General features: G+C 40.3%; 1 protein-coding gene across 1 annotated transcript; it reads right to left on the bottom strand.

Annotated features, from left to right (window-relative positions):
* Positions 1–37758: 37758 nt before the first annotated feature.
* Positions 37759–126508, bottom strand: LOC143106435 (major histocompatibility complex class I-related protein 1-like). Its single transcript, XM_076270706.1, has 7 exons — positions 126431–126508; positions 75276–75530; positions 62566–62844; positions 40442–40729; positions 39245–39355; positions 38078–38103; positions 37759–37866 (listed from the first exon to the last, which is right to left on the bottom strand). The coding sequence occupies exons 1-7, from the start codon at positions 126480–126482 to the stop codon at positions 37759–37761; spliced, it is 1119 nt and encodes a 372-aa protein (XP_076126821.1). The 5' UTR covers positions 126483–126508.
* Between the last annotated feature and the right edge of the window lie 17671 nt (positions 126509–144179).

Genomic DNA, 144179 nt, shown 5'->3' with positions numbered 1-144179 from the left:
CTGACACCAATAAACAGAACGGTTATAGCATAATAGGCCTACCATAATCATATAGGAAAATATCTACACATTAACCTAAGCACAACTGCATAGGCCTTAGGCTACAATGTAGGCCTAGCCTATGACCGCACAATAGGCTACATTAAACACAACAGTGCCAATATGGCCTACTGCTGTTTGTAGCATAGTTTCCAGCAGGTAGCCTAAGAGGTCACACTTACCATCCCTGACTGGACTTCAGAACTAAAAGAAACCTATGACGTACCATTTGATGTTCTCTGTAAAGGCATTCCATTCAGCAACGTCATTGACACATCCAAATAGTTCGCTGCATGTCGACACTGCGCGGGCTAGTAGACACGTTAACAATGAAAACTCTCCTGCACGTAGTGGTCTGCAGGGTCACGACACAAAAGAATGCGGCGCAGGACAAGTTTTGAAAGCTCTATGTGGGCAGGAGCGGACCTAATGTTACAGATGCGGGCGGGAGCGGGACATAATATAGAGCGGGTGGCCGCGGGACTGAGAAATATGTCTGCTCAGACCTCTACCTTCACTTTTACACCTGTTTAACAACACATGTCCCAATTCCAAGCAGGCCTTACTCAACTGTAACTTTTGATATCAAAACAGCTAAACACGTTTCCAGTCAAATTATTTATGTCTAACTAAACGCTATTTTGTGGGACATATGGAGAAAATCTACATCATTATACACACGGATATGGCAAACCATGGCCATGATGTAGATGACACAAAATTGGTACAAATTATAGCTCTACCAATCAAGTCCATGAACAACAGACTGAATGTCATTAAATAAATTGTACCATGCCTGACAAAAGTCTTGTCACCGCTCACCAAAATGCTGCAGGTAGTGTTATACTGTCGGTCAAAAGTTTTGTCACCCTTCACAAAAACTGTATTTTGCACTGATAAAAGCACACTTTTCATTGTTATAATCCAGTGCTAAAGTTATAGCCAGTCAGAGGTTAGCTGTGAAAGCATTCCTGAGAAATATCAGTCCATTTCTAATGGACCATAGACTCAAGTTTATAATTATCATTATTATTATCAGTGCCAGAGGAAGCAAAATAGCCCTAGAGCATCACCTGGCCATGGTCATGCTTCACTTTAAACATGGTGCAGAATATTCCTCATTCTTCCTCAAGCATGAACAAAACCAAAGAAGAATACCAAATCAAAACCATATAAATGAGTGGCAATAGGTTTGGCAGTTAATTCTATGGAGCAACGGAGCAAATCTAGAACTTTTTGGGCTTCCTTACCAGTGGTTATGTCTGGTGGATGAAGATGCACCATGTTTAAAGTGAACATCTATGGCCTAGTGATGCTCTAGGCCTATTTTATTTCCTCTGGCACCGATAATCAGCTGCATATAAAAGTCAATCAAATATTTGGACATCCTTTGATAAAACATCATACTGTCCATAGACACCAATAGACATGTAAAGTGAGTAAACTTGAGTCTATATGTCCATTAGAAATGGACTGATATTTCTCAGAATGCTTCCACGGCTCATGTCTGACTACCCATAACCTTAGCACTGGATTTTAACAATGAAAAGTCTGCTGTTATGAGTGCAAAATACACTTTTTGTGAAGGGTGACGAGACTTTTGCCCGTGTCAGTTTGACAGTATTACACTTCTCGCAGCATTTTAGTGATATTTTGGGATGAATGTGGGGACATCAATTGTTTTTTCAGTTGTGTTATGCTATTGAAACTGTCCTGGTTTGTTTGTTTTCTCAAATAAACTACAGAAGTGTGTGTATTTTGCTTAAACACCAACATTTGTAAAGGGGTGACAAGACTTTTGTCAGGCACTGTAAGTGCACTACGGGGACTCAGAGAGCTGAAAGATTCATGTCAAATAATGAGCATAACTTATTGAAATGCCCAAAATATACATACAAATTCATTTTGAAACTGTGTCTTACATTTGACATTCAAAACTCCATTTTCTAACCAGACAAACATGGCGTTGACAAATTAGGCAATTTGGGGCTCATAGTGTTTCAATCACAAAACCTTAAAACTGAATTATTCAGCTGACATAACTACCCAAAATACGTAAACATTGTAGACATACATAAATAATACGACTTTTCAGACCAAAGACTTCAGTGTTGTAAATGGCAATAAATAAATACAATTAGTAAACACCACTGAAAACTCAATTTGATTGCCAGCCATATTCCCAATGTTGCTTTATGAATCGTACACTAACACATGTTCCATTTCTTTTGCAGATACTGCAAACATGATGCCTGGTACTTGTCAGATGAAGGTATAACACAGATGGGTGACATTATTTCCACTCCTCAATTTCAATTTCAAAATCTTCTATATATACACTCAATCTAGTAATAGTTTAAACATGAATAGATGCAAGAAACCTGTTTCCAATTCAGCATTGAGGAGGAGAGCCAGGGTGGATCTGAACAAAATGTTAAGGGACATTGGTGAGGGTATATGTGAGGTGACACCTCCTCCCAAACACCTTGAGGATGTTGTTGCACCTGCAGATATAAACATGGGAGAAACTGTTTTATTGGATCCCGAAGCAGCTGTAGGGTCTGTGTCAGGGGAAAGGGGTTATTATGATAATGATCATGATGACGATGAGGGTGACAATCTGGGCGAAATGTCTGACTGTGAGGAATCTGAAAACCTCACAAGTTGCCTTTCCAACTGGGCATTGACTTATGGCATTTCGCATATTGCCCTCACTGCTCTCTTGGCCATCTTAACTGTGTATCATTCAGATCTGCCTAAGGATGCCAGAACGCTTTTACATACTAGAACAGTATATTCTGTCAAAGGGCTCTGTAATGGTCTATATCATTACTTTGGCATTGTTGAAGCCTTTAGAAACACACTGTGTCAGTGGAAGGACAAGCTGGTTGATGGTTGCTGTTTACCACTTCAGATCAGCATTGATGGCCTTCCACTATTCAAGAGCTCTAGCATACAGTTATGGCCGATTCTGGGTATGCTAGTTAGTGTTCCGATGAAGGAGCCAGACTTTTTAACAGATTTTGCGTGTGAGCTGTCTATACTCCATGAAGGGTTCAGCATTGAGGGGAAGTGGTTCACCATGCGACTTCATTCAATCATATGTGACACACCTGCCCGTTCATTTGTCAAAAACACAAAAGCATTCAATGGTTACCATGGATGTGACAAATGTATACAGACTGGGGTGTATATAAATAATCGCATGACATACCCCCTTCTGGATAGTATTCCGAGAACTGATGAGGCTTTTGCAAGGCAGGAGAATGAGGACCACCACATGGGTCCTCATGCCTTTGTAGGTTTAAATGTTGGACTGGTTTCACAGGTCCCACTTGACTATATGCACCTGGTGTGCTTGGGTGTGGTCAGGCGTCTCCTCCATCTGTGGCTCAAAGGCCCATTAGCAGTCCGTCTTCCCTCCAGAGATGTGATCAGGATCTCAGAGAACCTTGTGCATTTGAAACAGCACATTCCAAGGGAATTTGCACGAAAGCCAAGGTCTCTGAAGGAAGTGGATAGGTGGAAGGCTACAGAGTATCGGCAATTTCTTTTATACACTGGACCAGTGGTGTTGCGGGATGTGCTGAACCCTGTGGCCTACTCCAACTTCCTCCTGTTGTCGACAGCTATGTGTATCCTGATCTCTCCTCGTCTCTGTGTCACATACAGTGACTACGCCAACAGCCTCCTACATGCGTTTGTCACTCACTTCAGTGCCATATATGGGAAAGATCAGATTGTTTACAATGTCCATGGCTTGACGCATTTAGCACAGGATGCAAAAGTCTTTGGCAGTTTGGACAAGATCTCCTCTTTCCCATATGAAAACTATCTATCACAACTGAAAAGCATGGTGCGCAAACCCTCCTGTCCACTGGCTCAAATCATAAGACGACTATCGGAACAGTCTCAGTCTTCCCATGAGCCAAAAGCCAGCTCACAGCTGAAAAGAGAGCACAGTCGAGGCCCTGTGCCTACTGGCAGTGGGGTTTGCCGTCAATATGACGAGATGACAGTGGAGAACTTCACTGTCAGTACAAAGTCCAATGACTGCACGTTTTTAATCAGTGGGAATGTCTGTAAAATCAGCAACATCATCAAGAGCCACAATGAGGTTTACGTTGCCTACAGACAACACCAGAACAGCTGTTCATTTTTTAAATATCCTTTTGATTCTAAGTTCCTTCACATAATGACCACATCTGAGCTGGAATGTGAAACGAAATTTACAACAATGGCTAATGTGAGGCAAAAATGTCTGGCTTTGCCTTACAAGGGGAAACAAGTGATCATCCCCTTCCACACAAAAGATTAGGCCCATGGACAGAGCTTTTAATCGTTTTCAGTTTTTGTTTCCAGTTATTGATATCAAGTCTTTTTTTTACTACATGTTATGTTAGAAATATTGTGGAGTTGTCTTCACAGATGAAGGCACAACAAACACAGTGCCATGTCATTGGTACAAAGACGGAAAGTGTGTGTGGCCAAGCTACGGCTCAGACCAAAAAACACAGAAAGCCATCAGGAGATGCGAAGTGCCGGGTCCCGGGTGGGAATTGTTCAATGCCCGCATCATATTTGAAAGAGGTGAGGAACATTCCAAAGCTATTCCACTGCACTATCCTCTGCTCCCTACCCAAAGGGAGAAATAATGTGGTTATGGTCACCATACTCATCTCTGACAAGCAAGGTTTTGGGTGACTGCATGAATATTTTGGTACCTGTCAATGTGTAATTGCTGTATTCTGTCATCAAACTAGATGACTTCACTGAAGCCACGCGTCATCTGCAAAGTGGAACAGCAGGCCTCCAGTCGGAGGATGAAGACATGCCAAGGAAGAGGAGACGGAACCTAAGGTATGCGCATTGCGGATCATGGTTTTCACATGCATACTACAAGCTATTTATTACTATAAATACAAGCCAGCCCATGGAGTAGTTGTGCTATCTCACATTTCCCCTGTCTTCACTAGATACGTAGAAACAGACAGTGACACAGAACATGCAGAAATGCCAACAACAGGGCCTATGAACCTAGCCATCACTAATGCCGTAAATCCCACAAATGTGGATATGCCTTTACCCTCTGTACGACCACCCCCCATCCCCTGTAAGTCTACATTTCACATAACCAAGTCACTATACAGTGTCTATTTGTCATATCCATATGTAGATTCATTGCCATGTGTTAATATAACGTCATACCTTCCATAAGCAGCCCCTTGTCAGAACAGGTCAGAACCAACTTACACGGACATCAGCTGGAATGTTCGTAAGGGGTCAGCTTCCAGGCCATTCACCGGTAGGAAATTTATAAAGCAATTCTAGTGCAAATAATAAAAAGCATACATGCATAAGTACTGTGGTGATGTCCTTTTGTAAGTCTTGTTCCTGTCTCCTGTCATCACTACCTGTCCTCTTCACACTTTCCCTCAAAGTCCACCAGCTGTTAGGAAATGGCTCGTTGAATGCAACTCCCCCGGGAAGACAATCTGTGAGCCCACTGTTGTTCAGTGAACCAGATCTGACACCCCAATTTCTACCAACATGTAATGGTAAGTTCTCAATGTGCAATATAAGTGTACTACAAACAACAATGCACAATACACAATGCTTGACACACACACAACTTGTTGTGTATTCCAGTATACAGTACAAGCACATGGAAACTATATTATGAGAAAATCAATTAAATTGATAACACGACAAAATTGCTGATTAATCTTTCAAGTGAATGCTGGACAAACCTAGGGTGAACATTGTTGAATAGTGTAATCTTATTTGATTTTAACTGGCAAATCACTATTTATTCACAATTTCTCAATTAGCAAATTATGCTAGAGAACAAGGGAGCACCTTCCTCTTCAGGCCAACTTTTAGGGTGGGACACGACACTGGCCCGATAACCTGCACAGGTAAGACAAAATTAAAATGGTGAACAATACTGTACACCTGACACATAACAGCCTTCACATCCACTTCTGTTGGAATTCCTGTTTCAAAATAGACACACACAGGCTGCAACATGTAATAAGTAGATGGTCAATTTTTATGGGCCTACTTGTTATTGGAAATATAAAGTTAATAGGACATGATCAGACTGTAAAATTTGCAAATAAATATGCAGAGAAGCAGTATTTGAATTGTGAATGTCTTCTCTCTCTCTCACCAATCTTTCAGAGGCACAGCTGCATGGCCTGTTGCTGCTGGAAAATATCAAGCAGCAGGTCAATCAACTTGCCACAACTGTGAATGTGGTGCTGGCAAGATTAGGGACCAGGGATGGCCAGCCAACATGTAAAATGCCTGATGACTTTCAGTTCCCTCTCGACAGCATAGAAGAAGTGAGGCGATTTGAGGAGTGGCTACAGAACCCTCAACATGACCGCAAAAAACAGGCCCTGGTAAGCATTTTCCTTCAAATCAAAAACGTAACAAATCTGACATTGTCATTATCAGTCATTGAATTTGCCCTGACGGACCTTCAGGACACAGCCATTGAAACCAACTTGCACCAATCATGGAGATAGGTGTTGCCTCTTCACTGTCTGTTGCCATTTATTTTTGTATGTTTTAAAAACAACTGATGGGCTCCAGATCAATTCTCAATGTAGCCAGAGTGAAGTTAGAACTTGTTATTCTAACTTATTCTAGGTTGCAACTTCAAAACAGCACACTTACTATGCAGGGGCGCCTTAATACCACCAGAGGCCCCTGGGCTATATGTTTTTTAAGGACCCCCCCCCCCCCCCCCCCCCCAACCGCAAATATTAATTATGATTAAATGATACCCGGCCCGCGATCTGACCCGACACATAGCGTGCGCTTTTGGTTAATAACATGCAGTGTAGCCTATCATTATTCAGCACGTAAAACCTTTACATAAACAGGAACAGAAAGCCCTCGAATCACGTCAGCCTACCCATGACATCGCTTATCAAAAAGGCTAGCCTACTGCACGAAAACAAGCGTTGAACTTTTACAACACTGGCTGTAGGCTAAGTTAAAAGATGGGTACACATGGACGTTTAAACGCTTTTCAAAAGTGCATGTGTTTGTCGTGTCGGGGGTTCCCCAGGAGTTTTTTTGAAATTCTGTCTACTTAACACACCAGTTTAACGCAGTTTGGGAGGGACAGAAATACTTTTAGCCTACAGAACGCTGGCTCATGTGACGTGAACATGGCTACCTTATGCATTATCACACTACATGGAGACATATCTCACGTTAACAATGGAGAAAACATAACATAGACTATATGTGCGAATGGGTTAGCACAAACTTAGCTGTTGGTGAACGGAGATGCAGATCACTAATTCATTTATTTGCGCCACAGCCCATGTCCTGCGTTCACTCCAATGAGACAAGTGAAATACATGTTTTTAAAGCCGTTTCATTTCCAGGCTATTTGTTACGATATTTACCTGCTATGCCTTGTTTTCATGGACAGTTACAGGAATCCACGTCATTCGTTTATCGTTGCTTCAATCCTACCCACGTTATCTCCAGAGTTTGTATGATAAGTTTGTCAGTCAGTTTCAGCCTCTCCTCTACACCCGTTGGGATTTATTACGTTTTGTTACATTTTGTTACATTTTAGAATTGGAGAAGACAAAGGGGGCCTCTGCATGGATGTAATTGTAGAGCAGTACGATGTGCTCAATTATTTAGGCTAGCTCCAGAGTAGGCTAATGACGCCGCGAATACGGACACGCCGTTTATTATTATTGATTATCATTATTATTATTAGGAGGCCCCTCATTGGTCGAGGCCCCTGGGCTGAAGCCCAGGTAAGCCCCTGCATTAAGGCGCCAGTGTTACTATGTCACAACATAGATGGAAGAGAACTTAGGTACTGACTGCTAATTTCAGGGGGGGGGGGAGCATCACAATTGTCATGTTTATTCTATATTTTTTTCACCCTCATGTCCACATAGGTGACCTCCTTCTCCTCTGTTGGAGGGGTTGATGTGAAGAGGGTGACATGGAACATCTTGGCATCAATATTTTCCTGCTCTGTGGCTCGCAGGATTAACTGGAAGGGTGTGAATGAGAAAATGGCCTTTAAGAAGATGGCATCCAAAGTCATCTTAACCAGTAAGTATTACTCCGATGTTTTCCATCACAATCACTGGCCATGGTGAATTGACATGTGTTCACGTAATGTCCAACTCATTGGACACTTATTCAAACAGATTAGAGTAGAAGCATCTGTTGACTCCCTGTAACTACATCAGTTATATATATTGTATGTACTTTATTTCACAAATCTCCCTTCTCATCCTTAACTTCACTTATTTAGCAAGTAGGCCTAGTGTTTATGTTTTACACTGGTTATCAGCGGCAGCCGTGAAAACAGTTAGGGGCAAAGGGCAAAGGCAAACAACATTGCAGACCAATGGAACATTATAAATCCTTCTTGCAATTGCAAATGGGTCAACTTGTTTATTACATTAGGCTGATGCATTTTTAGCCAAAGCGACGTACAACATGACAAACGGTTTAAAGAGTTTAAAACAGGTCTCTCAACAATTCCAGAACAATGTAAAACAATTGAAAGATGTAGAGTAGCCTACAGTAAGAAAAAGTGCATCAGTGAGTGCTGTTTTTTATACAGTCAATTGTCAGTTCTAGTCAAGTGCTATAGGAAGGCTAGTGTGAGTACTACAAGAGGATATATTCTCTGAATAACTGGGTCTTTTTTGAAGATATAGAGGGATGTCCCTGCTCTAGTAGGAACTGGTAGCGCGTTCCACTAACGAGGAACAACAGATGACAAAAGTTTTGGCCTGAGCGTACTGATGGCAGAGCTAGACGTCATTCGTCTGAGGAGCGCAAGGGTTGTAGCATATGCCTGTATGAGGACATTCGAGTAGGTGGGAGCAGAACCGGTGGCGAGTTTTTAGAGGCTTGAATTTGTTGAGAAGTTGAAACATTATCAGGCCAGGTGTCTCTTGTGTAGGCCTTGTGTGGTTATTTTGAGAGCTTCAAGTTCTCACTTAAACACTGTAATGGGCCATGTTGCTAATTATTGGGATGCCTATATTTTATCACATCGCGCATGCTGTGGTTCACTGTCGGAATGAGATCTGTCACTTCACTGCCATCAAAAGCAATAGTTTCCACTCAGTAGACCATATTTTATTATAGTGGATGGAATCCACTATCTTGAAATCTCCTGGCCTCAATGGACTCAATGATTAAGTCAATGTCAAGGCCAAACCCACCTTGAGTGTGATATCTCAAGAATGCCTGACGCACAAGGTTTTTTGGTACAAGGGTTTGTATAAACTCAAAGATTAAGTGCTTCAGTGTTTTTTTTCCAGGAATCTCCCCACCAAAATTAACCCAGCAGCTTTCCATCCACTATTGTAATTCCTCTGGCATTACATTCTAGTTATTATTACAGTGCATGAAAATGCACTGTACTGTTCTTCCTAGGCTTCTGATTCTTATTACAGTGCATGAAAATGCACTGTACTGTTCTTCCTAGGCTTCTTCTTATTACAGTGCATGAAAATGCACTGTACTGTTCTTCCTAGGCTTCTTATTCTTATTCTTCCTTCTAACGCACTTAATGCAGCTTCAACCGTTTAACGTAGAAACTTCATTCAAACTACGTTACGTAGGTCTTACTTAGGACATGGGTGCTTTGTATTTTTCAGCTTTGTAACTTTTATACTTTTTAAACTATTAATTAAAAACTGTTCAAAATTTCCCCATAGACTTAACATGGGCTGATGACATCACAATAGAGCCGTTAAGCAATTAGAATCCTATGGCAGGTGTTCGGGCCACCTGCATCAACTGCCAGTCTCAGGCTTTAAGCATACAAACTGGCCCTATTAAGACTACACATCCTGTTCAACTGCTTCCTCTGCCAAAAACTGTTTCAAAATAAAAGTCCTCACTACAATATTTCACTGTTAAACAATTTAACCCTTTAAAATACTGAACTTTTTAACTGTTCAGCCATTGTAACTGTTACTTGTCATCAACTATGACTCCTACCCACTGTAGCTAGTTAGCATGGTTAACATAGTTAGCATGCTAGCATGTTAGCATGCTAGCATGTTAGCATGCTAGTTAGCATTTTTAGCAAAACTGTTAAAAATGATTAGCTAAGTTAGCTAAGTCACATGGTTAGCATAGTTAGCATGCTAACATGTTGGCATGCTAATTAGCATTTTTAGCAAAACTGCTAAAAATGATTAGCTAAGTTAGCTAAGTCACATGGTTAGCATAGTTAGCATGCTAACATGTTAGCATGCTAGTTAGCATTTTTTACAAAACTGCTAAAAATGATTAGCTAAGTTAGCTAAGTCACATGGTTAGCATAGTTAGCATGCTAGCATGTTAACATGCTAGTTAGCATTTTTTGCAAAACTGCTAAAAATGATTAGCTAGGTTAGCTAAGTCATATGGTTAGCATAGTTAACATTTTAATATTGTTAGCATGCTAGTTAGCATAGTTACTTGGTTAACATTATTATCTTTAACATAGTTAGCATAACTACTAGCAAACATTCGAGCCATTCCAACTGTTAGTTATCGTCAACTATCTGCCTAAATAATTTAACCATTTCAATTATCAACCTATTTAACTGTTCAGTCATTCCAACTATAGTAAACCTTATCTACCAAGCAAATAATTTAACCATATGAACTCATCATATTTTTGCATTTTCATGCACTATATTTCCTTCAGGAAATGCTTTTCTAGTTCTTCTTCTTCTTCTAACGCATTTAATGCAGCTTCAACCGTTTAACGTAGAAACTTCATTCAAACTTTGTTACGTAGGTCTTACTTGGGATAAGAGTGCTATGTATTTTTCATCGTTGTAACTTTTATACTTTTTAAACTATTAATTAAAAACTATCAAAATTTCCCCATTGACTTAACATTGCCCTTTATGACATCACAGCAATTAGAATCCTGTGGCAGGTGTTCGGGCCATCTGGATCAACTGCCACTTTCAGGCTTTAAGCATACAAACTGGCCCTATTAAGACTACACATCCTGTTCAACTGCTTCCTCTGCCAAAAACTGTTTCAAAATAAAAGTCCTCACTACAATATTTCACTGTTAAACAATTTAACCCTTTAAACTACTGAACTTTTTAACTGTTCAGCCATTGTAACTGTTACTTGTCATCAACTATGACTCCTACCCACTGTAGCTAGTTAGCTAAGTTAGCTAAGTAACTTGGTTAGCATAGTTAGCATGTTACCATGCTAGTTAGCATTTTTAGCAAAACTGCTAAAAACGATTAGCTAAGTTAGCTAAGTCACATGGTTAGCATAGTTAGCATGCTAGCATGTTAGCATGCTAGTTAGCATTTTTTGCAAAACTGCTAAAAATGATTAACTAAGTTAGCTAAGTCACATAGTTAGCATAATTAGCATGCTAATATGTTAGCATGCTAGTTAGCATTTTTTACAAAACTGCTAAAAATGATTAGCTAAGTTAGCTAAGTCACATGGTTAGCATAGTTAGCATGCTAGCATGTTAGCATGCTAGTTAGCATTTTTAGCAAAACTGCTAAAAACGATTAGCTAAGTTAGCTAAGTCACATGGTTAGCATAGTTAGCATGCTAGCATGCTAGTTAGCATTTTTAGCAAAACTGCTAAAAATGATTAGCTAAGTTAGCTAAGTCACATGGTTAGCATAGTTAGCACGCTAACATGTTAGCATGTTAGTTAGCATTTTTAGCAAAACTGCTGAAAATAATTAGTTAAGTTAGCTAAGTCACATGGTTAGCATAGTTAGCATAACTATTAAAAATGTTTAGCGAAGTTAGCTAAGTCACATGGTTAACATAGTTAGCATGGCTAACATGCTAGTTAGCATAACTACTAAAAATGAAAACATTAGCTAAGTTAACTAAGTTAAGTATTATCCACCTATTTAACCGTTCAATCATTCCAACTATATTAAACCTTATCTACCAAGCAAATCATTTAACCATATAAACTATCCACCTATTTATCTGTTCAGTCACTCCAACTATATTAAACCTCATCTACCTAGCAACCAATATAGTTTGTTTTTACTCTGTATGATATTTTACATCATATTTTTTGCATTTTCATGCACTGTATTTCCTTCAGGAAATGCTTTTCTAGTTATTATTATAACCTTTTCTTTTTACCTTTTCAAGAATTAATGCGACTCTAACCGCTTAACGTACAGACATGTTGAAATAACCGTTCTGAAGGTCTGGAGTGGGGCAAGAGAGTTATTTTTTCAGATTTTTTAAAAAGTTTATACTTTTTGAGAAATAAGGGATTAAAAATGGTAAAAAGCTAATTTTTCCCCCTTAAACTTCAAAGGCTGTGATGTCATAATGGCCTAAAGCCATGCCTAAAGCCAGCTGCGCTTGTTAAGCTCCCAGAGAATTTCCCGGGCTAATTAGAACACTGATACAGGTGTCACCTGTGAATTCAACGGTCTCAGCTCCTAATGCATACAATCTGGTGCTCCCTAAAACTACACATCCCGTAATGAACTTGTGCGCATGCGCAGTACTCCTTGCCTCTGATTCCTACCGATTCTACAGGCACTGCTGCTGTCAAGCATCCTCTTGAAGAAAGAAAGTCCAACAAACGATGACGAAACGGACGTTTTCCTACCAAACCCAATGTAAGTTAATTATTTGTGTTTTGTATTTGAATGGAGTGTGTGAAGTCTGTTTAAAACGACTCGGCTAATCAAGTAAGCAAGCTGGCGTTAGCTTCAAACTTGTAGCTTAGCAACATAGTTCATGTTTCTAGGTTCGCGGTTGTGTGCAGTGGAGGCGGTAGCAGCTAGCTAAACACTCAAATTGCCAGCTGACGAGGGAAATGGCAAACAATCACTGGCTGAAACTTGGCCTTCGTTTTGAACTACGTTTGTATGAGTGGCTCAATGAGTTAAATCTCCAGTTACAAGGCTAAGACAAGCACCTACCTCACCTAGCAGATCTAAGATTACTGCATTCACCAAAAAACTTGAGGTATGGGACAGGCGCCTCGATCGCGACAGTATTATGCCTTTGAGAATTTGAGTGAAATCGCTGAAACGTCTGATTTAGAGCGATGAGGTACAGGTGGGGTTTAAAAATGCCCCCTTGATCTAAGTGGGGAATAAAAGAAAAAGTTTGAGAACCACTGGCGTAAAATAACTTGATTGTAGGCTTAGCAGTTAGTTTGTTGCTCAGTTGAACATATTTTTCTAACAGCTGTCCCCCCCCCCCTCTTCTATTTCTGTTAGGTGCCGCTTCACTCTGCCACTGAAGGATCAGGCTGACTGCAACTGCTATGGATGGCAGGAAAACACAGTACACACGAATTTCTAGATGAAGAGTGAATAAATGCACTTGCTTAACTGATAACAAGTTGTCAATGGTTATTTATGCAAGCTTGTGTAGCCTAAACAAGACATACCTAGGCCTAGCCAAATTTATCCTGGCTGTAGATAAAGCAGGATATGAATTTCCCAATATTTTGCCAGATTAGGCTAATAGTGGTTTACTGAGGTTTAATATCAATTGAAATACCACTGAAATCACATTGATCTTTAGTTTGGTTGTAATTTCAACATTGTTTCAATATTAATTTAAATGGAAATACCATTGAAATCCCATTGATCTGTAGTTAGAATTTCAACATTGCTTTAATATTAATGAAGGGTGCAAAAGTGATGTAGAATAAATGTGGCAGTGTGACGTTGATTCAATTATTTTAACGGTGACAAAGTAATTGTTAGCTGGCTGCAGAATGAGCAGTCATCAACACCAACTGAAAGCCCCGTTTTGCAGGTACAGTAGTCTTGCATTGCATACTCTGAATTACATTTTCCAAAGGCCAGCTTTCATGCTTGTGTCACAACTTCAGAACGGCTTGACGCACATGCTTCAAATTTGGTGTGAACATTTGTATGGACTCAATGATTAAGTCAATGTCAAGGCCAAACCCACCTTGAGTGTGATATCTCAAGAATGCCTGACGCACAAGGTTTTTTGGTACAAGGGTTTGTATAAACTCAAAGATTAAGTGCTTCAATGTTTTTTTTCCAGGAATCTCCCCACCAACATTAATCCAGCAGCTTTCCATCCACTATTGTAATTCCTCTGGCATTACATTCTAGTTACAGTGCATGAAAATGCACTGTACTGTTCTTCCTAGGCTTCTTATTCTTCTTCTTCTAACGCAATTAATGCAGCTTCAACCGCTTAACGTAGAAACTTCATTCAAACTATGTTACGTAGGTCTTACTTAGGACATGGGTGCTTTGTATTTTTCAGCTTTGTAACTTTTATACTTTTTAAACTATTAATTAAAAACTGTTCAAAATTTCCCCATAGACTTAACATGGGCTGATGACATCACAATAGAGCCGTTAAGCAATTAGAATCCTATGGCAGGTGTTCGGGCCAGCTGCATCAACTGCCAGTCTCAGGCTTTAAGCATACAAACTGGCCCTATTAAGACTACACATCCTGTTCAACTGCTTCCTCTGCCAAAAACTGTTTCAAAATAAAAGTCCTCACTACAATATTTCACTGTTAAACAATTTAACCCTTTAAACTACTGAACTTTTATCTGTTCAGCCATTGTAACTGTTACTTGTCATCAACTATGACTCCTACCCACTGTAGCTAGTTAGCTAAGATAGCTAGTCATCAACTATGACTCCTACCCACTGTAGCTAGTTAGCATGGTTAGCATAGTTAGCATGCTAACATGTTAGCATGCTAGCATGTTAGCATGCTAGTTAGCTTTTTTAGCAAAACTGCTAAAAATGATTAGCTAAGTTAGCTAAGTCACATGGTTAGCATAGTTAGCATGCTAGCATGTTAGCATGCTAGTTAGCATTTTTTAGCAAAACTGCTAAAAATGATTAGCTAAGTTAGCTAAGTCATATGGTTAGCATAGTTAGCATGCTAGCATGTTAGCATGCTAGTTAGCATTTTTTGCAAAACTGCTAAAAATTATTAGCTAAGTTAGCTAAGTCACATGGTTAGCATAGTTAGCATGCTAACATGTTAGCATGCTAGTTAGCATTTTTTGCAAAACTGCTAAAAATGATTAGCTAAGTTAGCTAAGTCACATGGTTAGCATAGTTAGCATGCTAGCATGTTAGCATGCTAGTTAGCATTTTTTGCAAAACTGCTAAAAATTATTAGCTAAGTTAGCTAAGTCACATGGTTAGCATAGTTAGCATGCTAACATGTTAGCATGCTAGTTAGCATTTTTTGCAAAACTGCTAAAAATGATTAGCTAAGTTAGCTAAGTCACATGGTTAGCATAGTTAGCATGCTAGCATGTTAGCATGCTAGTTAGCATTTTTTAGCAAAACTGCTAAAAATGATTAGCTAAGTTAGCTAAGTCATATGGTTAGCATAGTTAGCATGCTAGCATGTTAGCATGTTAGTTAGCATTTTTTAGCAAAACTGCTAAAAATGATTAGCTAAGTTAGCTAAGTCACATGGTTAGCATGTTAGCATGCTAGCATGTTAGCATGCTAGTTAGCATTACTGTTAAAAATGATAAGCGAAGTTAGCTAAGTCACATGGTTAACATAATTAGCATGTTAGCATGTTAATTAGCATAGTTATCATAACTAATAAAAATTATTAGCTAGGTTAGCTAAGTCATATGGTTAGCATAGTTAACATTTTAATATTGTTAGCATGCTAGTTAGCATAGTTACTTGGTTACCATTATTATCTTTAACATAGTTAGCATAACTACTAGCAAACATTGGAGCCATTCCAACTGTTAGTTATCGTCAACTATCTGCCTAAATAATTTAACCATTTCAATTATCAACCTATTTAACTGTTCAGTCATTCCAACTATAGTAAACCTTATCTACCAAGCAAATAATTTAACCATATGAACTCATCATATTTTTGCATTTTCATGCACTGTATTTCCTTCAGGAAATGCTTTTCTAGTTATTACAGTGCATGAAAATGCACTGTACTGTTATTCCAAGGCATTTTATTATTATTACAGTGCATGAAAATGCACTGTACTGTTATTCCAAGGCATTTTATTACAGTGCATGAAAATGCACTGTACTGTTATTCCAAGGCATTTTATTACAGTGCATGAAAATGCACTGTACTGTTATTCCAAGGCATTTTATTACAGTGCATGAAAATGCACTGTACTGTTCTTCCAAGGCATTTTATTATTACAGTGCATGAAAATGCACTGTACTGTTATTCCAAGGCATTTTATTACAGTGCATGAAAATGCACTGTACTGTTATTCCAAGGCATTTTATTATTATTCTTCTTCTAACGCACTTAATGCAGCTTCAACCGTTTAACGTAGAAACTTCATTCAAACTATGTTACGTAGGTCTTACTTAGGACATGGGTGCTATGTATTTTTCATCTTTGTAACTTTTATACTTTTTAAACTATTAATTAAAAACTAATCAAAATTTCCCCATAGACAACATGGGCTGATGACATCACAATAGAGCCGTTAAGCAATTAGAATCCTATGGCAGGTGTTCGGGCCACCTGCATCAACTGCCAGTCTCAGGCTTTAAAGCATACAAACTGGCCCTATTAAGACTACACATCCTGTTCAACTGCTTCCTCTGCCAAAAACTGTTTCAAAATAAAAGTCCTCACTACAATATTTCACTGTTAAACAATTTAACCCTTTAAACTACTGAACTTTTTAACTTTTCAGCCATTGTAACTGTTACTTGTCATCAACTATGACTCCTACCCACTGTAGCTAGTTAGCTAAGTTAGCTAAGTAACATGGTTAGCATAGTTAGCATGCTAGCATGTTAGCATGCTAGTTAGCATGCTAGTTAGCATTTTTAGCAAAACTGCTAAAAATGATTAGCTAAGTTAGCTAAGTCACATGGTTAGCATAGTTAGCATGCTAACATGTTAGCATGCTAGTTAGCATTTTTTGCAAAACTGCTAAAAATGATTAGCTAAGTTAGCTAAGTCTCATGGTTAGCATAGTTAGCATGCTAATATGTTAGCATGCTAGTTAGCATTTTTTACAAAACTGCTAAAAATGATTTGCTAAGTTAGCTAAGTCTCATGGTTAGCATAGTTAGCATGCTAACATGTTAGCATGCTAGTTAGCATTTTTAGCAAAACTGCTAAAAATGATTAGCTAAGTTAGCTAAGTCACATGGTTAGCATAGTTAGCATGCTAGCATGTTAGCATGCTAGTTAGCATTTTTTGCAAAACGGCCGTTAAGCAATTAGAATCCTATGGCAGGTGTTCGGGCCACCTGTTTCAACTGCCAGTCTCAGGCTTTAAGCATACAAACTGGCCCTATTAAGACTACACATCCTGTTCAACTGCTTCCTCTGCCAAAAACTGTTTCAAAATAAAAGTCCTCATTACAATATTTCACTGTTAAACAATTTAACCCTTTAAACTACTGAACTTTTTAACTGTTCAGCCATTGTAACTGTTACTTGTCATCAACTATGACTCCTACCCACTGTAGCTAGTTAGCATGGTTAGCATAGTTAGCATGTTAGCATGCTAGCATGTTAGCATGCTAGTTAGCATTTTTTGCAAAACTGCTAAAAATGATTAGCTAAGTTAGCTAAGTCACATGGTTAGCATAGTTAGCATGCTAACATGTTAGCATGCTAGTTAGCATGTTTTGCAAAACTGCTAGAAATGATTAGCTAAGTTAGCTAAGTCACATGGTTAGCATAGTTAGCATGCTAACATTTTAGCATGCTAGTTAGCATTTTTTGCAAAACTGCTAAAAATAATTAGCTAAGTTAGCTAAGTCACATGGTTAGCATAGTTAGCATGTTAGCATGCTAGTTAGCATAACTGTTAAAAATGTTTAGTGAAGTTAGCTAAGTCACATGGTTAATATAATTAGCATGTTAGCATGCTAATTAACATAGTTATCATAACTAATAACAATGATTAGCTAGGTTAGCTAAGTCATATGGTTAGCATAGTTAACATTTTAACATTGTTAGCATGCTAGTTAGCATGGTTACTTGGTTAACATTATTATAGTGCATGAAAATGCACTGTACTGTTCTTCCTAGGCTTCTTCTTATTCTTATTCTTCTTCTAACGCGTTTAATGCAGCTTCAACCGTTTAACGTAGAAACTTCATTCAAACTATGTTACGTAGGTCTTACTTATGACATGGGTGCTATGTATTTTTCATTTTTGTAACTTTTATACTTTTTAAACTATTAATTAAAAACTATCAAAATTTCCCCATTGACTTAACATTGCCCTTTATGACATCACAGCAATTAGAATCCTATGGCAGGTGTTCGGGCCACCTGGACCAACTGCCATTCTCAGGCTTTAAGCATACAAACTGGCCCTATTAAGACTACACATCCTGTCCAACTGCTTCCTCTGCCAAAAACTGTTTCAAAATAAAAGTCCTCACTACAATATTTCACTGTTAAACAATTTAACCCTTTAAACTACTGAACTTTTTAACTGTTCAGCCATTGTAACTGTTACTTGTCATCAACTATGACTCATACTCACTGTAGCTAGTTAGCTAAGTTAGCTAAGTCATATTGTTAGCATAGTTAGCATGCTAGCATGTTAACATGCTAATTAGCATTTTTAACAAAACTGCTAAAAATGATTAGCTAAGTTAGCTAAGTCACATGGTTAGCATAGTTAGCATGCTAACATGTTAGCATGCTAGTTAGCATTTTTTGCAAAACTGCTAAAAATGATTAGCTAAGTTAGCTAAGTCTCATGGTTAGCATAGTTAGCATGCTAATATGTTAGCATGCTAGTTAGCATTTTTTACAAAACTGCTAAAAATGATTTGCTAAGTTAGCCAAGTCTCATGGTTAGCATAGTTAGCAAAACTGCTAAAAATGATTAGCTAGGTTAGCTAAGTCACGTGGTTAATATAGTTAGCATGTTAGCATTGCATAACTACTAAAAATGAAAACATTAGCTAAGTTAACTAAGTTAAGTATTATCCACCTATTTAACCGTTCAATCATTCCAACTATATTAAACCTTATCTACCAAGCAAATCATTTAACCATATAAACTATCCACCTATTTAACTGTTCAGTCAGTCCAACTATATTAAACCTCATCTACCTAGCAACCAATATAGTTTGTTTTTACTCTGTATGATATTTTACATCATATTTTTTGCATTTTCATGCACTGTATTTCCTTCAGGAAATGCTTTTCTAGTTATTATTATTCTTCTTCTAACGCACTTAATGCAGCTTCAACCGTTTAACGTAGAAACTTCATTCAAACTATGTTACGTAGGTCTTAATTAGGACATGTGAGCTTTGTATTTTTCAACTTTGTAACTTTTATACTTTTTAAACTATTAATTAAAAACTAATCAAAATTTCCCCATTGACTTAACATTATGATTATGACATCACAATACGGCCGTTAAGCAATTAGAATCCTATGGCAGGTGTTCGGGCCACCTGTTTCAACTGCCAGTCTCAGGCTTTAAGCATACAAACTGGCCCTATTAAGACTACACATCCTGTTCAACTGCTTCCTCTGCCAAAAACTGTTTCAAAATAAAAGTCCTCACTACAATATTTCACTGTTAAACAATTTAACCCTTTAAACTACTGAACTTTTTAACTGTTCAGCCATTGTAACTGTTACTTGTCATCAACTATGACTCCTACCCACTGTAGCTAGTTAGCATGGTTAGCATAGTTAGCATGTTAGCATGCTAGCATGTTAGCATGCTAGTTAGCATTTTTTGCAAAACTGCTAAAAATGATTAGCTAGGTTAGCTAAGTCACATGGTTAGCATAGTTAGCATGCTAGCATGTTAGCATGCTAGTTAGCATTTTTTGCAAAATTGCTAAAAATGATTAGCTAGGTTAGCTAAGTCACATGGTTAGCATAGTTAGCATGCTAACATGTTAGCATGCTAGTTAGCATTTTTTATAAAACTGCTAAAAATGATTAGCTAAGTTAGCTAAGTCACATGGTTAGCATAGTTAGCATGCTAGCATGTTAGCATGCTAGTTAGCATTTTTTGCAAAACTACTAAAAATGATTAGCTAAGTTAGCTAAGTCACATGGTTAGCATAGTTAGCATGCTAGCATGTTAGCATGCTAGTTAGCATGCTAGTTAGCATTTTTAGCAAAACTGTTAAAAATGATTAGCTAAGTTAGCTAAGTCACATGGTTAGCATAGTTAGCATGCTAACATGTTAGCATGCTAGTTAGCATTTTTAGCAAAACTACTAAAAATTATTAGCTAAGTTAGCTAAGTAACATGGTTAGCATAGTTAGCATGCTAGCATGCTAGTTAGCATGCTAGTTAGCATTTTTAGCAAAACTGTTAAAAATGATTAGCTAAGTTAGCTAAGTCACATGGTTAGCATAGTTAGCATGCTAACATGTTAGCATGCTAGTTAGCATTTTTAGCAAAACTACTAAAAATTATTAGCTAAGTTAGCTAAGTAACATGGTTAACATAGTTAGCATGTTAGCATTGCTAACATGCTAGTTAGCATAACTACTAAAAATGAAAACATTAGCTAAGTTAACTAAGTGAAGTATTATACACCTATTTAACCGTTCTATCATTCCAACTATATTAAACCTTATGTACCAAGCAAATCATTTAACCATATAAACTATCCACCTATTTAACTGTTCAGTCACTCCAACTATATTAAACCTCATCTACCTAGCAACCAATATAGTTTGTTTTTACTCTGTATGATATTTTACATCATATTTTTTGCATTTTCATGCACTGTATTTCCTTCAGGAAATGCTTTTCTAGTTACAGTGCATGAAAATGCACTGTACTGTTATTCCAAGGCATTTTATTATTATTATTATTATTCTTCTTCTAACGCACTTAATGCAGCTTCAACCGTTTAACGTAGAAACTTCATTCAAACTATGTTACGTAGGTCTTACTTAGGACATGTGAGCTTTGTATTTTTCAACTTTGTAACTTTTATACTTTTTAAACTATTAATTAAAAACTAATCAAAATTTCCCCATTGACTTAACATTATGATTATGACATCACAATACGGCCGTTAAGCAATTAGAATCCTATGGCAGGTGTTCGGGCCACCTGTTTCAACTGCCAGTCTCAGGCTTTAAGCATACAAACTGGCCCTATTAAGACTACACATCCTGTTCAACTGCTTCCTCTGCCAAAAACTGTTTTAAAATAAAAGTCCTCACTACAATATTTCACTGTTAAACAATTTAACCCTTTAAACTACTGAACTTTTTAACTGTTCAGCCATTGTAACTGTTACTTGTCATCAACTATGACTCCTACCCACTGTAGCTAGTTAGCATGGTTAGCATAGTTAGCATGCTAGCATGTTAGCATGCTAGTTAGCATTTTTTCCAAAACTGCTAAAAATGATTAGCTAAGTTAGCTAAGTCACATGGTTAGCATAGTTAGCATGCTAGCATGTTAGCATGCTAGTTAGCATTTTTTACAAAATTGCTAAAAATGATTAGCTAAGTTAGCTAAGTCACATGGTTAGCATAGTTAGCATGCTAGCATGTTAGCATGCTAGTTAGCATTTTTTACAAAACTGCTAAAAATGATTAGCTAAGTAAGCTAAGTCACATGGTTAGCATAGTTAGCATGCTAGCATGTTAGCATGCTAGTTAGCATTTTTTGCAAAACTACTAAAAATGATTAGCTAGGTAAGCTAAGTCTCATGGTTAACATTGTTAGCATTTTAACATTATTAGCATGCTATTTTTGCATTTTCATGCACTGTATTTCCTTCAGGAAATGCTTTTCTAGTTATTATTATTATTCCGCCATTGAAGTCAATGGCAGCCTATAGAACCGTCTGGCAAAAAGTTCTGAAATTTGGCACACTGATTGGAGACAGTCCAATGATTCATTTCATCAAGTTTCATGTCGGCACCTCCAGCGCTCTAGCGCCACCAACAGGCCAAAGTTGGACTTGCGTTCACGCACGTAACTTCTGACCCGTATGGCCGATTGTCAAAAATGAGGTATCGTTGGATTCCTTGGGCCAAGCCGAGTTCAACGCACCCTATGACGTCATTTTCCGCCATGATGGATTTTCCGCCATTTTGGATTTTATCAAAAACACTAAAATGTCTTCTCTGGTCACAAATTTTGTCCAATCGACACCAAACTTCACACACATCATCTACAGAACACGCTACTTTCAGGAATTACTTTTTGTCTTCGGAAATACAACCGTTCGCCCGTAACAGCCAATCAAAATTTGTGGCGAAGCCGCCAAACAGGAAGTGAACTCATATCTCAGCAACCCTTTCTTGTATCATAACCAAACGTAGTATATAGACTACTGACCCCATCAGGAGGACGCTCAAACATTTTGGTGACCTTTGGCCTCTAGGGGGCGCTGTAATTAAGAAATATGCCTTTTGGCCTGTAGCTGCTGTTGTGTTTAGAATTAAAACGCACTAGTGGTGTCTGACAATACTGTGGAAGGTCCTTTGGTCAACAGAGGACAACTTGTGACATCAACATAATTGATTTGGCCGCCATATTGGATTTAATCAAAAACACGAATAAGTATTCGCAAGTCACAAATTTCAGCTGATCCTCACCAAAATTGGCAGAGACCATCTTCAGACCATGCCTTATCAGTGTATTTTTTTCTGGAACAATTGATAGAAGCGTTCGCCTGTAACAGCCAATCGAAATTTGCGGCGAAGCCGCCAAACAGGAAGTGAGCTCATATCTCAGCAACGCTTTCATGTATCAAAACCAAACTTAGTACATGGTCCTCAGGACCCACCAGGAGGACGCTCAAGAAATTTGGTGACCTTTGACCTCTAGGGGGCTCTGTAATTGGCAAAAATGTATTTTGGCCTGTAGTTGCTGCATTATTCTGCAATGGAGGTCAATGGCAGCCCATAGAACCGTATGGTTCATCCTGATGATGCACAAAAAATTTGGTTATCTTTGACCTCTATGGGGCATTGAAATCACAGCAAGCATGATAATATCTCAATCGATCTTTTATTTTTGATGTGAAACTGATGACAGCGAGTTCCATCAAGTTAATTCTAAAGCGTGCGTGCAAGGATGGGGCAGGGTGGGACGGGCACGGGCGATTGCGGCGGTGGGTTGGCTGGGTGAGTGGGCGGCGACACTCAGCCCTGGTTCAGCCCCACAAAATCAGTTATGTTTTGATGTGAAACTTGACCTTGTAACTCAGCCAATCTTGGGTTGTTTGACATGGAACTTGCTGTGACTGCTTAATGCTATATGCCTGATGCCACGGCATTGAGTTGCATGGCAAATCTGGACTGCTGAACTCTCTGCTTGGCCCCCACATTGCTGCTTGCAGCTATATTTGGGGGCCAAGCAGCGAAGCTGCGAGGCAACCATTGTGTTTCTATGATTTCTTATTATTACAGTGCATGAAAATGCACTGTACTGTTCTTCCTAGGCTTCTTCTTATTCTTATTATTCCTCTTCTTCTAACGCAGTTAATGCAGCTTCAACCGTTTAACGTAGAAACTTCATTCAAACATTGACGCGTAGGTCTTAATTAGGACATGTGGGCTTTGTATTTTTCAACTTTGTAACTTTTATACTTTTTAAACTATTAATTAAAAACTATCAAAATTTTCCCATTGACTTAACATTGCCCTTTATGACATCACAGCAATTAGAATCTTATGGCAGGTGTTCAGGCCAGCTGGCCCAACTGCCATTCTCAGGCTTTAAGCATACAAACTGGCCCTATTAAGACTACACATCCTGTTCAACTGCTTCCTCTGCCAAAAACTGTTTCAAAATAAAAGTCCTCACTACAATATTTCACTGTTAAACAATTTAACCCTTTAAACTACTGAACTTTTTAACTGTTCAGCCATTGTAACTGTTACTTGTCATCAACTATGACTCCTACCCACTGTAGCTAGTTAGCTAAGTTAGCTAAGTAACTTGGTTAGCATAGTTAGCATGCTAACATGTTAGCATGCTAGTTAGCATTTTTAGCAAAACTGCTAAAATGATTAGCTAAGTTAGCTAAGTCACATGGTTAGCATAGTTAGCATGCTAGCATGTTAGCATGCTAGTTAGCATTTTTAGCAAAACTGCTAAAAATGATTAGCTAAATTAGCTAAGTCACATGGTTAGCATAGTTAGCATGCTAACATGTTAGCATGCTAGTTAGCATTTTTAGCAAAACTGCTAAAAATGATTAGCTAAGTTAGCTAAGTCACATGGTTAGCATAGTTAGCATGCTAGCATGTTAGCATGCTAGTTAGCATTTTTTACAAAACTGCTAAAAATGATTAGCTCAGTTAGCTAAGTCACATGGTTAGCATAGTTAGCATGCTAGCATGTTAGCATGCTAGTTAGCATTTTTTACAAAACTGCTAAAAATGATTAGCTAAGTTAGCTAAGTCACATGGTTAGCATAGTTAGCATGCTAGCATTGCTAACATGCTAGTTAGCATAACTACTAAAAATGAAAACATTAGCTAAGTTAACTAAGTTAAGTATTATCCACCTATTTAACCGTTCAATCATTCCAACTATATTAAACCTTATCTACCAAGCAAATCATTTAACTGTATAAACTATCCACCTATTTAACTGTTCAGTCATTCCAACTATATTAAACCTCATCTACCTAGCAACCAATATAGTTTATATAGTATATATTTTTTGCATTTTCATGCACTGTATTTCCTTCAGGAAATGCTTTTCTAGTTATTATTATTATTATTATTATTCTTCTTCTAACGCAGCTAATGCAGCTTCAACCGTTTAACGTAGAAACTTCATTCAAACTATGTTACGTAGGTCTTACTTAGGACATGTGAGCTTTGTATTTTTCAACTTTGTAACTTTTATACTTTTTAAACTATTAATTAAAAACTAATCAAAATTTCCCCATTGACTTAACATTATGATTATGACATCACAATACGGCCGTTAAGCAATTAGAATCCTATGGCAGGTGTTCGGGCCAGCTGCATCAACTGCCAGTCTCAGGCTTTAAGCATACAAACTGGCCCTATTAAGACTACACATCCTGTCCAACTGCTTCCTCTGCCAAAAACTGTTTCAAAATAAAAGTCCTCACTACAATATTTCACTGTTAAACAATTTAACCCTTTAAACTACTGAACTTTTTAACTGTTCAGCCATTGTAACTGTTACTTGTCATCAACTATGACTCCTACCCACTGTAGCTAGTTAGCATGGTTACCATAGTTAGCATGCTAGCATGTTAGCATGCTAGCATGTTAGCATGCTAGTTAGCATTTTTTACAAAACTGCTAAAAATGATTAGCTAAGTTAGCTAAGTCACATGGTTAGCATAGTTAGCATGCTAACATGTTAGCATGCTAGTTAGCATTTTTTACAAAACTGTTAAAAATGATTAGCTAAGTTAGCTAAGTCATATGGTTAGCATAGTTAGCATGCTAGCATGTTAGCATGCTAGTTAGCATTTTTTACAAAACTGCTAAAAATGATTAGCTAAGTTAGCTAAGTCACATGGTTAGCATAGTTAGCATGCTAACATGTTAGCATGCTAGTTAGCATTTTTTACAAAACTGCTAAAAATGATTAGCTAAGTTAGCTAAGTCACATGGTTAGCATAGTTAGCATGCTAGCATGTTAGCATGCTAGTTAGCATTTTTTACAAAACTGCTAAAAATGATTAGCTAAGTCACATGGTTAGCATAGTTAGCATGTTAGCATTGCTAACTACTAAAAATGCATTAGCTAAGTTAACTAAGTTAAGTATTGTCCACCTATTTAACCGTTCAATCATTCCAACTATATTAAACCTTATCTTCCAAGCAAATCATTTAACCATATAAACTATCCACCTATTTAACTGTTCAGTCACTCCAACTATATTAAACCTCATCTACCTAGCAACCAATATAGTTTGTTTTTACTCTGTATGATATTTTACATCATATTTTTTGCATTTTCATGCACTGTATTTCCTTCAGGAAATGCTTTTCTAGTTATTATTATTCTTCTTCTAACGCACTTAATGCAGCTTCAACCGTTTAACGTAGAAACTTCATTCAAACTATGTTACGTAGGTCTTACTTAGGACATGTGAGCTTTGTATTTTTCAACTTTGTAACTTTTATACTTTTTAAACTATTAATTAAAAACTAATCGAAAATTTCCCCATTGACTTAACATTATGATTATGACATCACAATACGGCCGTTAAGCAATTAGAATCCTATGGCAGGTGTTCGGGCCACCTGTTTCAACTGCCAGTCTCAGGCTTTAAGCATACAAACTGGCCCTATTAAGACTACACATCCTGTTCAACTGCTTCCTCTGCCAGAAACTGTTTCAAAATAAAAGTCCTCACTACAATATTTCACTGTTAAACAATTTAACCCTTTAAACTACTGAACTTTTTAACTGTTCAGCCATTGTAACTGTTACTTGTCATCAACTATGACTCCTACCCACTGTAGCTAGTTAGCATGGTTAGCATAGTTAGCATGCTAACATGTTAGCATGCTAGTTAGCATTTTTTACAAAACTGCTAAAAATGATTAGCTAAGTTAGCTAAGTCACATGGTTAGCATAGTTAGCATGCTAACATGTTAGCATGCTAGTTAGCATTTTTTACAAAACTGCTAAAAATGATTAGCTAAGTTAGCTAAGTCACATGGTTAGCATAGTTAGCATGCTAGCATGTTAGCATGCTAGTTAGCATTTTTTACAAAACTGCTAAAAATGATTAGCTAAGTTAGCTAAGTCACATGGTTAGCATAGTTAGCATGCTAACATGTTAGCATGCTAGTTAGCATTTTTTACAAAACTGCTAAAAATGATTAGCTAAGTTAGCTAAGTCACATGGTTAGCATAGTTAGCATGCTAGCATGTTAGCATGCTAGTTAGCATTTTTTATAAAACTGCTAAAAATGATTAGCTAAGTTAGCTAAGTCACATGGTTAGCATAGTTAGCATGCTAACATGTTAGCATGCTAATTAGCATAGTTAGCAAAACTGCTAAAAATGATTAGCTAGATTAGCTAAGTCACATGGTTAACATAGTTAGCATGTTAGCATTGCTAACTACTAAAAATGCATTAGCTAAGTTAACTAAGTTAAGTATTGTCCACCTATTTAACCGTTCAATCATTCCAACTATATTAAACCTTATCTTCCAAGCAAATCATTTAACCATATAAACTATCCACCTATTTAACTGTTCAGTCACTCCAACTATATTAAACCTCATCTACCTAGCAACCAATATAGTTTGTTTTTACTCTGTATGATATTTTACATCATATTTTTTGCATTTTCATGCACTGTATTTCCTTCAGGAAATGCTTTTCTAGTTATTCTTCTTCCGACCAAATTCAACGTTTAATGCGACTGAAACCGCTGAACCGTCTGACCTCATTCAAAGACTCCTACAAAGCTCTTGTAACGGACAATCGTAGAATGTATTTTTCATATTTGTGAACTTTATACTTTTGGAGATATTTACGATAAAAGAGCAATAAAATCCCATAGACTTAACATTGACCGCCGTGGCGGCAACTTCTAGCATTATGACGTGAGACGTGACCTGCACCTGAAAGCAATCAACAGCTGGTCCGCTGCAATCTTTCTATCACTGGAGCTGTGAATCTTCTGAACGTTTTGGCCTGCCGTGATACTTTACTCGCTCATAAAACTCTCCTCCAGAGGCACATTTCTCTAACTACAGACAAGGTAAGTGGTCCGATTTTTGGTATTTGACTCATTTTTGTCGTCAAACATTATGTTATGTAGCATTCTACTATAGGCCTAGGCTATGTATGAAATGATAGGTCACAAGTAGCCAAACTCGGTAGTTCTAACGTTCGGGGAATAGTTAATGTTAGCACGTATCCTATCCGTTGATATTTATTATGTAAGGAATGTTATGAAACCCACCTATTCAACGTTAATAAGTCGTCACTTTAAATTGACCGGTTAGCTGTAGGTTTCGATAACGTTAGCTAACGACATTCAAACCTAACGTCGCTCCCAGCTGAGCACTGACGTTAACGTTACATTTGCTCACTAACCAGTAGCGTTTTAACTAGCGTTATAGGCCTACTATCTGGCTCTTGATAACCTGTGGAAAGGGACCTGATGAAAACCTTAGGCTACTGTTTGGAAACGGACCATATGACCAAAGTATTGTTAAAACACACTACAGAAGTTGAGGTATAACGTTTGTGCTGTCAACATAGCTACAGAGTATGTTTACTTGGCCTAGGCTACTCATTTCTGCATTATTCTGGCCTATAAATTAAAGCTTCCCAGTTGTTGTAGGCTACATCCTAAAGTAGGCCTACATCGTAATCTGTAGAAAAAATGTGGATAACAGACCTAGCAAGCTGTAAGATATAGTGTAGTTGGTTATCAAGATGCTTAATATCAGAATGGTCCATCCTTAAGACTCAGTTTATGACTATCAACAGCAACAACACAGTGTTCTAAGCTGTTTACTTTAAACTGTTTGGCTGTCAACTATCCTTAAACAGAAATTAATAAAACACAAAATGTTGCTTTGTTTGCAGTGAAATACTATAGGCTAGTATATTTAACTACCATTACAGATTTATGGTGCAACAACCTCCACTTAAATATCTAAGTTGTATTGAACAATTGTACACATTCCATGTTTTTGGTATAACTCTAACTTGTTTGCTTTTGTCTTTTAGGGACCAGACCAGACCAGTGTGGTGATGACATTATGTGTGTGCCTGTCTGTGTGCACATCCTGCCAACCATACATCGCTGACATTAACACTAACATTAAATCCTAAAAAACATGTGACCATATCTCAACATATCTGCACATACCTTTGAACTATAGACGTAGATCTGAGATCTACACTGAGACATTCTGAGTATTGTTGCAGGAGGACTATGCCGACAACTATATGAAGCATGCATACGTTTAAATCATGTGCTGTGACATCTGTGAAACTTAGCTGTGCTGTTAGACCTCTGTTTTTAGACCTGAGCTGTGCTGTGTAAAAAATTAAGATTCTAACCTAAGTTCTGTCTAAAACTGATCATCTGAAGGGCTGAATCTTGTTCTTCAGTCTATATCACCAAGTGACCTATTTATTACAATTAACGGAGACCTCTAGCTCTTGCTGCCATTTCAGAATTACCACTGATAAATAGATCTGTCTTAGGATAATATGATTGGCATTATCAAGTTCTGTATATATATACACACACACACAACTGTGATTTTGTTTTTACTTCAAGCTTACATTGGTTGTTAAGTGTTCATTAGTGTATTCTGAGTATCATTCTGCTGTATTAAAACAAAGAATGTTGATCAATATTGAATTAACAATTTATTTTTACTGACTGTCATATACTCAAAGCTAACATCTAATCAAGTAAGTGGTTTTCAAGAATACTGGACACGTCTATGTAATCTGAATACTCATACTATAAGTAATTTAATGTTAGCCTATACACAGCAGCTTTTTTGCATTTACATGCAATGGTAATTCCCTGGAATTGCATTTTCTAGTTCTAACTGATATTCCGAAAGATTCAGTGCAATACTTGATTTTCGTGTTTGATATCGTCTAGGCCACGGAGCTAGGTCAGTTTGTTAAAAATTGCAAAAGGACAATGTCATTACTTAATGATATTAATTGTGTTCATGAGAAGAAAAATAAATAAAGGTGTTAGGCTACATTAATGCATAGGCGAATGCTATCCTAGATTTATTTGTTAACGTAACCTAATGTTTAAGTAACATTTCATGACTAGACGTTTATTTATTTATTTATGTAGCGTAATTGTTATTAACGACATTTGACAAAGCAAACATACTAGCAAAGTTCCTTAATATAGGCTACACAAGCAGTTATTAGCACACACGAAAAACATCTGAAATGTTCTCTTCACCAGATTGCCATATCACAGTGTCAGAACGGCCCATATGGGTAGCTAAAAGACAGTATGCAATCAAGCGGTTAGTGTTCAACTATGAGATCGCTGCAAGACTGTTTGCCATGGTGGCAAATCTTGACAGATTTAGCCTTGATCTCTTTATTTTCTACTCCATACCTACTGTTGAACTATTGTCTGCCCCACACTAAATTACTTGACATCAGTAAATTAGCAGTAAACATGAATACTGTTTAGGGCAAGGAATTAAATATATTTCTTAATTTAGATTAACAGGTTGCCACTGATGCAATGGCACTCCTGAACTATGTCCTCATTGAGTGCTGCAGCTCTGGTCTGGTCCAGATCTCGCATTTGTCATATCAAACTCATCTTTATATGTGGCCCTACAACAACATTGTCTGTGTCTGTTTTCCAGGAGCAGTGCGCAATTGTGCTACAACGGCACAGGCTACAGATGATGAAATATGCCATCATGCCATCCGATGGTTCTCCCTGGCCCATGATAGGTTTGGAGGCCGCCAGGAGAGGATGGAGAGACAGCGGCGGGAACAGCAGCAGCAGCAGGAACAGGAAAGACACCGGCCGCCGCCGCGGCAGCGACCAAACTCCACTGCCTGTTTGACGGCCGCAGTCCAACAGCAACTGCAACACTACCAGTAGCCTAGTAACAACGGCCCAATTTACCCCCCCCCCGCCCTCCAAAGACACGCACGTTTTTTTTTTTCGGTGTACAGCATGTGGAGCTGTTTTTTTATGTTTATGTAGGCAACAAAATATATTGGAATTAATCAATTGCTTTTGTCATGTTTCATGAAGTTGTTCATGTAGGCCTAATAAATTCAAACATTTATCTTGGCTTCTTTTGTTTCATTTCCTGATCCCATTGTAGCCTACATCCAGGCAACCGTGTAACTTTGTAAAGCAAGTTAATGCTATAACTTAATGCCTAGATATTAAAAAATTAATGCCAAGGATAAGGCAAAATAGAAGCTGGCAGTGGTCTGGTAAGCAGATCCGTATCGCATCCGTAGACAGGGATCTGATAAGCAGGTCCGTGCCACATCTGTAGCGGATGATCAGACAGAGGACAAGTGCTGGTCCATATCCGAAACAGATATGTACCGCGGATCGATACCACATCCGTAACTCGGAAGATCACACGGACCTGGACCAGTACAAGTCCATATCTGCCGCAGATCCGTCAAACGGATCCAAACCAATTTTGGACCGATGTGCGTTTGGACGCCGGATCAGGTCCATTATTCAGATCCGTGCCGGATGTTGTGGTAGGTGTGGCCCAGTTCCGTCCCAGTGTATGTTTGCTATCTGGGAACGCTCTACAGTAATTTGAAAGTGATTGCAGTACCCGTTTTGGCCACAATCTTACATATGGTTCCTTTAAAACGGCAAGACAGCGGGGGGAAGTTAAAATACGTGAGAAACACGGAAAAAGTTGGCATGCATTGTTTCGGTCCCCGTGCACAGGGATTATTTGTCATATTATTAATCACATATGATTATTTGTGAAATTGTGCAAACAGGCGCAACACATTTGAAAAGGAAGGACTGATAGCATGCAAGCTCACGGGAAAGATTGATTTAAGAACGTTATCACAGTGTGTGGCTGTGGCGCAAAGCAGCGCGGGCGGAAGACAGCGACAATTGGCAGGGGAGGGTCATGTCTTTTTTAACAATTCTGTCGGAGGGTCATTGAACAATTTCTAGCAGGCAAGGGAGGGTCATGCAACTTTTGACTGAAGCACTCAAAATTCCTCCGGTGGCCCCTTCAATAAATAACAAACAGTCCCTAGATTGCTGCTGGGCTATATGTCTTGGTTCATGTCTGTTAACAACTCATTGCCGTCAAACGCGTAGCCTATCTCACGGTTGCATCCATTACAAACAAACATGCAATGTGACCGTCTGGGATTGGGAAGAGCACTAAATGCTCTACTGAATAAGCACGAAGTCAAACCTTTAAATGAAAAACACTCTTTAAAAATCAAAAAAATAAACCGCTAATGAAGTAAACTTGTGACCATCAAAAATCGTTTATCGCCTGTAACTCCGTGATAACAGGACGTAACAGGAAGGCATTTGGCTGAGCAACGGAGGTTAATATGCTCTATATTTTGTCCAAATGATGTCTGTCTATCATCGTTGCACTCGGAGAAAACCAGAATGTTTAATTTGTCCTGCGTTTCTTCTACGGCTGCAAACGGGATTCACTCGCAGTTAACCAAATATTTCTTTATTAGGGCAGGGCAGGCATATTTCTGGCTATTAAATTATTTCTAAACCAGTCTGCTAAAGTCTGTAGTGAAGTCTGTGTAGGGTTTTCCAGGCTCCATTTCTTTTTATGAGACACCCTGCTCACTTGAGCCATCTACCGGTTGTTTGGGTTGTTGCAACGTCTCACTGGGAAAATACAAATTAAAGTCGCGAGTGAAGCTGGCCAAGTCGAAGCACTGCCCACTGTAGAACGGTACTAACTTGAGGATCAGTTATGATTTTCTGTGTTACCACTGTTCCCAACTTCAGCGGGAGTTGGGGTAGTAAGAGGGCCCTATTGTTTCGGTTCTCCTCACTCCATCATCCTTGCACTGCAGCAGCTACTCCTGCTGAGTGAGACAGTTGGATGTTTGCCGGGTTAAGGAATGTACTCCTGTCAGTGCCAAAGTCTAAATCTAACACACTTTCAAGGATCAACCTGCAATTCTGTGTGGGATTAGATGTGTTTGTCGTTTGATGAAGCTGTCTCCTACCACCTGGGCTTTGATGGCTAGCTATGGCTTCTCTTATTGCCTGCATGTTAAATGGTCTTTCTTGCTCATCGTTGGCTTCTTCAGCACAATCTGATTAATCCGTCCATTCACTATCTGCAGCTGCATGAGCCATGTTACCCTAGTCTCGGCTGTTGAGCTCTCTTTCCAGATACAGTCAGTGACACCTAAGATATACATTATCTACGGATACAGTCAGCCTCTGTCGGCTTCAGTGATCGACTTGGTTTGCCAGTAATTATCTAGACAGGATATCTAAGGGTCAATACCTTATTGTCCTGGTTTGTCCTTTACTGAGCCGATTTGCGCCTGCGCTATTATTTTATCAAGACTTTCCTGCGCATCTTTCGAGCTTCCAGATTCACTGGTCCGCTCTCCGGGTTTTATCTCGTTGCCTTACCGTACCCTACCCGCGCTTAGACTGTATGATTATAGCCTACCCCATACACTCTTTCTGGGTATGTTGGGTTCCTGCGCTAGGCTGGTTTGAGCGCTTACGTTGGGCACCATGTTGCGTTTTGTGTCCACTCTGGTGTCTATGGGGCTCCTGTAACACAATAGAGATCGCTATTTAATGGTCCTAGATGATCCTAAACCTTAGATTCACACACAATACATTTGCTAACAAAGCCTATTCGTTTTTTTGTCTGCCCTGGAGCATAGGACTTTCCTTCCTAAATGCCTGGCTGAGTTCACTACTCCTGTGTATGTCTGTGTGTGTGCAGTATATGTTTTGCCCATATACAGTGTCTTAGAAAGTAGCCCTCAAATGGACACCTACTCACCTGGAGCAGAGTCAAGTCTTTAGGGCATAGCCCCTGTTGCAAGGTGTCCGGGGTTCTCAGCAACACAGGAGAGGCAGAAAAAATCAAGAAAACGCTAGAAGGTCTTTTTACAGACCCCTAACCAAAGGTTAGGATTTTGACTTTTATTAATAGATAAACAATACAAAGGAAGAAAATGTGACTAAGTCTCTGCGGCTCGATCTGAAGAAAAAGGAAAAAGAAGAACCCTGATGAAGGGGCCTTTCTCTATTTATACCCCCCTCGATCAGGCTGAACATGTCCAAGTTTGGTCGTATTCTGTCTTGTCATGCAGTAATGGTTCTGCTTTTTTTGTTTTTCTAGTTGCCAGTCAACTTTTTTTGCTGACACATAGTCTCTTACAGCTGGTACATTATGTTCTCACATTATGTTCTTACACTATGTTCAAAGCACATTTTATTTAACATAACACTTTAAATCTAACACAGCCTTTTTATATCTAAGCAAACACATTTTATGTTTCAAGTAATTATTATTTAAGTCTGAGTAAAAAAATGTATAAGCAAACTTTATTTTATGTTTCAAGTAATTATTATTTAAGTCTGAGTAAAAAAATGTATAAGCAAACTTTATTTTATGTTAAAGAAAAACACTTTAAATGTAAGCAAAATCATAACTGGTTATTCTAGCAAAAACCATTTTTATGCTTTTAATTAAGAAAACACACTTTAATTCTAACCTTCTAAGTTTTGAAACATTTTAAAACTAACTTGTTACACACTGGTTGTCTATCATTACCTTGCAGCATTTGCACATTTTTATTTGTTTTGGAGCAAGCTGGGTTTAAGCAGTTATATGACTAAAAATCTTTTAATTGTAAATCATGAGACTTTCCACGTTTTCACTCTTCTAGTTGCATATTTCTACAGTCTTTAACACAAAAATGCATCATGGACATCTGGGACTCACAGGTAGATAGCCATACACCCGATTACCCAATGTATTATTCATGGGCAGCAAAGTCATGAGGAGGGAGGGAAATGTCAAAACTCATGTTAGTTCACATATTGAGGGTATATGCTTTCAGAAAATATATAGTTTAGGTGATTAGTTTTCCCTTCATGGTACAGCCCAAAATATATCAGCCATGCACTTATGGCCGGATTATCATGCCCACGGGCCCTGGGCACAAAATTAGAATGGACGCACCCCCCACCCCGCGTGCATGCATGCAGGCAAATAGTAGCCAACAAGCTCACTCTCGCACAGTGTTTACAATGCATAAACCCTCAATCTAACAGGCTATAGATACATATATTTTGGTGTTGTTTTTTTTTCTCATGGATTAGCCTACCATTTTGAAAAAGGTTGAAAACTGTTGAAAAATAGGCAAAACGTTGATCAATCTACCTAGCCTACAAGCTGAAATTTGGTAGCCTAATGGATGGAATTGTAGACTACACAAAATCGGGGGTTTCTTCTCAAGGACATTTTTTGAATTCTAGCAGCTAATTGGACGTTTTTCACGCAATTTTGGACAAAAATTTTAAGCTGAAGACAGACAGGCTGCTAGCCTGGCGAGCCAGACCCACATTAAAATGTAGGGTCTGGACACTCACCGTTCGCAGTGCTCAGTCCGAGGGGCGGGATAATCAGTTGTCTTTCAAATTCCCTCTGCACGCAATAGGACAGCGGCAGCGCTATGAGTCTCATGCGTTTCCCACCAGCGGAGCTAGTTGGCTAGTTCAAATGTTTGCCAACTTAATAAAAGCTTAACTCGTGTCACACTGTTCGCCAGCAGCAACATCCATCTGATTGGTTTTCAAGTAGCAGGGAATTCAAGCCAAACCGTTGCAACTCTGCCATCAATCATTATGTTAAGCTTACCAAACGACTCTATACACGATTTCATTGGCCTGAATAAGTTTCGATTTCTGGAGCTCACAAGCCAACGGAGAGTTGCTAGACTAGGGGCGCGTCTAGATTTCTAGGCTAGCAAGCTGCCCGTCTGGCTCATCAAAAAAATAACAAAATTATTTTCATAAAACTCCAAGTTTGCCCTATCATAACTTCACTCTCCCAACTCTTCACTGCACTGTAGCCAATTAACTGACAGTATGACAGTATAGGCTATTTATTTTCTGTACAATAAACACATTTATTTTTTCAACTTTTGCAATATTACGCACTTGGCTACGGAACGCAAATCTGCAGAAGAGAAAATGCACGTACACAGCGATTACAAAATGAAAGAATGGTAGCCAATTCACTAACTCAAGACTTCAATGGCATCATATACAACGTTTTTTTACACAACAAAAACAGAAAGGATGTAGGCAGCAAAGGTAGAGGAGTCATTTCAGATGGGCAAGAACAAGGTAAATTTACTTGTCAAGACGTACTCTAAGCATTAGAGGAGCTGATTATCATACCGAAAGAGCACACTTGCTGTTTAATGTCATACACAACGGTAGGCCTAAACTAAAGGTAAATGTTACAAAGGTGGCAAAATTAATATAGGCTATTGTTAGCCATGAAATTACTATGAATCGTTTGTTTAGGGGGATTTACAAACTTATTCAAAATCCCCTCCCCCCTCTGTTTTTTTTCCACAAAATCGTACCCTGCATGTCTTTACAAATGAACAAAATTAATTTCTGTGTGATGGCCTCTTGTCGGGTTGCAGACAAAGAGCTTGTGGCGTGCGGTGCAAAATAAGTGTCAAAACGTGGCTGTTTAGCTGGAGTTCCACACATTATGCTCATTTGGGGTTCACATTTTTGAGATGTGACCTCATGTTGCTAGTGGTCGAATGGTACGCTAACTGTATCTTACATAGCTTGCATACTGCTTTATCTCGCGGCTCCACAATTTTACCTTCTACCGACCAAAATCCAAAGTACTTCCCGACATGGCTTTTTAGATTTTTGGGGGATTTTTAAAATCACTTTCTCTGCTGCGGTTGAGTTGGGTTCTACACCAGGGACGGATTTAGAGACTGGGGGGGGCTTAGCCCCTATCAGTTTATCCAAAGCGCGCGCTGAAATTTTTTCATCACATCTTTAAAGTGCTTCTTTAATTCATCATTTATTACAGTAAAGAGTAGGCTATAGCAGAGCATCTATCAGTGCCTGTTTTCTGTCTCACCCTCTTTTCTTTACCTGCCTCCTGCTTCCCTCTCCTGAGTCTTCAGGATGTCCTCTTTAAAAATATATATCCTATATTTAAAGGCAACATCCATAATATTCATCCAAATTATGTCTATTTAATTTATAAGGCTGCAGCCAGCTAGTTAGAGGGGAATTCCTGTGTAAAATGGAATGCTTAGCATGAACTCTTTACAGGACTAGGAACTGGGCAGCAGGTGGTGTCCACTATACAAATAACAAACCCACTACTAATAATAAATCTCTCACTATGCATTCACTTTAAGAAAAAAAAACAACACATCTCACTCACATGTATAATCATCATCTCTTACTAAACGTGACCCCTCACCCCTAGCCCCTCCCGCCAGCGCTCTCGGAAACAATATCCAAAAAAAAAATATATATATTTTTGTAGGGGGGGCTTTTGAACATCCTGGGAGGGGCTTAGCCCCCCCAAAATAGGCCTAACAACATCCCTGCTCTGCACTTTCTGCCATCTTCCATGTAAGTCAACTTTCAGCAGTGACGCTGTGCCAGACAGTGTGACTCCTGTGACCTGTCCCTGACCCCTCAGGCAGCACGCTCACTCGCAAAGCAGACAGCCTATTCCACATTTGAATATTAATTTTCACCTTCGAAATTCTGCTTAATAAAACTATTCGAATATACAGTATATTCGAATTTAGAATATTCGTTGACAGCCCTACTACAGACACTGTTTCTGACGTGATTTAACATAATATTTTCGAACGGGTTGCACAAATTGCATATGATTAGGGAAGTGCAGACTGCCTTTGTAACGTGATCGAACATAATATTTTGACTGTGCCCAGGGCCCCTTACTGGCAAGTGCCCAGTTGCCCTAATGGTTAATCCGGCCCTGCATGCACTTGATTTACTATTATGCATGGACAGCAAAGTGAAGAGGAGGGTGGGACCCATAACCCATGTTAGACCTCATCCTGAGTAGCCTGGAAAATCCAGACCCTGATAATCTAGAAAGATTAAGGGTCTGGCAAAGAACAATGTAATGGCCCAACTCGAGGGGCGGCAACAAGCATGCATTCAAAAATCTCACTGCACACAATTGGATAACACTAGACCATGTTTACTCTCAATGATTTCGGACTTTCGGACGCAAATCAGATTCAATATCACATCCTCCTCTTCTAAGATTTTTCAGACTGATGTTGCAGCGCTTCATCTGTTTCTTCATCTGTTTCTATAATACAAAGAGCAGTACAATCATGTCACATTCAAACACAGGATCATATAAGAAGGCAAACCAATACAAAGAGCAGTACAATCATGTCACATTCAAACACAGGATCATATAAGAAGGCAAACCAATACCAAGTCATGATAAAAAATCTTAACATCACATGATCGTCAGACGGAATGTTGACTTCCAAAGTCTAAATGCGTTTACTTACCTTGGGTTGACACATCAGAGGAGGATCTGAAACATACAGTCATAGAGCAATTATGAGAGATCCACAAATACATGGCAGAGATGGGGATAACTAACTAAAGATCACAAATACCCAAACTGGGGATTATTATTGAAGGCTAATATGGTTATAGTATAATAATACATGATAACTGACATAGGTAGAAGAAATAAGCAAGAAACATAGCCGTTCTGAGAATTACCCAATATCATGTCTAGTTTGTTGTCCAGGCTGTGCAGGTAGTGATGCAGTGTTTCCTCTACATTTATTCCTCTACATGGCGGCCTGCCACAGTTTAAATTAATACCGCCACGGTATCAGAATCAGGGCATACGCACAATGTAGTAGCAGTTGCTTTTTAAGTAATCCTGCCGACATATTCTCCCCTGCTGGCTGCCGCTCACATTGCAATTTAATAATAAGTAGCCTAAAACTAGTCAGAGGTTATTATGGCCCGTTCAGTTTCACTTCACATATTATATATTGTATTGATGTAGCCTATTTAAAACATTAACTTTCTTCTCAGTGTGTCCTCTTCATTTAGCGGCTGCTTCAGAATTAGGGGAGACATACAATATTGTCCGGACGCAGAGTAGGCTAGGCTAAATGCCCTCCGCTGGCTGCAGAAAATTGCAGTTTAACAATAAACTGCAATGCCAATCCGAGGTACCTGTCTAGTTTTATTCCATAAATATATTGTTTTTATGGACTAGTGGCATGCGCTATCAAGAGCATCCATGTGCTACGCATGTTTGTCAACATCGCAAAAACTACAATTTTGTGGAAAGGTGTAGCACAGGCTAAGGAAAACCCATTCATTTCTGGAGCTAATCGTATTGAAAGTATTTCCCATATCATAGCCTATTAGCTCGCTCACAACAACAGCAAAAATGAAACATGGAGAGTGGATGTCTCCGAGGAGACACCCCTGTTACATTAGATGCACACTGCCACTGTTAAAAAAAATCTAGAGGAAACACTGTGATGACCCCAAACTGAGTAACTTAGCATATTTAGGCCTACTCCTAATTAGGCAACCATGGCAGTGACTGACTTTAGATGATATATGATTAAAGCAAGGAACATTTCTGTGCCTTAAATAGTTAAATAATATTTACTGTACAGTGAAATCCTGTGTCTGTGTTTTACCTGCATTGTGTCTTCTGCGCCACATGATAATTACTCCACCCACACACAGCAGTGCAACTCCCAGCACGACCACAGGGATCACTACATACATACCTACACCTGGCTCAAGATCTACCAATTAAAATAGTAATTAGTAATTAATTAATTTATTAAATATGTATTTAGTCATTGATTAATTCAATTCATTTAATTACAGTATTTTTTTTAAATGTATATTGAAGGCTAAACGTGGTTATAGTACAACCCCAAAACAGAAAAAGTTGGGATGTTGTGTAAAATATGAATAAAACAGAATGTAATAATCTGCAAATCTATTAAACTCATATTTAGTTGCAAAAAGGACACAGACAACATATCAAATGTTGAAAATGACAAATTTGACTGTTTTGTGGAAAATATATGCTAATTTTGAATTTGATACCAGCAACATGTTTAAAAAAAAGTTGGGACGGGGTAATAAATGCTGGAAAAGTTGTGTAATGATAAAGAAAACAAAAGGAAGAATCTTTCACAACTAATTAGGGTAAGTGGCAACACCATTGGGTATGAAAAAGAGCATCCCAGAGAGGCAGGGACTCTTAGTCATGTGCACAAAATACTGAAACAATGTCATTTTAATGCTTCTTAACATGAAATTGTGAAGTATTTGGGGAGTTAATCATCTACAGAACATACTATTATTAACATTCAGAGAATCCAGAGAAAACAAACAAACAAGGGAAAGAGTTAAAAAACACATTGGATGACCGTGGTCTTTTGGACCTCAGATGGCACTGCATCAATACCAGACCTGTTAACAGACCTGTTATTGTATGGGCTCAGGAAAATCTCTGATAACCATTGTCTATGTGCACAGTTTAATATCAATTCAAAAACTGCAGCCAACATTGTAACACAGCACAGTGGTAAACATGCTCCCTTTCCAACTTTTTTTGAAACATGTTGCTGGCATCAAATTCAAAATTAACATATACTTTCCATGAAATAGTCCAAATTTTCATTTTCAACATTTGATGTTGTCTATGTCCTTTATGCTGCTAAATATGGGTTTACGAGACTTGTATATTATGACATTCTGTTTTTATTTGCATTTTACACAACGTCCCAACTTTTTCTGTTTTGGGGTTGTATAATAATACATGATAACTGACATAGGTAGAAGAAGTAAGGAAGAAACATAGCCGTTCTGGGAATTACCCAAACGGATGTCCAGTTTGTTGTCCAGACAGAGGTGTTCAGCTGTGCAGGTGTAGTGGTGATGCTGTAGTTCCTCTGCGCTGACCTCCAGGATCTTCCTCATCTGGTACGTCTCATCTCCATTAGGTAGCAGCTCCCCCCCAGTGATCTGGTGGTCAGACACAGGCTGGCCATCTCTAAGCAGGGTCAGGTTGATGTAACGTGGGTAGAAACCAGTGGCCAGGCAGGTCACTTTGGCCTCTCCAGAGTCTGGGAGTGTCCTCTGTAGGAGCCTGACTCTGGGCTTCACTGTGGAGGATGAATCATAGTAGTAAACAGGGCTTAAAGTGTTCAGGCACCGTGCCTGAATTCAGGTGTGAGCTGGTATGCTTAACATTTGACAATAGGCAATGAGACTACAGTATATTAGCCTAGAAATCTAGACGCATTTTTTTCAAATTACATTTGCTGCCAGGGCTAGTCTAGCAACTCTCCGTTGGCTTGTGAGCTCGAAAAATTAAACTTCTATCAGGCCAATCAAATCGTGTATAGAGTCGTTAGGCAGGCTTAACATTAAGGATCGACCGATATATCGGCCGGCCGATATATCTGGCCGATATTTGTGTTTTTTACGTGTATCGGCATCGGCCGATAAGCGGCTGCGTTTGCCGATAGTTTTTTCCCCCCGCATTATTTACATACAGGCGTCCACAGGCAGCTCTGTGTTGCTGGAGACGCTGCAATTCAAGTGCAGACTGCCCCTCCCCCACGAACAGAGAGCTGAAAGCCTGCTCTTCAAGACAATAGTAAACTTTAAACTTTCAAAGCATCTTTTAACTGTTTGACTTAGCTTAAATATTGCCATACACTGTACACTTTGAAGGTGGAAGCAAGTTTGTGGGTCCAAATGGAAAATGCAAATGATATAGGTAGCCTACTTTATTTAATGCTTAATGCCTCGTTTATAAAACTGCTTGCCATTGTATTTAGGTAGCTGCAAATAGCTAAGTTGTACGCTAGGCTATCCATATGCATGCGGTAGCTAGCTGTTACAAACACTGATCATATGATTAAGTAATGCCAACGTTGTTCCGTGGTATTTGTGGGAGTTTTATTCAGCGACCACCTGGCTGAGTTTTGGACGCGTGTGGTGTGTGCGTCTCCCTCCCCCTCTCCCTTCGAGCGGGGCGGAGTTGCCATCGCAGTGATATCAGAGTTTTAATAACTAGATGTACCGCATAGCGGTACAAAATATGACCGCCGCTCAGTACTGTACATCCATTCCGCGAAAATAAATCATATTAATGAATTTGTCTCCATCCCACACTCTTGAAACTTTTGTGTATGCTTGTTTGGAATGTTTGTTTGCACACATTCCGCACACAAAGTAGCCTACTGGCGCTGCAAAGGTGAATAGATTTGTTTCTGGGCCAAAAAATTTGTAGCATTGTTATAAAACCTTTAAAATCTCTAAACAATCACAAGTAGGGCAGTTCATCACAGTCCATCCATTGCAACTGGACTGATGAAAGGTACACCTGTAGGCTACATTGTATTTGGGAAAAGCAGAAGGTAGCAGCATAATGTATTTATTTATTTATTATTAAACAAAACAATCCCTGTCAGTTCCATGCAGTTTTCAACAGCTATCAAGAAGAGAGGTCATGTCATGGATTTTTGTGAATGTTTCTTCTTCTACATATGCATAAGTTTAGTCATCTAGTTCAAATGATATTCGGCTTTATTGTCAATGCACAAATTAAATACCAGTAGTCTAAAACAAAATGCTGTTTTACCCAGTGGTGCAAATAACTGACATGTCCAAAAGGGCCTTCATGAAATGCGTTGCGAGACTGTTCATACACATTTTAACGGACAAAGTTGAAGAGCTACTGTCCGTTATTGTTTGTGCAAATAATATGCTGATTCATGTTCCCTTGCATTTTGCAACTATGAGGTCCATGGTTAAGCTCAATCTTTTGACGCAATCTTTTGATTTTCACCCAGCCTAGTCCATGGTAGGCGCCCGATAGAAATATTGTTTAATTTTGCGATTGAGATATCCACGCACTGGCGCCCCCCCTGCGACGTGTTCGCCCCCCGGTTTTAGAGCTATTCTAAATGCAAAAATGCATAGAGGGAGTTATGACAAAACCGTGACTGTTAACAAACTATAAGCTATATAAGGTAGGCCCTATGCTAGGCCTATTACACAACACAAATTGTCACTAGGCTATGCTGGCGACCCAAATAAAATCTCCTTTGGAACCAATGGCTTACACCTTACAGTATCAAGCTGCCACCTCTTGGCGAAAAGTTAATAGTTTTGCATATCAGTAGTAATACATTTCACGTAGCTGTGTGAATCACGGAAAGGGCGAATGAAGTGGACACTTCTAAATGGAACCCAACCCACTGTACAGTAGCTCAAGATCTGTGGCTAAAGCAGCCATAATGAAAGCGTTATCATTGTTTGGATACTTCACACACACATGTTTTTTAATCGCATAGACTACAACTACCAAGCAGGAATCACATCGACTCCCCTCTCACACCCTAAACACGCACTTCGAACAAACAAAAAGCGCCTCAGTCTCACGGAATAGCCATAGGCAAAACTGTATCTGACCGGTGTAACGTTGGTACTAAATCATCCATCGCAAAGAATGATTTTTGTAGCACGTGCAACAAATATGTGTAGGTACAGCCCTGCCCTGAATACATCTCAACGTGCGCTCTAAAACATCTGGTTTAAATGGAGATGTAGATCATCACGGGTGCGTTAATAAATCTACATTGCGGCGAGTTGACACAAATTATTCACTTTGACGAATTTATGTAGTTTCAGTTACTTTACTTTGAGCCATGCTCTTCCTTACTTGAATCACCTTTGAAAATAGAGGATTGAAGTAGCCTATATGGGTGTTTGGGAATGAACGTTGACTCAGATGCTTTTTGAGACCTTGAGCAGAAATGTCCCAGCCCGGTGTTTAGGATGCATCATAGACAGGTTATCTTTCAGGTAGCCTATATATTTTCCATTAAAAAACCATCATGTAGCGAACGTGTTGTGGCTAACTCACTTAGCTCCTGTTAGTAGCCTAGGTTATGGTCATAAGCAAATGAGATGACAGTCTCATACAATTAGTGCTGTTATCGATTTGCTTGGTAGCCTATAAACACATTTATGGTTTTCTACAAATACATCAATAATCAAATTGGCCTCCATCACTCAACCATGCTAACGGTAACATTATTTTACCTACGTTCTGCTATTGATAGGATTAACGTAGCCTACCTGCAGTAAAAAACAAGCATGTCCGATAAACATTCTCAGATTTATTTCGGCTTCAAGAGGAAATGGGAATTACATGTCATGCAGAAATCATCCTACCCTTAGACGTTCTCTGCGGTAAACTACTGTAGCCTACAGTCTTGTCCTTGTAGGAAGCGTAGTGTCTTTCCAACCCACTTTAGATTAACTTCCAACTAAATTACGTCTCACTGCAACGATGCGCCATCTAGTGGACACACGACTACTTATCGCCAATACTGGAAATGCAGCCATGATGATGATGATGAATATTTATTTTGGCTTTCTTTTAATCCTACTGAATTTGTAATTATGTATCGGCCGTTCTAATACCGATAGTATGTGGGTGCCTGTGTGTGTGTATGCATGTGTATATGTGTGCACCACCATCTACAGGCCAATGAGTGTACAGTCACTAAATGTACACATAACTTAATTTTTTAAGTTGGGGGGGGGGGGGGGGGGAGAGTGAATTTTTCCGTAAAAGTCTAGTGGGGCTACATACCCACCAAATTTCATGTGCCCCGGTGTTTCGGTGTCCCGGGTATCGTTGACCAAAAATTCAGGAAGTAGATGACGGGGAAAAAAAAAGAAAAAAAAAAAAAAAAACTCTACCAATCCCTTATATGACCGCTTCGCTAGCTACGCTAGCGGCGGTCATAATGAGAGACGTGTTATATGTAGTTGAATATTAATTCGTGTTTACGTTTATCATGTACCAGACATACCGTGGTGGATGCCTTACTTGTTTAGAGCGGTTTGCTAACGTTATCATTATCAATCCAGTTCAATGGTGGTTCGTCAGCTACCAAACAGAAGTTAATTGTGTGTGCGTCTGGTCTGTCTCACTCAGTGGGACACACGCATCACAGCGATATGAGAGTGCTGCACTACCTGAAGGAGAGATTTTAAAACTGAGAGATATGTTTTTATACCTTTTGACGTTGATGCCGTTTAGAACAGAAACATTTGACACCACGTTATTTTCCTCTGCTGATTTATGTTCTGTGGTTGACATCTGGCAGCTTTTTTTAGAAAAATATAGACATAGAAAAATTGAAACCATGCAAAGTCTTAAATTACAAATCAAGCACTTTATTTCAATAGCTAATTTTCAGGCTTATTGTTTTCTTAAATTATTTAAATGTGTTGACAAAGTACATTTTGTGATGACCTGAATTATGTCTTATAATATGTCAGCAAGCAATGCATCATCAAGGCTGTGTTGTAGATGATGAAAGCATTTTGCACAGTTAACCATACTCAGTGCACCCATCCATAAGTTCAATGTTCCTTTTTTAAATTGAGACTTATAACATTTGTTATCATTTGTGTAATTATGTGTCATTTGTATGATGTAAATTGAGGGAGCAAAATAAAAGCGGTATCGGCTCCAAATATTGGCTCAAGAAAATCGGCAGCCTGTATCGGTCATCGGCTTTGGCTGATGGAAAAAAATCGGTATCGGTATCGACACCAAAAAATCCATATCGGTCGATCCCTACTTAACATAATGATTGATGGCAGAGTTGCAACGGTTTGGCTTGAATTCCCTGCTACTTGAAAACAAATAAGATGGATGTTGCTGTTGGCGAACAGTGTGACACGAGTTAAGCTTTTATTAAGTTGGCAAAAGTTTGAACTAGCCAACTAGCTCCGCTGGTGGGAAACGCATGGGACTCATAGCGCTGTCCTATTGCGTGCAGAGGGAATTTGAAAGACAACCGAATATCCCGCCCCTCGGACTGAGCACTGCGAACGGTGAGTGCCCAGACCCTACATTTTAATGTGGGTCTGGCTCGTCAGGCTAACAGTATACTGTATATGACGTTCTCATAAATGTCTGATAACTTCAGGCACAGACATCTTTATAGAAAAGATGTCTAGAAAATTTACCACAGCTCATAACTGTGAGAAAATTCACCACAGCTCATAACAAGCAATACTGACTAATAACAAGCAATACTGACTAACTAGATGTACCGCAGAGCGGTACAAAATATGACCGCCGCCCAGTCCAGCACATTTTTTTCAGAAAAATAAGTCACGCTTGTCAAATTGTGTTCATTTCCTACTTTGTTCCTTTTTTGTGTGTTTGTAATTGAGTGTGTGCAGAGTGTGCACACACTCTGCACACACGAGAGGTGCGAAGCCCTATTGTATTTGGAAAGATTATTATTATTATTTTTAGTTCACCTTTTTGCTATTTTTGAGGTGGTTAACATGGATGAAAAGTCTTGGAATTTGGCACACACATCTGGTATCATAATGGCTACATAGGCATAAAGGCTTGGCCCCGGGCGTGGCCCAGGGACTCAGTAGCGCCCCCTTAGGGGACTGATGCAGTGGTTGGCACATACTTTCAGCTAGACACACCACATTTGGTAGGTGTGTGTATCTCCCCAAGATGAACAACTTTCGTATGTACAATGCATTAGCCACGCCAAACAGGAAGTGAGGTATTTGGGATTTTGTGCGGACTAAAATGTGATAAATTGTGATGCCAAAAGAGGTTCTTTCCATTGGTAAAAACGCATGAAATTTGGCACACACATCAAGAGGTACCGTGAATACACGAATCCGGCGAAACTACCGGAAGTAAGCCGGCGCCATTACTGAGCTGTTGCTGGGTAGCATTGCGCCAGTGCCTCCTATTGGATTCGTTGCGTCCACTGGGATAACAGCCCGCGATTTACGACTGTCTCACTACTTCTTTTATAATGTCGAGTGGGAAAACATGTTCCGTTTTCAATTGTTCCAATAGCAGCAATAAAATTACCAGTTGGAACAAAAGAAAAATGTGAGATATACAAAATACCCCGGGTCGACTGCCCCTGTCTGGTAGCCTAACGTTACCATACGGTTTGCACAGATAGCAGTTAGCTGTACCTTACCCTTTCCTTTTGAAATGTGAAAATTAGATTAGACATGAATTTGTTTATTTGATATCCATTCATTTATATATTGTTGCTAAATGGACAGATATTTTTATAGTTTCCTCGTTAGCTAGCCTAGCTAGCATAGTTATTGCTAACGTTAGCTAGCTACAGTAGTTAAGTAGATATAATCTCAACCTAGTCCCAATTATGTCTTTATTTCCTCATTCTCTACTCTAAGCTATTTTCATAAATAATCTGTAAGATCGCTTGTACCTTCATCTGTGACCGGAGGCCACTGTCTAACATAATCAACCCAACAAGCCATACTGCCTGGCTGTAGCTGTCATTGAGGGTGCGTTATCACGGAGGTTTGTTTACATACCAGTAACAGCTCAGTAATGGTGTCGCCACAAGATGGCAGCCTCCACAGAACGCTCGTCGGATTCGTGTATACACAGGGGAAAAGCCTTGGCACTGGGCTTGGCCCAGGAACTCCATAGCGCCCCCATTATGTCACTGTGACTTGTGGTTGGCATATAGTTTTAGATACACACACCAAATTTGGTGGGTGCATGTAACTCCCTAAAACAATCAACTTTTGTATTAACATGCCATTAGCCACGCCCACAGGAAGTGAGGTAATTGGGATTTTGTGCGTTGTGGACATGATCAATTTTAATGTATTTCTCCTAGACGGTTGATCCGATTCATGTGAAAGTCGGTGTAGCGCAGTGCTAAAAACCATTTAAGTTAAATAAATAAATGCTACATAACTTAGATTGAATAAAGTTCATAATTGCACATTAGAACTAAAGAAATTATCTTATATTAGAATTTAGGAGTAAGCTCAAGAAATAAGCTTATTGTAGTTCATCTCCATTCCTTTCATTTTGGGTAAGTGAAAGGGATTATGGGAGTTGTAGTTTGATACACAACTGTGTTTAAGTCATGTATGTGTTTAAATTCATTCTAAGAGTTCAGTTTAAAATATTTCATTGGCAAAGTGAAATGTATAATGTAACATGTAATATTTTGATGTTGTGTTAAAAAAAAAATATATTCCATTGTATGACTTTTGTATGCATGGTATTACTTGTGAGGTGAAAGGTCGCAAACCGCGCGAGAGACAGGAGACTGGATAGTTGATGAGAAGCCAAGTTGAGGACTTGCTCCGTGCTTTAGTTACAAAACTTTAAAATAGAATGTGACACACGTTGTATATTTTGCCAGTCGGACTTCGTTTTGGTTCCGTGCAGTCGGACTGAATTGTGAACTTGAAAGCCGAAGACTTTGTAGTTGTCGAGTGGACGTTTTGCCAAAGTTGTCATCTCGCCACCGAGAGGATGCCTGTCAGTGAGCAACTGCCAGTCTATGGTCATCGCGTGTGAGAGACTGCCTGCGCCGGTGTTGCACCAAATTCTGTGACCTGTCGAATTTTGTGACTCTAGAGGGCGCTGTTTTATTGGAGTCTATGAATGTACTGAGCTGTACTGACACACTGATGAGGCAATTCTGTTATGTGCATAATTCTTCTAATAAACTTTGTACATTTTTGAAACATGGAACATTGTCTGGGTGTGGGTGTATTACTCCACAGGCCTGCCTGTGTATCTTCCTCTCTATACTATCTCTATAGAGTAGAGCTAAAGCCTGTGTATCTTCCTCTCTATACTATCTCTATAGAGTAGAGCTAAAGCCTACCCCACCACTCCAGCGAAGAGGTGGACTTCAGCAGGACAGGTCACATATGTTGATAAGCCTACTGTCAAATTATGTTACCCCACTATAACTCTGCAGAAATGGACTGATATTGTACATTGTCATTGACATCAGCAAACATTTTACAATTCACATTTTATTTACATTATTGACAAACTCCTTGTCATTGTCTGTTAATTTACTTTTTGACACCTCAAACTGATATACTAACTTAAGGAGGCAGTTAGTGACCTCCACAGCATTTTTTTCTGCAGTTACAGTGACATAATTTGACAGTAGCCTATCAAAATATGTGACCTGTCCTGTCCATCTGTTCACAGGAGTGGTGAGGGGTAGGCTTTAGCTCTACTCTAGAATAATACACCCACACCCAGTCAATGTTCCATGTTTCAAAAATGTACAAAGTTTATTAGAAGAATTATACACATAACAGAATTGCCAGTTATGTGCCAGAATTGTCAGTGTGTCAGTACAGCTCAGTACATTCATAGACTCCAATAAAACAGCGCCCTCTAGAGTCACAAAATTCGACAGGTCACAGAATTTGGTGCAACACTGGTGCGGTGACTCGACGGAAAACCTACCACTTGGGATTAAGGAATCGTTATTTCTTTCTCTTGCTCTACGGAGTGAAGGGGTAATTTGTTTTTGGCCATGCCGACCACAAGCGACGCTCCAGGCCTGCAACGGTTAGCTGCTAGGTTTTAGCTCATTTGCCGGCTAGGGGTGGGTGAATCACGTGTGAATGTGTGTGTGTGCGCGTGGGCCCGCGTGTGTGTGTGTTTCATGTTAATGTGTTTCATGTTAATGTGTACTGTACTTTAAGCTTACTGTTAAATGCTAGCTAAAGTGTGGCTATTGTAGCCTACTAGTTTCTAAGCTCCTACTGCATATTGAGGCTTTTGAGGTACGTTTAACTTTTTGATTTCTTTTACATTTTGTGGATATTCCAAACTTGAGGTTTGAGGTGATTTAAATAAGCTAAGAAAGTACTTGTTGAATACTTTTCTCCATTGATACATTTGTATCGTATTTTTTGTTTATATTGATAACTCATTATTTTGGTAAATTGAGTATGTCTATTCAGTAAACTCTAATTTTATTTAACATTTTAATAACTGAGTTCTGAGTGTTTACTTAGTATTAAGATACCATAGGGTAATAGATTGCATGTGTAAATGCTATTTCATTAGCCTAGAAATTACATTTGCTGCCAGGGCTAGTCTAGCAACTCTCCGTGAGCTCCAGATCTCCAGACTTGGTCGGGCCAATGAAATCGTGTATAGTCGGTAGGTGGGCTTAACATAATGATTGATGGCAGAGTTGCAACGGTTTGGCTTGAATTCCCTGCTACTTGAAAACAAATAAGATGGATGTTGCTGTTGGCGAACAGTGTGACACGAGTTAAGCTTTTATTAAGTTGGCAAACGTTTGAACTAGCCAACTAGCTCCGCTGGTGGGAAACGCATGGGACTCATAGCGCTGCCGCTGTCCTATTGCGTGCAGAGGGAATTTGAAAGACAACTGATTATCCCGCCCCTCGGACTGAGCACTGCGAACGGTGAGTGTCCAGACCCTACATGTAAATGTGGGTCTGGCTCGCCAGGCTACTATTTCATGTGAATATGGTTTAAGTCAGTTGCACACCAGTAAGTATACAGGGTTAAGATTTAAAAGTGTATTAGTTTATTCAAAGTACAGGTAAAGACACACAAACAGACATTTAAACAGAAGGTCAGCAAGAATTCTATATATTATATGTCTCAAACACCCGGCCCGCGTCCGGCCCAATTCCGGCCCGCGACCTATGTCAAAATAATAATGTAATCCGGCCCTTGAAACTTTTTAATTGCGACAAACAACGATACTGATTAAAATAGACGATAGTTCCAAGTACGGTGACAAATCTCATTTGTACTCTGCTCCACTATGTGCTAGACATCCAGAGCTTCAATCAAACCCAAAATCGCTGCGCAAAGTTTTCAGGAAATACTTGTATTACACGCGAGAAACACAAAGACGTGCATTTGTAATGACGCGGAAGCGATGCAGGCCATAATGTTGCATTTATTGAAGCAGAAATTAAGCAGAAATAGGCCTACACCAAATGTTGAGAAACGTTTAAGTGTGATGAAGTCTTAGGTAGGCTATGTTATTCACCTATTCTAAATCTGAAGGAGAATATCCTTTTGGAGATTATGATCGATCGTCTATTGAATGGAGGTGCGTCTGCGTGTAGCCTATACGACGGTGTCCACTAAGCATACCATGCTTATTTCGACCCTCTGCCCAACATAGCTTGGAGGTTGCAGTGGTAATCGTGATGATAATGTCCGTAATGGACGTGGTACAGACAGCAGGGCTAGTAGAAATAGGGTTCTAAACTACAAAGTCACCCGCAATATGATGCGAACTTCTGGGTACTCAGATTACCCACGATAGGAACTGATTTGACCAGAAAACTTTATTGTAGGCCTTGTGGTTTAGAAACCATATAAATCTTAGGTGTTGGTATACATCTTAGGTGTTTTCCTGTTAATTGTTATGTGGGTAATATGAAAAAAGGAAAGTAAACCTGCTCAAATATGTTCATCCAGTATTTACTGAAAGATGCATAATTTGAGGTGCTTGCCATCCAGTGGCAAATTAGATGGGTACATTTACCCCCTTCATAAACTTTTGTTTTACTCAAAGATTTTTACATTTACAGTAGGACTTTATCTCTGACCACTTTCAAGCCATGGCCTTTTGAAAATTTGATATAAAAATCCAATGGTGTTGCTTTCTTAACCCTGACGCCTATAGTTTGCCAGGTTAAAAAAAGTTATGAGAGAAAAATATTTGTATTTGGTGTGAAACACACACATACCTGTTTTCATGCTTTTCATTTGTTTTATAATTTGTATTAATATTTATTTTATCATTATTTTATTTATAAGCTAAGGTTGCTAGCACAGGTGTCTAAAACTAGATAAAAACACTTGCACTTTCTGTTTGCAGTTTTGTGTGGTATTTGAAAAAAAGAACATTGCATTTTCAGAAATAGCTGGCCCTCCAATCAGATGACGTTGGCAGAATTGGCCCCCAGCTCATTTGAGTTTGAGACCCCTGCTTTACTGGGATTAGTTTAAGAACCCGGGAAACGCCCTTTAGTACCAGGAGATAGGCCTAGGGGGCGCTACATCGGTATACATGATGCCAATATGCTTCTGATTGTGAAGCTTTTTTTTGATATGTTGTAATTTGACGAAATGGCGAAACTATGAATTTTAATACCCTTCCACATAAACAATAAATGTGTCTTAATTCACCATGCATGGCTTGAAATGTTTTAAATTTCACAGGTTATTGAATACCATGGTAATGACCAGTGCCGGTTCAGACCTCCATGGGGCCCTAAGCAAAATCCTGCTAAGGGGCCCTCCTACCTGAACTCTGAGCGCGAAAATGTAACCATTTTTTTACAGTATCGTCAATAGTCAGTAACCCAATACAATCATCCCACCCCATTTTGGATGTCTATGGAAGTTACCAAATATAGTGTTTTTCTATAAAGGACTAGGAGAAAGAAACATAATTGTGTGTGAATCACCTTCACACAGCAATAAATACCCAGTTTCAGTGTCTGGGCTGTTTGCTTTTGATGCTTGCTGTACATATCCCCAAAAAATAACTGCAGTTTTTTCAGTTCAGTTATACCACAGTAGGCTACAGTGCAGTATAGTATTTTTTTAATGTCCAAAATACTGCATTTCTGTAGTAAAGTACAGTGCTATGCAGTACAAGTCTAAAATACTGCATTCCCTGCATAAGAACTGCATATTTTCTCCAAAACTGCGGTTTTCATACTCAGAAATCTGCAGTTTGACACTTGAAGTAATGCAGTTTTTTTTGTAAGGGTCTGGTTGTGCTAGTAGCCTACTGGCTGACTGTTTTTCACCTGTGTGTCTGTAGTAGGCTACTGTACTTGCCAAAGACATAGGCTATGAACTGGCTCCCCTGATTCTCTTATTATTTCAATATTTTTTTCAAACGTAGACTATTTTAAACAATCATTTTAATACTTCATATAGGCCTAATTTACCATGTGCATCTATTGTCCATGCAGCACAGCGAATCAAATACATTACAAATGTACAAATCAATACATTAGGCTAGGCCTACTTTCCATTTTGCATACGTTCAGTTGTAGGCTATAAAGCTTGACTGAAACATTGTAAAACAATTAGTTCTTTTAAAAATGTATGGGAAGAATGAAATCAACTATTAGTTTCGACGGGTCCTCGCTTGTTTCTGCTGAAAAACTGCTAGTTTCATCCCGAGCTGCACGTTATGAACGCATTTAAAGATGTGGTCATGTAGCCAGTCGCCCGCATTCAAACAAACGGAATATGCGATTATATTTCACAACTTTGCGAAGTACTGTGACTGGAAAAGGCTGGCAAGCAAGCCGCAGACAGATCAGGGGATTCACTTCCCTGTTAGGTAGGCCTATGCCAGACCAGCAACACGCGCTGGAGAGACGCATGTTGACATCAAACCATGGAACGAACGCAAGTTTACCCGACTGCTGTTCCCGCTGTCATTCTCGTGGCGTTTCTTCCGTTTTTCATGCATTGAATGGTAATTCGGTTTCATGTTCATCTTCGTAATGTATGAGGCACTGTCGCTATAACTGTATAGGGCCTAACTTGTCTGTCACTAGCTTGACTCAAGAGGAGACGGGGGAGGGGGCCTTCATTAACTTGCGGGGCACTACGCAACTTGCGTAGTGTGCGTATAGGGAGAACCGGCCCTGGTAATGACAATATTCACAAGCCCATAATCCATATTTCGCATAGCGCCACCCACTGGCAACAAAAAGAATGACAAGAACACTGATGCCACATGATAGATTTGAATGTACTCCTCCTAGACGGTTTGTCAGATTCATGTGAAATTTGGCAAATATGATGGCAAGATGACGCTGATGTTAAATTGTGAAGGGATTTTTGATATGTTGTAATATGTTATGATTATAATATCTTGCACATAAAAAGGAAATGTGTCATAAAGTCAAAGTGCATTGAATGAACAGTCTGAAACTTCTCAGGTTCATAGATATTATGATTATGAGAATAATCAGAAACCCTATTGGCCTTCCTGGCATAGCGCCACCACCTGGCCAAACAGGAAATGTGTCAGAATGGGCAATGCCTTAGCTGATTTATTTGAAACCTAGTAGGTATACAATATTGGAAATCATTATTGTGATGATGTGCACATATGTCATTCAGATGGCTAGCATAGCGCCACCATCTGGCCAAGCATGAAATGTGCCAGATATGTTCTATGCTTTGAATGAATGGTCTGAAACTTAACAGGTTAATAGATATTATGATTATGATGATATCCAGACACCCAATGGGCCTGCCTGGAATAGTGCCACCACCTGGCCAAGCAGGACATGTGCCAGATAATTGTTAATGCCTCAACTTATTAATATGAAGCTTGGTAGGTATAAAATATTGGAAATCATTATTGTGATGATAATCACATGTGTAATTCAGATGCTTAGCATAGCGCCACCATCTGGCCAAGCACAAAATGTGCCAGAAATGTTCTATACTTTCAATGAATGGTCTGAAACTTAACAGGTTAATAGATATTATGATTATGATGATATCCAGACACCTAATGGGCCTGTCTGGCATAGCTCCACCACCTGGCCAAGTGAGAAATGTACCAGAAATGGGCAATACCTTAACTGTTTGATCTCAAACTTTATAAAATATTGGATATCAATATTCTGAATGATATTCACTTGTGTAATTCCTATGCCTAGCATTGCACCACCATCTGGACAAGCAGGAAGTGTGTCAGAAATGTTCTATGCTTTGAATGAATGGTCTGAAACTTCTCAGGTTAATAAATATTATGATTATGATGATATCCAGACACCCTATGGGCCTGCCTGGCATAGCGCCCCCACCTGGCCAAGCAAGAAAATGTGCCAGAAAATAACATGCAACAACAAATAGCACACACATCACATATGTACATTACACAAACGCACCGCGTCAGTGCTTTGTTGGATTCCGAAATGTCACAGGTTGCGGACCGGAGGTGCTCGGGCCCGCCATTGCCGCTTGCGGCTATATTTGTGTATATGTGTTTTGTGTGTGTTCTTTTGTGTGTGAGTGTGTGTGTGTGTGTGCGTGTGTTTGTGTATGTAGGTGTGTTTGTATGTGTGGGTGCATATGTGTGTGTGTATGTGTGTTTATGTGTTTGTGTGCGTGTTTCTGTATGTAGGTGTGTTTGTATGTGTGGGTGCATGTGTGTGTGTGTGTGTGTGTGTGTGTGTATGTGTGTTTGTGTCCGTGCTTGTGCGTGTCGTGTGTGTGCATGTATGTGTGTGTGCATGTGTAGTGTGTGTGTGGTTTTTTTGTGTGTGTGTGTGAGTGTGCGCATGTTTGTTAGCCTGGGTGCCATTCCGAACTTAGTCCCGCCCACAACATTGAGGTCGGGAAGTTCGGTCTGGCATAGACCTCTCCAGAATATATCCCGCCTCCTAGGAATAAGACGGAGGCGGGACTTATTCTGGAGAGGTCTATTGTTCATTGTGGTGGACGTATGCTCGCCCTATATCGGGCGGACCAATCAAATCAGGCTTTACGATGATGGACAGGTGAGCAACAGCGCCTGGTCTATCACGTCATCTGAGCACGCTTTGATTAGGCTTATGTTTGAAACAAAAACGCTGTGGCTAGAAGGATACATGGCTTTTAAGACCCCATATGGAAAATTCATATTATATAATGAGGTTGTATCACTGAAAACGATTATTTCTGAAAACTTTGGCCAAAGTTGAGATGTGGGAGAACTCGTGGTTTCACGTTCATCAATGGAAAACAGCGCTGTTGCATTGCGACATGTTCCCTCGTTCGTTTGAAATCTCTGATTGACCACCTGTTCGAGGGATTTGCGACAGCCTTTCCCAGCTGTTTAACATGTTTGTAGCATATCACTGTTCAACAGAATTATTTTTTAAAAAAACAGAGGGGATATAGGAGAAGAAGGATGGTTCGTGTGTTTTCTTCCTACACCTCACGGTAAGCTATTTTGTTGCTCTGATTGGTTACAGTGGGTCCCAGTTAAAAATTGACACTTCATTCACGATCATGGTGATTCACGCAGCTGGGTGAAATGTAAGTACAACTGCAGCCGCTTGGGGGCAGCATAGTCCGCTGTGGCGTTCCACGGTCGAACCAGACGGCACATTCGACAGCAAGGGCTGTGATTGGCCGAGTTTTCAGTGCGTTTCTCTGTGTTTTTAGCAGCCCCTGCAACATGCTAGTCCACTGTAGCCTAAGCTTTGTACATAATGTTAAACATAGTTTTGGATTCAGTGGCAAGATTTCTTGATTGTACAGTGCCTGTCTCTCAGTAATGTTTTAAAATGAGAGCTTCGTCAGCTGGCAGTAGGCTACTTTGTCGGTAGTCATGAGAAGTTCGCTTGCTAACAGAACATAAATATGCTGCCCAGAAACCTTGTGAATAGTTCTGATTTTTTTTACTACACTAACGAGGTTGAAATATAGACTTTGCCTACAACATCTCCTTAACAGTAATGTTAACAAAATGACAGCATTCATATGACAAAGAAAAACGAATTCGGTCACTCAAGACTGTGCCACAGCAACCAGTGTAGGCTACAGTCCTACCCAATAGGCCTACTCGAAGCAGAAAGCGTTGTCTGACGGTCGAGTGGGTTAATGCACGTATTTCCAGAACAGGTCTGCAACTTTCAGGCAGTTCTGAGTTCGAATCTAGGCAGGAGCAGAGCCATATAAAGGCCTGGGCCTATTGTTATCATTTTTTGCAAGGTGTTGCTCCTGGCAATACTTGTTTATAAGACGTTTGGTGATTAATTGATAGCTGTTTTTGGGACACGTTAAACGTTCTTTATAATGAGCGCATCCGGGGAGTAAAACGACTGTTACGCGCTGTTACAACTGTAGGCTACAATGATTGCAATACAAAAATATGCGCGTGTTAGTTTAGTTAGTTTTGTGATGGTTTTCACTTTTGCCTCGTGTGTTTTCAGGTTGATGGCTTTTTTGGCAAGATTGACCTTGGTTAGACTCTGCATATTATTTGTTATTTCTCCGTATGGAAAATAAAGTCAATTTTCGACACACGTCTGTTATAGTTCAATAACAAGTGTTGCTTGTTAAAACATGTGACTAGTGAAACTCAAATGATTTTAGCCAAAAGCCAAAAAATGTTACAGAGAAGGAGAGACGCCGGTGCAGCTCAGATGTCTTCTTAATTTTCTTTATTCTTTAGTAAAAGGTGCAGAACATTATTAAACTTTGACTAACGTTTCGATGTTTGTTAGTCAAAAACATAGACACATCGAAACGTTAGTCAAAGTTTAATAATGTTCTGCACCTTTTACTAAAGAATAAAGAAAATTAAGAAGACATCTGAGCTGCACCGGCGTCTCTCCTCTCTAAAACAGGGGTGTCAAACATTCGGGCCGCGGGCCGCACGATGATTTTGAACGGCCCGCACGTCAGTCCCTCAACAACGAGAGAAAACTTCCCTTGTGTGTGTGTAATGTGTATCACACCAAATTGTCTCACCATACCTTCCCAACTATGCACAGTATCCCATTAGCTGCATGCCATTAGGCTATTTACAATGTTCTATCGCGTAAAGTTAGTAAGCACGTTATCAAAATTAACGCGCACACATTTTGTTTGAGCAGGAGACAGAATACGCACGCAGGCACAACTAGGCTACTTGTTGTTTTCTTTTACAGCTGTTTAAAGCCAGACATCCCCGTACGCTAGAACAAAACTAAAGGTAACTTTAGCTATAGGGCTGTATCAATTTGTCCAAATGAATAGGTCATCGTAGACGTTGTTGTTGTATTATTGCATGTGGATATTGTTATGCTATGTAGGCTACTTTTTTTGCAATGCACGGACCTAAAACCGGGAAACGGACAAATATTGTACACGCGTGAATTTGTTTTTGCGGGGGTGGGGGTGGGTGGGTGTACGTACCATAGCTCTCTCTCTCTCTCTCTCTCTCTCTCACACACACACACACACACACACAGTAGCCTACCTTTCTTAGCCACAGTTAATTTTAGTGATGATATATGTTATGGACATTGTTATGCACATTATTGACTGCAGTTTATTCTCATCAATGTCAGTCCATGAATGCATATTGATCAGTTGTTAACTAATACTGTAGGCCTAGAAGTTGCGTTTGAAAATGTTACTATTGTAGGCTGTTTGTTTTTTTATTTCAGCCACACTGTTTTAAAGTGGTTAGGACCAATATTTCACAGCAATTTTGAATAAGCCATACTGCAATACCGATTTCATGGTTGCACCATGCACATGTTCGCCGTGTGGCCCTCAGTAACCTATAAATTCAATGATGTGGCCCTCTATGAAAATGAGTTTGACACCCCTGCTCTAAAATATCTGTCCTGGCCTGGTTGCAACGGATTGTGGCCAAACGACAGAAGCGCGGAGAACCCTCCTTTGTCTACCAAAAAGTGTTACTTTGTGCCCCGCGCTCCCCACTGCTTGTGAAAGAAGGGGGTGGGGGAGGGGGGCTTAACGTGAAAAAGCTTAATGTCCCAAAACGGCAGTCATAATGGTAGGCTACAGGAAGTGGGGGGAGGGTATGGGATGACCAGAGCCGTCTGCTATTCAGAAAGCATCTTCTATTGTCTTTCCAGGCGCACACAGCTCGTTATAGCCTATCGAGTGCCTTAACAGATAGGCTCTGCTCTTGGGTTTGGCATCACAGCGAACTCAACCCTCTTGTTGCTTGCAGTTTGTTCAATAAAGCGATGCAGATTACATTATTTATTTCTGATTAATTGCGTCTTTTGATGTCTTTTGCAACATCTGCTTGTTAGGCTGGGCTACTGTCCTGTACAGGTAAATGTTCAACAATCGCTGGTGTAGGCCTACAGGCTATAATCAATTAGGGACTGTTCATTATTTATTTAAGGGGCTACCGGAGCAGTTTTGGGAGCGTTTGTCAAAAAAGACGTGACCCTCCCTCGCCAGCAAGACATTTTTCTATGACCCTCCAAAGTGATTGAGAAAAAACGCATGACCCTCCCCAGTCCCAACAATTTAGGCTATTGATGCCTTCTGTAGGCTACTGGGTCAATTTGGGAGCTTGCATGCTACGACTCCTTCCTTGAAATGCCTTGAAAAGGCTGTCGTTTGCACAATTTCACAAATAATCACTGGGACCGAAACAAACCTGTCAACTTTTCCTGGGTTTATCGCGTATTTTAACTTTTTCCTCGCTGTCTTGGGAGGAGCTGCAGGGCCGTCGCAAGGGGGTGCGAGACCCTGTGCGAACTTGGCAGATGCATGAACTTACGTGCATGAAATCATGCGATAGCTTACTTTACACATAGCCAAGGCTACCGTCGGTGCATTTTAATAGTAGCCTAGTCTAATAAGCTACACCAGCTTGTCTTTAAGAGGGGAAATTGTATAGCCTATAGCCTAACATTAGTCACATATTTGGCCATATGGTGTTTATCATAGGCTACATCACGAAACCAAATAGTGTAGGCCTAACAAAGGCGAACACTTTAACAGGGGAAATTAATTGGGCATGAATCATTGTGCTGAACGGTATTTGTCAATGAGCAGAAACACACACGACATTCAAACTGTTGATAAGATGTGCACTATGGAAACTGGTCTGTAGGCTAACATGGACAAATAAATGACACTGACTCGCCATATCTTGCTTTGCCGCAAACTCAGCAATGAAATCATAGGCCAGTTTGCAGGTAGCATAACGTCTTTTTCAATTCATAGAAGGGAGAGCCCAGTCTTTCCTGTGACATTGAGGTGCGCAAATAGTTTTTAATAGCCTGTTCAACTTCGAAAAGCTTCGTTCACCCGATGCCAGTCACTGATCGCAATTTCAAATTTCGGGAAGCTTCGTTCAATCTTTTTAAGTGTTAAGTGCAGTAGGCCCCTATCTGCCCCCTTTGGAATTATATCTCGAGCCTATTATAAGGTCCAGTGCGTTATGTCCTGGGATTCGGACGTGCTCAAAAAGAAAAGAAAAAACACTTGTTGCTTTGATATCTTTTTCGTTGTCGTTTGAACGTCGGCAAGCAGGCATGTTGCGGTTGCAATTTAAGTGACATTTCTATAGTAGGCCTACAACATGCAACATGCTTGTTAGGCTGGGCTACTGTCAATGTACTTGTACGGGTAAATGTTCAACAATTGCTGGTGTACAGGCTATAATCAATTAGCTAAATCATTTGTCTAGCTGTTTAAAAAAAATCGTGCTACATTCAAACGCAAAAGGTGCTTTGATTTATTTTTCGTTTGAACGTCGGCAAGCAGGCATGCTGCGGTTGCAATGAATGAGGATAATTGGTTTTATCTGCGGATTTATTTTTTGCATTATTTTGAATATGACTCGCTCCAGTCTCAACAGCACGTCTACTTTTCCCACACGCATCTAAGTTCTAACACATATCCCCTCTGCTTTCTCTCTCTCCATCCCTGCGCACGGTGCTTTCTTAAGCTGCACCATCTTACAACAATTGCATCTACATTTTCATATTAGAATGTTTTGTCAAGTGTAAGCTTAAACTACCGTGATCAATTTAAGTTCCCGTGCCCCCGCTGAAAGTCTCATGCGCTTATCGTTACACTATCAAATCTATAAGTAACCGTGACAAATAGGGTATAAGATATATAAACTCACGCTATTGTATTATCATATATGTTTGGTAATGGCTCAGCTTTCTCTGATTGTTCTACTGACTTGGAAACTGCATCATAGAAGCAGTAAGTCAGATCGCATCAAAAATAGTAGTGCCAGAACTCCAAAGTGACACCTTGTGGTTGTTTGTGTCAACTGCAGTTTGTGCCATTTCTGCTGAGAAAATGGGATGTGTGATTCCTGAAGGAACCCGTCCAAACTTAACTGGGACCCACTGTAGGTCTATCCAATTGAGTGCAGAGGCATTCCCCCCCTGTATCGGTTGAAACACGCCCCATAACTATGTCCCAATGGAGCAGTATCAGACTCATATTCTGACTAGAATTGAGTATGACTACGTCAGGCTACATGTGTGTGTGTGTTATGTCTAAATAAAGCAAATCAGGGAACCGCCTATACAACCCCACCCCCATCTTGCCTGTTCATAATTCTGAGAAATTCTTGAATTGTATGCATGTGTGCGTGTACGTGCTTATGTTTGTGTGTGTTTGTGTGTGTGTGTGTGTGTGTGTGTGTGCGTGCATGTGCTTGTGGGTGTGCCTGTGTGTGTGCCTGTGTGTGCATGTGCATGCATGCGTACATATGTCTACTGTGTTTGCATGAGTCATACGTATGATTACTGTGAATGTATGTGTGTGTCAGGGTTTCCGTTGTCCGGTAATTACCGGACATTGGCCGAAAAAAAAATGATATGTCCGACAAAATTAAATCTCTCCGGTCAAATTGTCCGATTGAAATTGGCTAATAATCCCGTCCCCTAAGCAATCTGAATTTGAGAATAAGCCTTAATATGTAAGCCTATATTATACGTCCTCTGGCTATGTTTTTAAATGAACAGGCTCTACCGTTTCAAAAGTAAGCTATTAAACAACACGCAACCTATGCTGCATTTCAAATAGGAAGCGCACACGGCTTAAAACGTCCATGTTAAACAACGAACAAATGAGTGAGGCAGTTCAAACATGGCCAGGCCCAGGCAGACTAGCCTTAAAAGTTTTTTCAGAGGCCAGACGCGATGGATGATAAATTGGTAACGTCTGAAGCCTCAGATGTCCGGTCAACTCCACCACCACCAGATAAAAAGCAGAAGTGGCGGGCGTATCTGTCGGAATCAGTGACATTGGAAGTGGAGTTGCGGGGGATGCGGCCGCTCCAAGACACTGTCATTCTCCGTGTAGCCTACACTGGACATGCAAAGTGTTCTTTACCCAAAGCATACAGTAGGCCTATGCGTTCTCTGTCTATGATCTGCAGGGTTAGGGCCTCCTCAACTTGGAGATTACTGGTCCGCGGATAATTTCTGGCACAATTAAACGGTATCATTGAACCGCGGCCGAAAGAAAAAGAAACTAAACATTTCCCAGAATAGGAAACATTTCTTAATTTATTGTTATCAAAGAGGCATAGTATTAGGGGGTAGTGGTGTGAGCGCTCATTCTTGTATTTGCGCATCTGTGTAAGTTAAACAGTCACCACTGGAGATGTGGAGAACGTGGGTAGCAGCAACAAACAACGTAACCTTTTTAAAACAACGAACGAAGCGGACTCTTGCTGTCCATGAAAAGATACTGGCTAGATCTTGTTAGGCATGTTTAAGTTAGGCTAATGAACATGTTGCATTCTAGCTTGATTATGTCATTCTTTAAGTAGCCTGTCTCCAGTTTTCCTCAATTTGACTAATTAAGAAGCGATAATATATTTGACCGGCATATCATAAAAATGTCCGGAAAACGAAACCTCTGCCGGTCACTTTGACCGGCACCATTTTTTTCTAGCGGAAACTCTGGTGTGTGTGTGTGTGAATATCTGTTTACGCACATGTGTGCATATGGTATGGGTTAACTACGGTTCTCAAGATATTCACAGAAAACTCTGTTGGTGTACGGTCACTAAATGTACACATAAATTAATTTATTGTATGGCCCCCCATGAACAAAAGTCCACGAAACTTGGCATGCATTCGGATGGTGTCATAATGATCCTACACTTTAAAATTCGTGCAGTTTTGACCATGTTAGATCACAGATACCTGCGATTACAACACCTCATTTTTACTTTTTTGTTTTTAACTAGGTGGCGCTACAATGGAATGGGTTGACATGGCCCTTTAAGATCAACATACAAAAAAAAGGTGGTCCTCCTAAACCCTACGGTTCTCGAGATATTCACAGAAAACTGTGTCTGCCCTACCCTCCTTTCGGGGGTCCAGTCCAGCGGGGGGGCTACAGATCAAAACGAAAAACAATGGTTCCATGTTATCCATGTGGGGCTACATGCCCACCAATTTTCGTGTACACCGATCTTTCAGTGTCCCGGGAATCCTTGACGAAAAATGGGCATGCAAAAAAAAAAAATCTGACTAAACCTATATGACCGCCGCTTCGCTGCGTGCCAATCATAATAACTAAATATTAAAGTTATGAAATGAAAGCAAGGTACAGCTGTCTTACCTTTTCTCATTATTTCATTTTTCCTCAGGTGAAGGTACCTCTTCAGGATTCTGATGCAGATAGGGCTATATACATTTGCATACATCAATTCAGTACTTTCTTTTTTAACATGGCTCCACAAGTTTGGCCATGCACCATTGGACTGTAGAGTTTTCTGTTGCATGTAAAAGTTCAGCTCTTCATCATTTATGGTGTTGAAAGCATCCCAGGATCGAAGTGGACCAGGGATGTCCTGGTCAAGCAGCTCACAACCAGCCAATCTCTGCTGGACATGGACACCTTTGGTAAAGAAGAAGAAAATAATGCCTCACTGAAATGATGCTTCAGCCCAAAGCGACATACAACAATAACAGTAAATATTACAATATCATTTAAAGTCAAATAGTCAAAATAAATGAATTACTAGATGTACCGCAGCCCAGTCCAGCACATTTTTTCCACAAAAATAAGTCACTCTGAAAGGCATATATGATTCTAACTGTCTCACTGAATTGCATTATGCACACTCAATTCTCACTGGTATCTGCTAGACAACAAGTACCAAAACATGATTAGTTCATAGATTTCACATGTAAAATACATTTTATACAACCCCACCCCCATCTTGCCTGTTCTCATAATTCTGAGAAATTTTTGAATTGTGTGCATTTGTGCGTGTACATGTTTATGTGTATGTGTGTGTGGGTGGGTGTGTGTGCGTGCATGTGCTTGTGTGTTTGCCTGTGTATGTGCCTGTGTGTGTGCATGTGCATGCATGCGTACATATGTCTACTGTGTGAGTATGTGTCATACGTATGATTACTGTGAATGTATGTGTATGCGTGTGTATGTTTATGCAAATGTGTGCATATGGAATGGGTTAACATGACCCCTGGAGGCAAACATACGCAAAAAATTGGTCATCCTAGGCCATACATGGGCAACATACGGCCCGCGGGCCACATCCGGCCCGTGGGCTTTCCCTGACCGGCCCGCGTAAGGTCTGTGAAAGAATAGTCAAGAGCCTAGCATAGAGATAAAGCATGCAAATCAATATCGTTGTTTTTATTTTGAAAGCGACTGCTATTTGTACGCCCACACACTTGTGCGTGGATGCATACGACGTAAACACCCTCACTGATGTGCTGGTGAACAGAATTTATGCTTCTGCGTCGACACAATGCAGTTGCCTTTACGTCGGCGTAAACCTTTCAAAGTTTTGTGTCTCTTATGTCTGCGTCGCTCACCACCGCAAAGTTGTTAGAACACTGGAACGCCTACTGCTGCTCGTTGGCGATACGAAGTGTTCATTTCAAAACGTTACTGGTAGATAGACAGTTTACAATCGGATAACCCCGTAATTGTAACCAAAATATGTCTGAGTTTATTTGCAAAGCTTATGTTAGCGAACTAGTATGATGCTACTACCCACAGGTTGCTTGAAGCAGCCGGCTCAACACACAGAGCGAGTTGGCCAATCAATCACAGTTATGTGCATAAAGTTAAAGCAAAAAAATAGCCTACATTTTTAAAAAAGTTTTCTTTGTACATGTTGATTAACTAATGACAGCCTACTATTGTCTGCTCCACATTTTCGTAGTCTAATTCTGCATAGAGTTAATTTATTGATGGTAATGATTTAATGATGAAATATTGCTAAGTGTTGATGAAATGGTGGCACAGGCCTATCGGTTTCATGACCTAGCCTAATTATATAGATATTGTAGTACTTTTTTATATCAGTCTTTGAAAACTGAAAAAAATGTCAATGTCAAAAAATCATTTTGGAGAATGAGGATTAAATACTGGACATAGATTAAATATTGCTGTTTTTCCTTTGTCTCCCTCACATTTTCGTCTGTTCTTACGACTAGTAAACAAAACCATATGATTTACTTAATGTTATACAAGAACAGAATAGAATTGAACAGAATTGAGTTCAGACTTGAGTTCGGTATTTTGGGTCCGGCCCTCCTCAACAGTCCCAGTTTGTCATGTGGCCCCTTGGGGAAATTAGTTGCCCACCCCTGTCCTAGGCCCTACTGTTCTCAAGATATTCACAGAAAACTCTGTTGGTGTACGGTCACTAAATGTACACATAAATTAATTTATTGTATGGCCCCCCATGAACAAAAGTCCACGAAACTTGGCATGCATTCGGAGGGCGTCATAATGATCCTACACTTTCAATTTCGTGCAGTTTTGACCATGTCAGCCAGAGATATTGTGATTAAAACACCTAATTTTTGGCACATCAGGGGGCAGCCGTGGCCCACTGGTTAGCACTCCGGACCTGTAACCGGAGGGTTGCCGGTTCGAGCCTCGATCAGTGGGAACGGCTGAAATGCCCTTGAGCAAGGCACCTAACCCCTCACTGCTCCCCGAGCATCGCTGTTGCAGCAGGCAGCTCACTGCACCGGGATTAGTGTGTGTGTTCACTGTGTGCTGAGTGTGTTTCACTAATTCACGAATTGGGATAAATGCAGAGACCAAACTACCCTCACTGGATCAAAAGAGTATATATACTTATACTTACTACATAAGGTGTGTTAGAGTGTCTATTTTCGTAATTAAAAATACGCAATATTGTGTTTTTGGCACTCAACGCATGGGAACAAAAGCGCTAAGTAGCATCTTTTAGTCTTAGAAATTTTTTTTTTAATACCTACAACCCCTAATCTCTGGTTTTATTGAAGGGTTCTGCACGCTCCCCAGTGGTGGTTGATATAGCGGTGGTGGCTCTAGAGCCCCCCCACATGACACAGACATTGTAACTTTATTTTGTGGGGTTGGGACCCCATGTCGTCAGATAGATGCCCTTTTTGTTTTTTCTCCCCTGCCCTTCAAGACGTCTGTGCATACCAATAAGATCCAATGTGGCGGAAAAACCACATGGGCTAGGGACGCCATCTCCACAAGCAGCATACACCGGTTCTGGCCACACGTTTTTAGAGTTGGAACGGTGTCGATATGTCAGTGAATACGGCCCCAGAATCTCAATTTTTTTTCGGGGGAGAAACTCCCGGACATAGTAGTCCGCACCCCTCTCAGAAAATACTTACAACGTCCCTGTAGGGAGTTATTTATAATTTGGCCAGATTGTTTCATTTTCCTATCCCACAACCCCAACCCCAACAAGCTTGATACGCCTCTGGGGCCGTATTCACAAAGCCTTTTATCTTACCACTACGAGTACTCCTAAATCGAGTTTTCTCTTAAAAGTTATTCACAAAGCCTTTCAGACCTACTCTTAGTAAGGAAAAATGACAACTCCTAAAGTAAGAGTGAGTCTTCGTTGCTATGGATGACGTCATTACTCATGCACGAGCTTGACTGAAGTGACCACCTTGATTGGCTGATGATTGTAACGCGGGAATGATTCCAAACACCTCCCTTACGATGATGAGTGACAGGTGACAGGTCTGAGAATGCGTGCGCTACACAAGTAGTGTGAAGGACGGAAGATGATGAATAACTGAAGGCAAAACAAATAGCCTAGTAGCCTAATGAAACATAGGCCTACGGATTGATGCAGTATCTTTGCAACATTATTAAATTAATCTGTCACCATATACATTTGCAAAGAGGGGATTTTTATTTGATTCACAATGAAACTTTACATTTAATTTACATGTCGACAATGAGTAGTTTTGGTTGTTGTTGGTGCCGTTATTGCATCCCTTTTATGCCTACAATGCAAAATTGTTCCCTCGCAAATGGAAGCTCCTGTTGCCGCATACGCATTTCAAAACATCGCGACGTGAAATGCCGCAAAAAGCTGTTTGTGAATAGGTCTTAGTGAGTTAGGAGTCCTCTCGACTTCTTTTAAGCTGTCCCAGACTTAGGTGCTACTTTTAGGTCTAAAATGCTTCGTGAATTACTTTTAGTGAAAAAAATTAGGAGTCCTAAAGTTAGGAGTGACACGCCCATTATTTTTAGGAGTTGCTCCTAAATTCGCCACTTAGGAGCTACTTTTAGCCTTAAAATTCTTTGTGAATACGGCCCCTGGTGAACTTCTCAAAGTAAACGGTAACACTAAAACAAGGGGCTACATTGAGATTTTTGGTGGAAAAGATCAGGCAGTCTGCCGAGAGACCTGCCCCCAATGGGCATCATTGGATCTTTAAACCACACAATGATCCAAAACATACAAGGCAACTAGAAATGCAATTCCAAGGAATTACCAGTGCATGAAAATGCAAAAGTTGTGATGTAAAATATCATGTATAGTTAAAATAGATAATACAGAGATTACATTACATTACATTTGGCTGACGCATTTTTAGCCAAAGCGACTTACAACATGGTAAACGGTTCAAGTTTTTTAGAGCAATTCTCAACAATTTTAGGACAATTTAAAAAGCATTAGAGTACAGTAAGAATAAGTGCATCAGTGAGTGCTGTTTTTAACAGTTACTTGTCAGTTTAAGACGTCTGGTGAATGCTAGGATCAGCTAGACTTGTTCATTGTTAGACCTCTCATTGTAAGTGTTGCTATGAGAGGAGATGTTCTCTAAAGAGCTGGGTCTTCAGGAGTTTTTTGAAAATGGAGAGGGATGTCCCTGCCCTCGTAGGAACTGGCAGTGTGTTCCACCAACGAGGAACAACAAATGAGAAAAGTTTGGATTTGCCTGAGCATACCGGTGGTAGAGCTAGACGTCGTTCGTCTGAGGAGCGCAGGGGTCTGGAGGTAGCGTATGTCTGTATGAGGGCATTCAAGTAGGTGGGAGCAGAACCGGAGACTACTTTGTAGGCAAGCGTTAGAGCCTTGAATTAGATGCGGGCCGCCATAGTTAGCCAGTGTAGCTGGATGAGCAGCGGGGTAACATGTGCCCTTTTGGGTTGGTTGTAGACCAGGCGCGCCGCCACGTTCTGGATCATCTAAAGTGGTTTCACTGCGCAGGCTGGGAGACCTGTCAGGAGGGCGTTGCAGTAGTCGAGTCGTGAGGTGACTATTGCCTGAACCAGAAGTTGGGTAGCATCTTGAGTCAAGTATGTCCTGATTTTCTGTATGTTGTAGAGTGCGAAACGGCATGACCGGGCGACTGAGGCAACATGATCTGAGAAGTTTAGTTGGTTGTCGAGAACAACTCCTAGATTTCTTGCAGTCCTGGTAGGTGAAACAGACAGAGAGTCAAATTTGATGTTAATGTTGTGATGTATGATAGGTTTAGCTGGGAGGACCAGCAGTTCAGTCTTTGAGAGGTTCAGCTGGAGGTGGTGTGCCTTCATCCATGTAGCTATGTCTGAGAGGCAATCCGAAATCTGCGCTGAAACCAAGGGGTCATCAGGTGGAAAGGACAGATAGAGCTGTGTGTCGCCTGCGTAGCAGTGGTATGAGAAGCCATGCGAACGGATAATCTCTCCCAAGGAGGTGGTGTAGATAGCAAAGAGAAGGGGGCCCAGCACTGAACCCTGGGGGACCCCTGTGGTGAGATGGTGAGGTGCAGATAGCTGACCAAGCCATGATACGTTAAACGAGTGTCCTGTGAGGTAGGATTCAAACCAGGAGAGAGCAGAACCGGAGATTCCCATGTTAGCGAGTATAGAGAGAAGGATGCGGTGATTAACCGTGTCAAAGGCAGCCGATAAGTCAAGCAGAATGAGTTCTGATGACCGAGCGGTCGCCCTGGCTTCTTTTAAGGCTTCTGTTACAGACAGCAGAGCCGTTTCAGTAGAGTGGCCGCTTTTGAACCCAGACTGATTTGGATCCAGAAGGTTGTTCTGTGAAAGGAAGTCAGAGACCTGTTTGGAGACTGCTCGTTCAATGCATTTGAATTAGGGCTGAACTATTTATTGCATTTGCGATAATATCGCGATATGATGAAACGCGATTTTCAAACCGCAAAGGCTGTGATTACGCTTCGTAATATGTGACGTCACCAAAACGCATTTATACTTGCGCTTGCCAAAGCGCCACCGACTCTTCACACCGACCACTGAAGAAGCAAAAAACGTAAACAAGAGGACCAGCTAACAGTGTCAAGAAAGGTCTGATCAGTAGAGCTACTTTGGTTAAAAATAAACCTCTTCATTACCTTTTGCTTGAACCTGCCATGTCCCTGGTTCTAGTTCATAATTCCCCTGTGCTGCTACTCTGGCTGGTAACTTCGTTCACTTGTCCAGCTGACGATTAAAACTCCACGACTGTTTAGGCTGCACAGCAGCCATTCACTTGTGCACTGGGGACTTTGTTTACTGGAGTACAGTGACAGTGGGGGCATTTGCTATATCCAAGGGGTTTGGCGGCACAAACATTTCATCTCACAGGTAATGAATTGATGCATAATGTTATCCGCAAGTAGTTGACACAGCTAAACACCAAAAACCCAGCTGTTCTAACATTAGCTTACCAGCTAAGGATCTAGGCTACATACATGCTGCTAACTGCTGATAACTTTGCTGTTTAAAGAGTTTTGTCTCCCCGATTGGCTTTGTTGTGATATGAACAACTAGTTAATTTGCATGCATGCGTATTATTGCGCTGCGGTGTTGATGATGCTAACCTTTAGTTAAAACCGAGCCGAACGGTCATTCGGCCGCATCTATTTGCGCTACAACAATCTACAGTAGTTTGTTCAGATTCACGTGCAAGTAGCCCACAGAGGAGAGGAGCGGGTCTCTGTGTGTGTGTGTGTGTGTGTGTGTGTGTGTGTGTGTGTGTGTGCGCGCGCGCGCGCGCATGGGGAGCACAGGACAAGGAGAAGCCATGTCAGTCCCACTACATGTAGACCTATTTGTTAACTAACGAAAGAAGATCATATCTACATGAAATAGAAACGTATCAGAATCATTAAATGTTTACAAGGCTGGAAGTTCAACAAATATAGGTCTACTAATGTGATTAAAATAGTTAAATAAAAAATGTTTCATACATCAATCTTATTCAATGACATAATGCCATCATAACATAGGCCTGGGCTCCAGGAAAGAACAGTTTATGTTTAACTTATCTAATTTTGTGTTGGTCTATAGAATAATATATTGCTTGTCTTTGTTGAATAAGACAGAAGATAAAGAGCTTAAAAATATTCGCATATTGCATCGCAAACGCAATATTGGTGAGAAAAATCGCAATTAGATTTTTTTCCAAAATCGTTCACCCCTAATTTGAATAGAAAAGGCAGGAGTGAGAAAGGGCGGTAGTTCTCGACTTGAGCAGGGTTGAGAGAAGCTTTCTTAAGTAACGGTGTTACCCGGGCCATTTTGAACGCTGTTGGAAATGTGCTGGAGGTTAGTGAGGCATTGATCACATGTGTGATAGCTGGTGCGATGGTCGGGCTGATGGACTGAAGTAGGCTCGTAGGTATAGGGTCCAGCGAGCATGTGGTAGGACGACTGCATGTCAGGAGTCTAGATACTTCACTCTCGGAGAGAGGCGTGAATGCTGAAAAAGATGTTCCAGCAGTCCCTAGAGGTTGTAGGAGTGCGGTATCTGAGTCTGATGCGTTGAGTGGGCATGTAGAGAATTGACTGCTGATTGCCGCCACTTTGTTTGTAAAAAATGAGGCGAGGGTGTCCGCAGTAAGGCTGGATGGAGGAGGAGGCAGCTGAGGGTTGAGTAGCGATTTGAAGGTTGAGAAAAGCTTTCGAGTGTCTGTAGCGCTGTTGATTTTGTCATTGTAGAAAGCCGTCTTAGCAGCAGTGATGCTGGCTGAGAAGGAGGTCAGGAGTGTCTGGTAGTTTTTGAGGTCATCAGTTAGTTTGGATTTGTGCCATTTCCTCTCCGTGGCTCTGAGTTTGGTGCGCTGCGATCAGAGGGTATCATTTAGCCATGGATGAGAGTGTTTGGATCGAGCTGGCCTTGTGGTAAGAGGGCACAGCTCGTCTAGACACGAGCTCAGTGTGGAGCAGAGCGGGTCTGTGGCCTCATTAACCTCCAGAGAGGAGAAGGTGTTGAGTGGAGGTAGACCGGAGGCAACCACAGAGGAAAAGTGCGTTGGAGACAGGTTCCGGATGTTGTGGTGGAACGTGACCATCGGCTAAGGCAGCGGTTCCCAAACTTTTCCCCCCGCGTACCACCGCCTACATTCCGACTCGGCTCGCGTACCCCCACCATCCGACACACAATATTTGTCCATTTCCCGGTTTTAGGTGTGTGCATTTGGTCAGTTAAAAAGTTATGAAAAGTAGCCTGCATAGTAGCTAACTACTACATCCACATACAATATCTTATAATAGGCCTACAACAACGCCTGACAAGGATGTATTCGTTTGGACAACATTAGGCTATACAGCCTAGAAAGGCTAAACTTATAGGCTACCTTTAGTTTGTTAAATGTAAAGCCTAGCTTAATGTTACCTTTCTTGCCCATCTGAAATAACTCCTATCTTTGCTCCTTCCCTCCTTTCTGTTTTTGTTGTTTTCAAAAACCTGTTATATCCGCAAAACTTTCCCCCCACGGACCACGGACCATCCAACGCATTCAAAAGTAACGCATTCTAGCTATTCCAGGCGTCATGTTTGATAAGCTGCCCTTTTTTTGATGAACACATACAGAGTTTATAAATGATATCCTTTAATTTCATGTTTCCATATCATTATGACCTGATTAGAAATTATGTATTTATTCATAAATTAATTACAAAATTTTCATTTTACACCTGTCCGCCATAGCCCTTTTCATCTCGCGTACCCCCTAGAAGCAGCTCGCGTACCACCGGGGGTGCGCGTACCACAGTTTGGGAATCCCTGGGCTAAGGAGCCGGAGGCTGTTCTGTCAGGCTGACGTTGAACTGGATGAAGAAGTGGTCAGAAAGATGGAGAGGCGTCACCATGAGGGTGTCTGTGCTGCAGTTCCGAGTGAAGATCAAGTCAAGCTCTTTGCCAGCTTTGTGAGTCGGTGGGCTTTGAACCAGTTTGAGCTCAAAGGAGTGGATCAGGGCCAAAAAGTCCGCTGAGCCTGGGGCATCTAAGTGGATGTTCAAGAGATGGTTACTACGGTTATGCTAGGATAGACATGGTGGTTGCATAGCTTAATAAAAGTTGGTAGTTTAAAAGTAGACTGTTTAAAAGTTGAATGTATATAGTTTAAAAGTTGTTGATAGACAGCTAGTTTAATAGATAGATAGTTTAATGATAGTTTAAGAGTACACTGTTTAAAAGTTGGATGTAAATAGTTTAAAAGTTGTTGACAGACTGAAAGTTTAATGAATGTTGATATTCAAATAGTTTAATGGCTGTGTATAGGTAGATATTTGACGATAACTAAAAGTCGGAATGGCTCTAATGTTTGCTAGCAGATTTTTAACTATGCTAACCATGTTACTTAGCTAATGTTTTATAGCAGTGCTAGCAATGCCAACATGCTAACCATGCTACTTAGCTAACATTTTCTAGTAGTTTTGTTAAACATGCTAACTATGCTAGCAATGTAACATGTTAACCATGCTACTTAGCTAACTTAGCTAATGTTTTCTAGTAGTTTTGCTAAACATGCTAATTATGCTAACAATGCTTACATGCTAACCATGCTACTTAGCTAACTTAGCCAACGTTTTCTAGCAGTTTTGCTAACTATGCTACTTACCTAACTTAGCTAATGTTTTCTAGCAGTTTTGTTAAAAATGTTAACTATGCTAGCAATGTTTAACAAGCTAACCATGCTACTTAGCTAACGCTTTCTAGCAGTTTTGTTAAACATGCTAACTATGCTAGCAATGCTAACCATGCTACTTAGCTAACTTAGGTAATGTTTTCTAGCAGTTTTGCTAACAATGTTAAAATGCTAACTATCCTAACAATGCTAACTAGCTACAGTGGGTAGGAGACATAGTTGATGACAAATTAAAAGTTGTTGATAGCTAGTTTAATAGATAGATAGTTTAATGATAGTTTTTAAAAGTAGACTGTTTAAAAGTTGAATGTAGATAGTTTAAAAGTTGTTGATAGACAGCTAGTTTAATAGATAGATAGTTTAATGATAGTTTATAAGTAGACCGTTTAAAAGTTGAATGTAAAAAGTTCAGTAGTTTAATGGGTTAAATTGTTTAAAAGTGGATTATTGTAGTGAGGACTTTTATATTGAAACAGTTTTGGGCAGAGGAAACAGTTAAATAGGATGTGTAGTCTTAATTGACCCAGATTGTATGCTTAAAGCCTGAGGCTGCAGGTGGCCTGAACACCTGGCAAAGGATTCTAATTGCTTAATGGCCGTATTATGAGGTCACAATCGGCAATGTTAAGTCTATGGGGATTTTTAAAAAGTGTTTCTTTAATAGTTTGAAAAGTTGAAAAGATATAGCAGCTTGGTCCATTTGAATACCTACGTTACAAAGTTTGAATGAAGTTTCTAAGTTAAACTGTTCAAGAGAAATTGTGTACGGAAAAAGTGGTAAGTGGAATAATAATAACTAGAAATGCAATTCCAAGGAATTACCAGTGCATGAAAATGCTAAAGTTGTGATGTAAAATATCATGTATATTTAAAACAGATAATACAGAGATGGTTACTACAGTGATGCTAGGATAGACATGGTGGTTGCATAGCTTAATAAAAGTTGATAGTTTAAAAGTAGACTGTTTAAAAGCTGAATGTAGATAGTTTAAAAAGTTGTTGATAGACAGTATATAGTTTAAAAGTTGTTGATAGACAGCTAGTTTAATAGATAGTTTAATGATAGTTTAAAAGTAGACCGTTTAAAAGTTGAAGGTAAATAGTTTAAAAGTTGTTGACAGACTGGAAGTTTAATGAATGTTGATATTCAAATAGTTTAATGGCTGTGTATAGGTAGATATTTGACGATAACTGAAAGTTGGAATGGCTCTAATGTTTGCTAGCAGATTTTTAACTATGCTAACCATGTTACTTAGCTAATGTTTTATAGCAGTGCTAGCAATGCCAACATGCTAACCATGCTACTTAGCTAACATTTTCTAGTAGTTTTGCTAAACATGCTAACTATGTTAGCAATGCTAACTATGCTAACCATGTTACTAAGCTAACTTAACTAACGTTTTCTAGCAAGTTTGCTAAACATGCTAACTATGTTAGCAATGCTAACATGCTAACTATGTTAACCATGTGACTTAGCTAACCTAGCTAATCATTTTTAGTAGTTATGCTAACTAGCATGCTAGCAATGTTCATATGCTAACTATGCTAACCATGTGACTTAGCTAACCTAGCTAATCATTTTTAGCAGTTTTGCTAAAAATGCTCAAAATGTTAGCAATGCTAACATGCTAACTAGCTACAGTGGGTAGGAGTCATAGTTGATGACAAGTAACAGTTACAATGGCTGAACAGTTAAAAAGTTCAGTAGTTTAAAGGGTTAAATTGTTTAATAGTGAAATATTGTAGTGAGGACTTTTATTTTGAAACAGTTTTTGGCAGAGGAAGCAGTTGAACAGGATGTGTAGTCTTAATAGGGCCAGTTTGTATGCTTAAAGCCTGAGACTGGCAGTTGATCCAGGTGGCCTGAACACCTGCCATAGGATTCTAATTGCTTAACGGCCGTATTATGATGTCACAATCGGCAATGTTAAGTCTATGGGGATTTTTAAAAAGTTTTTCTTTAATAGTTTAAAAAGTATAAAAGTTTCAAAGTTGAAAAGACATAGCAGCTTGGTCTGTTTGAATACCTACGTTACAAAGTTTGAACGAAGTTTCTAAGTTAAACTGTTCAAGAGAAATTGTGTACGGAAAAAGTGGTAAGCGGAATAATAATAATAAGAAAAAGTTGTTGTTGCCTAGGAAGAACAGTACAGTGCATTTTCATGCACTGTAATAAGAAGTTGTTGTTGCCTAGGAAGAACAGTACAGTGCATTTTCATGTACTGTAATAAATGGTTAACTGAGAACAATATCAACATTTTAGAGTGGCAGAGCCAGAGTCCAGACTTCAATCCGTCAAAAAAGTGAGCACAAGGCCAGAGTGATGGCAAATAATAATTCCTGACTCAAAACCCAAATTGCTGTTAAAAAGGTGTGATCTAGAATTATTGTGGAGACATGGAGAGGTTTGGTAGATATTATAAGAACCATTTTGAGAGTTGTGAATGCAAATAAAGATGTTTCCATTGATTATTTAAAAGAGTATGAATAATTTTGGACATGCCATTTTTCATAAAAATGGTAATAATAATTAAAAAAATGTGACAGTGTCATTTTTGGGGCAGCCATGGCGTACTGGTTAGTGCTTCGGACTTCGAACCCCGACCAGTAGGCACAGCTGAAGTGCCCTTGAGCAAGGCACCTAACCCCTCACTGCTCCCCGAGCGCCGCTGTTGTTGCAGGCAGCTCACTGCGCCGGGATTAGTGTGTGCTTCACCTCACTGTGTGTTCACTGTGTGCTGAATGTGTTTCACTAATTCACGGATTGGGATAAATGCAGAGACCAAATTTCCCTCACGGGATCAAAAGAGTATATATACTTATACTTATACTTTTCAGTCAGAACAAACATATTGATAAAGAGAAAATCAGCATTAAATCAATATTTGCCAGGGGTATGAATAATTTTGTTCTTAACTGTATATTGTATAAACCTCCCTCCCGAAGTCTTAAGAGTAGCGCTGGGAAGAAAGCTAGCAGCCTGGGCTTTTAGTTTGATTGTTAGCAGGCTTGACTCCCGATCTGAGGTGCTGCTGTTTGTGGGTTCCAGTCCAGTTTTACACAATGGTAAAACATTGAGTTTTTTTTCCTGACATCCTGAAATTCTCTGGTATATGCCATAATACTACAGTATTTCAGTGAAACTAAGTGTAAAATACCCTTTTAAATACCAACCTTGTGTACTGTTGAGCTGGTGCTTTGAAAACAATGCTCTTTTTAACATGCTGTTATGCTGTCGTCCGAATATAAGGCTGGCATCTGTCTGCTCATCATCTTCATACTCTGACTTGTGTTGTCTGTAGATCAACTTCTGTACAACTGAGTCATAGTAACCCAGCTGGATGTCATCCAGCATCACCACCGTACTGAACTCTGGGAAAGGTGTGTCTCCGAGGATTAGTGTTGAGAAAGCCCACAGAGAGTGAGAGCCTGCAGAAAAAAAGACGTGTCATGAGCTTGAGTGTTGAACATAATAATAACAATAACAAAAACAATATTCTTAAATACTTTTTAGAGTTTAACACGGTTTTAATGTTGTATTAAACAAATACGTCACGTGACTTCTTACTACCCATTGCTGTGTCATCAGTACCTCTGGTTTAATCTGCTCCTGCGGTTTACCTTGCTCTCAGTTGCTGTGTTTTCAAAAGTATTTGTATAAGCCGCAAGAGCAGACATGGGCAGTATTTTAATTACATGTATTTGAAATACGTATTTAATTATTTCATCAGGGAGTCAAACAGATATGTAGGGGAGGAGAGGTTCTTTTGAAATAACATTCAACCAATCAGAATCTTCCACCTGGGAGAACACATTATCAGCAGCTCCATTGTTGCCAGTTTCAGTCCCTTTCAGAATAGGCCGTTTCTGGGGCCTGTTGCCTTAAATGCAAATGAGCTGTTGCTGGCCAAGCCCCACTCTGGAACTGATTCCATGTTTACGGCAACGGGCAGCATGGTCGTAACCTAAGCCGGGGAATACGAGTCGGCGTCGGTGACATGGTGATGGAGGATTCTCCACCAGAAAAAACTCCACTCATACCAACCCCACTTCCACTCATGTCCTATAGCTTAAACATGCAGAGGAACGAGACGTGTCCGGGGGAGTTTCTGTTTGTATACTTGAAATATGGATGACATCTGGTGCGCAAAAGACGTTTGGATATTTTGTGTAGCCTAGCCTACTGTTGGAAACAATCTTCGACAGGAAGCTCCTAACCTAGTGGGTGGGAATTTTCAGATGGTGGTAGGTAGTCAGTGCCATAGATATATATAGAAAGGCTAGATGTCTCATGGCGGAGTCTCCAACGCCATCACCGGCGGCCATCTTGTCACAGAGAAGCTATCTGGTGGGCTTTGTGGTACCTGATGGCTCTTCTTCTACTAAAGGCAGAACAATGCCCCCAGGCTATAACAATGACACCTTCAGGTCACTGCCAGTCATTACAGTGCACCATTGAAACACAATGTTATGAGTTAGCGAGCTGACTGTGGCAAGATGGCCAAGAGGTGCGGACGTCGACCTCCATTGGCAAGCAGCGTGGACGAGTCATCTAGCCTTTATTATATGTATCTATGGTCAGCGCCATAAATATTAGACAGCTAGATACCGCATTGGGCTCCAGAACATATATAATTAGCACCCCCATCTTGGTGGGGGCAACAATAACTGGAGGCCAATGGAGAAACACGTGACTCTGACTGGAAATCTGGTAAGAAGGTGTCTCTGATTGCGGCAAGTGTTGCCCATAGACAGTAAACGTGTTGCCCCCAGCAATATGGCAGCCGCTTTTACGTATGCCACCAAATACAACTCGAGCCCAATGCGGTATCTAGCTTTCTAACATATGGTCAGGCACCCTATATGGCTCTGGGAGTAGTATGCAAATTTCCCTTATTGTGACGTCTCAATAAGGGAGATTTCTGACTAGCTCACAGAAGCACATAGTTTCTGACATCAACCTCTCTCAACTAACCCACAAAAACTCAACACACGGTTTTGTTTCGCACCTGTTGTAGTGTTTGTAGAAGCATCAGAGACCTTAATGGAAGTACAAAAGCGCAGAAAAAGTGAAATCAAAGTAAATCAAAGTCTTCATTTAGGCCTGGATATTTAGTTGCTTGTAATTCATAAATCCAAAAAGTTTCCTGTTGATTAATTGTCGTTGTCTATTGCCCTTTCTTATGGTAAGTGGATTGTGGTCAATACCACAGGCCTGTAATGTGGATGGGTCGCTGTTCCAGATAGTGTCTTGCCATGGGGAAATTGTTGCCTGTTCGTAGTGCTGGGCGGTATGACCAAAAATGTATATCACGGTATTTTTCAAAATTCTTACGGTTTCACGGTATATGACGGTATTTTTTTCCCCCATGCATAATCAGATGTTCACAGCATTTTCTACAGGTTGAGAGAGGAATTGCTGCAGTACACTGACTAAGGATGGTCTATTTTACTGTCATGATGTAGAATAACTCCACACTAGTGGTAATGCAGTTTTGCATGGCCTCAGAAAATGATGCTGTTTACAAAGAGCCACTCATGATTCTAATGAAGAATCTAATCAGAATGCAAAGACAATTGCAGTCAAAATATAGAACTTTTACTGTGCAAATTTCACAAACATCTTGTATCAAACCAATACAAAAAGTAGTGTAACTTGCAATACTTTTTTGAAAATTATATTAAAATAAAAACCTCTGTTAATATGCTTACTCTGTCAAATAGGCCTATCAGAAACATGCCTTATTGTTGTTGTGTGGTTTACATGACGTTAGTGGTAGGCTAACGTTAACTTCATGTGGATGTGGATGTCTTGTTAGCCTGCCATGAGCTTCGGTTCGGTTCTCTAGGCAAAACATTAACAAAAAAGTTCGTTTTGGTGCACTGATGACAGTCAGGATAATTTCTAACTAGCCAGCTAGTATTGCTCAGTGCATGTCTATAACATGCTTTACTTGCTACCTGGATAATTTCAGCGAATATTCTTAAGGTGAAGATGAATGATAAGAACATTAAACTTCACTAGTTACAGCTGTTGAACAATCTCAACAGAATTTTCGTGACGGTAAATCCAGAAAGGGTTAAAGCGGAGCTAGTAATCAAGGATCTTTTGTAAATCCCTTTCAATGCAGTATCCCTTAACGTTTTTCCTTAACTAAAGAAACAATTTAAGGTATCCTGTGCAACACCCTTAAATAAACCTCTTACCTAAGGAGAAATTGAGCCTTAAGGGCCATACTTCAGGGGAAAAACTTATGGTGTTTTGTGTTTACCCTCACTATGCCTTGCAGTGGCACCATGCGTGCGTGTGAAAAAAGTCCCGTCTGAAACACTGTCGCGCGGCGCAGCGTTCCAAACTTTGTGTAATCAAATACACCGGTATGGCGGTATATTCAAAATTCATATCATAACGAAAATATACACCGGTATACGGTGTGAACCGGTATACCGCCCAGCACTACCTGTTCGAATGGCATATTTGTGTTCTGCCAGTCTGCGACTTTGCAAGCGTCTTTTTGTCCTTCATATGTTTAAAAAAACATTAACAGATTTTGGGTCTCAAAAACAACTTCATGAACTGTAAAACATCCTTTGTCATTTATAGACTTAAATGTCCTATATGCAAAGTCTTTTACAAAGGACAAAAAGACGCTTAATGGCGGCCTTACATTGTATGATTTTGGTCTGTTTTCACAGCCGGGGACTAAATTTCCAAAGTCGGACAGGAATCATGGGAGTTGTAGTGGAATCGCAGCATGCTCCCGTCAACTAGATTGGTTCCCAAAGACTGGGTCGCGACCCACAGGTGGGTCGTAGGTGATTTTATTTGGGTCGCCAGCATAGCCTAGTGACAATTTATGTTGTGTAATACCCCTATCTTATACCTTATATAGCTTAGGAAGCTAACAGCTTTCTGTTAGGGTCTAGTTTGTTAACTACCACAGTCACGAGTTGGGTCGCGATAGTCTGGCATTTTTAAAAAGTGGGTCCCCAGAAAAAAAGTTTGGGAAACACTGAACTAGATCGTTTAGTGTAAGGTGTCAATCTAAGCGGTTTTAAGTCAGTTGGAGTCTTTTTCTAGTTTTGCCGTTACGACAATATCAAACATGTTTGAAATTATCGCAAGTCTTTTTAGTGGTGGCTCATGCAAATAGTGACGTGACAATATAAATGTAGCGCAAGGGCGTAGGTTTGGTCTCAGCTTTGGTGGGGACACATCCCTAACTCCTGTTGTCACGATACCAACATTATTGTTTCAATACCAATAGTAAGTGAAGAATCTCGATTTCGAGCTTTTGCGATTTTTTAACATTTGATTTGGTTTGTGTGATTTATGAGTTCATTCACATCAGTGGCAATCATAGAATTTGACTGACCCTCCTCCACACACACACACACACATAGAAAGTGATGGTTGTCATAGGTTTCTATTTCATATTTTGGAATTCATATAAACTTTATATTGTTAATTATTTATGACCGCCGCGCAGCGAAGCCTAGAAATCTAGACGCACCCTAGCGGCAGCAAATTACATTTGCTGCCAGGGTTAGTCTAGCAACTCTCTGTTGGCTTGTGAGCTCGAAAAATTAAACTTCTATCAGGCCAATCAAATCGTGTATAGAGTGGTTAGGTGGGCGTAACATAATGATTGATGGCAGAGTTGCAACGGTTTGGCTTGAATTCCCTGCTACTTGAAAACAAAGAAGATGGATGTTGCTGTATGCGAACGGTGTGACACGAGTTAAGATTTAATTAAGTTGGCAAAAGTTTGAACTAGCCAACTAGCTCCGCTGATGGGAAACGCATGGGACTCATAGCGCTGTCCTATTGCGTGCAGAGGGAATTTGAAAGACAACCGATTATTCAGCCCCTTGGACTGAGCACTGCGAATGGTGAGTGCCCAGACCCTACATTTTAATGTGGGTCTGGCTCGTCAGGCTATGTGGAACCAGCTTCCCATTTCAATTAGAACTGCACCCTCAATTGATAGCTTTAAAACCAGTATCAAGACTAGGGATGTCCGATAATATCGGCCCGATATTAGCATAAAAATGTAATATCTGTTAATATCGTTATCGGATTTTTTTTGCCTTAAAACTGATAAAATAATGCTTGCGTTACACCCAAATAGTGCCTATTAGAGGGAGAGCAGATAGCTAACAAACGTTCAGAAAAAGTCCTGTTGGCAAATTTGAGGAAAAGTCGGTAAAGGGGCTATTTCACACAATTTGAGGGTGCTGAATTCAAATATTTTGTTTACCAAGCTCAATTTTGAGTTTTAAGCTTGCTAATTAGCATAATTAACATACTTTTTGGTTTTGCCATCATATATCATAGGAATTGCAAAAAATAAGGCATTAATATACTCTTTATGTATCAGATATGTTGTGGGACAGGACAGGAATTACCCCAATAACCCTCAAGTAGCAAATGAAAATAAGCTAAAATTAAAATATAAATTGAAATAATAGCTAAAATTCAGTATGACGTTTAGAAGCAAAATAGATTCCTTGATAATAAATTGATAGAATGGTAGGTGACTGCTCATTTTTCTGTAGAAAGTACTTTGTCACTAACTATTATGAACAGTTGTCAGTCTTTACAGAGGATTTACACTGTATTTTGTTTTTACTGTAAAGGCGACTGTGCTTGCCTAGTTAAAACATCTCACCGGTGCTCTTTCCTATCATTCAAATCCCAGCCATGCAAAAAAATGGAAGAGTGTGCATGTTTAAGGGTTGCTGAAGAGTGCTATGGAGATTGCATTATTTGCAAATAAAAATACAATTTAAACAAGATATCCTTTATAGTGCAACAAAAAGAAACATTCTCCAGTGCATCATTACTGCATATGATGCTGAAAGTGAAGTGGACCTAGGACAAATCCTCAGCTATGAACTGATTAATGTCCCTGTACTGTAGCTATTGCAGATAGTGATGGTTATTTGTGAAATTGAAATAAGTCATCCTCACTCAAGTGCTGTCTAGCAATGTGGAACGTCCAGTAGTGATCACTGCAAAAACTGCTCATTCAACACTGGTAATAGATGCTCAAGATCTAGATATGTCTTTAGGGCACCCATCTGACTGCAGCACATTAAAGAAATATGCAGGAAAGTTTGTAAGAAACGTTTGTATTGTTATTTGGTATTTGTTATGTGGTAGTAAATGATGTTGACTATCAAAGAAATAGACCTAATCTAGGAATGCACACAGATATTGCAACAGATATGCTCAGGCCAATCCAAACTTTTCTCATCTGTTGTTCCTCGTTGGTGGAACACACTGCCAGTTCCTACAAGGGCAGGGTCATCCCTCTCCATTTTCAAAAAACTCCTGAAGACCCAGCTCTTTAGAGAACATATCCTCTCATAGCCTCGTGAGACCATCCTGATCTCGCAAGCTTCAGGGTTTCACTCGCAGATCAGTCTGGATACTTTCCGTTAAAGAAAATTTGGAGCAGTTCATCAAACGAACGTCCAATCAGCGTTGGCTTTAAGGCGGGTTGAGGTGTGACGCAACGAACAACATGACGGCATCCGCAGAGATGAGCATAGCTATCGCGCAAGTTTTATTCAAATTAGAAAGTATTCCTGGGTAAACTGTGAAGTTATGAGTCTCAGCCATGCAGCTGGGAGGAATGAACGACACAGACATCCTCCACGGCTGATTCCAGTTCATAATGGAGGAATATACTATCTTCAGAAGTGTAGGGCCTACCGTGAAAACTTGATGGGAATTGTCGTTGATTAGGTTCATAAATGGTAAGTTAAAACATCTTAACGTTTGTCACGTTACCTAACTTAATTGTATGTTAAACGGCATTAGAAGAATACTTTGTTCATCTAATTGGTTGATTTGGCCCGTCGATAACCAACAAAGGTGGTGATAGACAGATGGTTTATCCAATCAGCTAACCAGTATGTCTGCCCCTTCCCAAAAGTTCTTCAATGAAAAGTTCCCAGATGGATATGCGGAACAAATCCATCTGGCGGAGTCAGGTTAATCCTCTCATAGCACCACTTACAACAAGTCTTGCTGATCCTAGCACTTACCATCCGTCTTGAACTGACACTCAACTGTTTAAAAACAACACTCACTGATGCACTTATTCTTACTGTACTCTACCGTTTTTAAATTGTCCTAAAATTGTTGAGAGAATTGCTTTAAAACTTAACTGTTACCATGTTGTTAGTCGCTTTGGTTAAAAATGCGTCAGCCAAATGTAATGTAATGGTGTAGGCCTATCTGATTAAGACCCAAAGAGTGGTTGAAACGTACTTATTAAATTACACTGGAGCAAAAAAGACCATCTTCACTTTTTTCCATTTGCAACTGTCAAAGAAATCCCATAAAAACAGAAAGGCCTAGGGTAGCCTACATCAGATGGCCTAAAGATTAGGCTCTTCTGCAGCATTAAAGGAACCATATGTAAGAAATGTATTTCAATTAATCATAAAATGGCCCTGATATGTCACTAGACATTAAGAAATCATGTTCATTTCAAATACTTATATCACTGACAACAGTAGTCCGGCCAGGATATTTGTCATTTAAAAAGTGAAGTTGCAGCCCTCAACTGATGTTGATGTTGTGTTTTGTCATGTCATGTTGTGTTTTGGCCTGATGCGCCACCCTCCACCTATCTACTAATCACAAATTCAGTAGCGTTTCGGCATCCGGGTTGGCAACCTCGAGTCAGGAGGGAGGGGCAGGGGATACAACGCTCTACAGTAATTTGAAAGTGATTGTAGTACCAGTTTTGGCCACAATCTTACATATGGTTCCTTTAAGTGATTTGCATGCAGTAATTTGAACACTGATCTTGATCTAGCCTAACCTGGCCCTAGCCAGATGAATGTCGTTCCGCTAGCTCCGCCTAGCTTCACTCACATCCATCTGGAACCTCTTCCATTGAGAGTGATTTCTCCAACCAACTTTATGGTTTAGCCAATCAGGACGCAGGGCGGGAGTTTCATAGATGTGACATAGCGTAGAAGCGACTGTGAGACTGTTATCAGCGTCACGGGTTGGCTTTGATGAGAGTGGTTGAAGTAGCACGTCAATAGATGACGGACAAGTGGCTTATTCAATCATATGCAAGCATTTTTTGATTAGGTCCAGCCTTCTGAAGCAACACTTCAATGGATCGGTTCCAGATGGATGAGTGGAGCTAGCGGAACGACATTCATCTGGCTAGGGCCAGGTTAGATCTAGCCTACTTTGGCTATTTAAAGGTAATGTATTGCCAAAACATCACACAATATAAATGAGCTATAACAAACAATAAAGGACTTAATCACACACAAACTACTATTTTATTTGACTACAAAAGTTTGAAACCCAGAATTGACCAAAAGTGCACCAAATTCAACACAAATGATTCAATACACTTGGAGGAGGCCTGCGTCCTTTCTTTTCCAGATATTTTAGGCTTTCGATATCGCTTCAGTATCGAGTATCAAGATATTTATGGCAGGTATTGTATCGAAGTCATAATTTTGGTATCATGACAACACTATGCCAGAGCCACTCTGTTTTCTAGATGTTGAGGATCGGAGGCTCTACCACCAACAAGTGATGCTGCTCACTGGCATATTAGAAGAGCACATTATCAAGCTCTAGTATAGAGGCAAGCACACATACCAAATCCAGTGTTACTAGAAGTAAAATGTTTTTTACTTGACGGTTGTTGCTGATGGTAGATGCAGTTCTGCATTAGGCTTTTTCCCGCTATCTAAGTTCATATGTACTGTAGGATATATTCTGAGTTGAAGGTTATCTGTGCAATTTGTTATTGTGATGAAATGCATTAAACACCACGAGTGACTCACTATGTTAGCAATAAAAATATGTTGTGTTTTGATTAGAATTTCCGAGTTTATTACATGTTAACTGTAATCATGTTCTCATTAAATACGTTAATAAACTATAGTATGGCTTCTTTAATGCTCAAACATGTATTTAGAGAACACTTTTATTTGGTTTTAGTGATTACTTTTGAAATCAACCCAATTTAGGGAAAAATAAACAAAAATAATCGCTATTTTATGTTAAAATGCTGATTATGCGGCTTAGAACTCAGAATTGAGCTTGGTAAACAAAATATTCAGAATCAGCACCCTCAAATTAGGTAAGAAGGGTTGTTTACCAACTTTTCCTCAAATTTGCCGTCAGAAGTTCTCTTCTGTGAAGCTGCTCTCCCTCTATATGCGCTCCTGAAGCGTTTACCGGCGCACAGATGATGACCTCATCAAGCTGCGTCTTGAAGCATACAAACAAACGTGGATGGCTGCCTGCAGTAACAAACTTGCTCGCTCTGTTTCAACCTATGGTTTCAACATTATGTCTGTGGTTTGGAATTATTTTCAAGTGTCTCCTTCGGACGTTAAACTTGCGATTTGCAATGACTGCAAAGCGTCAGTTATGCGAGGCGGAACCAAGACTTCTCCCTTCAATACTTCCAATTTAATCTCCCACCTCAGGATGAATCATTCAGAGTTACGCGGCATTTGTGCAGCAAAGCAATGAGAAAAAGCAACAGGGACAGTCGGCGGCACTGAAAAAAAGACTCAGTTGACGCTTAAAGAGTCCACCGAGAAAAAACAGAAATACGCTAAGGACCACCCCAGGGCAAAAGCCACCAATCGGAAAATCATCGAATGAATTGCACTGGATAACCAGCCCTTTTCAATCGTGGAAGACACCGGATTCACCAATCTTGTGGACTTCCTCGAGCCATGCTTTACCATGCCCAATCGCACACATCGTTGTACAGTGTTGTTTACAGCCACGTCGAGAAGCTAATTGCTGATGCTGCAGGGCTCTCAAGTTTTGAGGACAGGCAAGAGTGACATTCCCCGTCGACAAACCCCCCCCCCCCCCGTCCGGGGGTTAAAGGGGTGGATGGTCAGACGGGTTGCGAGAATGGGGGTGTTTCATTAATAATACTACAACTTTTTGTTGCTGTTTAATAATATGCCTTCAGATGTTCCAGAGGTTGTTTCGTCCGCCGCTCACGGCCCTCGAACCCGCCGCCTCAACACACCAGCATTGGAGTCGAACGCTCTAACCACTGAGTTAAAAGCCCAAGCTTCCAACTCAGCGGTTAGAGCCGTTCTTAAGATTATAGTCCGTGAGCCAGGGCCTCAAAATATGGAAACCGTTACCGAAAAAGTGGCAAAGGCTACCATACCTTTTCTGAAAGCCTGGAATCTCAGCTTTCCAATGATGTATGATGGCCATCTGACAAGAGTAGCTGTTTTGAGTTATCGCACATAATGTAAACTAAGGTTGAGAAAATAATGCGTATAAATCAAGCAGTACACTGACATAGCTGAAAATCTATATTGGACATATTGGAATATTTTATTTTGTTATGTTTGGTATCATTTTAAAGGGGAGACTTTGAGCTTTCATTTAAATCCTTATGTGAACATTTTGGATAAGTACAGCCAACCCTGGAGCTCCTCAAACTTTTAATCACACACATTTTCCTGCCATTTCCGCCTAAGTCATCTTTTATCTTTTAATCCTGTGGCACCAGGGAGCATCAGAGAAACAAAATCCAAACACTGAAATACTGGCATGACCCTAAGGATTCAGAAAATGTATCATTTACCCATATTATCTGATTTGGAGGGGGTGATTTTCAGTCTTATATCAGACATGGCGTTTGAGAAAATAATGCATATAAATTAAGCAGAACACCGACATAGCTGAAAATCCAAAAACGGTATAACAAATAACAAATGAGACATTGATTCCTATGTTTTAAGGTGTGGTAAACCCAATTATGACATTGCCATTACTCTAAAAGGTCAAGGTCATGACCTTTAGGCATGGTCAATGACATTTTATGACATTTTCGCAGAGATTGCATCATTCAAGGCCAGGGACAATATTGACAGGCTGGAAGAGACACTGACAGGCCGTGGAACATCCCATAGGGTCAAGGGTATAGCAGTGCAGCCTCAGATGTTCGGTCCTGAACTGCCTAGACCAGCTTGTGATGTGCCCAAGAGCAAACAGAGAACTGTCTCTGTATCTTTGCCAGCTCTGCCAGTGTATGCTGTGGGAACTAGGTGTGGTCCTCCAACTAGATCCTATGTTGAGGTCAAGACAGATATCTGTGCTGATGCTTTGAAGAAGAACTTCTTATGGTTGCTATGCAGACTGCACTCTGCCACAAATCAAAGCGTCCCTAGCTGGACAGGTTGCAACATCTTAGCATCAAACTCTGTGGATGTTATTCCCAGTGTTGTCAGCTATTTGCCAACCATCAATGCCCCTGCCACCCAGATGGCAACTGTTCATGAGATTCTCCTTCAAATTAAAACAAAATCATGACTTCCTTACACATCAGCAACATGCCTTTGATCAGGCTCTCTACTGTAAAGTTACAGAAATTCTGTGGGCACATGGAGACAGGTTTCCCAACATTGTGCCAAGACTTGGAGTCTTTCACACCATCTGTATGTTCTTGGGTGTGATTGGGAAGCACTTCCAGGCTGCAGGCCTAAGGGCCATATGCATTGAATGTGGAGCTGTGGCTGAGGGATCTGTCAGTGGTGTTTTGGATGGCCATAAGTACAAAATCATGTATGAAGCCCACCTGAGGCTAGTCTGGAATTAGTTTCCCCAGTGGCTCACAGAGAACCATCCTGATGCCCACGATCTCTTAGATATCCTGCCCCTAGACTTGACTGTCTTTTCTGAGGGTATATCAACCACTGTAGAAGAATCACTTGACCGTACAGTCTTACAGAGTACAGAGTCAGAAAGGTCCATTAGTACTTCTGTGAATTCCTGCAGGTCTCAGCAAGGTCCACTGGCCAGCTTCTGGATGTCATATATTACAGTTTTTTCTGAATGCTTAAACACATTTTTTGTAACTATGGCTTTTTTTGCAAAACTCTACACACAAATGGCAAAACCACTCACTGAGTTCGCAAAACTAAAAGCACAAACACTGCTTTGCACTCAGTTTGCAATTTTGTAACACACACTTTGCACAACTGTAAGCACAATGGCTATTATTTACACTATTTTGCCAACTCTCTGGCACACTTTCTCATGTGAAAACTGTTTTAGATAATTAGTTCACTTTGCAATCAGCCTAAGCACTATAAATAAGCCACAGGTAATGTACAATGGGTACAATGGAGTGAGCAGGAAGAGTGAAAAGAAAAAGAAATAGCCCTTTTACAGACAAAAAAACAGTCTGGGATATTGTCATGTCAGGCCTGGATACGTCATTCCAGAATATATTTTTCCCGGTGCCTTGGACTAGGACATTGCATGTGATGTAGACAGAATTTTGAGAGAGACGACCCGATGTAGACTGATTTGTTTTGTCTCAGTGAAATGCTATTTTGTGTTTTGACTTGGAAAAACACACTTGTGTTTGTTTTGATGTGTGTAAATAAACACTAATACTTGAAGTTTGGATCCCTGTATGTTTACAGAACTATGACAAAAGTATGACCTCAAACTGACATAGTCTACCTTGTGCACAGAGAAAGCAAAAGCCAGATGTGTTTTTTATTCATACCATCAGTGTGTAGTTGGCACATTGTGTGCTTACTATTGTGATGGCTTGTGTTTACTGTTAGATACGAAAACGCATTTTTACGAAGGTGTGAAGAGTTAAGCAAGGTGTGTTGGCTTTTGCAAGAGAACTACAATGTTTTGCTGATTGGGTGAGAGGTTTTGCCATTTGTGTGTAGAGTTTTGCAAAAAAAGCCATAGTTACAAAAAATGTGCTTAAGCAATCAGAAAAAACTGTAAGCATTCAGAAAAAACTGTAATATGGGTGGGAGCTAATGGACACAAATAGCTTATTTTATTGGGGGAAAGATGTATCCTCTGCAAGTAGATATGAATTTATAAAATGATAAACCACAACTTTATAATTTAAAGCAAGTTATTTTGCGGACCCCTTTGGCTATGGGTTGCAGACCCCACTTTGAGAACTACTGATGTGAACGTAGTTATGTCTATGCAGGCCACGTCCTCTGAAAAGCGGTTGGTGTTTGAGGTGCAAACTTCAGAATAGTCACCTTTCAGCCACACCTCAATCCAATAATTTGCATTGTCACCACTGACAACATTGTATCATCCATAGTAGGTATCAGTTCACCTAGTCTAAACATAGTTCTGTTCTACAGAGACATCACCAAATTTCTTATTATTATTTTTTAATTGAATGCAAAGGTACAGTGGAAATAGTCTACAGAAACTATACAGAGGGTGTGTTGTCCCACCCATGACATAAGTTTTGTGGTTATGTTTACTTTACTTTATGTTACTTTATTTATTTTCTAGTTTGTTGCTACTGTATGGTTCCATGTTTTCAATTACAGTTCATAAATGGAGCATATCATGTGTTTATTGATTCAGTGGCAGGCTTAACAGAATTGAGAAATCTCCATTCTGTCTTTTACCTATTAAGATAACAAGAACAAGAATCTTTATTCTGTGCATGTTTTGTATGCAGGCTATGACGTTAAAGACTCAAGTGGTATTAGGCCTAAACTGACCATAGCTGCAGATGAAAGCGCTGAAGAAAGTGGGGAAACCCCTCTGTCTGTCTCTGAGATGGATGTGAGGAACTTTTTTCAGAAGACTAAATGCAGGAAAGCCGCAGGACCCAATGGCATCTCTGACAGGGTACTAAAATCATGTACCAGCTAGCCCCTGTGTTTACAAACATATTTAATATTGGCTCAAGCTGTTGTTCCATCATGCTTCAAGTCCATTATGCTTCAAGTTCACAGTCCATTATTGTACCTGTGCCAAAAAACAAAAGTCCATCATTGTCATGAGTCTGCTCCCTGCTCCACTAATTACAGTGCATGAAAATGCACTGTACTGTTCTTCCTAGGCTTCTTATTACAGTGCATGAAAATGCACTGTACTGTTCTTCCTAGGCTTCTTCTTATTACAGTGCATGAAAATGCACTGTACTGTTCTTCCTAGGCTTCTTATTACAGTGCATGAAAATGCACTGTACTGTTATTCCAAGGCATTTTATTATTATTATTATTATTATTCTTCTTCTAACGCAGCTAATGCAGCTTCAACCGTTTAACGTAGAAACTTCATTCAAACTATGTTACGTAGGTCTTACTTAGGACATGTGAGCTTTGTATTTTTCAACTTTGTAACTTTTATACTTTTTAAACTATTAATTAAAAACTATCAACATTTCCCCATTGACTTAACATTATGATTATGACATCACAATACGGCCGTTAAGCAATTAGAATCCTATGGCAGGTGTTCGGGCCAGCTGCATCAACTGCCAGTCTCAGGCTTTAAGCATACAAACTGGCCCTATTAAGACTACACATCCTGTCCAACTGCTTCCTCTGCCAAAAACTGTTTCAAAATAAAAGTCCTCACTACAATATTTCACTGTTAAACAATTTAACCCTTTAAACTACTGAACTTTTTAACTGTTCAGCCATTGTAACTGTTACTTGTCATCAACTATGACTCCTACCCACTGTAGCTAGTTAGCATGGTTAGCATAGTTAGCATGCTAGCATGTTAGCATGCTAGCATGTTAGCATGCTAGTTAGCATTTTTTACAAAACTGCTAAAAATGATTAGCTAAGTTAGCTAAGTCACATGGTTAGCATAGTTAGCATGCTAACATGTTAGCATGCTAGTTAGCATTTTTTACAAAACTGCTAAAAATGATTAGCTAAGTTAGCTAAGTCACATGGTTAGCATAGTTAGCATGCTAACATGTTAGCATGCTAGTTAGCATTTTTTACAAAACTGCTAAAAATGATTAGCTAAGTTAGCTAAGTCACATGGTTAGCATAGTTAGCATGCTAGAATGTTAGCATGCTAGTTAGCATTTTTTACAAAACTGCTAAAAATGATTAGCTAAGTTAGCTAAGTCAAATGGTTAGCATAGTTAGCATGCTAGCATGTTAGCATGCTAGTTAGCATTTTTTACAAAACTGCTAAAAACGATTAGCTAAGTTAGCTAAGTCACATGGTTAGCATAGTTAGCATGCTAACATGTTAGCATGCTAGTTAGCATTTTTAGCAAAACTGCTAAAAATGATTAGCTAAGTTAGCTAAGTCACATGGTTAGCATAGTTAGCATGCTAACATGTTAGCATGCTAGTTAGCATTTTTAGCAAAACTGCTAAAAATGATTAACTAAGTTAGCTAAGTAACATGGTTAGCATAGTTAGCATGCTAACATGTTAGTTAGCATAGTTAGCAAAACTGCTAAAAATTATTAGCTAGGTTAGCTAAGTCACATGGTTAACATAACTACTAAAAATGAAAACATTAGCTAAGTTAACTAAGTTAAGTATTATCCACCTATTTAACCGTTCAATCATTCCAACTATATTAAACCTTATCTACCAAGCAAATCATTTAACCATATAAACGATCCACCTATTTAACTGTTCAGTCACTCCAACTATATTAAACCTCATCTACCTAGCAACCAATATAGTTTGTTTTTACTCTGTATGATATTTTACATCATATTTTTTGCATTTTCATGCACTGTATTTCCTTCAGGAAATGCTTTTCTAGTTCTTATTATTCCTCTTCTTCTAACGCAGTTAATGCAGCTTCAACCGTTTAACGTAGAAACTTCATTCAAACATTGACGCGTAGGTCTTAATTAGGACATGTGGGCTTTGTATTTTTCAACTTTGTAACTTTTATACTTTTTAAACTATTAATTAAAAACTATCAAAATTTTCCCATTGACTTAACATTGCCCTTTATGACATCACAGCAATTAGAATCTTATGGCAGGTGTTCAGGCCAGCTGGCCCAACTGCCATTCTCAGGCTTTAAGCATACAAACTGGCCCTATTAAGACTACACATCCTGTTCAACTGCTTCCTCTGCCAAAAACTGTTTCAAAATAAAAGTCCTCACTACAATATTTCACTGTTAAACAATTTAACCCTTTAAACTACTGAACTTTTTAACTGTTCAGCCATTGTAACTGTTACTTGTCATCAACTATGACTCCTACCCACTGTAGCTAGTTAGCTAAGTTAGCTAAGTAACTTGGTTAGCATAGTTAGCATGCTAGCATGTTAGCATGCTAGTTAGCATTTTTAGCAAAACTGCTAAAAACGATTAGCTAAGTTAGCTAAGTCACATGGTTAGCATAGTTAGCATGCTAACATGTTAGCATGCTAGTTAGCATTTTTAGCAAAACTGCTAAAAATGATTAGCTAAGTTAGCTAAGTCACATGGTTAGCATAGTTAGCATGCTAGCATGTTAGCATGCTAGTTAGCATTTTTAACAAAACTGCTAAAAATGATTAGCTCAGTTAGCTAAGTCACATGGTTAGCATAGTTAGCATGCTAGCATGTTAGCATGCTAGTTAGCATTTTTTACAAAACTGCTAAAAATGATTAGCTAAGTTAGCTAAGTAACATGGTTAGCATAGTTAGCATGCTAGCATGTTAGCATGCTAGTTAGCATTTTTTGCAAAACTGCTAAAAATGATTAGCTAAGTTAGCTAAGTCACATGGTTAGCATAGTTAGCATGCTAACATGTTAGCATGCTAGTTAGCATTTTTTATAAAACTGCTAAAAATGATCAGCTAAGTTTGCTAAGTCACATGGTTAGCATAGTTAGCATGTTAGCATGTTAATTAGCATAGTTATCATAACTAATAAAAATGATTAGCTAGGTTAGCTAAGTCATATGGTTAGCATAGTTAACATTTTAACATTGTTAGCATGCTAGTTAGCATAGTAACTTGGTTAACATTATTATCTTTATTAACATAGTTAGCATAACTACTAGCAAACATTAGAGCCATTCCAACTGTTAGTTATCGTCAACTATCTGCCTAAATAATTTAACCATTTCAATTATCAACCTATTTAACTGTTCAGTCATTCTAACTATATTAAACCTTATCTACCAAGCAAATAATTTAACCATATGAATGCATCATATTTTTGCATTTTCATGCACTGTATTTCCTTCAGGAAATGCTTTTCTAGTTCTTATTCTTCTTCTTCTTCTAACGCGCTTAATACAGCTTCAACCGTTTAACGTAGAAACTTCATTCAAACTGCGTTGCGTAGGTCTTACTTATGACATGGGTGCTATGTATTTTTCATCTTTGTAACTTTTATACTTTTTAAACTATTAATTAAAAACTAATCAAAATTTCCCCATTGACTTAACATTATGATTATGACATCACAATACAGCCGTTAAGCAATTAGAATCCTATGGCAGGTGTTCGGGCCACCTGGATCAACTGCCAGTTTCAGGCTTTAAGCATACAAACTGGCCCTATTAAGACTACACATCCTGTTCAACTGCTTCCTCTGCCAAAAACTGTTTCAAAATAAAAGTCCTCACTACAATATTTCACTGTTAAACAATTTAACCCTTTAAACTACTGAACTTTTTAACTGTTCAGCCATTGTAACTGTTACTTGTCATCAACTATGACTCCTACCCACTGTAGCTAGTTAGCATGGTTAGCATAGTTAGCATGTTAGCATGCTAGCATGTTAGCATGCTAGTTAGCATTTTTAACAAAACTGCTAAAAATGATTAGCTAAGTTAGCTAAGTCACATGGTTAGCATAGTTAGCATGCTAGCATGTTAGCATGCTAGTTAGCATTTTTTGCAAAACTGCTAAAAATGATTAGCTAAGTTAGCTAAGTCACATGGTTAGCATAGTTAGCATGCTAACATGTTAGCATGCTAGTTAGCATTTTTTATAAAACTGCTAAAAATGATTAGCTAAGTTAGCTAAGTCACATGGTTAGCATAGTTAGCATGCTAACATGTTAGCATGCTAGTTAGCATTTTTTGCAAAACTGCTAAAAATGATTAGCGAAGTTAGCTAAGTCACATGGTTAATATAATTAACATGTTAGCATGCTAATTAGCATAGTTATCATAACTAATAAAAATGATTAGCTAGGTTAGCTAAGTCATATGGTTAGCATAGTTAACATTTTAACATTGTTAGCATGCTAGTTAGCATAGTAACTTGGTTAACATTATTATCTTTATTAACATAGTTAGCATAACTACTAGCAAACATTGGAGCCATTCTAACTGTTAGTTATCGTCAACTATCTGCCTAAATAATTTAACCATTTCAATTATTAACCTATTTAACTGTTCAGTCATTCCAACTATAGTAAACCTTATCTACCAAGCAAATAATTTAACCATATGAACTCATCATATTTTTGCATTTTCATGCACTGTATTTCCTTCAGGAAATGCTTTTCTAGTTCTTATGCTTATTCTTATTCTTCTTCTAACGCGTTTAATGCAGCTTCAACCGTTTAACGTAGAAACTTCATTCAAACTATGTTACGTAGGTCTTACTTAGGACATGGGTGCTTTGTATTTTTCAACTTTGTAACTTTTATACTTTTTAAACTATTAATTAAAAACTATAAAAATTTCCCCATTGACTTAACATTGCCCTTTATGACATCACAGCAATTAGAATCCTATGGCAGGTGTTCGGGCCACCTGTTTCAACTGCCATTCTCAGGCTTTAAGCATACAAACTGGCCCTATTAAGACTACACATCCTGTTCAACTGCTTCCTCTGCCAGAAACTGTTTCAAAATAAAAGTCCTCACTACAATATTTCACTGTTAAACAATTTAACCCTTTAAACTACTGAACTTTTTAACTGATCAGCCATTGTAACTGTTACTTGTCATCAACTATGACTCCTACCCACTGTAGCTAGTTAGCATGGTTAGCATAGTTAGCATGCTAGCATGTTAGCATGCTAGCATGTTAGCATGCTAGTTAGCATTTTTTACAAAACTGCTAAAAATGATTAGCTAAGTTAGCTAAGTCACATGGTTAGCATAGTTAGCATGCTAACATGTTAGCATGCTAGTTAGCATTTTTTACAAAACTGCTAAAAATGATTAGCTAAGTTAGCTAAGTCACATGGTTAGCATAGTTAGCATGCTAACATGTTAGCATGCTAGTTAGCATTTTTTATAAAACTGCTAAAAATGATTAGCTAAGTTAGCTAAGTCATATGGTTAGCATAGTTAGCATGCTAGCATGTTAGCATGCTAGTTAGCATTTTTTACAAAACTGCTAAAAATGATTAGCTAAGTTAGCTAAGTCACATGGTTAGCATAGTTAGCATGCTAACATGTTAGCATGCTAGTTAGCATTTTTTACAAAACTGCTAAAAATGATTAGCTAAGTTAGCTAAGTCACATGGTTAGCATAGTTAGCATGCTAACATAGTTAGCATGCTAACATGTTAGCATGCTAGTTAGCATAGTTAGCAAAACTGCTAAAAATGATTAGCTAGATTAGCTAAGTCACATGGTTAACATAGTTAGCATGTTAGCATTGCTAACTACTAAAAATGCATTAGCTAAGTTAACTAAGTTAAGTATTGTCCACCTATTTAACCGTTCAATCATTCCAACTTTATTAAACCTTATCTTCCAAGCAAATCATTTAACCATATAAACTATCCACCTATTTAACTGTTCAGTCACTCCAACTATATTAAACCTCATCTACCTAGCAACCAATATAGTTTGTTTTTACTCTGTATGATATTTTACATCATATTTTTTGCATTTTCATGCACTATATTTCCTTCAGGAAATGCTTTTCTAGTTATTATTATTCTTCTTCTAACGCAGCTAATGCAGCTTCAACCGTTTAACGTAGAAACTTCATTCAAACTATGTTACGTAGGTCTTACTTAGGACATGTGAGCTTTGTATTTTTCAACTTTGTAACTTTTATACTTTTTAAACTATTAATTAAAAACTAATCAAAATTTCCCCATTGACTTAACATTATGATTATGACATCACAATACGGCCGTTAAGCAATTAGAATCCTATGGCAGGTGTTCGGGCCAGCTGCATCAACTGCCAGTCTCAGGCTTTAAGCATACAAACTGGCCCTATTAAGACTACACATCCTGTTCAACTGCTTCCTCTGCCAAAAACTGTTTCAAAATAAAAGTCCTCACTACAATATTTCACTGTTAAACAATTTAACCCTTTAAACTACTGAACTTTTTAACTGTTCAGCCATTGTAACTGTTACTTGTCATCAACTATGACTCCTACCCACTGTAGCTAGTTAGCTAAGTTAGCTAAGTAACTTGGTTAGCATAGTTAGCATGCTAGCATGCTAGTTAGCATTTTTAGCAAAACTGCTAAAAATGATTAGCTAAGTTAGCTAAGTCACATGGTTAGCATAGTTAGCATGCTAGCATGTTAGCATGCTAGCATGTTAGCATGCTAGTTAGCATTTTTTGGCAAAACTGCTAAAAATGATTAGCTAAGTTAGCTAAGTCACATGGTTAGCATAGTTAGCATGCTAGCATAGTTAGCATGCTAGTTAGCATGCTAGTTAGCATTTTTAGCAAAACTGCTAAAAAGGATTAGCTAAGTTAGCTAAGTCACATGGTTAGCATAATTAGCATGCTAACATGTTAGCATGCTAGTTAGCATTTTTTACAAAACTGCTAAAAATGATTAGCTAAGTTAGCTAAGTCACATGGTTAGCATAGTTAGCATGCTAGCATGTTAGCATGCTAGTTAGCATTTTTTACAAAACTGCTAAAAATGATTAGCTAAGTTAGCTAAGTCACATGGTTAGCATAGTTAGCATGCTAACATGTTAGCATGCTAGTTAGCATTTTTTACAAAACTGCTAAAAATGATTAGCTAAGTTAGCTAAGTCACATGGTTAGCATAGTTAGCATGCTAACATGTTAGCATGCTAGTTAGCATTTTTTACAAAACTGCTAAAAATGATTAGCTAAGTTAGCTAAGTCACATGGTTAGCATAGTTAGCATGTTAGCATGCTAGTTAGCATTTTTTACAAAACTGCTAAAAATGATTAGCTAAGTTAGCTAAGTCACATGGTTAGCATAGTTAGCATGTTAGCATTGCTAACTACTAAAAATGCATTAGCTAAGTTAAGTATTGTCCACCTATTTAACCGTTCAATCATTCCAACTATATTAAACCTTATCTTCCAAGCAAATCATTTAACCATATAAACTATCCACCTATTTAACTGTTCAGTCACTCCAACTATATTAAACCTCATCTACCTAGCAACCAATATAGTTTGTTTTTACTCTGTATGATATTTTACATCATATTTTTTGCATTTTCATGCACTGTATTTCCTTCAGGAAATGCTTTTCTAGTTGGATATTATTCCACCTCACTCTGCCTGTTGCCACACCCCCCTCACACTCACACTCTAACCTATCAGGGAGCTCACCTGTTCATTGCTCCTAATCACTGCCACCTGCACCTTGTTACCAGCTGCTGTGTGTGTGTGTACTTAAGGCACAGGTCTCCAGACATTCAGTGTCAGTTCGTCTGCGATTCAGCGTGTTCCTGTTCGTTGGCCTTCCTCAACTGATCTCCGTGCTGATTCCAACCTGTTTGACCCGACCTGTTCAACCGTACAACGACCATCTTCCCGCTCCTGGTAACCAGACCTGTTTTCTCTGTTTTCAAGTTTTCTGGATCTTCTCTTCTGTGCCTCTACCTCTCTCAGAACACTCTGCCTGTGCCTGCCAACCCCAGCCCCAGCCTGTGCCGGTGTCTGCTGCTGCTCGCTCCACTCAGCCTCTCACGGACCCCACTCCAGCCACTGGGGTCTCTCGCTCCACTCAGCCTCTCACGGACCCCACTCCAGCCACTGGGGTCTCTCGCTCCACTCAGCCTCTCACAGACCCATTCCAGCCACTGGATTCATTGCCTCCACTCTGACTCTCACTCTCCACTTCCCCTTTCCCCTTATTAAATAAAGATAACCTTCTGGTGTTCGTGAAACGCATCTGGTTCTCCTGTCTCGTACTTGACAATCATGCCTTAATGACTACCGCCCAGTACATCAACAGTGATGAAGCGTTTTGAGAAGCTTGTGAAGAACTTAGTTTGCTCATCCCTGCCAAGCTCCTTCCACACCCTCCAATTTGTCTAGAGCCAACAGGTCTACAGACGATGCCATCTCCAATCTTCTCCACACCACCCTGACCCACCTGGAGGGAGGGAGGGGGAATTATGTGTGAATGCTGTTCATTGATTATAGTTCAGCATTCAACACCATAGCCCCCCTCAATCTGGTCACAAAAGTGAGAACTCTGGGATTGAACCCCTTACTGTGCAATTGGATACTCAGATTTTTCACTAACCAATCACAGGTAGTCAGAATGGGTGGTCTGACATCTGGCGCATTGGCCATCAGGACAGGACTGCACTTGTATCCCCTTCTCTTTTAATCTATTTATTCAATTCTTCTAAAAAATGTTCTTTATGTGTGTGTGTGTGCGCGCGTGTGTCTGAGTGTGTGTGTACCTGTGTGTGTGCATTTGTACTGTGTGTCCGTGTGTGCCTGTGTCTTTGTGTGTGTGTGTGTGTGTGTGTGTGTGAGAGGTGTGTGTGTGAGAGAGAGAGATTCTTCTAAAAAATCCTTTTACAGTTTTTTCTGAATGCTTAAACACATTTTTTGTAACTATGGCCTTTTTTGCAAAACTCTACACACAAATGGCAAAACTACTCACTGAGTTCGCAAAACTAAAAGCACAAACACTGCTTTGCACTCAGTTTGCAATTTTGTAACACACACTTTGCACAACTGTAGGCACAATGGCTATTATTTACACTATTTTGCCAACTCTCTGGCACACTTTCTCATGTGAAAACTGTTTTAGATAATTAGTTCACTTTGCAATCGGCCTAAGCACTATAAATAAGCCACAGGTAATGTACAATGGGTACAATGGAGTGAGCAGGAAGAGTGAAAAGAGAAAGAAATAGCCCTTTTACAGACAAAAAAACAGTCTGGGATATTGTCATGTCAGGCCTGGATACGTCATTCCAGAATATATTTTTCCCGGTGCCTTGGACTAGGACATTGCATGTGATGTAGACAGAATTTTGAGAGAGACGACCCGATGTAGACTGATTTGTTTTGTCTCAGTGAAATGCTATTTTGTGTTTTGACTTGGAAAAACACACTTGTGTTTGTTTTGATGTGTGTAAATAAACACTAATACTTGAAGTTTGGATCCCTGTATGTTTACAGAACTATGACAAAAGTATGACCTCAAACTGACATAGTCTACCTTGTGCACAAAGAAAGCAAAAGCCAGTTGTGTTTTATATTCATATCATCAGTGTGTTGTTGGCACATTGTGTGCTTACTATTGTGATGGCTTGTGTTTACTGTTAGATACGAAAACACAATTTTTACGAAGGTGTGAAGAGTTAAGCAAGGTGTGTTAGCTTTTGCAAGAAAACTACAATGTTTTGCTGATTGGGTGAGAGGTTTTGCCATTTGTGTGTAGAGTTTTGCAAAAAAAGCCATAGTTACAAAAAATGTGCTTAAGCAATCAGAAAAAACTGTAACATAGTGGAGGTTGTACTAAACCTTGTGAGGGCATCACGTGAAGGAAACTGGGCATTGCGCATGGCTAGCATTCAATCAATCATCCCCTGGACATTTGCTTATGATAAGCCGTGGGGCAGCCGTGGCCTACTGGTTAGAACTTGGAACTGGAGGGTTGCCGGTTCGAACCCCGACCAGTAGGCATGGCTGACGTGCCCTTGAGCAAGGCACCAAACCCCTTACTGCTCCCCGAGTGCCACTGTTGTTGCAGGCAGCTCACTGCGCCGGGATTAGTGTGTGTTTCACATCACTGTGTGTTCACTGTGTGCTGAATGTGTTTCACTAATTCACAGATTGGGATAAATGCAGAGCCCAAATTTCCCTTTTCCCCTCACAGGATCAAAAGAGTATATGTACTTATACTTATACTTAATCTGAATTATGCAAGGTCACTCACTGCTTACTACTCAGAGATGAGCCATATTGAACATGAGAAACCAGATCTGTACATGTTTCTCTGTGAAGGTGGCAACAAACACATTTGGCAGGGTTCCGATTGACCAGACCCTAGAGGAAACTGTCAATCGGGACACTCAGACAGCTGGAGGCACAAAAGGGTTCAGCTTGAACCCAGCAGGTGTCTCAAGATATTACCTTACTGCTGAGTACAAAAGCACTTACCTGTCTATATTGAAAAGCTCCCTGGGACTCCAACAAAGTGACTGTTCTCACAAGGACCTTGGACAAAGCAGAATTGGCAAAGACGAAGAACACATTACAAGCACTGTGGATCTGTTGGATTCTAGTTGGATAAATCCATTTGCAGGTGGTGAGTCCCTTGTTTCTCTGTCTACTAGAAGTACAGCACCAGCAGATGTTGCTGAAGACCTTCTGAATTCACACACCATTGGCAAGAATGCCTACAGAACCTTCTCTGCTGAGCGTGTTGAGAGTAATCCTCCTGCAAAGCAGTTCCATGCACCACTCTCCAAGATGAAACTGAAAACGTTCTCCTCAATGCAGGGAAAGGCAAATACATGCTGTTGGAGCCGAATTTAGTTTGAATTTGCTTTTTGGTGTAGACTCTTATTTTGCTTGAGATTTGCTGGCCTTCAGCTGGGAACTTTTATTTTGACATAGTCTTAAGTCACCTGTGCAGGTAAAGATGGCGTCTTCCACATGGTGAGCAGTCTCAGTTAGACAATGGAAGATGCCGTAGTGAAATAGTTTTTTACCGCTTTCAGTTGGAACTATAGACTACTTTAATTTGAAGAAAACCCAGTTTTTGGAACTTATATTAGAGTTTATATTTTGAATTAACCTTTCCTTCGTGGAATACAATTTGGACTACAACCGCTGTGTACCACCTGCTTGCCTGCCTGCCTGCCACCTACCTCTCTCCCTCCCTGCCTGCCTGCTTGTCCTCTGCTGCTAACCTGACTGTGTGCCCTCTCCCTACCCGCCTGCCTCTTCTACAATCCTTGAACACAGGTATGAGCAACAGCCGGACACAGTGCTTTAAGATAAGCGTGTAATAACATACAGCATCTACACTTTGGACTTCACATAGTAAAAAACTGTTCTTTAAGTGCTTAAAATCTGGAAACTCAAATTTGAAAGTGGGATTTGTTTGTTTGAATGGACTGTGGACCTGTTTGGATTGTGTATATTGTCTGCACCATTTTGGATGTATTGGATTTTGGCGCAAGGCATTGAACTTATAGTAAACTTGTTCTGTGTCACATTCAACTTGTTTGAAACAAATCGCTGAAATTGTTTGAAAATGTCTCATTCAGTAGCCCCTGAAACTGAGCCTGCTGATTCTGCCACTGAGGTTACTGATACAGCTTTTCCGGTGAAACCAGTAGAAGCTGAGGCTGCTGATTCTCCTACGGAGGACACTGATTTAGTAACCATGATGGAAAAGAAATTAAGTCAGCTCATTGCAACCCGTAGAGGGAAACTGGGTGTTTGTACTCGGAAACAAAATGAATTAAAGGAGTCTATGGATAAAGACAATATTGCTGATGTGGACAAAGGCTTTCAAGGTCTTATTGATGCATTGAATGAATTTGACAAAGCTCATTTGTTTGTGCAAGATATGTTGACTGGTGATGAAAGGGAACATGACCATGCAAACTGGTATGAACCAAGAAAGAACTCCTTCTTATCATTTTTAGATGATGTGCAGGCATGGAAAGGCAGTCTTTCACAGCCATTACCCATTGTTACTCCCTTGGACAGCATTTCTAACTTGTCAAGGAAGTCAAAGAAGTCTGGTCACTCTTCTAAATCTGGCACATCTTCAGTGTCATCAGCACGTGCTAAGGCTGAAGCAGAAAAGGCAGCTCTTCTTGAACGTGCTGCTGGACTTAAGAAAAAGCACGCTCTTGAACTGCAAAGGATGCAACTGCAAAGTGCAATAGAACAGAGTGCCCTGGAAACTGACATCGCTGCTGCAAATGCAAAGGTGAGAGTCCTGGAGAGTTATGAAAAACAGCTGGAAGGAAGCAAATCACAATCTTTCTCGCAGTCAGAGCCACCTATGGACGGCATGAATTCTTATCTGAAAGCACAAGGAAAAACCATAACGGAATCTTTGGATCCAGAGCCTTCTATTGAATATGCAAATATAAATGTGGTCCCCAAAACCCCTCTTCAGATACTTACCGCCCATGAGCGAAACCAACTGTCCTTTCAACTGCCACTGACAGAAGAAAACGCTCGTCAGCCAATAGCAGCTGCCACCTCCACTCCCACCATAGTAGCAGCCGTCTCTGCCCCTACAACAGTAGCAGCCACTTCCATCCCTACAGCACCAGCCACCTCTGTCCTCATGGGTGCAGCAGCCACTGTAGCTACTCCTACACCAGCATTGCAGCCATTGCACACCAACACAAATAGTGGCCTAAACGACATAGCAAGCCTCCTTCTTCAGCAACAAAGATTATCATTGCTTCCCACTAGGGATATACCTGTGTTTGAAGGAGAGCCTTTGAACTTTAGACCTTTCATGCAGGCATTCATACATGGAATAGAAAACAAGGCCATTAGTAATCGGGACCGCTTGTATTACTTGGAGCAGTACACTTCAGGCCAACCAAGAGAACTGGTAAGGAGCTGTTTATACATGAGTGCAGATGAGGGATATGCAGAGGCTAAAAGATTGTTGGAGTATAACTTTGGTGACAAAATAAAGCTAACTAATGCATACATGGAGAAAGCTTTGAGTTGGAGTAACATTAAGCCTGAAGATGGAAAAGCATTGTCCAGTTACGCACTCTTTCTTCGAGCATGCTGTAATCTGTCACAAACTCTGCAAGATATGGAAGAGCTTAGTCTACCTTCTAACCTGAGACTTCTTGTTTTAAAGCTACCTCTTAAGTTAAGGGAAAGATGGCGGTCAATCGCTTTTGACATTCTGGAGCATAGGCAAACAAGGGCTACCTTCACTGATCTTGTTAACTTCATTGAGAAGCAAGCTAGAATCATGGAAGATCCACTTTTTGGTGACCTACAACAGCCATCTTTCACAAAGAAGGTTCTTCAGTCAAAACCTGTGGCAGATTCCAAACTTTCCTTTAAAAGCAAAGGTAGCTTTGTCACCACTGTGACCGATGCACCTACACATCCTAAGAGTGAAGTTCCCAAGCAAGATGGGTTAAAGAAACTATCTACTCATGACAGGTCGATTAGTTCAATCCCTTGTCCAATTTGTAATGGAACACACGCCTTAGATGCATGTGAAGAGTTGCTATCTAAGTCTCATAATGAACGTGTTGAATTGTTGAAGAGGAAAGGTATTTGTTTTGGCTGTTTGGTAAAGGGCCATATGAGCAAAGATTGTAAAAGACGTCTCACCTGTGCTGTGTGCTCTAAGAAACATCCAAGCATCCTACACATCCAAAGGCCTGATGGGGTCACAAACAGCCAAAGGAGCTCCCTTGGGTCTGAGAAGTCCATTAATAGTGGATTGGTCTCACTGGAAAAGACAAGCATTGGATCCAGTGATGATCATTGTACATTGGCTATTGTGCCTGTTCAGGTTAAGCTAAGAAATTCAAATCAAATTGTCAAGACTTACGCATTCCTTGATCCAGGTAGTTCTGCCACATTTTGCACGGAGAGTCTCCGAAGACGGCTGAACGCAAAGGGAAGGCACCACAGGATCGATCCTTTTACGTACTTTGGGTCAAGAGAAACCCACTGACAGCTTCGTCATCAGAGGCTTAGAAGTAGGCAGTTTAGATGGTGGAGACATTGTTGGACTGCCAGATGTCTACACACAGAAAGAAATCCCAGTCAGCAAAGACCATATCCCTAAGCAAAAGGATTTGGAGAAATGGCAACACTTGAAAGATGTATTCTTGCCAAGCATTGATGCTGATATTGATTTGTTGATTGGAATAAATGTGCCCAAACTTATGGAGCCATGGAAGGTGGTAAATAGCAAGGGCAATGGGCCCTTTGCTATCAAAACCCTGTTGGGCTGGGTTGTTAGTGGTCTTCTCAATAGTGAGCACACTTGTCTCGACAAGCAAGGCAAACCTTATGTCTACAGCCACCGGATATCTGTAGAAAGAGTGAGTGAGCTTCTGGTTCAACAATTCAATCATGACTTCCCTGAGGGTGCTTATGAGAAGGTGGAAATGTCTCAAGAAGATCTGAGATTCTTGGAAATAATGAACACCTCTGCAAAACTACAACATGGACACTATCAGTTGCCGCTGCCATTTAAAAGGGATCCCAAAATGCCTTACAATCGGCTGATGGCAGAGCAAAGGGCAGTGTCTTTAAAGAGGAAGTTTTGTAGAAACAAGACCTTTCAGGAGGAATACAAGTTGTTCATGGACACCATTCTAAAATGTGGACATGCTGAAGTTGTGCCCAGGGAGGATTTGACATTGCAGAATGGCAAAGGCTGGTATATACCCCATCATGGGGTACGTCACCCCAAAAAAGGAAATTTGCGGGTAGTTTTCGACTGCTCTGCATCTTACCAAGGAACATCTCTCAATAGTGAACTTTTGCAGGGTCCAAACCTTACAAACTCCTTGATTGCAGTCTTACTGCGTTTCCGCCTTGAAAATGTGGTCATCCTGGCAGATGTGGAGAAGATGTATCATCAGGTCAAGATACCACCAGAGCATGTTGACTTTCTCCGTTTCTTGTGGTGGAATGATGGCGACATCTCTCAGCCTCTCTTGGAGCACAGGATGACCGTTCACATCTTTGGAGCGACGTCGTCAGCTAGTTGTGCCAGTTACGCATTGAGAAGAGCTGCTGAGGACCATAAAAGCAATTTCTCAGCTGAAGCAGTGAACACTGTTTTGAATAACTTTTATGTGGATGACTTGCTGAAGTCAGTGGATACAGAGGCCCATGCCATTCACCTCTATCAAGAATTGAAATCCCTATGTGCAACGGGAGGTGTCAATCTTACCAAATGGTCAAGTAACAGCCGAGCGGTCTTGGCTCACATTCCTGATCTTGAAAAGGCAAAGGGAGTGAAAGACTTAGACCTAGACCTTGAAGACTTACCTCTGGAACGAGCTCTTGGTGTGCATTGGTGTGCTGAAGAAGACGTCTTTAAGTTCCATGTGTCTCTCAAAGAACAACCATGCACTAGACGAGGAATTCTGTCAATGGTCAGTTCAATATATGACCCGCTAGGATTTCTTGCCCCTGTAACCTTTACAGCAAAACACCTCTTGCAGGAACTGTGCAGGCTGAACCTTACCTGGGACCAAGACATTCCTAATGCTCATGCACAATCCTGGAAGCATTGGATACGTGGCCTTGGGACTCTCACGGACTTCAACATCACCCGCTGCTTCAAACCAAAGAATTTTGGAAAGGTAGAGTGTGCACAATTGCATCACTTTTGTGATGCAAGTGAAGCTGGATATGGCACAGTGACCTATGTAAGGTTAGTCAATAGTCAGGATCAAGTGCGCTTAGCCTTTGTCATAGGAAAATCTAGAGTGGCTCCATTGAAACAAATGACCACTCCACGTCTTGAGCTGACCGCTGCAGTTTTAGCTGTTCGTATAGACCGGATGCTTACAACTGAGTTACAGTTGCAACTGGAACCATCTGTGTTTTGGACAGACAGTACAACTGTACTGAAATACATAAGAAATAACAGCAGACGATTCCACACCTTTGTCGCGAACCGTGTTAACACAATCAGGGGTGTGTCTGATGCGTCCCAGTGGAAACACATCCCTGGAAAAATGAATCCAGCGGATCATGCATCACGTGGGCTGAATACTAAGGAACTTCTGAAGAACAACATCTGGATCAACGGTCCTAAGTTTTTGACAGACTTACCTAAACACTGGCCCAATCCACCAATCGGACTTATACTCTCTCTAGAGGACCCAGAGTTGAAGAGAGAAATACTTGAAGTCCATGTCATTGCTGCAGGTCACTATGATGCCACCAGTGCGCTACTGAATTACTTTTCAACTTGGAATAAGCTCAGAACTGCTGTTGCCTGGATACTGAAGCTGAAGAGCTTGCTTACCCAACGTGTCCTGGAAAGGAAAGGGTCCTTAAAGACCTCAAAGGCTGGGCCTATGTCACTCTCCGCTCAGGATCTAGAAGAAGCAGAAGAAGCCATTGTGAAGTTTTGTCAAGATAAAGGATTTCCACAGGAAATGGCAAGCCTACACAATGGAAGGAGCATAGGTCGGAAAAGTTCCATCATCCGGCTGGATCCAGTACTCGACCATGGCATATTAAGGGTTGGTGGCCGCCTGAGCAAGATGGATATGCCAGAAGAGCAGAAACATCCTGCCATCTTGCCTAAGGGACATCACGTTTCAAAGCTTCTTTTACGTCATATCCACCAGCAGATAGGGCACAGTGGAAGAAATCACATATTGTCAAACCTACGGAAAAAATATTGGATTCCTTGTGCAAATTCCCTTGCAAGGAAAATTGTGAATAGCTGCGTGCCCTGCAGGCGGAAACATGCATGTGCAGGTGAGCAAAGGATGGCTGATCTGCCAATTGATCGTTTGACCCCTGACCTTCCTCCATTCTCACATGTAGGAGTGGATTATTTTGGACCTATAGAGGTGAGAAGAGGGCGTGGCATGGTAAAGCGATACGGCGTGATATTTACTTGTCTCACTAGCAGAGCAGTACATTTGGAAGTGGCGCACACTATGGATACAGACTCCTGTGTGAATGCATTCGGGCGCTTCATATCCAGAAGAGGTCAAGTCAGAGAATTAAGGTCAGACAATGGAACAAATTTGATCTCTGCAGAGAAGGAATTACGAGAGGCACTGAAATCTTGGAATCTGGACCAAATTGAGCGCAGTCTCATACAGAAAGGGGTCAAGTGGACGTTCAATCCTCCAGCTGGTGCCCACCATGGAGGCGTTTGGGAGCGCATAATACGAATGGTCAAGAAGATCTTGTCATCTGTCACAAACCAACAATCCATGGATGATGAAGGTCTAGTCACAGTGATGTGCGAGGTTGAATCCATCCTAAACAGCCGTCCTTTGACAACTGTTTCAGATGACCCCAATGACTTAGAACCACTGACCCCCAACCATCTACTGCAGCTTAAAGTCCAACCCGTGCTACCACCAGGAATATTCAGAAAGGAAGATCTATACGCCAGGAGGCGGTGGCGACAAATACAATATATCGCTGATCTGTTCTGGACACGCTGGATACAGGAATATGTTCCACTCATGCAAGAACGACCTAAATGGTCCCGCATCAGGCCAAATTTCTGTGTGGGAGACATTGTTGTAGTGGCTGATCCTACAGCACCACGAGGCTCGTGGGTGATGGCAAGAGTCATTGAAGCTATAATGGATTCAAAGGGCCTTGTTCGTACTGTAAGACTACAAACCAAAACCAACCAGCTGCTAAGACCCATCAGCAAGATCTACCTTTTGGTAAAAGCCGATGGCCAAGATTAAGCTGAGACTCACAGAATGCGCACGTGCTTCCTTTTACATTACATTCATATACTGATACTTGCACTCATTTAGATTCAAATTAGAATTGCCAATTTTTTAGTTTTGGTAATATAAAGTATAAATTGGCTCCCTTTTTGAGTATATTTTGTTATAGCCACACGTAGTTGCTATAAGGGGCCGGATATGTTGGAGCCGAATTTAGTTTGAATTTGCTTTTTGGTGTAGACTCTTATTTTGCTTGAGATTTGCTGGCCTTCAGCTGGGAACTTTTATTTTGACATAGTCTTAAGTCACCTGTGCAGGTAAAGATGGCGTCTTCCACATGGTGAGCAGTCTCAGTTAGACAATGGAAGATGCCGTAGTGAAATAGTTTTTTACCGCTTTCAGTTGGAACTATAGACTACTTTAATTTGAAGAAAACCCAGTTTTTGGAACTTATATTAGAGTTTATATTTTGAATTAACCTTTCCTTCGTGGAATACAATTTGGACTACAACCGCTGTGTACCACCTGCTTGCCTGCCTGCCTGCCACCTACCTCTCTCCCTCCCTGCTTGTCCTCTGCTGCTAACCTGACTGTGTGCCCTCTCCCTACCCGCCTGCCTCTTCTACAATCCTTGAACACAGGTATGAGCAACAGCCGGACACAGTGCTTTAAGATAAGCGTGTAATAACATACAGCATCTACACTTTGGACTTCACACATGCAATAAAGGAATAAATAAGTTATCCTCAAAGCTGACAATCGAATATTTGCCCAGATGGTACTGATTGCACAGAGTAGACAGCTCAACCTGAAGGAGGTGTTATCTCATCCCCTTTGAACACTTCCGTGGGCTCTTGCTTCACCAGATGGCAATGTGAGGAAGACTTGCAAATACTCACTTGCCAAGCAACTGCTCAAGTTCCCATGTGTTGCTGAATCATTGCCATTAAATTCCACCTGCGTAATAGATGGCATGGCACTTGTTCAGAAGCTGAATGGTGATGGCAAGACATTTGCTGATATTGCAGACTATGCCTTGTCCACTGTGCTAGCTGAAGCAAGTCACAGCACCCGTGTTGACATTGTTTTTGATGTATATAATGAGGCTTCTATCAAACACATGAAGAGAGTGGCCAGGGGTGCAGACTCAGGCACAGAGGTCAGACAGATCACTGCAGGGCAAAGAGTTTAGCAATGGAAGAGATTCCTACAAAGCAACAACAACAAAACAAATCTTGCTACCTTCTTGCTCAAAGAGTGGAGCAAAGAACAGTCTAGAACAAGACTCGGTGAAAAGGTTCTGTACACTACAACCAAAGATCAGTGTTACAAGCTGACCCAACAGGGAGTACACAAGGTAGCAGACCTGTCGTCTACTCAGGAAGAGGCTGCCACCCGTATGCTAGTCCATGCTTCAAGGACTAGTCACAAATCTGTCATCCTTGTGTCTGATGACACTGATGTCTTGGTGATGAGCCTGGCTACCAGTGACACACTCACATGTGACCTGTTCCTGAAGACAGGGACAAAGAATCGCACCAGTTACATAAACATCTCACAACTCACTCATGGTCTGGGTTCACAGTTGTGTCAGTTGTGTTACAGACACTGTAAGTGCATTTGCAGGTTGTGGTAAAGTGTCAGCCCTAAAACTTCTTCTGAAGAATGAAAACTTCTGTGAGACCTTTCAAAGGGTTGGGGCAGACTGGACAATGATACCGGAGTTGTAGTATGCAGCCTTACAGGAGTTAATGTACAGCTCCAGAATCACCAACATCAATGAAATGAGGTATGCACTTTTTTGTGCAAAGAAAGGCATAGAATCCTGGCAGTTACCTCCATGCTCAGATTCTCTCAGGAAGCACTGTCTCAGAGTTACCTATCAAGGTACTATCTGGAGAAGATGCCTTGAGAACAACCCTGAAGTTCCTTCCCCAGTTGAGCATGGGTGGTCTAGAGTGGACCAAGATGGTGACTTGCAGCTCTCCATAGACTGGTTCAATGTCTCCATTGGTCCACAAGCAGTACTTGAGTTTCTGTCCTGCTCATGCAAGAGGGACTGTGGGCTAGTCCACACGTACCAAACTGATCTTTTTTTCCTCCGTCTTCCCTGGAAGCGTATGAAGAATATTTGCGTCTGAACGGATCCATCTCAACACGACTCAATGCGTTACTTTATATCCCAGGCCTATAGGTGCCACTGTTTCTGTTACAGAAATTGACCAAAGCTTGCACGCTGTAGGCTATACAAACAGACAGAATAGGCTACAATGAAAATGGCTAGTGCAAGGAAACCAGAATTGTTTGTGTGGACTATAGTGAACTGTCAACTGTAGTCAACTGTAAAACTATTTCATTAATCATTTTTACGGTTTGTGAAGGGTGCAGTCCCGTCCTTTATTTAGCTAACACAGGTACAAATCTACTTTACTTTCTTTGGTCGTAGGATAGTCCGCGATTCACATTAGTTTTGGCTATCACCGCAAGTGCATAGGCTAATAAAACGCTAGGCATACCCAAGTTTTAGACTATTCCGTCGCCACATTTATAATATTGCTATAATAGGCTACCTTCATTAGTAACGGTCAATACTTTTGCCTGCATCAAATCGCGCATTTGCATTTAGTGCGCATCTATCATAGGCTTAACATGAGTTCTAAGCGTCTTTGTATGCTCATATCTGACTTCACTAGACTATGAATGCATTTATTTATGTTGTAAGACATGTAAAATAAATGAATGACACCGGCACTATACACAAATTAATTTAAACTTACCCTGCACTTCCCTAATAACTTCTGACTAATTCTCTCGCGTCACTGACAGTAGCTAGAATGCATCAAGAAAACACAGGGAAAACACTGTTTAGTCCACCAAGTCATGAGCTATTGGCGCTGGGCAGCACCAGTTGTGATATTTATCCTACTGACTGTAATCGCAGGTCATGTATGAAAACTAGTATTGTTAGGCAATACTATAAGTGTCAAGTCCAGGGCAGCTGTTTTGTGGTAATGACATAATCAATACGCAAGTATGTGGTTTTGCCGTCCAAATGAACTCGCAAGGGCTACGGTTTCAGATTTTTCCACCCTGGGACCAGCTTTCAAAAAAGTGCAGTTTCGGGCAGTGCGTTTACAGGATTCGTTTGGACGATCGGCCAAGATGATGCAAAACCTGTGCGTTTAACCCAAAAAGCGTCTCCGTGTGGACGGGGCCTGTGTCACTCCTTCATGTCAGTGTGTTGCCAACAACTTGGCCTGCACTGACCTATGCCATGCAAGACAGTGCAAAAACCAGAAGGATGACTTTGCTGATGAGAATCAATCCTATTCCTCTGATGAGGATTCTGACAAAGACTTTGATTAGTGTCGTGGCCTTGAATGACGCAATCTGTGCGAAAATGACATAACATGTCATTGACCATGCCTAAAGGTCATGACCTTGACCTTTTAGAGTAATGGCAATGTCATAATTGGGTTTACCACACCTTAAAACATGGGAATCAATGTTTCATTTGTTATTTGTTATACCGTTTTTGGATTTTCAGCTATGCCAGTGTTCTGCTTAATTTATATGCATTATTTTCTCAAACGCCATGTCTGATATAAGACTGAAAATCACCCCCTCCAAATCAGATAATATGGGTAAATGATACATTTTCTGAATCCTTGGGGTCATGCCAGTATTTCAGTGTTTGGATTGTGTTTCTCTAATGCTCCCTGGTGCCACAGGATTAAAAGATAAAAGATGACTTGGAAATGGCAGGAAAATGTGTGTGATTAAAAGTTTGAAGAGCTCCAGGGTTGGCTGTACTTATCCAAAATGTTCACATAAGGATTTAAATGAAAGCTCAGAGTCTCCCCTTTAAAATGATACCAAACATAACAAAATAAAATATTCCAATATGTCCAATATAGACTTTCAGCTATGTCAGTGTACTGCTTGATTTATACGCATTATTTTCTCAACCTTAGTTTACATTATGTGTGATAACTCAAAACAGCTACTCTTGTCAGATGGCCATCATACATCATTGGAAAGCTGAGATTCCAGGCTTTCAGAAAAGGTATGGTAGCCTTTGCCACTTTTTCGGTAACGACCAACCCCTCTGGCTCACGGACTATTAGGGGTGTGAGGATTTACACGCGCAACTAGCATCACCAGCTAGCATACACCAGCCCCAGGTCGGTCAACATTTGATCCAATAGCCTATTAGTTGTGCAGAAATATAGCCCATCTTATACACATCAATTGAATTGAAATAGAAATTGTAAAGATTTGTATTTTTTGTAATTATTCCATATTTAGTGTAGTTATATCAGAACCTGAAGTAGCCTACAATCCAAATGCAAGCATGAAACTTCAGAGTATTACCTTTCATTTGAGGCCAAGATTATGCTTATAAGGGGTTCATATGCAGTAGGCATTTGATTGCCAGTAGCCTACTGTATGCATTTTGGATAACCCAAAGTCCTATGGGGAGTTTTCATAGGGCATTTTACAAAATGCATGAGCATATCTTGGCAAATAATGGTCTAAAGTACTTATGTTGTCATTCTATATTGATCTACTTTTGCACACATCATGACAAGACCTAATGCTAGGACTCAAGTCATATCAAGTCAAGACCTAGAGGGCTGAAATGTGGTCAGTTCAAAGATGCTTGTTAGTAGAAAAAGAAAATAATAATCTAGGGTCATTCTACAGAAACGCACACTTTTGACATGGCAAGATGTCTGAAAATTTCTTTCATTTTCTAAACTTCAAACTTAGACCACACTATTACTTAACTTATTGGCTGTAAGAATACACTTAAGGGACACCTTAAATATTTTTTACCTTTATTGAGCATTTATTTAAAGATTTCATGCACCGTCTATTTGTCACTGGTGTTACCTTACTCATTTTGGCAATAATTATAGCTTTTTTAAAAATATTATCTCTGAATCTCTTTAGCACATGTAATAAGAGCTACAGTACAATTATGATAAGGCAAAAAACAGGAGATTATTGATTTATTTATTTTAATAATGATTGTTAAAAGTTTATTTGAATGATGTTTATTCAAATGCGCAACCATGTATTCTCTATAAAAATGAAAATATCATAAAAAACAGTTATAAACAAATAATATTGCAATTGTTTAAATGTCATCTCTTAAGTCTAGCAAAATTAAATGAATATTAAATCATTATCATGTCGAATTTGACACATTTGTCTTAATGTTCCTGAAACACACAGTAACACCAGTGACATTTATGTAACACCAGTGACCAGATCTGGTGATCTTGACTACTCAACTCGAATTAAGTATATGACACCAAATTGTTACATGTAGGCTAATAAAATCACATTGACAATAAGTGAAAGTATTTAACAAAGTATTGTAAACAAGAATTTCATACATTGTAACTGACAGTCACTGGTGTTACCCACATGAGGGTAACACCAGTGATGGTAACACCAGTGACAACTCTCAAGGAAAATGAAATTTACAAAATGGCTGCTACAGGGAATCAAACCACATGTTGTCATTCATGGTATACTCACTAAATTATGTATATTAATCCATTTGTAATCTTTTTTTTTTAACTTTCCAAAGAGTAAAATAGGTCATACCAGTGACGTCAACTAAAAGCTTCAAAGGAAAACTTAAGATAAATGAGAATATTTCTCAAAAATGAAAAGAGTCAGTGGTCTTACCATGTGTCTGTCTTCTTTGACCTTCAGGAAGGAAGTAAATAGATGTCCTGTGATGTCATCAGTCTGATTTTTTATGTCAAAATGAGAGTCTTTTCTAATGAGGTAACACCAGTGACATGACTCCATGGGACATACATTTTTATCATTTTATTTGTAATATTTAATTGCCATTTTGTATTTTTATCTAATGCATATAATATATTTGATAGTTATGTATATATTATTGCAATTTAACTGAATAAAAATCATGTTTTTGACTTAAAAATATTGCCCTCTGCCTTTGTACTTGACAGTTGGGACGGGCATTTGTGTGGTGCCTGGGAATTCATAAAATTGTTTAAAAACAAATACTGTCATAATGATGGCTCAAAAAGGTGTAATTGTTCAGGAAACATATTATTTTACTTTAAAATATAAATAAATTGCAACAGTAATATGTTTTTAAAATGTTATAGTCCTCTAAAGTCAGGGGACAGAAAAGTGTGCGTTTCTGTAGAATGGCCCTCTAGCCTTTGTAACTTTGTGTCAGTAGGCTACATCACACAGTTATTCTAATTGTTTTCCAACAGTGTCTCAGCTTTCCAAAAGAGAGCATGCATTTGATTATTGGCTCAGTATGTAGGAGCAATGCCCTCCTAAGTCAAAATGGGGCAAAAGTATAATTTATAATTGCTCAGATTTGCAAAAGAAAAGATTTAACACATGGCACTGACAATTCAATAATGGGCTTTTTCACCACCTCTGAGCATCCACTAACCTGGACCTTTTAGGGGGCTTTCCTCTCAGGGTGAATGAGAGGATGCTTAATTGCTTTTTACCTGACATTTTTGAATGCAGATGCAATGATTAATGCATCCATGGCCAGGATATAATTATATGATGATTTTAAAAGTGACCTATAACAATAGGCTATGCAATAAACTTTAATTTGTTTAGTGCTAATAATTAAGCCTATTTGGAGTGAGAGATGTTTAGAATTTGACAATATGTCAGTCATCGTGTGAACGAAAGTAGGCTATGACTAGGCAAGGCATAGGCTACTTCTGAGCAAGTGTTGTCAATGAACAGGCTGTGAAACTGTTGGCTAAGTTACAGACAGTCATGAACAACTGATGCTAATTGTCTGGGAAACATTCTCTAGCAGTCACGTTGTTGTTTGTGTCAAACAAGTTGTGGATTTGTTGTAACATTAAAATATGACTTACTCTGTGCTGAAACCATGAACTGATGCTCGAAGCTTCAAGGTAAACGAAACAGGTTCGCGTTCAATAATTCACGTTCAACAATTCCAGGATACGCGTTTTTTCATTGGTTGTTGCGTTAAATCTTACCCAGATACAATAGTGCTATTTTCTGATTGGCTATTGTGTAGCCCCTCTCGTTATTTTTGATTGGCTGATAAGTGACAGGCTCAACTCCAGGGGAGACGCGCTTGATTCCTGCTGGGTGAGAGCGGCGCGGCCAGAGACATTTTGGGCGCTGCGGCAGCATATTAAATATATAAATAGTTTTTCTGCGTGAGAAATACAATGTGTGGCGGGAGAGCGTGACAAAAGACTGAAATGAGTGACTGTCACGCTCAATGCGTGACACTTGAGAGCCCTGATGCTGTATCCATTAGCTTTACAACAGATATGCTTCAAGCGTTAGCCAGGTTAGCATGTTGAGCTTGACTGCTCAATGGCTAGATAAAGACTTTGTGCTGAAAAAGTCTGTGCTTCATTCCCAAGAGTGCCGCGGGTCTCATACGGCAGAAGCAATCGCATCTGCTTTTGAAGGGATGTTCGAGACGTGGAAAATCCCCAAGGAGAATGTGCACGTAGTGGTCAGAGACAACGCATGCAACATGGCTAAAGCTACGTCGGAGTTTGGTGTCCCAAGTCTGCCCTGCATGGCACATACCTTGCAGCTCGTAGTGAATGGAGGTGCCCTGTCTCAGCGCAGTATTGCAGATGCTCTGGCTGTGGGGAGGCGAGTGGTAGGACACTTCAAGCACTCACCACTTGCTTGCAGTCGTTTTGAAGACATACAAAAAGAACTCAATATGCCCGTGAAAAAGCTGCAACAAGACGTCTCCATCAGGTGGAATTCCACCTATTATATGATGCAGAGCCTGGTGGAGCAAAAAAGGGCTTTAAGTGCATATGCTGCTGATTATGAACTCCCCACAACATTGACAGCAACCCAGTGGGGGATTATGGAGAAGATGATCACCCTCCTGGAACCCTTTGAGCAGCTAACCAGGGACATCAGCTCTGCAGAGGCCACTGCTGCAGATGTCATCCCTGGTGTGGCGTCCCTGACACGGCTGCTTGCCAAGATGAATAAATCAGACAAAGGTGTGCAAACAGCCAAACATACTCTGTTGGAAGCTGTCAGTAAGCGCTTTAATGCTGTGCAAACTGAACCTCTTTATGCAATTGCAACCATGGTTGATGCTCGCTACAAAGAGCGTTATTTTGACCCGGATAAGAAGGAGGAAGCACGGAATATGCTGCTGAAAGTTGTGGATGAGATGGCCAGTGTGGGCAATGATCAGCGAGAAGACGCTGCTGGTGCCAGTGCAGATGATCCAGGCTAGGAGGACCAGGACCCCCCACCTAAGAGGGCCCGAACTGGGAGCCTGCAGGACATGTACCAAGAAATCCTCACAGAGAATGATGTCGCCAAACAAGCAACTACAGGCAAAACAGCATCACAGGTGAGATGAGTAAATAATAAACTTTATCAGCAGATTTGTTGAAATTGAAACATGAAAATGTTCATAAAGTGAATCAAATAAACATACGCCTGTCCGTGCTTTGAAGAAAAGTAAGTAGACTTTTCTGTTTTGTTTTTACTTCTTATTTAGGTTCATGCATACCTGGGAGAAGCCACCATCCTCAAGACAGCATGCCCTTTCAAGTACTGGAGCTCCACCCAGATCCGCTTCCCTGCACTTGCCAGAGTTGCACGCAAGTACCTCACTGCGCCCTGTACCAGCGTAGACAGCGAGCGGCTGTTCAGCGCCGTCTTCCATGTCATAGACGAAAAGAGAAATCGCATACACTGCAACAATGCTGAGATGCTTATTTTCATTCAGAAAAATCTACCTCCCACATATATGGACAAGGAAAAAAATTAGACCAGTCATATAGGCGAGTCAGCTTCAGTCTTTTAGCCTCATTTGTTGCACTTTAAAGGAGGGTTATGTTTACTAGTCTGGACTGAAGCTGTTTTTATTTTTTGTGCATTTCTTGTTATTATTTGCACATGTTGTTGTTACTCATAGAAAGAGCAGGGTGGATTGAGCCCAGTGTATGTTTATATTTTAAATTAAATTTTTTGATGATTGTGGGTATGGCCCGTTATGAAGGCCAGTCAGTCTTTTAGCCCTGTTCATTGGACTAATACTAAAGGAGGACTTTGTTTACTACTCTGGAAGGTCTGGACTGAAACTTTGTGCCTTCCTTGTTCTTATTGCACACTACCTTAATGTTGCATCTCTTTGTTGTTGCTCATGTAGAGCAGTGCTGATTGAGCCCAGTTTATAATTTCAATGATTGCATTAGCCCAAGTAATGGGCTAGGGACACAGGCTGCTTAGATTTGTACACCTTAAAATGTTTCATTTTTTGTACTTCACCTCAAGCCTGAAGTATTTTTTGTAGCTCAAATGTTTTCAAATGCTTTACATTCTGCTATGTTGCACATACTGTAGTTGTTCAGGTACAATGTTTTATTATTTGTGAAGAAGTCAAATTTGCCCTATTTGTTGTGGGCATTGTCAAGATTATCTCAGGGAGAGTGTAATCCAAACTGTTGTTTGAGACAATTAAAAAAAAAAAACATGGCACTTTTTCCCTAAATTAAGTTGAAGTATTTTTCTTATTTTGCACAGACAATGTTAACATTTGGAAAGCCTTGTTGCATTCAAGAATGGGGCATCACAATAACATTAAGCATGTTGTGTTAATTCCACAACAGGAGATATGTGATGTTACCTAAATTAGTTTTGAGGAAATCGAAAATTGAGAGTTGGACAATATCGGCATATCGGATATCGGCAAAAAAGCCAATATCGGACATCCCTAATCAAGATCCATCTATTTTCTATTGCCTTCTTTTAGATCATCTTTTTGCTTCATCTGCCTCATCTGTTTTCTTTATTCTACATTGTTACCTAACACTCCTTTGAACTCTCCAAAAAAAAACATGTGTGCCATTTGGCAAGACAGCTAAGTCACCTTCATGTCACCCAACTTCACATCTCTGCATTGCAAGCCTGCTGGCCGGTAGATAACAGACCTGTCTGCATGCCGTTGTAGGCAATGTGTGACAAAAGAGCTTAACATTAATTTGAGTTCACATTTTCAGCAAAGAGTAGTTATTTGTCAAGTGATTTATTTTTAGTTTATTTTATTTATTAAAACAAAATTGTGTGTGTGTGTGTGTGTGTGGGGGGTGTGGGGGGTGTGGGGGGGGTGGGGGGGGGGGGGGTATTGACTCAGTCAGGTTAGATAGCAAGCAAAGTCTTCTTCCAGACAGGTGTGTCATTTTTAAACACAAAACATACAGTATGTGTTTCCCTTTCATTTCTTATCCTATTACGAAACACAATTTTGGTTGTTCATATAATATGTAATATGTATAAATGCGGTTATATTCATATAATATGTTTAATTACCTTGAAAGTGCTTGAATTTGATCTTGGAATAGGTGTACAAACCCTGAATTAATGTTAGCCTTAGCCACCAACTTAATTACAGTGGGTACTACTTTGAATTGTCCGGAATCACGCGTCTTTTATTTTAATTTCCCCAGTGAAGCTGCAATGACCCAAACAACCACCAAGTGGCTCTTGTGAGCAGTGTGAGGCTTTTGCCGCTTTGAGTCTATGCACACCAGTATGCTACAGTATGGACCATTTAGCCTACCCAACATTTTTTCAGTTGTTTCCACAATATTACCCCCTATATTGAAGAGGTTCATTAGGCTTACTGTGTTACTCATTCTTACTGTTTCTCTGTACAAGCCAATAAGGTAAAATTGTGTACCTGACAAGTTTCGGCTACCTTACCTCTGTAGCCTTCATCAGAGGTGTCACGTGATGTTGGTGTGACGTCGTCTGAGCTGTGTTATATGGAGTTTTCCATCCCACCTGATGTGGTGTGATGGCCGTGTCCCCTGGGGTGCTCCGGGGGGGGGGGGGGGCGCCCTCTGCTGTCTGGTGGTTTTTCATACAGCCGGGGGCGGCCCTGCAAGACTGTGTCCCAGGTGTGGGATAGCTGGTAGGCTCCTTCATCCCGGTTCACAGCTTCCTGATTTCAACCGCCTCTTTGATCCATCGATGAAATTTGTTGCTTTCTGTTCTGATGACCCCCCCCCCTGGAGCACCCCAGGGGACACGGCCATCCCACCACATCAGGTGGGATGGAAAACTCCATATAACACAGCTCAGACGACGTCACACCAACATCACGTGAAACCTCTGATGAAGGCTACAGAGGCAAGGTAGCCGAAACTTGTCAGGTACACAATTTTACCTTATTGGCTTGTACAGAGAAACAGTGAGAATTGGAATATTACCCCCTGATGAGCTTTCATTTCGATGGCTGATAGGCCTACAGTCTATAGACATAGACTACGTCTCCTGCGACAGTCCCAACATTTAGCACTATAATCAAACAATCCAAAAGTGAATTAGGCCTAAATCCTGAAGCAAACTGAAAATCTTCTGCTTTTAATATAGCCTACCGATACGCTGCTCCCAGTGTTGGGGGTAACACGTTACTGTAATTCCGTTACTTTATTGGGTAACGAAGTAAGGTAACGCATTACAAATGTCAGTAATTAGTTACAGTTACTGAATAATGTAATTGTGTTATATATAACATAAGTGTTACTTTTTAAAGTAACAAGTAAAGTTAAGTTAAAGTAACACTTTTATAATGTAAGTGTAATATAGTCTAATATATTGACTTATTGTTTCCATAGCGGCATGCATTGATTGCTTATTGAAAATATAGATTAACCTAGACACATTATTATGACCGCCGCGCAGTGAATTCCCGGGACACTGAAAGACCGGGGTACACGAAACTTGGTGGGCATGTAGCCCCACATGGATAGCATGGAACCATAATTTTTCGTTTTGATCTGTAGCCCCCCTGCTGGACTGCTTTGTTCGTTGTTTGTTGCCTCTACACACGCCAGTGGTTCATTTTTACTTGAGCAGACGTGCACATACATTGAATGAGTGCTGACACCACTACCCCTTATAGAGGGAGAGCAGATAGCTAACAAACATTCAGAAAAAGTCCTGTCGGCAAATTTGAGGAAAAGTCGGTAAACCACCCTTCTTACCTAATTTGAGGGTGCTGATTCTGAATATGTTGTTTACCAAGCTCAATTTGGAGTTTTAAGATTGCTAATTAGCATAATTAGCATAATTCACATACTTTTTGGTTTTGCCATCAGATATCATAGGAATCGCAAAAAAATAAGGCACTAATATACTCTTTATGTATCAGATATGTTGTAGGACAGGATAGGAATTACCCCAGTGACCCCCAAGTAGCAAATTAACATGAAAATAAGCTCAAATTAAAATATAAATTGAAATAATAGCTAAAAATTGGTATGACGTTTAGAAACAAAATAGATTCCTTGATTATAATTTGATATAATAGTAGCTGACTGCTCATTGAGGACAACATCGAAGATGTTCGTTGGCATAAGAAATGTTTTGCTATTTTCACAGACAAGGGTAAGATCACTCGATTAAAAAAGCAATTATCTTCATTCAAGCAGAATCCACAGACGACCAGCTCTGGGCTACGGAGTAGGATTTCATCATCCAACTGGAATTTGTGCATATTTTGTCAAGAGAGTAAAGGTTCAAAAAAAGAAACCCTAAGTTCTGTTATGACTTTTAAAGTCAGTCAACAGATTATTGAGGGTGCAAAGTGTGATCACAGTCTTTCTGTGCGTGTGGCAGGGATCAGTGATTTGATAGCAGCTGAGGGCAAGTATCATCCCAACTGTTACAAGAAATTCCTACGAAGAGTATCACGCTCGAAAGGAGAGGCAACCGATGAGAAGGGGAGGATACTAATGTGGCTTATTAATGACCTACAGAAGTCGGCAACAATGGGACACATTTTGGAACTGAAAGAGGTTTTTTCTCATTACTGCTCACTTTCTGCCGAACTAGCCGTTGAAATCCCACTCTCATTTCTCAGTCGTCTATCAACGTTTAAAGAATACATTGAGCCTCATGTAACTGATTTTTATGATTTCATTCGACTTAAAAATGAGGAGATCACAGAGCGTCTAACCGTCCTTCTTCCTAAAGAATTTGCGCATATCCCATATATTCAGAGTTATTGAATAAAGGTATGGGTGCTGCTGATGATGAGTTTTCTATACCGGTCTATCAGCCTGACATGCAAGATGATTTCCTGTCAATGGTGCATGTAGCGCTACAACTTCGGTCGGATATATTAGCACACCCAGTCATCAGAGGCCTTAATGTTTCTAAAGAAAATGCTATTGCCTGTGTTCCAGAGAGATTGTACATGTTCATAAGACTTCTGCTTGGTGGTCAGTCTCTTCTTGAGAGTGAAATTGAAGACAGTGAAGAAGAGAAAACAGATGATGAGATTGACCCTGCTGATGAACTTGAGGATGATGAGACAAGAGGCCCAAAGAGAGAGGAAAGACAAATAGCAAAGCTCCGTAGGAAACATGAAGAGAAGATGGAAACCAGAGTATTGAGTATTGCACAGGACTTGGTGTACATGGTGAGTGGGGGAAAGAAGTGGACACCTAAACACATTGGGCTCGGTGCAAGCTTACATCAGGCAACTCGGTCAAGAAAGCTAGTTGAGATGTTTCATAATGCAGGACATATCGTTAGTTATAGGGATATTCTTCGGATTGACACTGCACTTGCAGCACATACTCTATCATCAATGGACACAGACACTGGATCTGTCATCCCAACCAATTTGACTGAGAAGCGCTTCATCCATTTCTCTGCAGACAACATTGACATAAATGAGGAAACGCTTGATGGTCAAAACACATTTCATGCAACGCAGTACGCTGCTTGGCAAAGAGGTCAAGAGTCTAGTGACCTTCTGGAGAATATAGCTCCAACTCAGCAGCGAAGTCTTAAAATCCCAGAAGAGATAAATGCAGTTTTGCCTGTGTACATCCGTGAGGGAAGTGTTGAGCCAGATTTCAAACGAAGAGTCTGTGAGCAATGGTTTCAACAAAAGCTCAGTGAATGTCCAGGGGCACAAAAAGCAGTCGCCGCAGACATGGCGTTTTACTTTAAGCGTCAAACTCTGAATCTAAAGCCAGGCTGGACCCTTTTTAATGAAGATTACACTGAAGAGGACCCTGAAGTAAGCATGGTTGGCTATATGCCCATCATAACAGCTCCAGCACATGACATAAACACTATGAACACCGTCGTCAGAAGAATTTTTCAAGTTGCTGGGTCATTTAATCAATCACATGTAGTGCTCACAGTTGACCAAGCACTTTTCCCACTGCTTATGGAACTGAAATGGGCTGTTCCAGAATACAAAAACAGTCTCATTCCTCGCCTAGGGGGTCTTCATACATCAATGAACTTTCTAAAGGTTCTAGGTCAGCATATGCAAGGCTCTGGACTAGCAGAAATCTGGGTGGAGAGTGGATTGTTAGGTCCCCGAAAGGTTGACCATGTGTTTGAGGGGAAAGAGTATAATAGGCGGCTTCTCCTACCACAACTTCTGGCCTATATGGAAGAACATGATGGGAATTTGAAACAAAGTCTTGATGAGTGTGCAGAATCTGATAAAAGGGAGGAATTTGAAAGAATGCATAATCTGCTATCATCTGACAATTACACAACACTTCTGTCCTCTTTCATTGCCTCAAAGAAAGAAAACAACCCCAATTTTCATTTCTGGTGGCAATACACAGAGATGGTTCATATCCTCCTGCTTTTCATCCGAGCTCAGAGAGAAGGACAGTGGGACTTACACCTGTATGCTTTTCAGGAAATGCTACCTTTCTTCCATCGCTATGACCACACAAACTATGCAAGATGGGGCCCTGTGTACCTTGCACAGATGAAGCAGCTGCCAGCTGAAGTACATGAAGAATTTGAGAGAGGAAACTGGGTGGTAAAAGGCTCATCCCGAAGATTCAATCAAGTGGATCCTGATCAAGCTCAAGAGTGGCTGAATGGAATAGGGAAAAGAAGTGGAGGGATAGTTGGTATCACTCGAACACCATCAGCGCTATTCCGGTGGACTTTATCATACAGTCTTCGTGCACGCATTGCTGAACATACAAGGAAAATGTACCACGTTGACAATGAGGATCAAATGTGTCATAGTGAGTCAAACCTATTTTGGAAGCTACAGGATAATGCTGATGAAGATAAAGTGGTGGAGCTGTTGCAGCAGTCAATGGTCTTCGCTGATGGCAAAAAGGGAGCAATACCAGATAAGTTGCAGAACATTGTGACCAAAGACCTTGCAACACAAGAAATACAAGACTCTCTACTTAATGCATTTAATCTTGGCCAGGAGAAATTGATAAACTTTGTGAAAGAGAGGCTCATGCTACCAAGGAAAGATGGCAAGCATAATAAGCTCAGAGACACTTTGCCCAAAAATAAAGCCCTCACATTTTCCTCTCTCCATACAGCAGGAAAGAAAGGAGGTGATAAGGCAGTAATCAAAGTTAAAGCTGAAAGAAACATCCTGCAACGCATCATTACTGCGTATGATGCTGGAAGGAGTGGACCTAGGACAAATTCTCAGCTATGAACTGATTAATGTCCCTGTAGCTATTGCAGATAATGATGGTTATTTGCGAAGTAGAAATAAGTCTATCCTAACTCAGGTGCTGTCTAGCGATGTGGAATGTCCAGTAGTGATCACTCCAAAAACTGCTCATTCAACACTGGTAATAGATGGTCAAGCTCTAGTCATGTCTTTAGGACACCCATCTGACTGCAGCACATTTAAGGAGTATGCAGGAAAGTTTGTGAGAGGGGTGCTTGCAATTGGCAAAAACTTTCACAGAATTGATGTAACATTTGACAGATACAGGGAAACCTCTATTAAAAACACAACAAGGAAGAAACACACTAGAAGGTTTACACCCATTCGACGATCCATTGAAGATGGTTCTGTGCCACTGCCAAAGAACTGGTCTAACTTTCTTGCTCTTGATGAGAATAAGGCAGACCTTGCACGATTTCTGTCAGATGAGTTATTGGCTCTTTCTCCAGATGACAAGATCATCATTGCAGCGGGTGGTTTTAAAGAGGAGAACACAGTGAAATGCTCACGTTCAGATGTAGACATCACTGCTCTTCAGGGTTACCATGAGGAAGCAGACACTCGAATGGTCCTGCACTGTGTGCATTCTGATGCAGATTTCCTTGTTGTCTCAAGTCAAGACACAGATGTATTTCTGTTATTAATTGCGCATTTTGATAAAATTAAGTGCAAGCAGTTGTGGATGAGCATGGGAACGCGTAAGAAGCCAAAGAATCTTCCTATACACACCGTGCGTGAGTCTCTAAGGGCACAGATACTGAATATTGAGAATGTTCTCTCTTTTCATGCGATAACTGGCTGTGACACAGTCTCTTACTTTGCGGGTCACAGCAAGAAAACATCATGGCAGACTTTCTTGGAGCAGCCAGCTCTCCTGGATGGACTCGGCAGGGGTGAACTGAGTGAAACAACAATAAAGTCTGCTGAGAAGTTCATTTGCCATGTTTATGACACCACCGATGAGAGCTGTAATGATGCCAGAGCCACTCTATTTTCTAGATGTCGAGGACCGGAGGCACTACCACCAACAAGTGATGCTGCTCAATGGCATATAAGAAGAGCACATTATCAAGCTATGGTATGGAGACAAGCACACATAGCAAATCCAGTGCTACCACCTGTTGAGAAAATGGGATGGAATTTAGTCAGTGGCAACCTGGAACCCAAGCTCATGTCTGTTGCACCTATCCCAAAAAGCTGCAACCTGATGGTGAACTGCAGATGCAAGTCTGGTTGTAAGACAGGCAAATGCAGTTGCCACAGTGCTGGCCTACTCTGTACAGGGGCCTGTAGATGTAGAGCTACTGCTGATCACCCATGCCATAACACTGGAGATGAAGACCAGGAATAGAATATCCGAGGAAGGTAAGTTTTAATTCTATTTCTATTTTATTTTTATTTTTAGTTTCTTTTACTCTTACATACTGGCACATGTCCTTAATTAACAATTTAATGTATTTTGCAGTGACCCTCTGGAGATTGATAAACAACAGGCCAATGGAATAAATTACCACGAATGAGAAGATGAAGGCATCTTGTGTGGAACTCAAACTGTGAATAAAAATGCTTGTCGGTTGTTGCTGATGTTTTAATGTAGATGTTGTAGATATTGCAGTTGGGCTTATTCCCGCTATCTAAGTTCATATGTAGGTTTATTTCTGAATTGAAGGTTATCTGTGCAACTTTTTATTATGTTATTGTGTTATGTTATTGTGATGAAATGCATTAAATCACCACATGAGTGACTAACTATAGCAATAAAAAATATGGTTGTGTTTTGATTAGAATTTTCGAGTTCATTACATGTTAACTGTAATCTTAATATGAAACTTAATTATTAAAACTTAAATATGTTAATAAACTATAGTATGTCTTCTTTAATGCTCAAACATGTATTTAGAGATCACTTTTAATTGGTTTTAGTGATTACTTTTGAAATCAACCCAATTAAGGGAAAAACAAGCAAAATAATCGCTATTTTATTTTAAAATGCCGATTATGAGGCTTAGAACTCAGAATTGAGCTTGGTAAACAAAATATTCAGAATCAGCACCCTCAAATTGGGTAAGAAAGGTGGTTTACCGACTTTTCCTCAAATTTGCCGTCAGAAGTTCTCTTCTGTGAAGCTGCTCTCCCTCTATTAATTGCATGTCTCTTTATTTGATAACACTAAATTAAGAAGTATTTTATAATCAAAAATACAAAATATTTTTCTTTTAGTCCGCGGTTCAATTGTGCCACAAATTATCCGCGGACTAGCAATCTCCTCATCGAGGAGGCCTTAGAAGCCTGCAGATCATAGACAGAGAAAGAACAGAACACAGACTGTCTAGTCTAGCCATGGGTCTGTCTACAAGGAAAATGACAAGTGTATTAGTGCACTTCGGGAGTGGGAGTGTGGCTGCACTTCCAACGTCACTGGGTCACGAGGCCATTGGCTACCCAACTTTTCGGGAAAAAATTAAAAATAAAATGTCTCATTTTCTGATTCACCACAAAACATCTTGCCTATTTGTCGCCTCTGAATGCAGTCTGATGCCCTGTTTACCGGCAATGCTACAGCGGACTTAAGCTGCCACCTCGTGGTGAAAAGTTATAATACATTTCACGCAGCTGCGTGAATTACGGAAAGCACGAATGAAGTGGCCACTTACGGTTTGAGTTCATACAGCAAGCATTTGTATAGTGGAGATGATGGTGAAGTAGTCACTATCTTGTTTAATTATTGCTTGAATCTATTGCTGAATTCGGGTGCTGTGTGTAGATATGGTCAATTGTACTGAGAATTAATATATTAGCAAACAGCCACACATTTGCCCACTGAACTTCAACGCGTAGCTTATGGTAGGCCAGGCCTATTTTCCTTTCGTAGCTCCTCTCTCTGAGTCTGATGTCACGTCATGTCACATTGTCAACATCGTAAAGCTACATGGATACATGACGCAGAACATAATGGGTCATATGTCTAATGCTTTTTGAAAAACGTAAGGTTTTCTTCTTCATAAAACATGCCGGACGCATCATCACATTTTGTGTACATTGTTATTAATTTACATTAGTAAGCTACAGGACAGCGTCTTTCAAAACATGACATGCGCGAAAGACAAAAAAAAATGAATGTGTCATTGTACCCAGCACTTCAGAAAAGACACTTCCGAATGCGTCTCTGTCCCCAGCACATTTCAAACCAAACTGACACCCAAGCCCTTGATCCTCCTATCACACTTTTTGACTAGTCTTATAATAAAACCATTGAAAGATGCCACATTAATTGATAATGTTTCCTCTGCACTGTACCCTGAACGCTATTCTTAGGATAAGCTGCTAAATTAATAAATGTAAACACACTAAATTATGTGAAAAGGAGCAGCAGCTAAGTAAAATACCTGAATCATTTGAGTTTGGAAGGACTTGCATATCTTTTTCATAATTCGAGTGGATGATTGTTCTTAGTTATTTCGTATTCTTGTAGGATAGTCTATAAATGAAACGTAGCCTAACATGTTTAGATTATCTGTACGTGTTGAAAGCATGCTTTTCATGAACATGAGTTTGAAAGATCAGTAGGCCTACAGCTCAGGCTCATGACGTACCAGAGCCATCTTATTCCGTTCTTTTGGGCTAGACCGGGTACCATGGGTCCCATTTAAAAAACGTTGGTCCAGCCAGGTCCAGTCTCTGCGGTCACAGAAGACCATGCAGCGCTAGGTAGCATGAATTCTCCGAAGCATTCGGCCACTGAGACACAGTTACAGTCACTTTCTCACACACACACACAAAATAGGAAGGCTGTGGTTATATGACTGCTTTCATTTTGTGCATATTACTGTCACATAGTCTGTGCATGTAATCACGTAGCTGACAGCTAGTTTCATGTCCCTCCTCTCAGGGTTTTTTTTGGGTGCATTTTAATTTTTATACCCTCAGTAAATATCATGCTGAGGTGAGTTTTGTAAGGCCCGTCTTTTGCCCAAACCTTTTGCATTTCTAAAGAATGCCTTTTGCATTCAATTTACATGTGTAGATACCTGTTTTTGATCTGTATTGTCTTAGCTGGCCATGGCCAAAGATTCCCAACACCCGCTCATGCATAAAGTGGCCATTTGCTCTTTGTTCTGGCCCTTCTACTGAGAGGTTAACTCAGTCCTCCTGGGCCTACTCGATGTCTTATGGTGAGATAGGCCAACCTCATTATCATACAGTATTGCTCTGTAAATGTGTTTTGTGAATAAAACATTCATGTTTAGTCTTGAATTAATACTTGTAATGTGGGCAACAGTCTGATCATGCTTTTATAGAGCAAAGGGTCTGAATACCAATAGCCGATAGAGATATTTGTGGGCCTGAGTTTCACTAGCCCTACTTTTCTGATAAAAGATTTAATTAGGCCTATACTGCCTCCACAAATAAAGACTATTGATCACTGTCATTCACACAATTATAAATTGTACCTTACCTGTGTAGCAGCATGGCATCTGAAGTAAAAAACACAAACAGAAAAGCTTCATGGTTTTGCTGTTGGCTGTTTTGAACAAAAAAATCAATATTGACCTAAACGACTGGGCACAAAGAAGTAGCCTACGTTTCCAAACACAAGGACACAAGTGTTTCCCTGAGCAATGCAGGAGTCTCTTTAAATGGACGTAAACACTGTTGTAGAGTTACAGCTCAACCTGTGGTTGAACTTCCTGGTGCTTCATGCAGGCCTACGTGACTAGTGTCAGTTGTTGCAGAGCCTGTTTCGGTTGTTGTGTTAACACAGTAGTTAAAGTGGAATTTGGCTACTGCGCTAAACTGTAGAGGTCTGCACGCAAAAGAGTGCGGCGCAGGGCATGTTTTGAAAGCTCTATACTTGTAAGGGTCCTGTCGTGTTTTGTTTTACCTGTTTAGTGTTTTCCTTCATGTCTGCTCCTCTTGTGTCTCCCTGTTTGATTTGTTTACTTCCTGTGTCCTGTGCCATGTGCTCCTTTGTTTTGTTTTGCAATGTGTTTCCGTTCTCTGTGCCTGTGTGTCCGCCCCTCACCTGATCCTTGTTAATTTAATTATGGTTTCCACCGGTCTCTTGTTCCTTGTTCACATGCTGTCTCCCCTCAGTCCCCTGTCGGTTATTAATGTTGTTCTACGTGGTTGTGCGATTCTGTTCGATTAAAGAGTCCTTTTGATCCAAGCTTGCCTCGCCTCAACTTGCCTTGCACCTTGGTCCAGCTCTCCCCTTGCAACCGTGACAATACTGGAGCGGGCGGGATGAGGCAGCCACTTACAACAACCAGACAGACATAGAGGTATACAGACACTGTAACCTCTTACATCACCAAGTGCATCGATGATGTTACCCACACAAAAGACATCATCACTCGGGCTAATTCAGGGGTGGGCAACTAATTTCCCCAAGGGGCCACATGACAAACTGGGACTGTTGAGGAGGGCCGGACCCAAAATACCGAACTCAAGTCTGAACTCAATTCTGTTCAATTCTATTCTGTTCTTGTATAACATTAAGTAAATCATATGGTTTTGTTTACTAGTCGTAAGAACAGACGAAAATGTGAGGGAGACAAAGGAAAAACAGCAATATTTAATCTATGTCCAGTATTTAATCCTCATTCTCCAAAATGATTTTTTGACATTGACATTTTTTTCAGTTTTCAAAGACTGATATAAAAAAGTACTACAATATCTATATAATTAGGCTAGGTCATGAAACCGATAGGCCTGTGCCACCATTTCATCAACACTTAGACAATAGTAGGCTGTCATTAGTTAATCAACATGTACAAAGAAAACTTTTTTAAAAATGTAGGCTATTTTTTTGCTTTAACTTTATGCACATAACTGTGATTGATTGGCCAACTCGCTCTGTGTGTTGAGCCGGCTGCTTCAAGCAACCTGTGGGTAGTAGCATCATACTAGTTCGCTAACATAAGCTTTGCAAATAAACTCAGACATATTTTGGTTACAATTACGGGGTTATCCGATTGTAAACTGTCTATCTACCAGTAACGTTTTGAAATGAACACTTCGTATCGCCAACGAGCAGCAGTAGGCGTTCCAGTGTTCTAACAACTTTGCGGTGGTGAGCGACGCAGACATAAGAGACACAAAACTTTGAAAGGTTTACGCCGACGTAAAGGCAACTGCATTGTGTCGACGCAGAAGCATAAATTCTGTTCACCAGCACATCAGTGAGGGTGTTTACGTCGTATGCATCCACGCACAAATGTGTGGGCGTACAAATAGCAGTCGCTTTCAAAATAAGAACAACGATATTGATTTGCATGCTTTATCTCTATGCTAGGCTCTTGACTATTCTTTCACAGACCTTACGCGGGCCGGTCAGGGAAAGCCCACGGGCCGGATGTGGCCCGCGGGCCGTATGTTGCCCATGTATGATATAGGCAGTGTGTGCAGTATATATTTTCATTACCAAATTAAATGCCATAATGAATGTTGTAAAGTATATTTGCTGCATAACTTGGTTGATTGACTGACTAAATTTTGTATATAAAAAATAGTGAAGACTGTCTGATCAGACTTACCACTTGTTAAAGCACAAAATGGTTTAGTCCATCTGCAGGATAGATACTGTAGGCTATGCACGTTTTGTTGTTGTCAAATTGATGGAGATGTTTTTTTTTAAGTTGCTTGTGTTTTGTCTAGCGTTTTGTGGATTTGCATGTGTTGTCATAAATTGCAGGTTGTTTGCACCCATCAGTAAGTCGCTTTGGATAAAAGCGTCTGCTAAATGAATAAATGTAAATGTGGTGAGGATTATAAATATTGTACTCTGTACAGATTTTAACAGTGTGGAAAAATTTCAGTGGACTAGTCCAGCCTATTTTCACACAAATAGGAAAATAGTGGCTCTATGTCTACTTTCTTTTGAACTTGTGCATGTCACAGTCACAGTCTCTGTATGTAGTCACGTAGAGGACTTAGAGGACAAGATATACAGTCTCTTTCTCTCTCTCTCACTCACTCACACTCACACACACACACACACACACACACACACACACAGGAAGGCTGTGGTTCTATAACTGCTTTCATTTTATACATACTGTCACATAGTCTGTGCATGTAGTCACATAGCTCTTACAGCTAGTTTCATGTCCCATCCTGTAATGGGTTTTCAGCTTTGGGTGTGTATTCATTTTTTTTACCTTCAGTAAATGTCATGCTGAGGTGAGTTCAACAGGTGTCACCTTTACATTATTCAAAGCTGCTAAACTATAGTTGCTCCGGAGCTAGTAGCTACTGTATTGATGATGTCTATGTGAAGAGATCAAACTCCCAATAGACTTTATAGAATATAGCCTGCGTGACTCACAGTGGCACAAATGAAAAGTGCATTCTCTGTTGCGATGGTGATGACAGACAAACCGAGAGGGATGAATGACAGCATGTATGGGCTAACTGGAAGCCATGGCTGACAGGGGATGTCCTCAGGCTGCTGAGGGCCAGAGACAAAGCCTACAGAGCTGGGGATGAAGCTGGCATTAGAACAGCGAGAGCCAACCTGTCCCGTGGCATCAAGGAAGCAAAAAAGGAATACACTCACAAGATAACCACCCACTTCAAAGACGGCAGGAACGCACAAAGCCTATGGCAGGGCATTCAGGCCCTCACAGACTACAAGCCCGCGCCACAGAGCTGTGAGAGCAACATCCCTCTGCTCAACAATCTGAACCGCTTCTTTGCTCGCTTTGAAGCACAAAACAGCACCTGCCCACAGAAGACCCCTCCCCCTCTACATGAGCAGCCCCTGTGCCTCTCTGCCGACAGCGTGAAGTGGACACTTGCTGCTATCAACACCCGTAAGGCAGCAGGCCCAGACAACATCCCAGGTCGTGCGCTGAAGGACTGCGCAGGGGAGCTTAAGGATGTCTTCACAGACATCTTTAACACTTCCCTGAAGCAAGCCATCGTCCCATCATGTTTCAAAGCTGCCACCATCATACCTGTGCCGAAGAAAACTGCTCCATCCTGCTTCAATAACTACCGCCCTGTGGCACTGACACCCATCATCATGAAGTGCTTTGAGCGGCTTGTCATGTCACATATCAAATCCATTCTCCCCCCCACCCTGGACCCCTTCCAGTTTGCCTACCGAGCCAAACGGTCTACAGAGGATGCAATCTGCTCTGCCCTCCACCCAGCCCTCACCCACCTGGAAAAAAGAGACTCATATGTGAGATTGCTGTTTATAGACTTCAGTTCTGCATTCAACACCATAATACCACAACAACTCATCTGCAAACTTGGCAAACTGGGACTCAGTACCTACCTCTGCAACTGGCTACTGGACTTCCTCTGTCAGAGGCCTCAAGTAGTACGTGTTGGCAACAATACCTCAAGCAGCATCACACTGAGCACAGGGGCTCTGACCACGTGGTGCAGGGACAACAACCTCCTGCTGAACGTCAGCAAGACCAAAGAGATTGTTGTTGACTTCCGGAGAGGTCACACCCAACACCTGCCACTGACCATCGACGGTGCTGTGGTGGAGAGAGCGAGCAGCACCAAATTCCTGGGGGTGCACATCAGTGAAGACCTCTCCTGGACCACCAACACTGCATCACTGGCAAAGAGAGCTCAGCGCCGCCTGTACTTCCTGCGGAAACTCAGGCGAGCAAGTGCTCCACCAGCCATCATGACCACATTCTACCGAGGCACCATTGAGAGCATCCTCTCCAGCTGTATCGCTGTGTGGGGCGGAAGCTGCACTGAATACAACAGGAAAGCCCTGCAGCGCATAGTGAACACAGCTGGAAGGATTATTGGTGCTTCACTCCCCTCCCTGAAGGACATTTACACCACCCACCTCACCTGCAAGGCGACCAAAATTGTGAGTGATGCAAGTCACCCCGCTCACAATCTGTTTGATCTACTGCCCTCTGGGAAGAGGTACAGAAGCCTGCGCTCCCGCACTACCAGACTCACCAACAGCTTCATACACCAAGCTGTTAGGATGCTGAACTCTCTCCCCCCTCCACCCTCAGCTACATAACATCCTGGACATTGGACCCACAATGGCCGCCTGCACTACTCCACTTGCACACTTGTACACTTTGCACACTTTGCAACTTGTTGTTGTTGTCCTGAAAACACAACACTTCTGCTGCTCTTACATAACTTGCACCACTATGCCACTTTTTTTCTTACTTAGGTCAAGCAGAACTACCTCAGCCTTTTATTGGCCTGACTTTGCACTACTATTTTATTGACTGTCTATGCACAATTTCAACCACATTTTGCTGCTCTTATTTTTTCATTGTATGTGCCCTCTTATTTACTTATTTACTTACTTTTCTGTTTACTTGAATGTTATGTTTGTCTGTGGACTTAAATTGGTAAAATAGTATAGTATAAGTATAAGTATATATACTTTTTTGATCCCGTGAGGGAAATTTGGTCTCTGCATTTAACCCAATCGTGAATTAGTGAAACACAAACAGCACACAGTGTACACACAGTGAGGTGAAGCACACACTAATCCCGGCGCAGTGAGCTGCCTGCTACAGTGGCGGCACTCGGGGAGCAGCGAGGGGTTAGGTGTCTTGCTCAAGGGCACTTCAGCCGCGGCCCACTGGTCGGGGCTCGAACCGGCAACCCTCCGGTTACAAGTCCAGAGTGCTAACCAGTGGGCCACGGCTGTCTTGTCTTCACCGTGGGATAGTGAGAAACGTAATTTCGATCTCTTTGTATGTCTGGAACATGTGAAGAAATTGACAATAAAGCTGACTTTGACTTTGAGAGAGGTGTGTTTGCAGGTGCGGGAGAAACAGATGATTCACTGCACTCCCGCAAATTAAATATATGCATAAAATAACATATAGAAATTATCAAAAGTAGTGTATAAAATAATTGAGCTGTATATTGTGTTAAAAAACGACTAACTGTCGTTTAGGCCTACGTGGGTTCAATTATCTCCTGCTCCGCTGTCAAAACTCGAAATCGAAAGCACGGCAAATTACAGGGAGCATATAAGAGCACTACCCCATTGATTCGCTTGTGTATGTCTGTGCAGACACAGAGGTAAAAGAGACGCCCACTGAAACCACCTAAACGTGCTGAAGTTTTCCCAAGGTGCTTGATGGTGCTTGACATTTTTCGTCTCTTAACAACAAGGGGCGGTTTTCATTTTCAGTTCCTTGGTGGTGGAAAACACCAAAATAAATAAATAATTTAAAAACAAATAAATAATCTGGTGAAGGTCTGTTTACCTTTTTTAAAGGTGGTGTAAGCGATGCTGAATAATGTCATATTTGTTTATGTTTATGTTTATTAGCAGATAGTTTTGTCCAAAGCAGCTTACAGTACCAGTGAATGGAGAGATAGTGAATGAATGAGGAGATTTTTGCAGAATGTTACAAAAACACATTTGAGTTCTTCCAGCGGTGTGCAGATCTGGCTGAACGTGAGGCATGGTTGTATTTTAAGATTCAGCAAGATCTGTGCAGCGAACGTGCCCACTGATTTGACGCTACTGGAAGTCAGGCAATGCGCTTCCTTCAGAAACAGGTCTTGTTATAACCTCACACTTTCAAAGTTTACAATATCTCAGTTTGTCTGTAGGCACCTTATCCATGCTATCACCGAAGTGTGGCTTTAAGGTTAAAAAAAAAAGCAATTAATGTTGCCGTGGCTCTAGGCCTATGCTCCATACACACAGGGTGCGATTTGTAGGGGGGGATGGTGAGGATTTCCTACCCTCTGGTTTTCCTATCCCTACCTCTGCTAAATTATTTTTTATCGTCGGGGGGGACAACATTTATCCCCCTCTGCCCCTCATATTGATTAATGCTACTTCAGTCATACATGGGCAACATACGGCCCGCGGGCCACATCCGGCCCGTGGGCTTTCCCTGACCGGCCCGCGTAAGGTCTGTGAAAGAATAGTCAAGAGCCTAGCATAGAGATAAAGCATGCAAATCAATATCGTTGTTTTTATTTTGAAAGCGACTGCTATTTGTACGCCCACACATTTGTGCGTGGATGCATACGACGTAAACACCCTCACTGATGTGCTGGTGAACAGAATTTATGCTTCTGCGTCGACACAATGCAGTTGCCTTTACGTCGGCGTAAACCTTTCAAAGTTTTGTGTCTCTTATGTCTGCGTCGCTCACCACCGCAAAGTTGTTAGAACACTGGAACGCCTACTGCTGCTCGTTGGCGATACGAAGTGTTCATTTCAAAAATTTACTGGTAGATAGACAGTTTACAATCGGATAACCCCGTAATTGTAACCAAAATATGTCTGAGTTTATTTGCAAAGCTTATGTTAGCGAACTAGTATGATGCTACTACCCACAGGTTGCTTGAAGCAGCCGGCTCAACACACAGAGCGAGTTGGCCAATCAATCACAGTTATGTGCATAAAGTTAAAGCAAAAAAATAGCCTACATTTTTTAAAAAGTTTTCTTTGTACATGTTGATTAACTAATGACAGCCTACTATTGTCTGCTCCACATTTTCGTAGTCTAATTCTGCATAGAGTTAATTTATTGATGGTAATGATTTAATGATGAAATATTGCTAAGTGTTGATGAAATGGTGGCACAGGCCTATCGGTTTCATGACCTAGCCTAATTATATAGATATTGCAGTACTTTTTTATATCAGTCTTTGAAAACTGAAAAAAATGTCAATGTCAAAAAATCATTTTGGAGAATGAGGATTAAATACTGGACATAGATTAAATATTGCTGTTTTTCCTTTGTCTCCCTCACATTTTCGTCTGTTCTTACGACTAGTAAACAAAACCATATGATTTACTTAATGTTATACAAGAACAGAATAGAATTGAACAGAATTGAGTTCAGACTTGAGTTCGGTATTTTGGGTCCGGCCCTCCTCAACAGTCCCAGTTTGTCATGTGGCCCCTTGGGGAAATTAGTTGCCCACCCCTGAAAAAGCGCTGCAACGTGAGAACAGTCTAGTAGGCTAGCCTACATAATAATCTGACATCAGAAACGCACCGTCACCGTCAGCACTGATGCTGCTAACACAGTGGCTGCGTGATAACTTAATTTGGCCTTGATCGTGCAGGACATTTCAGAATGTCGAGTGTGTAATCCATCATAAATGGCTAGGTTCAATGGAAAAGTTAGCTGGACAAATGAAAGAAAATGAGAAGGATTCAGTGAAGCATAATAATGTTTTAGAACCTTCAAAATTAGAAAACTGATGCAACTGAGATGGAGGACAACTGCACGTAGAGTAGAACGTAGGCCTATTGTCCAAAGGAACTTACATTAAATTAGGAGATATTTGCTGAATGTCACAAAAAGTGTTACAGAAATTGCTTGGCATCGCTTATTCAATGGCTCTCTACCGAAACACCTGTAGTTTGCGGAGGACGAACGAGAAAGCACTCGTTTGATAAATCAGCCAGTAGGCTAGGCCTAGTAGACAAATAACTTTTAGAAATAATCTGTACTGCAAAAACGAATGTTGGTGTGTATTTAAACTATCTAGCGGGTGTTTTAACAGCTGCAAGAAATAGAAGCTTCATGGTCTTTATGTTCTGGTTAGTAAATTATTTTCATAAAACTTCAAGTTGCCTGTAGCCTACTTTACTCTCCAAACTCTTCACTGCACTGTAGACAATTAACTGACAGTATGATAGGCTATTTATTTTTTGTAGGCTACAATAAACACATTTATTTTTTCAACTTTTGCAATATTACGCACTTGGCTACTGAACGCAAATCAGCAGGAGAGAGAATGCACGTAGCCTACGCAGCGTGTAGCGCAATGTGTAGGCTATTTGGTTACCAACTAACACTGTTAGCCAATTCACTAACTTAAGACTTCAGTGCCATAATATACAACGTTTTTACACAACAAATACAGAAAGGATGGAGGCAGCAAAAGTAGAGAAGTCATTTCAGATGGGGCAAGAACAAGGTGACAGGGCTCTCAAGTTTTGAGGACAGGCAAGAGTGACATTCCCCGTCGACAAACCCCCCCCCCGTCCGGGGATTAAAGGGGTGGATGGTCAGACGGGTTGCGAGAATGGGGGTGTTTCATTAATAATACTACAACTTTTTTGTTGCTGTTTAATAATATGCCTTCAGATGTTCCAGAGGTTGTTTCGTCCGCCGCTCACGGCCCTCGAACCCGCCGCCTCAACACACCAGCATTGGAGTCGAACGCTCTAACCACTGAGTTAAAAGCCCAAGCTTCCAACTCAGCGGTTAGAGCCGTTATTAGGGGTGTGAGGATTTACACGCGCAACTAGCATCACCAGCTAGCATACACCAGCCCCAGGTCGGTCAACATTTGATCCAATAGCCTATTAGTTGTGCAGAAATATAGCCCATCTTATACACATCAATTGAATTGAAATAGAAATTGTAAAGATTTGTATTTTTTGTAATTATTCCATATTTAGTGTAGTTATATCAGAACCTGAAGTAGCCTACAATCCAAATGCAAGCATGAAACTTCAGAGTATTACCTTTCATTTGAGGCCAAGATTATGCTTATAAGGGGTTCATATGCAGTAGGCATTTGATTGCCAGTAGCCTACTGTATGCATTTTGGATAACCCAAAGTCCTATGGGGAGTTTTCATAGGGCATTTTACAAAATGCATGAGCATATCTTGGCAAATAATGGTCTAAAGTACTTATGTTGTCATTCTATATTGATCTACTTTTGCACACATCATGACAAGACCTAATGCTAGGACTCAAGTCATATCAAGTCAAGACCTAGAGGGCTGAAATGTGGTCAGTTCAAAGATGCTTGTTAGTAGAAAAAGAAAATAATAATCTAGCCTTTGTAACTTTGTGTCAGTAGGCTACATCACACAGTTATTCTAATTGTTTTCCAACAGTGTCTCAGCTTTCCAAAAGAGAGCATGCATTTGATTATTGGCTCAGTATGTAGGAGCAATGCCCTCCTAAGTCAAAATGGGGCAAAAGTATAATTTATAATTGCTCAGATTTGCAAAAGAAAAGATTTAACACATGGCACTGACAATTCAATAATGGGCTTTTTCACCACCTCTGAGCATCCACTAACCTGGACCTTTAGGGGGCTTTCCTCTCAGGGTGAATGAGAGGATGCTTAATTGCTTTTTACCTGACATTTTTGAATGCAGATGCAATGATTAATGCATCCATGGCCAGGATATAATTATATGATGATTTTAAAAGTGACCTATAACAATAGGCTATGCAATAAACTTTAATTTGTTTAGTGCTAATAATTAAGCCTATTTGGAGTGAGAGATGTTTAGAATTTGACAATATGTCAGTCATCGTGTGAACGAAAGTAGGCTATGACTAGGCAAGGCATAGGCTACTTGTTCTGAGCAAGTGTTGTCAATGAACAGGCTGTGAAACTGTTGGCAAAGTTACAGACAGTCATGAACAACTGATGCTAATTGTCTGGGAAACATTCTCTAGCAGTCACGTTGTTTGTGTCAAACAAGTTGTGGATTTGTTGTAACATTAAAATATGACTTACTCTGTGCTGAAACCATGAACTGATGCTCGAAGCTTCAAGGTAAACGAAACAGGTTCGCGTTCAATAATTCACGTTCAACAATTCCAGGATACGCGTTTTTTCATTGGTTGTTGCGTTAAATCTTACCCAGATACAATAGTGCTATTTTCTGATTGGCTATTGTGTAGCCCCTCTCGTTATTTTTGATTGGCTGATAAGTGACAGGCTCAACTCCAGGGGAGACGCGCTTGATTCCTGCTGGGTGAGAGCGGCGCGGCCAGAGACATTTTGAGCGCTGCGGCAGCATATTAAATATATAAATAGTTTTTCTGCGTGAGAAATACAATGTGTGGCGGGAGAGCGTGACAAAAGACTGAAATGAGTGACTGTCACGCTCAATGCGTGACACTTGAGAATTTGTATGCTTGTCAAAACGTAGTCCTACCCTGCATTAGAGGAGCTAATCATCATACCAAGCACAATCGCTGTTTAAGGTCATACACCACGGTAAACTAAAACGAAAATGTTACAAAGGTGGCAAAAATAATATAGGCCTAGGGTATTATTATTCAAAATCATTCCCCCCTCTGGTTTTTACACAAATCGCACTATAAACTGTTTCATTGCTAACGCAAACAACTGTCTAGCTCAAAATACCTGTGATTTATGTAATTTTGCTACCAAATGAAAGTTTGAACTCATTATCATCCATATATAGACCCCAGGCTGTTTTAACCCTGGATCTTTCCTTTAAGATCACAACTATTCTTGTATGACACCCAAATATGCATGTTAGTAGGGGGGCCTATGTGTCTAATTTGGGGCCTTGTGGGTTTCGCATGTTAATTTTTGGAGAGTATTACATCTTTGTTCTAGGGGTTAAGAGTAAAACAAAACATGTCTCCATTTTTTCTTGAAAGTTTTAGTGACCCCAATCAAAGGTCAAATTCAGAAAAGGTCAAATAAACCTTTGTCCATAAACCTTACATTTCTGGCATTGTAGCATAAGTGAAAAGCAGATGTATTCTACAAGTTATTGTGCCAATGTGGTCCACATACACAATATAACATTATAAAACAAATCTTAGGGTGATCAGTGATCTCTTTAGCAAGAAATTATGCCTAAAATACTCAACATTGTCAAAAAAAAGAATACTTTTCAATTCATGTTTAAATAAGTATAAGTATACTCTTTTGATCCCGTGAGGGAAATTTGATCTCTGCATTTATCCCAATCCGTGAATTACACTGCGTGAAAAGTGTGATTTTCGTCCCCGTAAACGCCCAGAGATCTCCCTAATTTTCGGCAGTTGCCTACAATTTGCAACCTGCGAATGTCGCGTTTGTCTGTGCCACAAATTGTTGGAACCTTACTATGATGTATGTGGAGAGCTCGCGTAATGGCTCTAATGAGCATATGAATGCAGCGAATCCGCACCTGGCCAGGCCTAGTTTGAATATCCTTACTCAGTATTGGATGGAACCACTACTTTCAAACAAGAAAAATCACTCATGATTGGCAGCAAAACCACTCCTGGCCAGGGGCCATATTCACAAAGAATTTTAAGGCTAAAAGTAGCTCCTAAGTGGCAAATTTAGGAGCAACTCCTAAAAATAATGGGCGTGTCACTCCTAACTTTGGGACTCCTATTTTTTTTTTACTAAAAGTAATTCACGAAGCATTTTAGACCTAAAAGTAGCACCTACGTCTGGGACAGCTTAAAAGAAGTCGAGAGGACTCCTAACTCACTAAGAACTATTCATAAACAGCTTTTTGTGGCATTTCATGTCACAATGTTTTGAAATGCGTATGCGGCAACAGGAGCTTCCAATCGCAGGGGAACAATTTTGCATTGTAGGCTTAAAAGGGATGCAATAACGCCACCAACAACCAAAACTGCTCATTGTCAACATGTAAATTAAATTCTCCTCTTTGCAAACGTAGGCATATGGTGACAGATTAATTTAATAATGTTGCAAAAATACTGCATCAATCCGTAGGCCTATGTTTCATTAGGCTACTAGGCTATTTGTTTTGCCTTACTCTTTATTCATTTAGGCTAGGCCTTTTTATTCAGTTATTCATCATCTTCCGTCCTTCGCACTACTTGTGTAGTGCACGCATTCTCAGACCTGTCACCTGTCACTCATCATTGTAGGGAGGTGTTTGAAATCATTCCCGCAATACAATCATCAGCCAATCAAGGTGGTCACCTCAGTCAAGCTTGTGTATAAGTAATGACGTCATCCATAGCAACGAAGACTCACTCCTAGTTTAGGAGTTGTCATTTTTCCTTACTAAGAGTAGGTCTGAAGGCTTTGTGAATAACTTTTAAGAGAAAACTCGTAGCTAAAATCTTTTAGTGCGATTTAGGAGTACTCCTAGTGGTAAGATAAAAGGCTTTGTGAATACGGCCCCTGGACAGGCTTGAATTTCCTTACTCAGTATTGGATGAAACCACAACTTTCAAACAAGAAAAATCAATCGTGATTGGTTGGCAGATCTGTCACTATTGGTCACCCTGGCTCATAATAAATGTAAATCCCAATAATAAAATTATATAATATATATATAGATAGATAGATAGATATAGATATATATTATATTATATTCATATTATATGTCAATATGCTGTATATTCATGTCATTGTTATCCTATGTAGGCTACACTATTATTACCATCAAGGACATGAATGAATTTATAGAGGAAAGGAACATTTGCCAGGAACATGTTTATGCAAAGAAAGAGCTTTATTAAAACAAACACACTACTCTGTGCAAAACGAGGATTTGCCCACACAACATATGGGTAGCTCACGAGCAGCCCAAAAGCTACAACTCCCTGAACTGGCTGTTAGCCGCCTGGGGGCTGCAAGTAGCTGGCTGTTCTTTCTGAGGCAGGCCCGTTTTGCAGACGCCTATGGTGCGTGGCTCTGTACTTCGGAGTCGCCTCTAACCGGGACTGCAGCTTGGCACAGAGTTCAGAGAGTTCCGGCCTACAAAAGAACGGGGATCGTACAATCCATTCAGACACCCAGCCAACATCAGGTCTAAGGTGGTGGACATCTAAAGTTCCACCTCGTCCTCTGCTAGCACACTCTGTCTCGATTCCAGCAGCTGTAAAAAACAATTAATAAAGACAATCAGTAGGTGCCCTATATAGCCCAAATATAGCCCTAACAAATCTAAATTGCATTACTATTACTATAAAAATAATACATTATATGATTAATGTAACAATGCAATACTTATGTGTAGTTTAAAATGAACAATAATAATAATAAAAAAAAACATCAGTATTCACTACAAAACAAAAAAGGTGTGTTAACTTACATAGCCATTAGATCCTCTAGATCCTTCAAGAGAGGTACTTAATTTTTACCACCTATTCTGCCCATAATCTGCATTGGTGGGACACCTGTGAGAAGGATTAACAGTTGATTTATGTACAGTAAGCTGTATTATACAAACAGACCTTTATTAACATGCTAAATTGTTCAGAGTAGACTACTACTGGGCTGTTGTGACAAGCGAATTTCCCAGCTGTGGGATCAATAAAGTCTTGTCTTATCTTATCTTATCTTAACATTATTACATAATATTGAAGCAATGACAAACTGGTAAACATAGGCAACTCAACTAATTCATTTTTACATCAAAATAACATACTGTTGGGAGTGATAACGTTACTAGCACGTTTGGCTAAAAGTGCTTGGTTAAGCCAGTTAGAAGCTAGCTAACCAATGATAGCTAGTTGGCTTCTACAATCGACAAACTTAAAATTTGCATGGAAAAAGATAAGTAAAGCACACAACAGATTCCCCCATACATTATCGAAGGCATGTAAACACCATTTTAAATATCAGAATGCATGATTAACATGGGCTAATGTTAGGCTAGGTTGCTAGTGACCGCTAATTTTAGCTTTTTAAGCCACTCATTTGGCTCGGTTAACAATCAGTATTTAATGTTACCATATATATATATATATATACCTTTGAAAAGCGTACATCTTCTACAAAAACATTATTCCATCCTGGACATGTGTTTTCTCAAACTTCAGAAGCTCCTCTGCTAAAAGCTGCTCCATCACTTGGTGAGTTAAAGAAAATAACGATTGCTCCCAATTTTTTTATTTTATTTTTTATTTAAACCTTTATTTTACCAGGAAGGTGCCATTGAGACACAATGTCTCTTCTGCCAGGGAGTCCTGGTCAAGATGGCAGCAATTTTTTAAAAGACAAAGAAAATACAACATGGGACATGGGTACAGAGCAAAGACATCAACAGCACACTAACACAGAGGACACAGAGTCAGAGACAACAAAGCACACTAACAACAACAGCACACTAACAACAACAGCACACTAACACAGAGGATACAGAGTCAGAGACAACAAAAACTAAAGAGAGCTAAAATATATTTGAAAAATAGAACACTAGAAGCAGTGACACTGCTCAGTGTAAGCCAGCTTTAAATACTTTTAAAAACATTTAAGGAGGGTAAGGAGTCCATGTTGAGTGTGTGTTGAAGCTCATTCCATGCATGTGGTGCAAAGGATGAAAAGGCAGATTTTCCCAGTTTAGTTCGGAAAGTTGGAGACTGTAGGAGGGGCTTGTTTGAAGAACGGGTGTTGTATGTAGAAGGGCAAAATGACAAAAGACTACAAATATAACTGGGAAGTTACTGCCCATTAGGGCCTTTGCTATAAAGATTAAAATATGGATTTTTCTTCTTAGATGCAGTGAAGTCCATTGAACCTTTTCATATCGCATGCAGTGATGTGTTCTAAGGTGCTCCTATTACAAACCGCTAAGCAGAGTGATACACCACATCCAGTTTCTTTAGGAGGCCTAGAGAGGCATGTGTAGCGCCCTTAATTCAATGTTAGTGATTTAAAAAGAAAGATAACAGGTATGTGGTGTTTGTTCAAGAGTTTGGGTTGTATTTAGTTGTTCACTACATCAGCCGCGCCAGTAGGTGGCAGCAGAGCGCTGTGGAATCAGTCTGTATTCACGAGAATCTCAGCAGGGAAGTAGAGTAACTGCATTCTTTGTTGAAGCAAGCGTGAATGTTCCTTGTCATCCTACTGAGTGTATTTTGTATGTTGAAACAAAGATTCATTAAATATGTGGCATCAAGACCATTGAGTCTTTGAGTCCGCTACATATTTTGGCGAGCCAGTGTGCCAGGAGAAGCTGTGTGAACGTCGTCGACGTCCAGCTTCAAAACAAGAGACGAACCTAGAAGGAGAAATAGAGAGAAAGATGGAGGAGTTACAGGATGAAGTGAGTCAAGCATTGCCTACACTTGGGAAGACAGACCTTATGTCGGTGTGTCAGCAACTAAAGTGCAAGGAGCCAGCAACAGGAGGATTCCAGAGTCTGTCAAGGCGTAACCTCATTAGGCTAGCAGAGAACACTGAACAGGAGGAAGACCCTGAGTTGTTTCTGCAACATCTTAAAGATCTCCTGTCCTTCATTGAGCCTCTTAAAACTTGGTTGGAGTAGATCCAGTTCCATCACCTAAAGAAATTGCTGAGCTTGAACTATTAAAACAGAAATATGCTCAACTTCAAAAAGAACAGGCTGAGGCACTTCGACTGTTAGAGGAGGAGATTGGTGCAGCAGGAGACAGAGTAAAGGCCATTACCACTCGTGAGGAAAAAACATCAAATAAAGTTCCTGAGGTGACCCTGAGAAGGGAGTTCCGGATCTCTGGACAGATTGGGGAGGCAGGACAGAGGGACAAATTGTCTTACACCAGTCTCATGAACCAGGTAGAGACAGGACAAAGAAAAGGTCCTTCTGAGGTAGAAATGATCGAAGCTGTCATTCGAGCCGTCAGTCCAGGGCGACCTCTCAGAGATTTGTTGGAAGTTAAGAGAGGTCTCACACTTCCCACCTTAAAGACCATATTACGTGGTCACTTTAAAGTAGACTCATCCTCTGATCTCCTGCATAGGCTAATGACACTGTCACAGGACCCAAAAGAGTCAGCACAGAATTTCCTTTTTCGAGCCATCGAGCTTAGAGAGAAACTGTACAAGCTGGGTGAGGAGGATGAAGGGGAAAAGTTGAGCTCAGATCTGATCCAGAGACGATTCCTACGGTCATTGGAGACTGGACTGATTAGTGATGCAGTGAAGTTTCAACTCAAGCCCTACCTATGTGATCATCAGGTAACAGATGATGTACTGATAGAGCGTGTCAATGAGGCTGCTAATTTAGAACAGGAAAGGCAGCAAAAGTTGAAAAAGACAGTACTGCCCCGACCCACCAGAATAAGCGATGTTCAAGTTGAGCTGCCATCAACTCTTCCTCAGTCTGTGTTGAGTGGTAAGGCAGAGGCACAACATGCTGCCGTTGACATGGTGGGTAAAGTAGAGGTCTTCAACAAGAAATGTTAGGCACGTTGCACAGGCCAAGACACAGGCTCAAGTAAGCAAATAGAGGACCTCAGAGCTGAAATAATGGAGATGAAAAAGGTGGTTCTAGAGACAGTGGGGGCAAGTAGACAACAGTTATCACCAGCTACACCCATGAACACCTTCCGTAACAGGCCCTCTTGATGCAGAGCCTGTCAAGAGTCACAGATGGGTGAGTCATGTAACCACTGCTTCAGATGCGGTCAGGAGGGACACCTCTCCCGAGGCTGCAGACAGAAGAGAGAACAGGGAAACAGGAGGGGGCTGCAAGGTCGGGACCGCCAGTAGCCCCACATCAACGGTCCCCATGCAGTAATGCCACCAAGCCGACAACTCCGAGAGACAACCAGCGTACTGACAGAGCTTACCGTGATCAACCTACCCATGTTTTATCCTCTAGAGCAACCTCCACAGTGGAAAGCAGTCCTGTAAGCTATCTCCCCCCTCAGCGCAAGGCCAAGCTGTTAAATCTGATCGGTGAGAGATGTCTGATACAATGCCTATTAGATGATGTGGCTGTGGAGGCACTTTGGGACACCGGTGCACAAGCCAGTCTCATCAATGAGGAATGGAGAAAGACGCACCTACCCCATAGTGCAGTGCGCCCCATTGAAGAGTTGTTAGGCCCAGGTACTTTGATTGGCCTTGCGGCAAACCAAACAGAAATACCCTTTTTAGGCTGGATAGAGGTGGAATTCAAGTTAGCTCAAAGTCTAAATTCATCAGAACCACTATTAGCCCCCATGTTAGTCTCAAGTGACCCAAATGTTGCCGAACAGCCCATAATTGGGTTCAATGTCATTCAAGCCATAATAAGTGGGAGGGAGGGAAGACAGTCAATGCCACAAGTGATCCAAAGACTATGTCAGGCTTTCTCTGTCACTTGTAGGACAGCAAAGTTAATGATGAAGCTTATGAAGGATGATTCAGATTGTGAAATCGGAACAGTTCAATCTGGAAAGAAGATAATTCGTCTGGCAGCAGAAAAGGTAACCACTGTGCATGTAAGAGCTTGTACTGGAATACAGTTCAAAGGTCAAAGCCTGTTGTTTGTCCCCTGTGACCTCCTTGACCTACCTGAGGGCGTAACTGCAAAAGAAGGTTTGGTCAGAGAATGTCTAATAAGGGGAGAACTGCCACTCTCGGAAAACTTCCGGCTTCTGAACTGGTTGCAGTTCCTTGTGTGGTTCCACATGAGGGCGCTCGTCCACGAGTGCAGAATGCATGGAGGTCTATGGAGCTGTACCCCTCAAAATCCACTTTTCTCGGGATATAATTTTTTTTCAAGTAATTTGAATATTGTATTCGAAAGGGGAG

This window comes from Alosa pseudoharengus, unplaced genomic scaffold (genome assembly GCF_046254945.1).
Source record: "Alosa pseudoharengus isolate Yale_2024_CS ecotype anadromous, Long Island Sound unplaced genomic scaffold, YU_APseudo_1.1 YU_APseudo_1.1_scf_6, whole genome shotgun sequence".
NCBI lineage: Eukaryota > Metazoa > Chordata > Actinopteri > Clupeiformes > Clupeidae > Alosa > Alosa pseudoharengus.
The sequence above is the reverse complement of the archived record's forward strand: the minus strand, read 5'-3'. Positions and strand labels throughout refer to the sequence as shown.

Coding starts and splice junctions, on each gene's coding strand:
- LOC143106435 (XM_076270706.1), bottom strand. CDS start 126,482: ATGAAGCTTTTCTGTTTGTGTTTTTTACTTCAGATGCCATGCTGCTAC. Junction 62,845..75,275: donor CCAGCTCAACAGTACACAAG/GTTGGTATTTAA, acceptor TCTTTACCAAAG/GTGTCCATGTCCAGCAGAGA. Junction 40,730..62,565: donor AAATGAAATAATGAGAAAAG/GTAAGACAGCTG, acceptor CATCCTCCACAG/TGAAGCCCAGAGTCAGGCTC.